Source organism: Apteryx rowi, unplaced genomic scaffold (genome assembly GCF_003343035.1).
Source record: "Apteryx rowi isolate R43461 unplaced genomic scaffold, aptRow1 scaffold_445, whole genome shotgun sequence".
Lineage (NCBI taxonomy): Eukaryota > Metazoa > Chordata > Aves > Apterygiformes > Apterygidae > Apteryx > Apteryx rowi.
In genome coordinates this window covers 541,202-685,380 of record NW_020450700.1, presented here as the reverse complement: position 1 = coordinate 685,380, position 144,179 = coordinate 541,202, and the positions used below count along the sequence as shown (strand labels likewise).

The 144,179-nt window shown below is 41.4% G+C and overlaps 5 protein-coding genes across 37 annotated transcripts in view; 3 read left to right on the top strand and 2 right to left on the bottom strand.

The window, feature by feature from the left end:
* The window catches only part of CUNH12orf4 (chromosome unknown C12orf4 homolog), a 37,665-nt gene extending 16,076 nt beyond the window's left edge, over window positions 1-21,589 (top strand). For 8 of the 24 annotated variants that reach the window (XM_026076994.1, XM_026076982.1, XM_026076975.1 and 5 more), the window contains 4 exons: window positions 512-590; window positions 4,717-4,774; window positions 5,969-6,036; window positions 7,091-7,547. In XM_026076994.1, the coding sequence (XP_025932779.1) occupies window positions 512-590; window positions 4,717-4,774; window positions 5,969-6,036; window positions 7,091-7,128 (243 nt within the window). In that variant the 3' untranslated portion in view covers window positions 7,129-7,547. Of the gene's footprint in view, window positions 1-511; window positions 591-4,716; window positions 4,775-5,968; window positions 6,037-7,042; window positions 7,548-7,832; window positions 8,600-8,624; window positions 10,741-19,414; window positions 19,499-20,589 lie in introns of those variants that run through there. The other 16 variants (XM_026076991.1, XM_026076992.1, XM_026076978.1 and 13 more) reach the window with 15 other exon arrangements.
* An 11,861-nt stretch (window positions 21,590-33,450) lies between these two features.
* Window positions 33,451-36,944, top strand: FGF6 (fibroblast growth factor 6). The gene is made up of 3 exons (XM_026077003.1): window positions 33,451-33,790; window positions 34,697-34,800; window positions 36,768-36,944. Exons 1-3 carry the CDS (start codon window positions 33,451-33,453, stop codon window positions 36,942-36,944), a joined length of 621 nt encoding a protein of 206 aa, XP_025932788.1.
* A 23,250-nt stretch (window positions 36,945-60,194) lies between these two features.
* Window positions 60,195-63,332, top strand: FGF23 (fibroblast growth factor 23). The gene is made up of 3 exons (XM_026076971.1): window positions 60,195-60,543; window positions 62,171-62,274; window positions 62,809-63,332. Exons 1-3 carry the CDS (start codon window positions 60,321-60,323, stop codon window positions 63,244-63,246), a joined length of 765 nt encoding a protein of 254 aa, XP_025932756.1. The 5' UTR covers window positions 60,195-60,320; the 3' UTR covers window positions 63,247-63,332.
* A 13,720-nt stretch (window positions 63,333-77,052) lies between these two features.
* TIGAR (TP53 induced glycolysis regulatory phosphatase) lies at window positions 77,053-92,326 on the bottom strand. Of its 3 annotated transcripts, none has more exons than XM_026076969.1 (6): window positions 92,074-92,326; window positions 88,603-88,640; window positions 86,325-86,446; window positions 82,642-82,719; window positions 80,094-80,204; window positions 77,053-79,660 (listed from the first exon to the last, which is right to left on the bottom strand). In XM_026076969.1, the coding sequence occupies exons 1-6, from the start codon at window positions 92,103-92,105 to the stop codon at window positions 79,205-79,207; spliced, it is 837 nt and encodes a 278-aa protein (XP_025932754.1). In that variant the 5' UTR covers window positions 92,106-92,326; the 3' UTR covers window positions 77,053-79,204. The 3 variants fall into 3 exon arrangements, with proteins under 3 accessions (XP_025932754.1, XP_025932753.1, XP_025932755.1); XM_026076968.1 differs by lacking the exon at window positions 92,074-92,326 and adding an exon at window positions 91,201-91,287; XM_026076970.1 differs by lacking the exons at window positions 82,642-82,719; window positions 92,074-92,326 and adding an exon at window positions 91,201-91,287.
* Window positions 92,327-92,436: 110 nt separating this feature from the next.
* Window positions 92,437-143,053, bottom strand: CCND2 (cyclin D2). 8 transcript variants are annotated; one of them, XM_026076965.1, is made up of 7 exons: window positions 142,835-143,053; window positions 141,627-141,847; window positions 139,894-140,109; window positions 137,057-137,216; window positions 126,131-126,279; window positions 115,315-115,401; window positions 104,810-104,884 (listed from the first exon to the last, which is right to left on the bottom strand). In XM_026076965.1, exons 2-6 carry the CDS (start codon window positions 141,819-141,821, stop codon window positions 115,339-115,341), a joined length of 783 nt encoding a protein of 260 aa, XP_025932750.1. In that variant the 5' UTR covers window positions 141,822-141,847; window positions 142,835-143,053; the 3' UTR covers window positions 104,810-104,884; window positions 115,315-115,338. The 8 variants fall into 8 exon arrangements, 7 of the variants coding, with proteins under 7 accessions (XP_025932752.1, XP_025932746.1, XP_025932749.1 ...); XM_026076967.1 differs by lacking the exons at window positions 104,810-104,884; window positions 115,315-115,401 and adding an exon at window positions 92,437-92,706; XM_026076961.1 differs by lacking the exon at window positions 115,315-115,401 and having other exon boundaries at window positions 103,544-104,884.
* Between the last annotated feature and the right edge of the window lie 1,126 nt (window positions 143,054-144,179).

The following is a 144,179-nucleotide window of genomic DNA, read 5'->3' as shown; positions in this document are numbered from 1 at the left end:
AGTTAAAAGATGAGCTTATTGGCAGCAGCCCTTGCTTAGAAACTATGGCTTTAGAGTCGCTGATACGATAGTGATGCCAGATCCTCAATTTTCACTGCTGCTAGCTAGAAAAAATAGATTAGAACTAAGTTTTCTGAGCAGCAGGACTAACAAAAGCTTGGCTTCTTACAGAGTTTGAGCCCTGTATCCACAAACACCGCTCTTTATCACCCCTGAGCCCACACTACCATAACCAAATTCCACCTTCGCCGTCACCTGCACTGTCTCCTTTTTCACTGCCTGTTCATTCATTTTAAATTTCTGTCTCTACTTTATGCCCCTCAAATATTGACTGGGCAAGAAGCAGCATATGCAGAGGCTCTCTGGAAGTACAAGTGTGCTTACTTATTGTGCTGAGCCCTTGTATTTTCTTCTTCAGTGGGACACTAATGTGCAGGACTCGTCTCTACCGAACTAACTTTTCACAGTCCGTAGCAATTTAATACCATTGATAATCTCTTTATTCTGTCAGATTTGGCTCAAAACCAAATTGGAAGAGAAGGAGCTGGGATGGGGCAGAGAACCAGCAGACATGTGCCTCACTTCCTTAGGTGACAAGTCTACAAACTTAATGAAATGAGAAAAATGTTATGTAATGCTGCCCTTAATGATACCCTTGCATGTGTTTAATTATAGTCTGTTTTTCAAATACCCCTTTGATTTTTTTCAATTGTAAATTTCAACACTGCCTTTTCTTTGTTGAAAATGCCTGACTTACGGAAACAAAAAGGCTCACCAGTGGACCACTTTTAGCAGGTGGAATAACTATGGTTTTTTATCTTCTTTTTTAAATAAAATTTCATCTGAACATAATGCAAAAATGGATCCCTTTTGCAAGATCAGGGTCCTTTATTAGGCAAGCAATGCAAAAGTTAGAAATTGCTAATAATGAAGATTCCAAAGAATATACTTCTATACTTAAATGGAAACTTTTAGCAACAGATGATACTATTTCAGACATGTAGTTTTAATCTCTAGTACCAACACCTTTCTTGGGCAAAAATGCAAGTAATCAACTTGCATGACAGCAGCCAGACTTATTCATGGGACCCAGTTATAGTGCTTCAGAAATTTATAGCCTCCCCCCACTCCCACCCTCTTAATCAAGTTGGCATGTGACTGTATTCATCCTTTTTGTCTTTAAACTTGTTAGTTTTAGCTTTCATTGAACACAAGTATTTTAAAATACAAATAAAGCCCAAGAAAAAGTCTTCACCATGCTTTAAGAGGGTGCTGTTGCTCAGACGTGTGAAACTGAAGAATTGTATACTTGTCTGGTGCTAGATTCTTAAAAGATCCTGGTAAAACAATTTACTTTTATATATAAATTTTTTTGTTTGGGTATTTGCAGAAGAAGCAGAAAGTGACCTTTGTGATAAGCATATGCTTAGTCAAAACTGTATTATGTGAATTACATTAGCAGCACTGCGTATTACAGTGTTTTGCAGCTGGCTGACCTCATTTGAAACACACATTATTTGTTATTATTATTGTGTGTATTATTATTTGTTGTTGAAGGAGAAGTGAATAATACCAAATTTCTGAAAGTTAATCTGAGCTTGGTGCCTTCAGCAGACCCAGTTTTGAGTCTGCATTTACCACCTACATAAAAACATTTTTGTAAAGTGGTTAACCAGGAGCGCAGCTGCAGAGATATTTGCATGCCTCATTGTGACAGGCGTTCATCATGAGCTTTCTTTGTTTTCCCAAAGGTTATCTTTTATAGATGGAAAAGTGGTGTTTATAAGTTCACAGTAGTAATGAGTTCATGAAATTCAGTGAAGCCATTACGTTTCAATAGTGTTGAGACTTCATATAAAGCTAATGATTCTTTTTTTCTGAGAAAAAAATGGGGCTTTTGCTTCCCTTAGTTTTTATGACTACAGAACAACAACAAAACCAAGACTTCTGTGTTCAAGCTGATCATTAAGTTTAAAGAAGGAAGGAAACTGGGTTTGAGATTTTAAAAAAGCAAAAAATGTACAAATTCAAATTCAGGCCAAATGAGTAACAACTTAAATTAAAGATTTTACTGTCTGATCTTTGTTCTGAATCATCTGTAAACTGAAGTGGGAAACAAAAGGGCTGTAATAGTATGGCATCACTAAAAATGCTGGCACCTTTCCATGGTAGTTTCTGCATAGGAGCCATTGCTGCCATCTGTATAGCAACATGGAGAAAAATGGAACTCCTCAAGGCTCCTAAGCAGCTGTCTCTGTGATCATAAGACAAAAATGTTTTGAAAAAAAAGTAGAAGTGAAAGGAGTATAAGCTGTGTAACAAGTATTTATGAATATGGTTAATGTTTGTATTTTTGAGAGGTTATTGATGGGTGTGTTATCCTTAAGTAATTCTCCCTGTACAATTTCCCACCTAGAAATAGATAGCTGCTAACACAGTATTTAAGATTTGCACGCCTTGCTAATTCTTAACTTACTAACTATTGAAACTTGTGGCATTTTGTCCCACAAGAAGTGCTCATGGGTTCAGTGTTTTTGTTACCCTAATTACGATGTGGTTCTGCAAAGACTTAAGGATGCACTTAGCTTTATAAAAGTGACAACCCTATGGAGTGAGTCTGTCACAAATTTAGAAAAATAAAAAAGGCATGCAGTACATCTTACTAGTTGGGGAACTTGGCCTCTTTTTTGATAAGCAGAAATGTTAACTTGACAGCAAATCATTGCATCCTGAAAAGGAGTTAAGTGAGATCTCCACTAATGAACAAAACCTAAAGATCCCAAGCCCATACTGTACTTGATAGAATGCCATTAACTAAAATGCATCATAAAAAGAGTATTTTCTTTCCTATCCCCAGTATTGTATTTAGAATTGATACTTACCTGATCCTTGATCTTTTCCACGACTGTTCTTTAGTTTACATGTAGAAAAAAATCTTGACAACATGCCAAAATCATGAGAATTTAGGTTTTAAAGATAAATTAGAAAGGAATCATTAATGCGTCATTTTCAGTTCTTGTGGCTTGTACTCAGTGGCCTACTGTGTTGAACCTGTTATTTCCCTGAGTGCCCACAATACTTAACATCTATGTTCCTCTGAAATGATCCAAGGAATAGTATCATATCCTGCTATTTCAATCAGTCCTTTTAAGGCTTATTTCCCTTTATTGATTACACAATGTGCTCCTAAGTTGACTTCAGGGCAACAGGACCTTTGTTTTTAGACACTGATTTTTAACCTAAGCCAAAGCAGTGATCCAAACTAACAGTAAACGCCTACCTTGAATGTGACAGAAAGCACGTGTAGGCAGATAAATTATAATGAAGACCTAGTATATCTTCCAGAAAGCTTAGAAATGAAAAAAAAAAAAAAAAAGTTGTTGTCCAGCATTGTTCTGTCTGATTCATGTGTTATATAACCTAAAAGCAGAACCGATTCATGCAATGATTTACATCATAAAAGAAGATTTTTTAGAAAAGATATTTCTAGTTTAGGAAAGATATTTTGGGGAGGGCAGGAGATACTTCCACCTAAGTAGAAACTATGGTTTTCAATAATTGTTTAATGCAGCCCTGCTGAGTATACTGATTTTATCAATCAGCATTCTTATCTAAGCTTCCCAAATACATATATATTTTTTTTAATCCTGAAATTAAGCTTTTTGAAGATGACAGCTTGCACACTGTTTGACAGATTCCACAACAAATGCTGGCTTTATTGAATGGAAAGTTATTTAAAGTGTAAATTTGAAAAGGTACATATAATGACAATTTTGTTTCCTCATGTATATTTCTGTATTCAGATTGGAAAGTGTTTATTTTATGATGTTTGAGAGTAGATCAGAACAAAGAGGTACTGTTTTCTTTCTGAGAAGTGTTTACAGTGGGAGTCTTTCTGTTTCTGCCTAAGAATATTCATCTTGGTATTTCTTAGTTTATAGACAAAGAATGCTTAATATACTGAAGCATTTAAACTGTTACTTTGATTATTTAGACCAGTGCCTATAGCTGTATCTTAGAATAACTTAAATCAATGTGGTTTCTCACAGTTCATATTGATATTTAACTGCAGATAATATTTCGCTGTCCAGTTATATCTGAAATTATCCCATGTATTTTGTTTGTTGCAACTCTTACACAAATGCATCTTTAGGAGAGAAGGGCTTCTACCAATTCCAGTATTAGAGAAGAAATTTTTGCTGTATGCCTACAGTTATACCAATAAACCTTAACCAGAATCATCAAGAATACTTAGTAATCATCAGTTACTGCCATTAAGATGTGTTCAGGAACTTTGTGGCAAACTGAAGCACGAGTCTGACAGTTATTAGTTGGATATTATATATTAAAATTTTCTGAAGCTCCTCAGAGGAGTTAAATAGACTCATTTCCAAAGATAATAATGGGATTGTCTGTCAATGATGTTTCTCTTTCAAAAATCTCAGCTTAAAAAATACATAGACTGTTCTGACACTGAGCTCTTGCAGCAGTAAGCAGGGACTGAGCTTTTGTGGTTACCTGTAAAGTATATGCCACCTGTCTAGCATAGTCTGGAAAACTGAATCCCTCTTCATCCCCTGTCAAGCTGCTTGAATAACTTGATGGGAACACATTGTCTTATAGCAACATTTTTTTTAATTAACCTGCTACTCTTTTTGGTTAGATCTAGGGATCTATGGCAATGGGGGTTTTATTCATTTATTTATTTATTTTTAGGAAATGACTATTCCATGGTGCTTGAAGAGGGCGGAGCTTGTGTTCAAGTGTGTCAAAGGTATGTTAGTGTGTCAGTGCTTGAGCTGTCTTTTGGCCTTATCTCAGACTGTACATTCCCCCCCCCCCCAAAGTATTTTTTATGTGAACTTACTGTTTGTTAAAACACACACTTATATCTTTGTAAGTATTAACTATTGTGTTATTATGGGACTGTTTTAAGCATCGGGAAATAATTTCAGACACTTAGAATAATGACTAAAAATGTTTTGAAAGTACCTTTGCAACTCATAAATATAGACAATGGAGGGGAAAAAAAAAAGCCCTTACTGCTGTTTTGAGCAATCTCCCAAGAAGGGCAGGATCTGGTGGTTCTGTACAGTATCCTTTTCAGTCTTTCATATTTGCATTGTCTCAAACAATGAGCAATCCCCACATTTTTTTCCAAGACTAGTGAATATGCTAATTCATCTCTTTGCTGGAGAGTCCTCGTGATTCAGCTTAATTTTTCTACCTCTACAAATTGTTTTATTACATATTGCATTCCTGTGTCCTGCACTTAAATACTCAAAACAGTATTTTATAGCATCTAAAATGTAAATAGTGTTATGCTCTTTCTACCAGCTATTCAGTAACTTCTTCCTGTCGCGATTCACAATAAAGTATCATCCATGTAGTCTCTTTCGTTAAACATGAAACATTTTTACAGATACCTTTTTGTCATTAGTGTGTTCCTATGGACCTTGTAGTTCATTGACTATAGTTAGGGAATGGTTAACATAAAAATGCCAAATCATCACATGAGCAATGAGTATTGTTGCTGCCAGATTTTCAGTATACATTTGGCAAAAGGATATTCAGACTTGCACTCACTCATGTGGATTCGATCAGATTAGAGCTAAAGGAGAGAGCTATTTCTCAATGAAAGCAAACTATTGAAAGAACTCATAAGAATCACATTCAGAGAAACCTCTGACTTCTGCTGGCCAGCGGACTGTTGTGCAGTAGGACTGGATATTCTGCTCCCACAAGGGTATACTGATTTTTTTTCTATAACTCCTCATTAGATTCTCCAATAAGATCATATTTCAGTCAGCAGATTGGCAAGTGTGATTTAAGTGTGATTAATTACATTGCTAGTTAAAAGGTGGTTAAAATCCCACTTGTATATGAAAACTCTATCACTGCTTGACAACAGTATAATTGGAAAAAAATTTATTTATGTAATGCATAATAAAAATGCTGGGGTTTTTAGGTTTCATGATGGAAATGGCCTCATGGGATGGAGGAATTTCTCGGACTGTACAATTCCTGGTACCGCAGGTAAGTTAAACCAAGTTCGTATCTAATCTAGGTGACTACCAAAACAAGAACTCGGATTTTGGCAGATCTAGGTTTGATTTCTTTGTTACACCATACTTTTTCTATATGAGCTTAAATTATCACTAAGGTTTTGGTCCCATACCTATAAAACAGGAATAAAAGAGTTTTAGATTTTTTGGATATCCTGAAGTGTCTTCTGAGGGTACCAAAAACTCAAATTGGGAAATTTACCTAATGGTGAATACATAACCTTTGAAAAAGATACTTTTTTGCTATTATTTTCTCCGAAGAGATAGGACTAAACTTGCATTACTTAATTTTAGGCTTTAACTGGTCATATTGTCTAGCATTATGGAAGGTTATAACACGCTGAGTTCAATCATGCTTCCACAAAATCATTAATGGCTTTAGAAGTTTCAAGTTAACTATAATTAAGATACTCAAATAATTGAATTCATGGTTATAGCTGATCTTCAGAAACAGAAAGTTTTCCTACAGTGACCAGTACTAAGTTTTGTTTATTTGTTCTGAAAGCAGTGCTGGAAGTTATGTAAAAATCAGAGTTATGTTAGGAAAGAAATAAGATGTATTTGTTGACAAAGTAGTAAACCACTGAGCAAGGAAAAAGCCAAGAATAAACTAAGTACTGAACTTGAATCTAATTCTGGAATTCAGAGAGCAGGAGTCATGTAGGTAACAACAAACAGCACTATCGTGCTTCTGCTAGACAAATAATCAATTACTGGAATGAGAAGTCTACTGGAAACAGATACTGCTGGTATATTTATGTGTATATCTGTGTATTTCTAGGTCAGTCTTTCTCTTTTGATTGAATTAAATATTATTATAACATGTATTTTGAAAACAATATTGTTGGCCTTCTGAAAAACAACAGTACTGCTAAAGGTCAAGAAACAAAGCTTAGAAAGATTTAGTTCTTCCAAACTACAGCAAAAAGCCAAAGATTACTGGTGTATTTTTACTCTTTTCCCCCCCCCCCCCCCAGACAATTTCTGAAGAAATGTTTTACCAGCTGAGTAATATGCTTCCCCAGATCTTCCGAGTGTCCTCTACATTGACTCTCACCTCTAAGCACTGAATTTTGTGCAGCAGTAAGGTGTATCCTGTTAAAAAAGGATGAGATTACTGAGATTCTGTAGTGGAATGTCTCTTTTCTGCAGATTGATGACCCTGAATTGGAATTTGTTGCAATTTCAAGAATAATATCATAATAAAAGATGTATGCTGTCTGTACTTGGATGTTAGCATTTTATTTTTGCCTTTTACATTCTGTTTCAGTGCAGTGTTAATGTTGAATTCCTCACCTTTTTTCTGAAAGACTTTGAATGTAATTAAATGTATTTAATCTACAGAAACATAAGTGATTGCCATAATTAAGTACTTGTAGTAGGAATAGGATCTTCTGTTAGTGGGGGTGCACCTTTGGGTTGCTGGGTTTTTAAAAGCATTTTCTGAATTTACCCAGTGGCATTAAAAAAAAAAAAAAAAAAGAAAAAAGAGAAGACTGTCGGGTGTCTCCTTAGAATGACTGTCAGGTGTCTCCTTAGAATGACTCCTTAGAATAACTTAGACATAATTTGTTGCAGTTGTCTTTCCAAGGTCACAGTGGCCAGCAAATAAAATGTATAATCCAGCCACTTTACCATTTAACTGTTACAAAATGAAAAATCCAATAACCTGCTGCATTTTGTATATCACTAAAAGTAAGCAATATGCTTGTGACAATGATTACAATTTTTAATTGCTCTTTCTTTCTCTCTTTTTGCTTTTCTTAGTATGTTATCTTTATGCTTTATTTTAAGATTTGACATTCACAAGTCTGTCCCATGAACAGCTCAATAGGGATGCTGTAAWGTTCTGAGCTCTGTACAGGTATATTTTGCTGCCTAATGTCCAAATGTTTTATGGCTGAGCAGTTCTGTCAGAAAACGCCAATATGTCTAGTCGAGATGCTTCTATAAAACATCTTGAGACAAACTTTAATCCAGTCAAAAAAAGAAAGAAAGCCAAAAAGTCCACAACCCTGGAGGGAGGAGGAGAAAGCAAATTTGCTTATCTCCTGACTTGTACAGTCAGTCTTTTTAAAGTCAGTTGTGGACCCAGGAGACTGGAAACAATCCTTCAACCTGGAGACCGACCACAGGAAGAATCCTGTCTGAAACTGGTGTTCTTAAGGTCCCCAGAACAGTCAGGCCTGCAGCCAAGCAGCTGACGTAGTGGAGGTCCCGAATGGATTTCTGCACTCCACAGTCCTGTTCTGTAGGAAGCCCTGGGATCCTGGCAGAGCAGGTTTCAAATCTGTAGTCTCTTTCTATGTATTGCCAAAATTTTGCACTTCAAACTGCAGATCTTGGAAGTTGACTTAAAATCAAATGATTTGCTGTCTTCCTTCAATGTGATTTTTTATTTAGTTTGATAAATGTGAAGAATGTAAATCTCTGTTCTGGGGAAACTGTAAAATTAATTCTTTAAAATTTTTATAGAGAATCAGAGTATTAATTGAGTTCATGATGTTTATAAAGGCCCTGTGTAATTAACAAAACTCTTTGTTTAATGTTTTTGTTGAGTCCTGCGTGCTGTACAGAAGCCATGTAAGTGACCCAGCGAACACCTATTGCTGAACTGTCAAATGCTATTTTTCTGTGCCAGCAACTTCTAAAGAAGAATCATGCAAGTAATGTGACCTAATTTGGTGTTCTAGAAAAGAAGAATGTAAATTCATCTAGAAGGAGCTGGATTAATCCTGTTAGAGCTCATTTTACAGATCTGGCCGTAAGCTGAAATCAAACTCTAGTCCCAGAAAAGCAAGTGCTCTAAGCACTATTCTGTTTATGCAAGATGCAGTAGCAGAAGTATTCCTTTTATAAGTTGTAGGACTTGTCTATGCTGTAAAACAGGTCTATGTGTTTATATACTTTGTACTACCCCCCCCACACACACACACACCTCACACTCCCCACCCCATCACTACATCTGCCAACAGGTAACCTGTGTCACACCAAAAATTCTTGAGTAGTCAGCTGGCTTATACTTGTAGGTTCTCTGCCAATAAAAATTATGCCCAAATTTTCCTGTTACTTTGACAAAACCCCAGGACATACTATTTAAGTTATTACTGCACATGTAAAACTGCAAGTAATTCTGAGAAAAGAATTTAGCTTTTGTTTTGTGTCCTACTGCCTTTGACTTTTGAAGATATGTGTTTTCAGTCCTCAGACAGTAGATTACATAGAAACATTTCAGCATAATTACCTATTGGTCTTTGATACAGGGATGAGGTTATGAAAAGTGAAATGCTAACAATATTTGGGAAAACTGTTAGTTCTGACTAAAATGCTACTGAAGCCTGGACATACTGTGTACTGGTCTGCCAGCCTGTATCTTTCTCAAAAAGGCACTTACCACTGCATCTATTATTCCGGCTTTTCCTATTCCCAAGAAAGTAGTGCTAACGGCAAATTTTTAACTGTTTTTTTGTTGCAGAAAGGCAAATAATATAGAGGTAGGATGATATAAACTGTCCTTTCTGTTTGATCTGCACCTGGCAGCTGTACAGAACAGGAGCATAAGGACTGCAATTTGTGGAATAAAGCCATGTGCGAAATCCTGTTTGGGTCATGAAAAGCTATTTGAGATTAAGAGGAAAATGACTCAGTAGAAAATCTCATGTCTATGTAGTGCAGTATTCCTTGGAAGGATGACAGTATCTAATACCTTAAAAATATTCTGTAAAATTGTCTATGTGGCTGGACTTGTACTGAATAATTGCTCTTGCCACTAAGAAAAGTGAGGAAGGAATGCCATTGTTTAGCTTTTTTGACCTGCTCGTGGTGGCTGATGTAACCTGCAGGTGTCCTTTACAGAACCTGAACTGAGGTTATTAAAAGAAAGTAATCAAAAATAATCTTGGTTTGTCAAGGACATACCTAACTGACCTTCAGATCATTGCCTTCAGTTACATGATCTGTGTTAGTTTGCTTAGATGATGACTGACAACAAACAGGAGGAGAAGAATGCAAATAGTTGAGAAACAGATCTGTGGACCTTGTTCTGACCAGACTACTTTTACCCTATCGAAATTCCAGAAATTTCGCTGTACACGTCACTGCTTGGGGAGAGAAGAACCCCATCTGAGATCTTTCCTTCTGAAATCATTCAGTCTGGATTACAGAACATAAGTTAATGAAGCACAGTTGGAAGATGTTATCTTACCACTTTCCCTGTTGTATGAGAGATGAGTGAAGCCAGCATAGAAGAGAATTAGGGAGAGAGAATTTAAACCAAAGGAGGAAATTATAAATAATATTGTCTTGAGTTCTAAACCAGTTCTGTTATTTGCGTGAACTTAAAGTTGTTCAGTTCATTTGATCTGTACCTTGTTTTTTCCCCTCATTAGAATGAAGTTTAATTCATACTTGTATAGTATTTTGACCATTGCCATAATTAATATTATTTCTTGTCTGTACTATAACCAAAAATGCAGTGCTATTCCCTAGTATTCAGACCAGGTCAGAAATGTAAAGAGATGTCTATCCTCTTCTTGTAACTTTGCATCATTTAGATATCAGGATGGGATGGAATGTAAAATTTGCACAAAAATAGATTTCTTACTTCATCTCTTATATTGGATGTGGTAGAATTCAGTAGCATGGGACCACAGAATTAGACGAACATATTATTATGCAAAAGTACAAGCAACCTATATTGGTTGCTTATATTATAACTTATAACTATATATAACTTATAACTTGCTTATAACCTATATTTACATTGGTCATGTAAATTCCAAGGGCTTGACTTTATGCTAAAATAGTGTTTAAACATTAAGCTCTAATTTTTCCACAGTATTCAGAAGCAAGTGGAACAAAGCAAACATATATCATGAGGAGCAGCACTCAGTGACAAGCCAAATCGGTCATCAGTAGCAACATAATGATGAGCTAAATACTCTGGTAGAAGTTGGTACACTTGAGAGAAAAAAGGGACTGCCTGCAGGAAAAGGATGATATTCTGTATGTGAAGAAGTCATCACAAAAGTATATGCTGCCTTGCTCGTGGCTGAAGCTACTTGTTAGAATTACTTTGAAAAGCTGGGCTAAACAGAAAACAAACAGGTCTAGCAATTACAGTTAGCATAGTCAAGCAGATGGCATGGGTTCATCTTTCATAAGCAGTGCTTCCCCTTGTGTTCTCCTGCTAGCAAATGAACCTTACTCCTTTGAACAGAACAAATGCAGCTTCAACAAGCAGAATGGGGGGAATACCCCTAGGTCAGTACAAGTCTATAGCTTGACAGAAAACGTGGGTTTGAATCCCCTCAGATAGAAAAGCAAATTGAACCTTGGTCTTCAATGTACTAAGCAATGCTCAGAGTGGTAGGCTTTTATGTTAAGTGGGACCCTTCATAAAGTGGCAGCTTTTTAGACTCTCAGAATGTCTACCAGGCTGAGCCTAGAGTATGTGCAGTGAAGAGCACCTAATTTAGGAGCTGAATGAGCTCGAACGTAGCCTTGCCTAGGTGCTTGTTATTTTCAAAATGGAGATGAATTTATGAATACTCAGAAGTATTTTTTTTACTCAGAAGCTTTTAAGTTCCTGGGAAAATTTACCTTCCAAGCTGCAGGACCAAGCATTTCCATAAATGGACAAAAACTAAGCATGCATGTTAGGCTTGCAGTTTCTGTTGTAGGCATGTATATTGCATCTTAATTCTAGTTTGAAATGCTGTTCTTTCTGTGCACATGGCCTAGGCTGCCCTAGCAATTTTAGGCTATAGAGGAACCCATAAGAAGCCTGTAAAGCTCTTTAAGATTAGTTCCTGGAGCTTAGTCCAGATTCTGGGAAAATAAAGGTGGTTCGTAGTTCTTTTTTTCCATTCCCATCTCAGTCAGAATAACCTGCAAAGGGAGAAAACCTGTGTTCACCCTTTATAATAAAGGCACTAAAAAATAAAACTAGTTGAAACTAGTCAATGTCAGAGGTGAAGTAAGTCTTGCAAGTTCTGCCTTGTTAAATAGGCTTCCCCCAAGAAGTGTATATGGACAAGGTGTTATCTCCAAAATCTCTTGCTTTGGAGAACCTACCAAGAGCATCATTATAGAGGACACTGTGTATGAAAGGAGTGGAAGAGCACAGCAGGAGTGACCCATCAGCTCAAGCAAGTGCATCAATGTACCTTGGGTAAGGAATAGGAAGTTTAGTCCAATTCCTGTGGCCCGTTGAATAAGCATGAGGAAGGTGGCTGGTGCCTGTGGAGGCGGACAGAATGTATGCTAATTTGGTATGCAGTCCCTGCCATTATGCACATGGGAATGCTGGGCAAGAGGATGATGTGCATAGGTGAGAGCAAGACACACAGCAATAGGCATCATACCTGAAGTGGCTTGGTTGAGTGGATGAGAAATGGAGGACATCCAGTATTCCTATCTAGTAAGGATATAAGAGGACAAAAAATAAGGAAAACAGGCTGGGTGGAAGAATGCAGTGTAAAGCAGCCCAGAGATAGTTTGCATCAGTGAATAGTCAGGGTTTTTTTTTGCTAAATTTAATATTGGCTTTCAACTAAGAAAAAAATCCACCACTTTGACAATCTCTAATATGGCTGTGACTGACAGAAGGAAGAGTGAAGGTACAAGGAGGTCATCTGGAACAGCAGGATGATTTAGATGGGGCCAAGGGGTATGACTGGGAAATAATAAATGGAATTTTGCACATCTTGAGATGTTCACTAAATGCTTAGTGGAATATAGTAGAACAGACTGAGAAGGCCGCAAAAAGTTTGCAGAGTTGGTAGATGATAGAGAGTGGGAAGTCAAGTGCATCTCATGGGGAGGATGAGATAACTTTAGAAAGGACATACATGTGTTCCTATGGGCACTTTCTCCACCACGAAACGAGCTCTTTTTTTGGAAAATGCACTGGAGACATAAGTACATGGTACATGCTTCTTGGTTCACCTAACAGTTTCTGTAATTTCAGAATAGACATGGAACAGTGCTTTCACCCAGTTTTACGCAAGGCTGAAGAGGAGGCTGAGAAATTATCTGCAGTGGGAATAATTATCAATACCTGTAGGGCAGATTAAGTCACAGAAGAAAAGGAAAAAGATTCTTTATAACAGGTATTTATAAATATGAAGTATCTGGTACCATTTCTAACATGGAGAAACAAAAGCTAACAGTGTTGAGTCATAAAAGAACTGAGAATGGACTAGCATGTAATATTGTACTATATCTGCATTTCTCAGAAGAGCTGTGGAAAATACTGGCATATTTCAGATAGCAGGTGCAGTTCACAATGTCTCCTAAATCTTCATTCCAGTCACTAGAAATAGAGCAAAAGACATTATTATAGAAAACAAACAATCTTTTGCAATCCAGAGCCTGAGAGATGTGATGTTAACTTTGACTATCTTCCTAGATACAGACTTTATTTAGCTGTCAGCTTTTGCTCTGAGTTTTGCTGATGTAAATTCAAAGTTACTAAAGTTCACAGACTTACTTCAAAATTACACAAATGTAACTGAGAGCAGAATTTGGCATTGTGTGCCCTTCCAAGAGTGCTAACTTTGAAGAGATACAGAGTAACACTGGCTAAATGACAACTGAAGGGGAATATGAAAACCATCTGTAAATATTTAATGGGTGCAAACATTAAAGACAAGGCTGGTTTGTGCAGACTGTTTCAAGAAGAGTTTTAACTGAACTAACAGGGATAAAACTTAGCAAAGGAAAATATGTAAAAATTAGAGGGGAAATATTTCTAATAACTTAGAAATCTATCTCACAATGTATAAAAATTTCTCTGAGAGTGATATCCATGGCATAATTTACAAAGCAACCTGAGGACACAGCCATCCCTTAACGTTATAAAGTACTCTTAAGCTGCCTTGGAGATGGCAAAATATAACTTCATGTCTGCCTTTCTGATTGCTCATTTGAGACTGAATGATTTCTCCCTCCTACTGTTCTACCTTTGGGTGATACATACATGAGCATCTGTATCCAGACAGACATAGTTTGTTCCCAATTGGCTTGATATATTTACTGCTTTTAAATCCACACCAAGGAACATACTGTGAAGAAAAACTACATTCCTGCAGGATATACTTTCTATGAGAGACAAAACCCTGTGGTAAGTAAACCTTTAGTTAATACAAATTAATTACAGTTTGGACAAGCGGTGTAGGAAACCATGGACTGCATGACATTGTCAGCTACTTCCCAGTGGCATCAGCTCATAACAGTGGTACATATCATCAGAGCATCTTTGAACCCTAGTAGCTTCAAGTGAGGTTCAAGTTCCTTGGCCACCATGCAGGAATGGACCCTGTACATACAAATTTAGGAGTGTCTTGAACTGAGATGATACCAGACTTGAAGCTGGTTTGGTTGTCTCCCAAATTTTAAGTGGTTTAAACTGAACCATAACAGCTCCTGCCCGGCATAAATTATAATCCTCAAAAATGCTCTGTGTTCACTCATTCAAATAATTTATAGTGACCATTTCAACTTTGTTCCAAAGAACACTTTCGAAGCTGGGCAGAAATAGCATCACTCCACAAACATCAGCCTGTTTCCTTCCGCCTCTCCTTGCGTGTGCAGCATTCACGTTATCAGTGTTATATATGCCTATTTCTGCAGCAGAAATCCTACCAGCACAAGCCAGCCAAGCATCTTTTTTTGAGAAATGCATCTTTCCTCATTCATCAATAAAAGTGGAAATTGCACTGGGCTGGTGACATGAGCTTTCCCTCTAGCTTGTCCAACTACACAAGAGGATGTGACTGCTTCTGTTGAATAGTTTTTTGGAAACCTCTGCCTGACCACCAGTTGTTATCTTGGATGTGCTTTTAGCCATTTTGGGCAAGTCTCCCTGCTCATGGAAGTGGTTCTTCCCTTCAAACAGTCCATAAATCATGGACAAGTCTTGCAAGCTGATGCTACTACATACAAAATGGTATACACCACTCTTGTATTGATAGCTAGTCCTGTTCAGCTGTGTTTATGGAGTCTTCTTGTCCTTAAGAGATATGAACTGCAGATAAAAATACATTCTTGACAATTGCTGCATCTTTCTGAAGTTCACATATATTAATTTAATTTGATTTCTAAGCCTTCAAAATAACTCAGGGAAGTGCTGCCTACCAGTGATGGAAATTTTGCTTTCCCTAGTGCAAATGCTTCTACTAGTGTCAGTGCCATTCTGCAGTGTTTTAGTAAATGGAATTTGCTGTGCAGATTGGTCCACTGATCCTTCTGTTCTGCCTTTAATGATGGTCACTGTCTGGAGTCCTCAAGAAAGGTAAAGTTTCCCAATAATACATTTCCTATTAGTCATACTTCTGAATCACTTGGTAGCTGGCAGTTATCATGAGTCCCACCAAAGGTGATTATGTGCACGCAAGCTGAGCAATGGGTGTAGAGCTCAGCACAAGTGGCATAAAAAGTCTGGGTCCCCAGCCCATGGCACACGGCACACGGGTGACCATGGCAGTACAGAAAACAAACTTCACATCTTGATTACCATAGCCATAGGGAGCTACAGTCTAGAGGGGACACAAAGGAATTAGCTGCCTTACTTTGAAGTACCCAACACCCAGGATAAATCGAACTCTCTATATTTCAAATTATCTAGTGCTTTTAAAACTCCCTGTCACAGGATCAAATGCTATTCTACTAGACTGATGTAAAAACTGTTTAAAGAAGCACCCAGGCTATTGAAATATGTATGGTTATCAGTCACATAGAAGACAGGCAACAAATTTTAAAGGTTTGTTGTTAGCATTGAAGCTACATACTGTATTCTAGGTAATGGTAGATTAAATTATGGAGAGATGAAATGTAGGCCTTAAGGAAAATTTTACTGGCTGGGGACGTTATCAGCCTGCAGAAATGTTACTAGTGCGTTCAAAATCACCTGGATGATGGACCAGATGTTCTGCTGTCATGCAGAGATGAGAACAAGCTTTCACTCTGTGAAACATATAGACCAATTCTCATTCCCATAGCTTTCTCCTCAGCCCCAGGTTCATGTCAACTCCAGCACAGGTATCCTGAGCAGGGAAGAAGCTTGCTTGTTGCTTTTGTATTTGTTGGTCAGTTACTTTCAATGTTTAATTCACTATATTCAGGACACCAAGTCTAGGTCCATTTCATACTTCAGGACACCAAAGTCCTAACTCAAAGGTCACTGGAGTTAGTGAAAATGGAAAACTAGTGGCTCCAGAGCACTTTGGATCAAATCCTGAGAGAAAAAAAATGATGTACTTCAGTATTAAAGAGATTTCAGTCAAACTTGATTATCCTTACAACTCTGGCCTTAATATCTCTTCATGAGCCTGTTTTAATTCTGTCATATATAAAATACAGTCCAGGGGAATTTAACAGAATAGAGATACATTGTGAAGATATGAAAAATCTCTGCTGAGCAATTGAATAGTGCAGATAAAAATAAAATACGGTGTTCAAGAGGATGACTCAAACCAATGTTAAGGAGCTTTCAAGTAACCTTTAATTAATGTGATGCAAGTAAGTGATGAAGTCAGAGATGAATCTTTCCAGACAGTTCCTAGAAAATCTCTGCCCGTATATTTAAACTTACTCTGTAAAGAGCATGACCAAAGCTGTTTCTACTGAAACTGCAGAATTTGAAAACCTGAAGCACAAAACCTTCACATCCAGGTCTTTGCTGGATGCCACTATACAAGCTGACTTTGCAGTCAGACTCCTCCACTCAGTTACATACCTAAGCCAAATTCAGGGCTGAATCATTTAGGATGAGGTAATATTAACTTCTGGCCCTGCTAAACGCTGTGGGAGTTTTGCTATTGTCTTCCATGGGGCCAGGATTTCACTTCCCCGTATGGTTCTAACAGTACACAATGTTCAAATAATGAGAAGAAAGTGTGCAAAATATATAAGACTTATCATATCTTTGCAACCCTTCTAAACAAAGGATGTCTAGCAGATAGATTTAACAGTTCAAAATCCAGACTGAGTATCAGAAGACCAAGACTCAATTCCTGAATGTCACCAATACCTCACTGCATCTTTGGCCGATATATTCCCTTTCAACTATTTCATTTGAAAACTGTGAGTTATGAAACTCATCCTTGCAAAATTGACATACACAGTTAAAGAGTGCTGGATAAGTGTCATAACAGACTTAAACCACCAGTGGTCAGATAGTTTTCCAGTGATGATTTGTACTGCTCTTCACCATTCAAACATTCACTTCCCAAAGCATCCTTGTTAGCAGTGTATCAACATTAAGTAGCAAAAGTCTCATGAAAAAGCAAACATAAATGAATAGCCCCTTACACCTTTCAATCACATTAGTAAAATTATTCAGGTGCTTATGTTTTAACAAGATCCAGTTCCTTGCAGAGAAAGGGGAAGCTCTGATATTTAACATGCAGTTAAATAAAAAAAAAAGATTTTGTGGAAGGTTTTGCAATAAATTGAATCAGATACCATTCAGTGCATTCAACAGAGCACCCCAGTCAGAGAATTATTCTTAGCTGTATAGTAATAATCATATGTTAAGTTAGATAAGTATCTCCATGGCTGGAAATATGGCGTCAAGGTCAGCCACAGCTTGATCTGATCTAGAGTTGGCAACAGTCCCACTTCTAGTGGGAGACTAGACTAGATCACTTCCAGAGGTCCCTTCCAACCAAAACTTCTATGATACTATGATCTCATGTCTATATTGCAATTAAAGGGACCAGGTGAATTAAAAAAAAAATCTTTGAGCTGTGATGAACTCATTAAGGTTATTAATATATAAAGCGATTAAAGAAGGTACTTCCCATCATGTTGATTCTTTATCTTTGTACACTACCATTGGACAACAGCAGTATGTTTTAATTTTGTTTGAGAGTGGGAAATAATTTGCTGAAAGCAGACAATATTTTCTAGTTTTTCTTCTCCTCATCTTTATTTTACAATAAATAACTGTTTATTGATGAGGAAAATCAGCTGCATTACTGGGGTGTGTGACCCACCAGGTGAGTCAGTTGGAGAGCCTTGAACCAGATCACCTTACAGACCGAGGGTGGCTACTGCCTACAGGGGAATGGGACTCATTAAGGGATGCTGGGGAAAAAGCATTTTGAGATTGCATGTGACTTATTACAGGATGTTTAGGGGAAGGACAAATGCAGGAAAAAGGAAGAATGAAAGTGGATTGGGGAGGAACAAGCATGGGAAAATAGAGGGAAAGGGGATAAAAGGGGTCAGCTGCTAAAAACAGGTTGCTGATCAGTACTCGTATCTGATCATGCTCTGTGCCTGGTCATTGTAGCCTGCCCTGTCTTCTTATTGAACTCCATTTCAAACTGTTTTCCTGGACTCTCTGTTCTGTGTGCATGTCTGTGCATGGAAGTCTAAGTGCCAGCCACTGGCAAAGGGACCACAAGACAAGGGAGCCCATGAGTCAGGGGTGCCAGCAAATGGGGAGGACAGGGATCTGGGGCAGTTACTGGATAGATCGGGTGTCCGAGAGCCCACCAGCTACCAGGTGGATACATATTGTATATATGTATAAGTATATATACATATATATATATACACACACATACATAAGTATTTATTTTCCACTAATGATCTTTCATCCCGACCAGCCAGAGGCCCAGCATACTCAGCTTCACTACTAGTTGGACCTGGGGACATGGAGCTGCAGCAGCCTTGTTTCTGTCAGGCTGGATTCAGCAACCTTTAACGCTCCTTCTGACTCCCAAAAGCTCTGATATCTTTTGTGCTGATGGATGACTTATAGCTGTCCTGTCTTACAGCTAAAATAAATCAGACTCACAGTATATATAAAATGCTAAGTCAAGTTGGAGAACTGATTTGCTGCTGAATGCAACACTGCAGGTTTGTGTAGGGCCCTAATTCAGAAAGCAAATGTTTGCCTAAGTGCAAACACATTGAGTGACCCTGACTTAAAGTTATGCTCATATTTAAGTACGTCTTTAATCAGAGCTTATGACAACAGGGAGTCACCTTCACCACTGAGTGAGTCTACAGTCCAGGGTGCTGCCCCACACCCCGCTTTTATCCACAAGAGCTTCATCATTCAGTGGTGCTTCCAACCTAGGTTAGCTGGGTTTTTGTAATGTATGGACCAAACTTAACACAAGGTTGTCAGACAGGCTGGTATTGTACCTGCTCTGCAGTGAGGACACATGCTCCATCTTGTGCTGTCTCCCTCCAGGCACAAGCTCTCTGGTTTCCAGGACATGTGGAAAGAGTGGTGCCTTCTTTCTCATTCATCTCTTTTCTACACCTCAAACACCTCATACACCTCTTTTTCTAGCCAAGCTTGGCTTCTTAACCTATTTTCTTCCCTTAAGGGTCAAGCCACCATCACAGAGGAGTTGAATTTTGAACATCTTCAGACAGAAGAGGGTTTGGAATCTGTCTTCCACTTCAAAAAGGTAGATATAGCTGTCTATACTGGCAAATACATGCCAATATAGGGCATCCCAGCATAAAAGAAAAGAGCAAGCTGATCTTCCTTCCTCTTTGGTGCCTAACTTCAAGAAGGGTTCTGGGGCTACAGATCCAGACCTGAGAATCCAGGAGAATGGTGGACTTTGAAGGCCCCCTATAGTATTCTCTTATGGCTGAACTAGATGATGTGTCCATGCTCACTGTGCTGGCTATCATGATTCAAGAGTGAGTGATGCTCCTCAGATGCTGTGCAGAAGCCTGTAAGGACCCTAGAGTTAGCATGAGGCAAGTTAAGTGCTACAGCGTTGGACACATACATGGCGCGAATGCCCCAGCAGTGGATGATCTAACAAGCATTAATGAGGGAGGCTGGGACCTCCTGAAGGATTAATCCCTCTTCGTTCTCTGCCTGCTGGAAGGGTAATGCCTCCAGATGCTCATCCTGTCTGCCTCCCTTGCTGCTAAAGGCTATCACTCACCACCATCACTGCTTGAAATGCTCCTGAAAATGCTCCCTAAGCCTCTTTAGGAAAAACAAAGTGGGAGGAACTCCCCACTCACCCCATATAAACAGCCACTTCATTTTAAGTGCAAGGCAGCAGCAACGAGCAGCAGTAGGTGATAACAGCTGACATAGTGGCAGTGGGAAGAGAACCAGATCAAGGCTGAGTTATTTATTTGAGCAGTGTAGTGGAGACAGCACCTAGAGCTTCAAAAAAAAAAAAAAAAAAAAAAAAAGGGGCCCAGCAAGAACATGGCAGTGCAGGCTGTATGCAGTGCATGTTGGATCCATATCACCTGCATATTTGCTCCATTTTTATGCGGAAAGACACATGCAGTTGTGACTTTCAGGAAGCTCAGGCCATGCACAAAAAGGAAAGCTTTCTCCTATCTGTCCAAATGGCACATGGTGCCTTCATTTCTGAGTGTCAAAGTCTAAAGTTTAAAGCATCTCAAAAATAGGGGCACTTAGAATCACAACTAATCTGGGAAAGTCTTGGCCTACATGCAGTGCAGTGCAACAATATAAGGGCACAATGTGGCTAATGTTACTCTATTTTCTGTTCCCCACCAGTAGCAGTGCTTGCTGTCGGGAGTAGCTCCATGAATGCAACTGCTCTCTATAATCATCATTCTGTCCAGTCATTGGTGCCTGTTGAATCATGAAAGAACACCTACCTGCTGCACAAATCATCTAATTTTTTACAGTGGAGTCATACACAATCAAATTTGACAACCACTTAGAAAAATAAAGCAGGGCAAGAATAAAGAGGACAAACACAAAGCAACCAAGATGAGGTAAGGATGGGGCAAGCTGGGGATGGCAACAGGATTCAGCAGATGGTGTAAGAGGCTTTAATGTCCTGTGTTTGCATCAACCAGATAGGAATGAAATACAGCAATTCAGGATCCATCAACATGTATTTCTGTGGCCAGTTCTTAAACTGTTTTCTTAGGTTGGATTTTATTGTGCCACAAGCACAATTATTTTTCACATCATTTTCATGATAGATTATTATGCATTAAATTACGGCATTCCCATACCTTCACACTTTCTTTAACAGTAGGAGAAATGGTGGGCTGGGGAAGACAGCTGGAGTTGCATGTGGTGTGTGTCAGTTTACTTAAGCAGGACCATTTTACTGCAGCAGGAAGATTGCAGCAAAAGGTCAGTGCTGAAACTCCACTAAAGAAAGCTGAGCACACATTCCAGCTGTGAACATATGCTCACTGCTTGCCCCATCAAAAAGGGAATTTCAGTGCTCTGCTACGTGCTTGCCTTGACCCTGCTCCATACCACCTGTCTCGTGTGCATCAGACAAACTGTTCTTTAATCTGACGTGGAATATGCATTCTGGTGAGAGGATGCTTGGAATAGCTGCAGAGCAGTCTTAAACTAGGCCCATGCTATGGAGAAGTGCATGACAGTAGGGAGAGGGATGTCAAGAAAAAAGTCATATGAAAGCATTAAATGTGTGTTTTTATTTCTTAGTCCTGTGTGCCCATCACAGCCCGACCCTGTCCAAATGAGACTCATCTTTGCAGGGGAAAAATAAACTCAACATGATTATTCAGCTCTTGCATTTTTGTTGTCTGTGGCTTCTTCAAATGATTAATCTTCTGGAGTCTGCCTGATCTGGTCAGTGTCAGAGGAAGAATTCTGTGCAAGCAAAATGCACAAAGAGGTTACGCCAACTTAATTAAGCCATTAAAAATTGCAGAAGTGAAGCTCTTATAGCTACAAGGGCTTTTGACTGATTTAGAACATGCCCTCATAACATCACTTGATAAAAATAAGACTCCAATTTTTTAATAGAACAAATTACTTAGGTTTTATATTTAACCACAGTCACTGTTAAAGCTATAACTGGTTTTCAGAATATTTTAGGAATCTGATCTTGATCTTCCATATGTTAAAAGCCATCACAACAAATACCTTACATTGCAGTTTCTGGGGAAGAAATAACAAGGTAGCTGCAGCCTTAAATACAAAGTGTTTATTTTCTGTTCAGATTTGCTACTCTTAAATCCCAGTATCAGAGATTATCATTTCAAGGCAAGCAAGGAGGCAGTCTTGAGCCAGAGAAATTTGCTAACCTGCATGATATTTAGAGAGAAGATATTTATGTTCAGAGGCAGCTTTTTGAAAGCTCCCAGATCCCATTTTGTAAAATGGCACTGGCACTGAGGAGCCCTAGATGCACTGCAGGCAGGGGGTATTTTTACCCAGGGAGATGGATTCCCTTCTGTAAATGGGCCTTGCAGACTTTAAAAATATTACCCAATGATCATTATAATCAACCAGGTTTTAACCTCTGGATTTTCTCATCTCAACTTGCCTTTGGGTTGTGCCTCAGGGTGAAGCTTCAGTCAGTTTAACTGTATTGCACAAGAATGGATTAGTAGCAATACATCTAGCATCATGCACAGATTTAAAAGAGTATGTTGAAAATCAGAGGTTAAAGAGCAAATCTTGCTGCCTGTCTTTTCTGGAAAAAATTCAGAGTTTGGCAAAAGCTCGACCCCCTTTTTATGTTGTTTTACTCTGGCTACTGTGTAGATGACCACATAGAACAGAATTGCAACAAATAATTTAGAGAGTGGAAACAACATGCTGTATAAATATAGTAGACATTTGAGGAAGAATCCATCACTAGCATCAGTTTAGCTTGTTCTCGCTAATTCAGCAAGTTTGCAGATGACAACAAATTGGGGGAAGAGTTGACACCCTGAGGGTAGGACTGCCATTCAGACGGACTCTGAGAAGCTGGAGGGATGGGTTAACAGGAACCTCATGCAGTCCAGCACTGACAAGTGAAAAGCCCTGCTCCTGGGAAGAAACAATTCCTGGCAGCAATACAGGCTGGGTACTGACTGGATGGGGGGAGGGAGGGTGGGGAGTGAGAGCAGCTTTGCAGAAAAAAAGGACCTGGGGTTCCTGGTGGAGACTGAGCTGAACACAAGCCTGTAGTTGTGACAAGGAAGACAGACCACACGCTGGGTCACATTAGCAAGAGTATAACCAGGAGACAGAGGGAAATGATTATTTCCCTGTGCTTGGCAGTGGTGAGGCCACATCTGGAGTGCTATATCCAATTTGGGGCATCCCAATTCAAGAGAGATGTCAACAAATTGGAGCAAGCCCAGTGGAGAGCTACTAGGATGCTTGATGGGCTGGAGCACAGGATGTACAAGGAGAGACTGAAGGTGCTCTCAGCAACATACCAAGGACCAAGACATGACTAAGGTGTCTGTAGCTTTTTTGAGCTTTACCCTTCCAGCAAGGCCAAAGCCTTTGCCTTTGTTGTAGAAAGATGTGATCTGAATACATTTCTGGATAACATCAGGGAAGTTTCTCTATGGAGAATTCACAAAACTTGAACATTGCAACTGTGTAATAAATGTATCCCTGCCTCAAGCATGAAAGAAACCAACAGAGTCCAATTCTAACAGTCCTCTACAGTAACCGCAGTAACACTGGTCTCACAGAATGGCCAGGGATCATATTACGATTTAATTCCACTTTTATCATTCCATATTTTACTTTTTTCCATGTTTCCTTTTATAAACTCTACCAACTCTGTTATATTACTCAGACATAGAATAACTCAGCTCCTTTTCCTCTTTTGTAAAATTGACACCAAGGAGAGGTTCACCAACTCTGCTTATTTTGCACCTTCTGCTCCTTTATGCTCTGATCTTAAAGCTACTTAAACATGTGCCTATCTTTACTACTGTGAGTCAGCCCAGTTCTGCAATTTACAGTAACATGTGGCTAATGTTGAGCATGTCAATTGTCCTACTTTCCACAGGTATCAAAGACCACAGAGGCCAAAGGTGTGATTTTCTGAAAGTTAGGTACTGCCTGATCCCACTCACCTGACATATGTTTTTGGTCCTTAGTATAAGCCACATTATTTAATAGTTACCTCTTTCCCATATATATTCTTAGAACTTGCTCTACACTTTAACCATTTTGTCTTTTCCTGGCATCCCTCTGTAATCTGATGTGTTCCCCACAGTTTCCAAGACAAACTTCCCAGATACATGGAAAATTCCTGTCAGTCCCTTTTGGTGTCTTTGAATAACGCACCATTACCTTTCTGTCTCAAAATTATGGAGGTTTTTCTCCTTTCTTTTTCTCCATTTCCTGGAGAGAATTCTTCCCATTTGTTAATCTTTCCTGTCAAAGTCTCCTTTCAGAACTAAATCTTAACAGTTTTATTGCCTTTAACAGTAGAAGTGGGGTCTCTGGAGATTACATCATGGTGCCTCCTAAATTTATAATATTTTTTCCCTTTTTCTTCCATTTCAATGATTTTACGACTTCCTACTTCTTTGTCTTCTTCTTCCCTGGGACCATCAAGGATCTTAAATCTCACAGATCAATTTTCTCAAAAATGCAGTAATTGGATGTCACTATATTATAAGGATTTATTCAGAATAAAAATTGATGTGAGAAATTATCCTGTTTCTACAGAGACTTTAACAGCAAGTCCCAGGTATCTGACTCTTCACTAGTGGTGCAAAATCTACAACAAATTTACGTTAGAGTGACTTATTTGTTAATCTGTTCTTGTATCCTAACCCAGCATATTCCACTCCTCTTCTAAGTGATGTTTAAAGTTAAATAACATCATTTTCATTTAGCTGTCCACTGGGTAAAGAGATCTGCTGGACTCTGGGCTCTCTTCCTGCCAGGGCAGAACATAGTTCAGGTGCAATAAACAAATATTCTGCTGGGTCCTGGCCAAACAGATGAGCAGTAAGACCTAGCTTACCTTCCCTACTCCTTGTTTTTTTTGTGCAGCCACTAACACTCTGCCTAGAATAAAGCTTTGCTTTCACTACAGGGTATTTTATCATTCACTGTAAAATTTAGTTGCAGATCATAGGAGTAAATGAATAGCTTGTAATTCTCTGGCAAACAACCTGGCTTGAGCCCTGAGAAGAGGCTAAAATCAAAATAATCTAATAGAAATAGTTGCTTTCTCATTCTACAGCATGTTCCCATGTGGTGCCAAAAAAAGCACTCTTCTCTCTGCATCAGCCATGGGCTGATTAGTCCTTTTTTTCTTCACCCACCATTGGCACTGCTTTACAATCATTGACATTGGTCTGAGTAGCTGAAGTCATTCAGGGCTTTTATCATCTGTCCTCTCTTGTGTCCCTGGTCTTGTGCAAGGTTTCATTAATTATGAGCTCCTCAACATGCTCTGGCATAGCCTGTGCCCTGTTTATTCCATTTCCTGCCCTGGTGTTGAGGAGACATACATTATCCAGTTCTATTTTCCTTATTCAGAAGGAGAGCTATAAGAACAAACACTAAATTACTGCAGTTATATCTGTAAACTCATCTGCTTTAGCCTGCAAATCTGACCAGCACACAGATCACTTCTGAAATGGTCCCATTTCTTCATTTAGCAGATACACTTTCTGTTTGTCTAGGTGAATTTCTGGTAGCTAACTGAGCTCTGGCCACCCATTTAGATAGCTGTCTGAGAATGCAGTCCGGAGCTTTACTGGACATCTAGCTAAAATGACATTTTGGATCCATAAAGCAGTTCAAGCTGACAGCTCTCTGATTTATACTTCTAGGGACTGAAGGCAGAGCATTTGCTTCTCCATTCCATGTTAAGCTTTTGGACATTTTTAAGGACCAAGTGCTATAAGGAAAAAAAAAATACCATTACCTCCATAATTTTGAGACAGAAATGTAATGGTGCAGCATGGGAACAGGTAGCTGGAGATGGTGTGGGATCTCTCTCTTTGAAGATATTCTTTTGGGGTCTTGAGTCCACGAGCAACTCACTAGTTACTCAGCGGGATTAGAAAATCAGAGAAGCTTCATGGGGAAGAAGACTTGGTGAGTTCATTCATCAATATAGGCTGACAGGCTACACATCTTCCTGGCTATATGAGTTATTACAAGGTTGCTCTCTCTGTGCTTGCAGGTACCATGATAGACACACTGCAGAACAATGTTGAAAGCAAATAAACACCCAAGGGAGAAACAAGGTGTTTCTGCCCAACAAGGTGTAGACAGGGAAAGCTGCAATGGGCATGAGAGAGACAGCCACAGGGAGATGGAGTGTAATTTTTCTTTAAACTTAATTTCAGAAACATAAAGCATTTGAACATTCTCTTTTTCTTGCTCTAGTTACACAGTGCATTCAGAGCATCACTGAGCATTTGAGAGGTGGCTGACTGAGACTTTTAGTAAATTGTTCTTGTGGCCCTGAGCTCCTCCTGCCGAGGTAGCCTTGGGCAGCTTAATCATATGCTGTTCTTTTAACATGGAAGCACACACAGCTGACATAAGAAGCCAGGGGCTTCAGAAACCTTGTATGGGGCACTTAGCTCAGTCTGGGTTCCTGTTGCCCTTTTAAAATTTCTCCCAAGTGCAATGTTAAATCTTTTCTAGCCCCAGTCTCCAATAAACTTGCCAATATGCAATTGCTGTGACCCAAGACAAAGGAAGATGGTCTTTGAACCCCAACCAGATCTCCAAGGTACTGCAGCCTGTGGGTGAAACAGCTTCCTGACACATACATGTGAAGAATTGCAGCACTGCGGAGTATGAGCTTGAGATTTGTTTTCAGAGTTTGGTTGAGAAACACCTCTGTGCCATTGGGAGAGAGGTACAAAAGATTTCCAAACATGTTCTCCCTATTGAAGAACTGCTGCTGAATCCCGCACAACATGCCTTGGTGGTAACCAGCACACACACCTTTATCTGCAGCCTATTCACTGCTCCATTGCCAGAGGTGCTGCTGGGAACCAGGGCAGGGATTCAGCTCCAGAGACACTTCCATTTAGGTTTCTCTATCTGTCTCAGCTCCTGTTACATGTAGACCTTGTCAATGAAGGTAGCAGTCCAGACAGTGCTTCAGTTCACCCCAAAGAAGACACCTACTGGCTGGTCGCCTGGGTCAGTCACTTGGCTCCTTGACTGTATTAATTAGATCCCTGCTGACTGCACTGTGAGTTTAGACCCTCAGTGCACAGAACTAGCCCAGATGTAGTCACCCTCACACCAGTGTCTGAATATAGAGCTGTTTCCCATCCCAAATGGCCTAAGGACTCTTTCCCCAGAACCAGGCTCTGCTCTCTCCTCTCCTCTCCTTGTGGAGGCCCTGCATATTGACCCCTGCAATGACTCACACTGCCCAGTAATTCATTCAGCCTTCCCCTGGGGATGAGCAACACAAGAGCAAGAATTACACACCAATCTGCCTTATGTAACTTTGAAGTCCTCATCTCTGGTGACTACAGACAACACATGAAGTAGACTTGCCTTCCCTCACCTCACAGGGAACAGCAGGCAGTCCAGTTGTGTGCTATAAATGTCTGCTAGACTTGGCTGCAAGTCTTCTCTTCCACTTAAAGATCAGACCTTACTCCCTGTGGAGTAGGTGGGGTCTGAGGAGTTTCACTCCCACCCACAAGTAGCTGTGGTCAGGAGTCTGGGAGACATCAACCCAACATCTTCCTACTTTCTCCTACCTGGTCAATGGAGTACGGAATGGATGTTGGGGAGGAGAGAGATCAAAGACAGGGTCTTCCCTATGGAAATTAAATAGCAACTCACAACTACTACCAAAGCTGGAGTCCAAGCTTCAGACCTTCAGTGTTACCCACCTTGCAAGAAAAAGCTTAACAAAACCAAGAAAAAGCTCAGATGACTGCATTATTATTTGTAAATCTTGAAAAGCACAAAAGCTCTGGGATTCAGACTTCTCCTTTCAAATATGAGGAGGGACCCAGACCAAGAGATTGAGAATTGAACAAGTATCAGTGAAGGGATAAAAGTGTTGGAGCCAAATTTGCTTGTGTCAACATGCAAGAGAAAGCCATCACCTGAGCTAACATTACACAGAACAAGGAAGACGCAGTTACCTAGCAAGTGCTCTGAGAGAAATGCCTCTCAACTTACAATCATAAAATCAGAGACTCTTATTTTACAGAAACATTCAGCAGCAACAAGATTTGTTTTTTATCTTTTCCTCTCTGGTACTACATATTCAACCTTCCATCCCATCTCGAGTCCTACAAGGTCTGCTAGTCTTCTGCTTAGGCAAGAGCTGGGTTTGTTAGCAGTGACAAAGAACACCTTATCATGGCCCTCACTAAGCTGTCATTCCCAAACTCAGTCTCCACGGTGTTGCTTCTTGCCTCACTGCTGAATTCGCTATTTTAAGCAAGTTGTTATCAGGCAAAATAAATGCATAGTTGAATAAACCAACCCATCTGATCAGCGTCTTTGTCAGATGTTTTTGCATTAATTTTTCTGCTTAGCACCTGCATACTGACTATGGCATAGGCCATTAGCATGATGACAGAATTTATCTATCTTTAACCTTCAGTCCTGGATTACAGCAAATCATCTGGCTGTCTTCCAGAGTCAGGGATCACCCAGAGATGTGGCCACATGGCCTCTTGAACAAAAACACACCACCACCAAAACCAAAAGTTTGTTATTTTTGTTTTCCTAAAAATGATGCTACCTGAATGGGGCACTTAGTGTCCCTGTTCCTGCAGTGTCCCGGTTCCTGCTGTAATGAGAAACCCATACACATAATAAACTAATATCTAATTAAACTTGTTCCATGACATTCCGTTCTTCTAATAAATAACACTGAACAGATCTCTGTGGAGGCTGGTGGCTGTCACTTCTTTTTTTTAAGCTCAGTATTTTGTCCTCGGACTTTGTCCTTGCAGAACGGGAACAGTTGAGGAGGTGATGAGAGAGGCAGTGTGGGCTGGTCTGCAGAGTGCTGGCTTGGGAGTCAGGAGGTTTGCCATGGATTCACTGCTCTGTCTCACGGAAATTGGTGCACTCATGAGCTGCTTTGGCTGTCCCCCTTCCTACTAAGCACCAACCAATTCTGCAGGCTAGGTTACCTACCTTCTTCTGCCAGTCCCTAGAGTGGGAGAGAAGGTGAAGCACAATTTCCTTTCCTGGAGGGCTTCCTGCCACTGGGTTTCTATACCAAACTTTAAACAGGCATAAACCTGTGGCAGATCTTTTGAATGAAACTATAAATATAAAGGATGCAGGTTCTGCTCTGTTACATAGTGGTACGTCAAGAACAGTTCTGCTTCAAGAAAGAATTTGTGTTTTTGTGGTAAGGAGTAAGATTTGCCATAATCCTGTCTGTATGCAAACATAGCAAAGTTACCCTGTGTCCCTGTGAACTAGCTTCTGTGATAACTCCTCAGGAGAAGAAAAAAATGGGTATGACTGGCATGTCTGTGCCTGACATACCATCTTTGGAATATGAATATAAACTGAATATGAATAAGAAATAACCCAAGATTTTTTTTCCAAGCAAGCCAGCATCCATGTATTCCTAACGCCTCCCTGGTTTCCTTTGAGAGTGGATCCTTGCTCTCTCTTCCCTCCAAAAACTACAGGGGAACTGTTCTGTCATTTGTGCCTGCCTGTAGGAAATTAGCATATTAAAACTCAAGGACAACCCTTGTTTTGGAATGCGAAAGTGATTATTTATTTTAAACAACTTTCTAAGTTGTTGGACTCACAAGCACCAAGATGACATGGAAGACAAGGGACACCTGCTGTCAAGACTTCACAACATACCTTGGGTTCCTCTTGACTGGTGTTGACAAACTAGTTTTGAACAGGCCTTTTATATGCTTAAGGAATCAAAAGTTATTATGAGATGAAACTTTTGCCTCAGAATCTCACTTGCTTCAGCCCCCTTGAGCCTTAAACAAGGTTGCTGTCCCTTGTCTGATTTATTCATTTTGAGTATCTCTGTGGCTACAAATCTGCCTCCCTTGTGGGATAACAGGAGGAGGAATAACCAGGGTAGTGCGCTATAAACTCATTGCCATCCTCCTGTTAGCAGGTCTTCCGTGGACTAGTCATCTGAGCTGTGGCCCAGCATGGGCTGCCTGATCTTGATGCCAGTGTTCACCAGTTTTGTTGCTGTCAGTCGTGTCCTTTGTCATCAATATGGGCCATTCCTGAAACCCTTCTTCTATTGTTTTTTCTGTTGCTTTCATACAGACATACTTCATCCATATTAATCTTAATAATTTTGTTACAAATCTCTAAGTGCTGGTCATCTTGCTGCAACAAATTCCATTGACTTAAAGACACTGACTGGACTCCATGGTCATATTTGGGCTGGCAAGTTATGCAAGTTATCCAGAGCCAAATACTTGGCCTGGCAAAACAATCAGATTTCTGACCTGGCAATTTCACTTCTCCTCTGTTTCACCACCAGCCTGGCTCTTCAGCACAAGCAAGGTCAACAATTTTAGTCTGACCTTCTGCTTTTGAATGAAGGGCTGCTCTTTCCAGGCTTTAAAATAGGGAGAGACATTTAATAGATTTGAAAATGGAACTTATGAGCCTAAGTCATGAAGCATTTTTGAAAGATGTGGTCTGCATCTATATCACATTACTTCTTGGCTGCCTGGCTTTTCCTAGACCATCTGAAAATGGATCTGTACTGCTGTGTTCCAAAGAGGGTTTATTTTAATATCGTACTAAAATACTGACAATCAAAACCTGTTGCTTTAATTAGGTGATAAGCACTGTCATCCTGGGTCTTGATTTCAAGTAAGCGGAGGTTGACTGCTGAGGTAAATTTTCACCAGATTGGAGCTTGCAGGATTTATTTAGCTCCAAATGCTATTGTTGTCTCCCTCAATGCCTTCCACATTTCGCTGGCCACATTATGCTAGGACAATGTCCTCTCTAGCAAATCAAAAGATTACAGTGTCTCTTCTGGAGACAGTTACTTCATGGGCTAAGAGGACAAATTTAATCAGAATGAAACATCTTTAAGAGGAGACAAGGCTTGCCTAGTTGAATCAGGAACTCTAGAACTTACTTTTTCATATGGACATGGCCAAGCTCTATAGTTCCAAATAAAAGCATGACACTTGATCTTCAGACCACTTTGCTAATACACAGAAAACTCAGCAACCTGCTGGCCACAGATCAAACTGCAGGATGGTTCAAGACTCATTTTGGCCAGAGTGCAGAATTGCTGGGCAGTACAAGACTACAGTATACACATCACCTCTCAGCTGCACAACACTCAGAATTAGGCAAGCGACCAAGATTCTCTATCTTTGGGTTGCTGGATGTCCCAGTATAATCACAGTTTTCAGCCATTCATTTTGGTTTCCAGAAAAAGCAAGAGAAGTTCTGATTTTTGTAAGCCAGTACTTTGGCCACCCTTTCCATACCATGCCAGTCCCAACCACTCAGCAAGCAACTGAAGGCAGGATGCTGTCCCCTGCTCTACGCCACTCCCACTTCAGTGCCTTACAAGAGTGTTTCAGGGTGCTCTCAGGATGTGGGGACCTTCAGCTGGCACAATCAGGCCTCCTTCCATCAGCCTCTGCTCTACTGCAGGGAGAAGCTCAGGCAGGACCGAGGGTGCTGGGATCCTCCAGGATACGAACACACAAAGTGCTCCTCTGCTTCTAGCTATCAGAGCGGCTCATTGGGAATCTGCAGTGGTAGACCTGCCAGAAGAAGTTAGAGAAAAAGTTTTAGTCTGTGTTTCGGCCTGCCAAACCAGACACAAAGACACACAGGTGGCTGAAAGACAGTGATGGAAAGCCAGCTCTGCACCTTCCTCCCTGACCCTGTGAAAATACCAAGTGCTGGTTTGTGATGCTTGCTGATCAGCAGCTGCATGCTGCTTTTCCTCTTAGGAAAAAGAGACTGATTATGAACAAATTGCAAAATTAAACTTTAAACATTCTCTAGGGGGGAAAAAAAAGCAGTTAGAAAGTAAATATTACAATGCATATTTTAGAGACCGTGATGGCTCTGAGAGGGTAAGTATTGTTTCTAAAAGTCACGTGGACTGGGAATGAGCAGTTCTTGAGACTCAATTGAGTAAATCAGTACTCCATCTCTAAAATAGTGGTCCTTGTTTCTCATTGATCCTGGCCTCTCACAAAGATGCTGCAGCTGAGCTAAGTGGGTGTAAAATATTAGTATTATTCCTTACTAAAAATTATATATTCACTTTGCATAGTTGAAAAATCATGAGATAAAGCAGAAGGCAGCAGAGAAAGGGATCTGAAGTTTTCTTTGTGAGCAAAAGATAACCTGAATGCTGCTTCAGCAAAGACAGTGAAGCTTTGAAATGCCCACCTGGCACAGGCTGAGGTCTGGTCCAGTGGTTCCCAGTCTTTTTATAGCTGAGCTGCTCTCAAGAGAGTAAGCAGTATTTTATACATCACTGAATCTAATTGCTCACCTGCCTCAAGGCTGCTATTACCTTCTCTCTGCTCACTGTGCTGCTGCTGGAGTGCCTGCAGCATCCAAGGCCTCATATTACACCTCTGTTCATGTGAAACTGTATGCCATGCCTGCTGTGTCCAGTTCAATTACGCTTCCAGGTACTCTCCTTATTAATGTGCAGACCTCTCAAATGGCATAGACTACCCAAGTTCAGCGGTTGTGAAAAGCTGCCAGACTTATTACTCGCAAAAATATCTGCATAAAACTCAGCCATTTTTCTCCTCTTAATGTATTAATAAGCCCTTTAAAACTAATTAAGACAAAAGTCTGATTTGCCAAGCTCCAAAGAAGCTAAAATAGCATCAGTGGGAAATGAGGTGGACACTGAGCAAATGGAAGGAGAGAAAAATGAAGATGCACATACATTATTACAGAACATGAGCACTGGGGCTTAAGCAAAAGAGACAGTGAAACAGTAGGGAGGAGTGGCCATTTTCCTTCCTCTTGTTCTTTAGTGCATTACCTAAGTCCTTGTCTTGCAAAAACAAATACAATTGTGCACCTGTAAAAGTGTTCAAAAGACCAGAGCCACTTAAAGCCGATTTTCCCCAAATATTGAACTATCTTGACATACACTCAGTGATCACACTGCCAGGGAAGTGACCGGCAAAGTTTTCATTGCTCAATGGTGAGGTCCATAACTGTTTTTACACCTTCTTCTCTAAATAAGGAAGTCATCTGTGAGACCTCTGACTAGCCAACCAATCTGGTCCCTTTGCATTTGACAGCCTCACTCCTGCCTCTGGTCTTGGATGACAGCATTCATCAAACTTCAGCCAGCCCAGGAGGACAGCAAGTTAGTGTTACAGTCATGGCAAGCTTACCTTTGGTGAGCTGTTGATGTCAGAGTGATGATGTGGGGTGGGACAGCCCCTGCACTATAAAGATGGGTCAGTCAAATATAGCTAAGGCTGCCCACCAGCAAGCAGGATCTACAAAACATGGTCCGCACCAGTTTGAGTCCTGCTGGCCTGTCTCTACTTCCAACCCAACTGCTCTCAGGCTTTAGTTTCATGTCAGCAATCTCTATTTGCTTTCCAAAAATAAGCCTCTGCCACCATGCTGAAGGGAGGAAAACAAGAAGGGTGGTATTTTTAGGGCCATTAATTCTGACCACATGCCCAGGAGGTGAACTGGATGGCCACTGCACAAAGACTTCTCATGACTATGTCTTGCGAAGCCAGCATTCACCGGACATTGCCTGCTTTCGTTCTCCTGGGTTTTCTAGCCGGGATTACTTCAACATATCCAGTTGTAAGCAGAACTAATGGCACATTGCTGGAAAGAGGATGGCAGGCTCTGTTGTCCAGGTCCATTGCTGGGAAGTCAGGGGAGAAGTCAGATGTGAACTGGGAGAGTGACTATTTGCTAGGAATCAAGAGGCAGCGAAGGCTTTACTGCAACGTGGGCATCGGGTTTCACCTTCAAATCCTCCCAGATGAAAGGATAAGCGGAGTTCACAGTGAAAACCGATACAGTGAGTTGCTTCCAGAGATGAAATAGAATAAATGTCAGTTAATTGCTGTGAACTCTAGTAATTACCCTTCATAGAATGCAAATGTTATTACTTGATTTTATTAATCTCTGACAGATCTGTTGCCTTTTAGAAGTCGCCAGGATCAATAAACTTTAGAACCCTCCAGGTTGAAACATGTCACAAATGCTTGGACAAATTTAGATACCAATTTATTTTTACTCTGCTTTACTGCACAGATGAGAAAAGATAAACCAGGTAGCAAACTTTCTCTCTACTGCATTTGCATTTACTGCACTCCTCACCTTATTGTTTGCCTTTTGAATTCTGGAGGGTCTCACTGAACTCTCAGTGCCAAAGCATGATTTCTGAATTCTAGCCTACTAGTACTTTGGGTACACTCCATAACCAAAAGGCTTTGCTATTTCTGGTTTGCTTGTTCTGAGGGTGCTGTTCTGTAAGATTAAAATCAAAGCATTAGCACTATGGTTTTGAATTTCCTGTAGAGGGCAGTTTATAAAATCTTTTGCAGCTAAGATATCAAAGGGGACTTCAAAATGCAAGGCACCCTTCTTTAGAGCTCAATCACAAACACACTGTAATTATAACATACCAGATAGAAATTATTGCTATACTAGAAAGCCCAGCAGTATTTGATAGATCTGAGAGCAAAAGGATCCATAGCATGTGAATACGATTGCAGAGAAGTTATTCTAAAGCCCTATGGCATGTAGGAAAAAAATAAGATCTTCTCTGTGTACTTTTATTATTCTGGACTAGAGAGAGAATTCTAATAAATAAAATATGATATATTCACTAGGGTTTTAAAATAAATCAATTATATGTAAAATGCCTTTGATTAGCTGTAAATTCTGTGATAACACTGCCACTGAACTTCTGCCCTTTTAGGTCTCTTTGAAATATCCACTGTAGAGAGAGGTATTGTTAGCCTGTTTGGTGTGAAAAGTGCTCTCTTCATCGCAATGAATAACAAAGGGAAGCTATATGGAACGGTGAGTACAAGTGCAAATAATTTTTCAAGGCTTTAGCAAAGTCTACAAAGGTCCTGAGTATTTTTTTTTACTTCTCCTGGAAATCTCTGATTTCAAGCAGAGAAAATAGTCCTTCAATTACACTGAGCCTGCCCAACCTGCTGTCATTGGTGCTATTCAATGCAGCAAGTGACACGGCTGTTAGAGGTCTGTTATTGTAAAGCTTTCCAAGAAGATGGTACTGGAGCATCCTTGGAATATGGATGTATTCTGCAAATAGTTCAGATTAATTAGACAGCTTTTCTCATCTTTGAAGGGCTCACTGCTGCAAACACACTCTTGTAAGGCTGCATTTTGTTGATGCCAACATTGTGTTATACATGAAGGGAGGGGATGTGCTCTGTAAAAAACCCTAAAAGGCAAATTGTGTGTATGTGTGCCCATGCACATGTGTGTGGGAGAGGTGCAGTTAGAGCTTATCTGTGCTAGCTTCCATTAATAAAATCACGATCACATGCCTCCCCCTACCGAAAACAAGCGCACCATGAGGAATAAATAAGAAGTGTGTGCTACAATGTCCATATATGTGCAGGGGGATGTTTTAAGGGGCAGATCCCAAAGAGTGAAAAACCAGTAATAGCTACTAACAACATCATCACCACCATCCTCATCTAGAAAGTGCTAGATAGGCTGCCTGAATGCAATTTAATCTCTGAGTCCTGAGCAATGCTTCTTCTCTTGATATTCAGTAGAAAACAACACTTGTTTGAAAGCGTGTTTGAAAGGGGCTGGCTCTGGCAGTAAGCAAAAACAGTCTATCTCAAAATAATGAATGGAACTGATTGCATTCATCTTTTTTTTGTCAAGAAACAACCACATCATTTCTTTTGAAACAGCTGTAATATCAGCAAAGCATTTCAGGTTTTTAATAAAATACCAAATGTTGTGAAGGATCTGTAACCATTACTGATCCCTACTCACACAGATGATGGAAGTAGGACATTTTAAGGCTCCAGTCTAGGAGTATTCTTTCATTTATACCTAATTTCAAGCACCTAAAAAGTGCTGCAAGCCCAAATGCTTTGCTTGACTTGGTCTTTCTAAAGAAATGTGGGGTCTGGCCCCTGAGCTCCTTTTGAAATTTTTTTCCCAGTTTCAGTTCAATCTTGCTTATTTTTAAATACATTTTAGAAAGCTGTAATAGATACTCATTTTCCCTTGCACAATGCAGTGGCCTAAGTTAAACTCTCATAAACGTTGAATGGGTGTATTACAAAGATGTCCAAATACAACAACTCTGGTGGCATTCATATGCCAGGCCTCTGACGTCAGGGAATAACTCTGATTTCCCTTTTAATGCAATTAGAGCAACTCCTTTCATCAGTGCTCTGCGTTTGCCTTTGCACCTTCTCTCCCAGTTAACTCCCTCTCCATGAGGTTAAGTGATGTGACATGCAGAAAAATATGGCTGTTTTCCTGGCTTAGAACCTGCTGCATATCTCTCTGACAGTCAAATAAAATATCTCACTAATGGTTAAATAAAAGAAAGATATAATACTAATATGAGTTTTGTAAGAGAACCAAAGGTTTTGACAACAAGCATATAATTCTTTTATAAATTACAGGACTGTCTTGCAGAAGGGAGGTGTGAAATAAACCTGTGTCATTGGAGCAAAAGGGCATGATGCTGACATAAATCATTGCTTTCAAAGAAAATGGAGAAATACCTGATTCATGATGAATTAACTTGCTCTGTCACAGGAAATGCACAGTCCGTTATCTGGACAGGTGGCATCTGAGTTCATCTGACACCAAATTAGCACTGAGGAAGGAGATTTATTGTTGGACACAGACACTACGGCACCACCTGTTACACCCTAAAACAAGCTCTTCTTCTGTAAAAATGTTAGTAAGAAAAGTCACTTGGGTCTTCCTGAAATATTTATTGTATATGATTTGTTCTTTTTTCCCCTCTCCTTATTCTGCAGGCTGTCTTTCAAGATGAATGCAAATTCAAGGAAACCTTGCTGCCCAATAACTACAATGCATATGAATCAAATGCTTACCGTGGCTCTTACATAGCACTCAGCAAACATGGGAGAGTGAAGAGAGGAAACAAGGTTTCTCCTGCAATGACAGTGACCCACTTTTTGCCCAGAATATGAACATGAGCAAAACAAAAGATAAACCCCAGGAAAAACTGTTCCATTTTGCACATGGGAATAATGTCCCAGGTAAAGTATTTATACTGTTCATTGAAAAAAAATATATATATGTATGTGTATATTTGGATAAGAATATCTGTACTAGATCACATAGCATATGCAATATTGTGGTGCTTCTCTTCTACTCAGTACAAATTTTATGTGGCTGTGTGCCTTCTTTGGTGCTGAACTGATAAAAATGCAAGCTGGAGTGCAAAGGGAGAAAAGTATTCGGAAGATGTCGAATGGCTGTGGATAATTATCTAATCAATCATTGATTATTTACTAATTAATATTAATTACCTCAGACAATAACCCTTCATAGAGGGCTGTTTACATATCATGGGCCAAATCTTCAGATGATTTTACCTCAGCAGAGCTTCCAGCAGTTCACCCCAGCTGAATATCTGCCTGCATCTGCCGTGCTACTTGCACAGACTTGTGCCCTGTCTCCTAAAGGCTTCGGTTTATTTTGATTGCTAGCATGTCACTTCCACCACCATTTCCACATGGGCAAAGTGTCCTTCTCCCAGAACCCCTCTAGCTCAGGTGGGATTCTGAAGGGTTTCCTCACTTGGTGTTGCTGGCATAAACATATAAATATATATATGTATGTATACACATATATGCACACACACTGTGTGTGAGTGTGTATCTATGTAGCTACATATTTTCAGTGCATCAGTCATCCCAGTCTCTAAATGCCCAGGTGCCTTTATATACAGACACACATAAAAGAACATAAATAGTTAAAGGCAATATATTTAATTTCAGCTGAACCTTATTAACCTCCGAGAAGTAGAATTGGTCGGCAGGATGCAATTTGTAAAATGCATGGAATTCATGAAAGCTTCAGCAAAGGGTTATTTTAGAAAGCCTCTCTGTTTTGAATACTTCTATTTACTGCTTTTAGTATATTTGTTTCTCCTCTATCATAACTCACTGAGGTATGAGGGGCAGAGAAAGAAGGAGACTATATAAGCACGCCTTCCGTGGGTTGGTGTAGGGGAGTTTATGCTACAGTCCCAATCTCTATCACTTGCAAAGCAACAGTTCCAAGGAAACATGGCATGCTCTGTGCAATATTCCCCAGATGTCTCCCAAAAGCCATACAAATGGCACAACTCCTTTGCCTTACTGTTTTGATAACCTTCCACCAGATCATCAGTGAAGCTACATTCTCTGTGGCTTTGGAAGAGTATTTTAGGAGGCTCTAAGTCAATAGTCACCATAAATGTCAGTTACCAGAAGCCTTGGCATTCCTACATTGGTGGTGTGCTCCTAAATTTGAAACTAGATTCAATGCAATGTCAGAGCATGAGCATTTTCAGCACAGATGGGCCATGCTGCTGCTGCAGAAGTGAACATCTGAGTGCAAGATAATCTCCCTTGTCCAGCTGAAGTGTGTTTGTGTCCAGCCTTGGCATGCCATTCTATTTGCAGAAGGTGTCTATTTGTAACGAACCCGAGCCTTCTGACATGCGTGACAGACGCTGTCAGAGCCAGATCCTCAGCTGGGGTAAACCAGCCTGGTAAGACCATATAGACCATATCACTTTATAGCTGCGGAAGATTTGTCCCAAGGAGTGTACCTACAGGGATGTATCTACAGCCACACTTTCTGAATAATCATCAAGACAATTGTTTTATAAACAAGATACAGTTTTCCAGCTACTTTTGTGTGATTTATACTTGAATTTATTTTGCTCAAATGTAAGTTGTGATCACTGTGAAAACAAAGAGAAGAAAGAACGGAGTACTGCTTACTGTACGTGAACTGGGCATTTTGGGTATGGCAAAGGAAAAGAGTAATTCTTAGTTTTCTGGTCCTGTAGCATGGAGGGAGAAGCCAAGTTGACACACTTCGTCTATATACAATATATGCAGCTGTTTGCTTCAGAAAGAATTGCATTTTAAGAGAAAAAGCAGGATGTTTTGAGCAGGGAGAGTGAGTCAGAGAGAAGTTCAGAGGTTATCAGACAATTACATTGACCTAAATTCCCTAGCAGTGTAGGCAGGCAGACCAAAGCTGTGCTGAAATGCATTAGCTGGTAATCTGTAGCCTTGTGTTATATTCCTAATTGTCTTTGAAATGAGATCTGAAGAAGGATGGAAGAGTATATGGGCATAGAAGAAATTACGGTTTGGATGCTGACACACAAGTTTGTTTCTGATTACAGCTTACACAAGTGTCATTAGGTTAGCATGAACTCTGTTCTCTCTTAAACAAGTGTGGTCTGAAATAATTTATTGTTGCCAGTACTGATAAACAATGTGACAGTCAACATAAAAGATGAGAATCAGACTCACTGACTTCATTTTGCACATGCTGGTTGACAGTGAAAAAAAAAAAGTAGATCAGGTCACAAGAAGTCTGATTTGATGTAGCCTGCTGGGCTGAACTTGTAAAGAACTGCAGACCCCTGTGGATGCAGTTTTGGTGGGCATTTGGAAAGCCCTGCCATTCACTCTAAGTTACTCTTCACACCAATGCTTTTTCTATATTACATGTCAAGATAATGCCAGCCAACACTGAAATCCTAAAAAGCTCCTGCAGTGCCAGGAGTCCTGATTAATATGAGAGTGAATGACGCCATTGTCAGAAGTGACAACAAATGATGTCATTGTCAGGAGTGATAACTTCAGCAGGAAATTCCTCCAGCACAACTACTGGAGTACTGCAGCATTGTGGGGTTTTATACTGGTTACACACTTTGATGGAGGTTCTTCTTAAGTAAATGCATGGCTACATTCATAAGAGGAATTAAGGCATTAAGGCAGAAGTTATGCAGTTTGCCGGAGAGTTGGCCCAATTTTGTTCTGCCTCATGCTTGATTAGCTAATCTCTACCTCCTCCTCGTACCTTTATCACTTGCACGGGAGAAGGAGGATTTGAGAAGACCACCCCTCACTTTACACAGCTCAGGATAAATTTGCTGAGCTGGCTCAGAAAGGAAAAATTACTTTCTCGTTTGTAAACTGCATGTACATCATATGGAAGCTACAAAAAGAAATATGGACATGGTCTTGTAAACTCTTAAGTAAAACTTTATTCAAAAGAATAACTCTGTGCCTATGTAAAGATACACTCATGAAAGTAAAGGAGTATCCCAAAATAGGTCTAAATAAGGAACCTATTGCATATTGTTTTTTTGGTGGGCCCTTTCAAAGCGTTATCTCATTTCACTGTGCATTAACACACAGTCCTGAAATGGTCTACAAGCTTTGAAAGCATTGTGATGAATGCCCCATACTGGCCTATGTTTCTCATATTTTGCACATGGGATTCTTCGATGGAGTTGATACCAGTTTGCAAGGATTCTTTCTCCATAGGCAAATCCCATAATTTAAGACCTAATCCACCTCCATTAGAAATCAGTCTTTACTGGAATGGAATCAGGCTCTTAAATAATCCTCAAACATGCAGAGATGCATACACTGGAAAAGAAGAGTAACTGTATACCTCATTAGCTATTTCAATTCCAAGGTTTTGTTTTGCACATAAAATGATGCCAAAGTTCTCATATTGTTTTCTTGACACTAAAATATACCTCGTATTCTGACTAAGTATGGACTCACAATTGAGACTGTAAATTTGCAAGAAACACAAAACTGTCCAACCAATTGTTTGTGAAATTGCTTTTATTTATATATATATATATATATATATATATATATGCTGCGAACAATAGTTTAATGTATTCATTAAATAAACTTTTATACATCTTTTGGCAGTGTTTTGACTCCAAATCCCTATTAACAGTTGTTTTTTCTTGCTTCAGAGCTGCTGTATTCAGAAAAAAATACAGTTTTTATTCACCTCTTGAATCATAGGACCTATTGGTACACTTAAACTGGTAGAAGTCCTTCAGACTTCTTCCCTGGGAAGTCAATAGAGAGTCATGCTTGTTGTGGAAAAACTGGAAGTTTCACAGAAAAGAAGGATAATAAAACTTTAATCTGATTAAGGATGAGCTGTCATAGTCACCAGGCCACATTTCAGTGTTTTTAACCTGGGGAGGTTCCAGTGCTGCTCTTCTGCTCTCCAATGTTTCATTTCCTATGCAGATCCACTCCTTAATTAAATAAGGAAAACTTTTTATAAACGGCTTTTTCTTCTTGCTTGGAATTGACTTGGGAGGGCAACTTTCTACAGCCATCTCTGAAGATTTTCACCTCATTATCCCTCAAAGTTGGATATTGGAAACTCCACTACATTTCAGTGAGTTGGCAGGTGTTGCTTTCCCTCCCTATGCTCCCAAGCTGTCATGTAATCAATCTTTCAGTTAGCTAAATGATCGCAGGCTTCTCCCAACTGGGGGACATGAACTCAGATATTAAAAACCAATAGCTGGGAATCTGCTGCCTCTTTCCAGCTCCAAGTGCACTGCTTAACCACTGGCCAGCATGACACTTCAGAGCAGACATGTCTTCAAGGCTCTGACTGCTGGCAGCTTTTCAGAAGGGTAAGAGCATCAGCACTGTGGCCAAACACCACTCTCTACATTTGCATTTTGGCTGCCCATGCTCCCCTGTAATAACTCCCTTTGTTTACCAAAAGTCATAAATCATTACATATAATACATGAAATATTACATACAAGACACACAGCCCACATACAGTGACTAGAAACAACTGGACAAACCTGCACATTTACTCAGGCTCTAGCTTCTCTGGTGTCCCGCTGTCCATATGAAGCAGCAGGTGCTGTTTTCATTAGCTTGATGACCCTGGGTTGTCAATAGCTCCTGACAAACCTGCCAGCCCTGAGCTGTCAGAAGGCTAAAGGGTGAGAAACACAGGTAAAAGCAGAGAGCATTACACCTTTCTGAAGCCAGAAAAAACTGCTCTGCAATGGTAGCGAGACTGTAAATAAATAATTAAATAGGAAAAAATATAAAAAGGAGCAAGAAACATTTCCTACTCAAACAAAGCTAAATAGGTGTTTCCCTGGAAACATGCTGTTTGTGGTACCAGAGAAATTTAGGTTGGAAGGGACTGCTGGAGGTTTTCAGTCCAACCTCTGCTTAAAGCAGGGCCAACCTCAAAGCTAGGTCAAGTTGCCTCAGGAAGAAGCCCTTCTAACCACCCCATCTAACAGTGTCTATTATAGCCTCATGATTCATTAAGATCTGGATAAAACTCTGGATGGCAACTCACAAGGAGTCAATCACAGAGAAATGTCTCAAAGGGGTCATCAGTACAACTGGTACTTTGTTGAAAGTCCCTCAAAGAACTGATGGCCTCTTCCCATCAGGCTGTACTACAAGCTGCATCTGGCCTGCCACTGAGGGAGCAGCTTTTCTGCTGGACCTCATCGCTACCAGCACAAGTGGCTGCAGGGATGTCCGAAGCATTCAATTTCCCGGAGATAAAAAAAAGTAAGAGCTTTCTGACACCTAGAGGATGCAACACTACCTCAGCTGTAGATACACAAGATTTGGCGGAGGAATCAAGAATATTAATTGCCTGGCTTCAGCGCAGCTCCAGACAACTGGCAAGGGAAAGGGCCGCAGTGTTATTCTGAAATCTAAATCCTATCTAATGTCTATGCTCCTAGTGGCAGGGAGAATGAGTCTGACCTCCTGGAGCTGATTATTGCACTCTTTTATTTGTTGTTAATATTATTGCCCTTTGGTGGCTATTTTGTTATTTAGCAGCTAGATCTCAGAGACTAAAAATGGGTTCAGTCTCATGGGCCTGGACATAAGGAGAAAAGGAAACTATTACTCCTTGGTTATGATTGGATTCAGGCTTCAAGTCCATCAGTATGTGAGCATCTGTCACATCACTGTACAGGAGAGCCAAAATTTTAACTGTGAAGCCACAGAACTTAGTATTTGGGAATCAAATATCTCTTTGATGAGTGACTTTTCATAACACTAGCAGATAAATTGATCATGAAACTACTTTGCTTTTACTAAACATTTTCCAACCCAGAGATTTACCAAGTTTTTTGCAAACATAAACCCTGATCCTACTCATCAAAGCCAGTGCCACAAGGAACCCTTTAAAAGACATAAAATTACACGGTTCAATGCATCACCCTGCTAAAATTGTTCCAGAAAATACTGATGGCAGGAAATGCTGTTTAGCAGTGTGGAGCACCTTGAGTAGGAAAGTCGAAATGAGCAGCCTTTTCCAAATTAAATCAAAGACAGCAATTTTAAAGTATGTTAAGAAATCATTTTCTTTCATGAGCTCAGTGAGCACCATATTATTACAAATAGTGCTGCGGGTTCATAAGTGATCACAAAGTGATACAACCTTGGGCTGTCTTCCACAAAAGACACTCTTTGTGACACTGGGAGCCCCGAGCAGATTGCTGCCAGGGGGCAGTATGCCACCTCCCAAAACTACACTACAGGGGAAAAAAAAAAAACATAGAAGGGTACCTTCACATACATGGAAACAAGCATATTGTTAAGAAATATACTTAAGAGAGATTTACTTTACCAGCAAAATTTCTAACATCATACAAGAGTTAGACAATTCTCTGCCAGCAACTGAGCCAGCCCAGTTTTTCTAGAAGAGCTTTGATTTTCAAACTTCAGCCATTTCTTCTCTTTCTTGAGGAAGTAAAACAATTAAATCATGCCAGGGATTCTTTTCAAACTTACCAGGAAAGTCAGCCTTCAGGCAGAGATCAAACTTGGAAAATCTTCAACCTTGCAAACAAATGTTAAGGGAAAATTCTGTAATCTGGGGACTGGAAAAGTATTCTGGGGAATACTATTTTGTACATTATAGTATCAATTTCACCTTTTAAAAATCAGTGATGCATAGTCACATCAGTACACAGGATCTGGAGACTTCAGTACAGTTTTTTGGTTGAGGTTTAAAAAACTCAGCTGGACAAGACTCTGAGCAATCTGTTCTAGTTTTGAAGCTGGCTTTGAGTTGAACTAGAGATCTTCAGAGATTCCCTTCCCACCGACTTCATTCCACAATAAATTATTCTATTTAGAATAAAACAGCAGAATAGTATCAGAATAGCCGTAGAATAGAAGCTACTGTACCAGAATTTCATGAAAAATATAGCCAAAGTTATAAAATTTCCCACCAGCTTAAAATGTAGCTACATGAGACATTTTAGTGTTACACATTTTTTTCTTTCTTGTTAGTATGAATTTAATGGGAACTGACAGAGTCACACACTGTGATTTTGAAGGGACAAGCTGTACTCTCTCTTACTGGACATTTAGGCTGCTGTGAGGAAGGGAGGAAGCAGGTTCATACTTGCCTTGTGTATTTAATCCAGCCCTCCCATCCAGTTTTTGCACTGGCTCTCAACACTGGTCCTAGGTGTGGGACAAGAGATTGGGATGCAGTTTTGTTCCACTGGGACCTGAGGGGCCGCTAATTGCCTCCTGGTCCTTTTCTCATTCAACAGAGGTCACTGAGTCTTTGTACTGCATTAATGAGATGGCAGCAAAGATGCTACTGAGCCACCAGCAGCTGCAAAAAGCTTAGGAGCCTGCTGAGAAATGCAAAGCAAAGGTGAGAGCTGGGCCCAGCTTCTCATAGCTCAGGAAAATGCTACACAAGCAGCAGAGTTCCTTGATCCTGTCGTATGTCGGCTAAACTCAGCCTTGCAGAAGGCTGGGCCAACAGCCCCAATCAAGCATGCCTTCTGGGCCTGAATACTATCTTAACTGAACTGGACTGTATAAGAACAGAACCCTGTGAGCAGCTCAGAGGTTCCTCATAGCAAAGGTGGGGTCCACAGTAACAAAGCAGGATACACTCAACCGGCATTTCTTTTGGGAAGGAGAGAAAAGGAGATGTCCCAGAAAAACACCTGGAGAGAGGGGAATGGAGAATGTTGAAGGAAGAAAAGGAAAGGGAGAACAGGGGGAAAAAAATAAGACAAAATCAGCAGCCGACAAAAATACAAATGAAGATACCAGACAGAAATTTTACCAGTGCCTGTGTCTACGAAAAACTGTTTGAGCGCAAAATGAATGCACTGTCATGAAGGGCCAGTTACAGCCCAGCAAGGGGGTTTTCTGAAAGTATTCTGTCCACTCATCACACAGTGCTCTGGCAAACTGTAGCATTTCGAAACCTGCTCAGCAAGCTGGAAAGACTCCAAGACGTGCAGACTGGGCCCTCTCTGAGGGGAGAACAGCAACCATGCTGCTGTGACCTTCCTCACTGGGTTTCTGGCTGCCCACTGGGTTTGCTCATTACCTAATGAGGTTGACAAGATCAGAAGGCCCTTCAGGCCTCTTATCCTGCTTGGCTACAGGAGGATTGAAAAAAAAAATGCTCAGTTTCATTCCCACAGTTGCTAAAGAAAGCAGAGGATATTCAGCATCTTTGACAAACATTTGGAGACCATGATCTAAAGGTATATCAGTGAGTTGAGAGTGCTGGTCAGTACTGGCCACGTAACATAAGTTGCACTCATTAAAGGAAATAAACAGCCCCAAATCTCTTTTGCGTTGTCTTTTTTTGTTTTTGCTTGTGTCATTCACTGAAGCAATGGAGGACAGAATTAGATCCCAGGCATTTAATTAGAGAACACTGTTCCTTGGGAAAAATGACCTAACAACAAGCTCTTGTGCCTCGGGCCCAGAGTCATAAATGACTCGGCAGAAGAAGCAGAGCATTAGGTTTCCTTGTCAGGGCACAAGAGTGAAGGGAGAAATAAGAATCTTTTCCAGTTTTTGGATAACTGAGGGGGAGACTGAGGCTAAGCCAAACAGTGGGGGAATCTCTAGGTTTAATATATATATAACGTAAACTGGATGTACAGCTAAGTGCAGTGATCTAGCCCAGCTGATGAAATATCCGTCACTGGAAAAAAATCCTAAAAACAAACAACCAAGTATGCAGCTACAAGCAGAGATTTTTTTTTTTTCTTTCCAGCCAAGCTCTGTATCCAGCTCAACCCAAAAGCATGTTTATTTTGGAAGTCGTAGTCTGCTGAAAAGTTTTTGGCCAAAATCCAAGGGGCAAATAAGTCCAGATGAGCTGAACAAGCTGTGTCCTTGGATGATGAGATGTGAACGTATTATTCAACCTTTTATTGCATGTATTCATATTATTATTGGCTATTTTTTGTTACAACATGTGGACAAAAATGCCTTGATAAGGACTAAATTTCTGTCCCTTAATTGATTATTTGCCATCTATGATTTTATCGCATGCTTTCCATTTCATGGACCAGAGCTCATGGCACAACAGCTCCCCCAAGGACAATGCAACCATACCAACTTAGATCATTTGGGAAATCATCAGGGAGCTGTTGGCAGTTATGTTTGTTTCAGGGCTGTCTGGAGGAGAGCACCTAATTTTTTCTTAAATATTCCTTAGGAAAATCGATCCATTCTCACAGAATCCCAGAATGATTGTGGTTGGAAGAGACCTCAGGAGATCATCTAGTCCAACCACCCTGCTCAAGCAGGGTCACCTAGAGCACGTTGCACAGGATCACGTCCAGGCGGGTTTCAAATATCTCCAGAGAAGGAGACTCCACAACCTCTCTGGGCAACCTGTTCCAGTGCTCTGTCACCCTCACAGTGAAGAAGTTTTTTCTCATATTCAGATGGAACTGCCTGTGTTTCAGTTTGTGCCCATTGCCTCGYRTCCTGTCACTGGGCACCACGGAAAAGAGTCTGGCTCCATCCTCTTGACACCCTCCCTTCAGATATTTGTAYACATTAATAAGATCCCCTCTCAGTCTTCTCTTCTCCAGCCTAAACAGGCGCAGCTCTCTCAGCCTCTCCTCAGAGGAGAGATGCTCCAGTCCCTTCATCATCTTAGTTGCCCTGTGCTGGACTTGCTCCAGTAGCTCCATGTCTCTCTTGTACTGGGGAGCCCAGAACTGGACACACTACTCCAGATGTGGCCTCACCAGGGCTGAGGAGAGGGGGAGGCTCACCTCCCTCCACCTGCTGACAACACTCTTCCTGATGCACCCCAGGAGACCATTGGCCTTCTTGGCCACAAGGACACATTGCTGACTCATGGTTAACTTGTTGCTCCCCAGGTCCTCCTCTGCAGAGCTGCTTTCCAGCAGCTCAGCCCCTAGCCTGTCCTGCTGCAGGGGGTTATTCCTCCCTCGGTGCAGGACCCTGCAATTGCCTTTGTTGAACTTCAGGAGGTTCCTCTCTGCCCAGCTCTCCAGCCTGTCGAGGTCTCTCTGAATGGCAGCACAGCCCTCTGCTGCATCAGCCACTCCTCCCCGGTTTGTATCATCAGCAAACTTGCTGAGGGTGCACTCTGTCCCTTCATCCAGGTCACTGATGAAGAAGTTGAGCAAGACTGGACCCAGGACTGACCCCTGGCGCGGCGACGCTAGCTACAGGCCTCCACCTAGACTCTCCACATCAGTGGAGCACAACCCTCTGAGCTCTGCCAGCCAGCCAGTTCTCAAGCCACCTCACCGGCCACTCATCTAACCCACGCTTCCTGAGCTTAYCTATGAGGATGTYACAGGAGACAGTGTGGAAAGCCTTCCTGAAGTCAAGGTCGACAACATCCACTGCTCTCGCCTCATCTACCCAGGCAGGCATTCCAGCATAGAAAGCTGTCAGATTGGTTAAGCATCATTTCCCCTCGGGGAAGGCACGCTGACCACTCCTGCTCGCCTTCTGGTCCGCCACAGCCTTAGAGATGGCCCCCAGGACGAGCTGCTCCATCACCTTTCGAGGGATGGAGGTGAGCCTGACTGGCCTGTAGTTCCCTGGGTGCTCCTTCTTGCCCTTTTTGAAGAGTGGGGTGATACTGGCTTTCTTCTGGTCCTCAGGCACCTCTCCTGTTCTCCAGGACCTTGCAAAGATGACGGAGAGTGGCCTAGCAATAACATCCGCCAGCTCCCTCAGCACTCGTGGGTGCATCCCAGCGGGGCCCATGGATTTGTGGGTGTCAGGTTTCACTAAATGATCTCTAACTCCATCCTCCTCAACCAAGGGGAAGGTTTCCTTTCTCCAGACTTTCTCTCTTGCCTCCAGCATCTGCGAGTCCTGAGGGCTGGCCTGAGCAGGAAAGACTGACGCAAAGGCGGCATTCAGTAACTCTGCCTTCTCTCACCAGGGCAGCCACCCCATTCAGCAGCGGGCCCRCATTTTCCCTAGTCTTCCTTTTGCTCCTGATGTATGCGAAGAAGCCCTTCTTSTTGTCCTTGACATCCCTTGCCAGATTTAATTCCAAATGGGCCCTGGCCTTCCTCGTCGCATCCCTGCAGACGCTGACAACGTGCCTATAGTCCTCCCAAGTGGCCTGTCCCCCTTTCCACATTCTCTCTACTTCCTTCTTCTGGCTGAGTTTTGCCAGGAGCTCYTTGCTCAGCCATGCAGGCCTCCTGCCTCCTTACTCATAGCGATGCTCCGATCTTGAGCTTGCAGGAAGTGATGCTTGACTAGTAACCCGCTCTCTTGGGCACCCCCCGCTCCTTCTAGGGCCCTAACCCATGGGATTCCTCCAAGTAGGTCCCTGAAGAGGCCAAAGTTTGCTCTGCTGAAGTCCAGGGYTGCGATCCTGCTTATTGCCCTGCCTCCTCCTCGCAGCATCCTGAACTCCACCATCTCGTGGTCACTGCCCCCAAGGCTGCCCCCGACCTTCACATCTTCGGCCAGTCCTTCTCTGTTTGTTAATACGAGGTGCAGCAGCACACCTTTCCTTGTTGGCTCCTCCACCACCTGTGCCAAAAAGTTATCAATCACCAATGCTCTGCAGGAACTTCCTGGAGTGTTTGTGCCTAGCTGTGTTGTGTCTCCAGCAGCTATCAGGCTAGTTGAAGTCCCCCATGAGAACCAGCGCCCGTGATCGTGAGGCTACTTCCAGCCGTCTGTAGAAGGCCTCCGCCACTTCCTCTTCCTGATCAGGTGGCCTGTAGTAAACACCCACCACAGTGTCCCCCATGCTAGCCTGCCCTTTAATCCTTCCCCATAAGCTCTCGACTCGCTCTTCAGCCACCCCTAGGCAGAGCTCGATACGTTCCAGTTGCTCTCTCACCTAAAGAGCAGCTCCACCACCTCGCTTTCCTGGCCTGTCCTTCCTAAAAAGCAGGTAGCCATCCATGACAGCACTCCAGTCATGTGAACTATCCCACCACGTCTCTGTAATTGCAATGAGATCATGGCCCTGCGACCACACACAGATCTCTAGTTCTTCCTGTTTATTCCCCATACTGTGTGCATTGGTGTACAGTCATTCCAGGTGTTCAGAACCTGTTTTCTCATGTGGTTACTCTGTCTGGGGCCTGACCAGGGCTCACTGGGCCACCACCAATCATCCAGTTGATTCAAGGGGCAATAGATCTGCTGCTAAATCATATGAAAGCTAATTATGATGACTAGCATAGGTGTCATTCAGTGAGATCATCATGTTTTTCAGTAACACTTTAACTGTTACCCAGTGAGGGACAGGCTAGCTTACGTTTACCATAGGGTCAAAACACAAGCAGCTACTGCAAAGCAGCAGACACACTGTAAATCCTTCGCCTACAGTGACTCCTGGTAGTTCTTTCATGCAGACAGGCCTTCAGATCTCGGGCTGAGCCAACAGGAACAGCAAGTAGCACAAGCAACTTATTTTACTCTAACCTCGTAATGAAAACATGTTAAACACTTCTACACTTTAACATAACCATGGGCACGTAGTTAACCCTCTACAAAAACACTACATCCTAGTGCTGGACTAACAGCAATGTTGGGAAATAAGAAACATTACATAAAGCATAAGTTTTCCCAAAATAAAACAAGCTGGCAGCCTCTTTCTAGTCATTGTACAATGCAGTACAATAGGAGATGACTGCATAAACTGATTTTCTTATTGAAGTTGTGTACGTGGATTCTCAGTATTCTTGAAGACCTAGAAATAATACACCAGGAGAAAGAATATGCTTCTGTAGATGAGACACTATCTAGACAGGCAGGTTGGCAGTACTGGATATGCCAGTGACAGTCAAACTGTAGCACAGGACAAATTTCAGAATCCAGGTAGGTAAGCTGCAGCCCTTCAATGACATACCAGGAAACAGCACTTTGCAATGATAATGACTAGAGCAGCAGAAAAGGTGGGAAAGGGCAGGGGGTGGGGATGGGGCAGGTGTGAGTGTTACACTCTGCAAATGTGTACACTGTGCAAATGTTACACTCTGGATGTGTTGCCTTTCTGTGTTGCAGATTTTAGAAGAGAAACTTGCAGATTTCAAAAGAGGACAAGGATAACATCAAATAGGACTTGTTTTCCACACCCCTAAAACAGACAAAATGCAGGTTTACAAGCCACTTCAGACACTGTAAAATTTCTTTTGTAAAATATTATGCATGACCTCATTTTAATGTTGACCTGGTCATTAGCTGTCATGAAGGTGTTTCTGCCCAGGAATGGAGACTGAGAGATGAATGCACTATGGAGTGAGGGGTCATGACTGTATGTCCAAGAGACATAGTCATGTTTGGGGTGGATGAGTGGGCTAGGCAGTCTCTGTCACGTGAAAACATCCACTAGGGCAATGGAATGGATAAAAATAAAAAGATGTGGAAAAAAAATTGCATTTCTAAGTTTAAGAAAATCATCAGCCAGCAAATCTTTGTTTCTGGAAAACTGAGCAGTTTGATGAGAGTCTAACATTTCAATAAAGATGATAAAAGCAGCCTGCTTGTCTTCTTTGAAACAGAATTCATTTCCCAACCAGCCCTGGCATGAAACCAGCTTGTGCCAGCTGTGACACTGGCCAAAGATCAGCAGGGGCCAGGTGCAGGATCAGTGCCCCGGCAGCGGATGAACCTGTGCATCCAGGGCACCATGTGGCACAGGCAGCAAGTCCCTTTTTGCCAGCAGCAAATGCCAAGAAGGCAACATAAATGACTGTTGTTGCTGCAGAGAGTTGTGAATCTACCTGGAAATCCATTTTGTGATGGAAAACCTGAATCGGGGGCAGAATTCAAAACAAACCTTTGCCAGGTTTCCACCCAAACTAGTCAGTCCTTGTCTATGTGATCCCAGTGTCCCCATCACAGAAATACCTCAGCAGACAGTGTACATCTTCTGAACACAGGTGAGCAAACACAGCTACAGGTGGAAAGATGAAGTCATTATTATACACCTTGCCCTGCCTTGTTCAAAGTTTGATCTCCATATCAATTTAAAGGAGTCCAAAATCATATATGAGTTTTGCTGATGTCAAGAAACACTACAAGGGACTGGTAGTTTCCCACCATAGCCATGTTCAATAAGTATAGAAAGGTGGGAAAAAAATAAATATGTCTTTAAAATTCACAGTCGCCTTGTCTGGCATCACTAAAATGGCTTAGTCATAATAATGTGCTTATTGCATGGTGGCCAGTGTGTACAGGCACATTTTTTGTGTGCTATAATTCTGCATTTCTACAGCATGTGGTAATTAAAAGCGATTTTAAGGTAAGTTTAATCTGAATTTTGAATTTTCTGAGTTTAAAATACTTGGGTTTGGGATAACTACAATACATAAGTAATATATTTTACCCTAAATTACTGGTACTTACCCTCAATCTTAATAGATTTTTAATGTACAATCTTTGTACAGGAATTGGATATTACAGAGCGCTATTAGAGCAGACAATCTGAAACAAAGTACTATCCATGGAGATAAGTGGGAACTAATTCATTCACTTTTTTCTTTTTTTTTTATCTGACCAAAGTAAAAAGTTTATTGCATGGTCTGTTCCTGGTTTATTTCGTTTTGATTCTTCCTTTTTTTCAGCGCCATTCATTAATATAATGTCACTCTGTTTGGTTTGTAAACGCTACTTAGAAATGCTTTATAGTTACTTTTCAAATCTTTTTATCAAGATCTATTGCAATTTCAGTGTATCTTTTACATTTTGGGAGGCTTTTGTTTGTTTGTTTGCACCTGTAACCAATCTGATGCTAGAGAGGTCCATTTTTAAAATGTTATCTCTTTAGAAAAAAAATCAGAACTTGTGTAATCATTAAAATGCAGATACAAAGCTTTGGAGATAAACTGGTGAGACTGGAGTGCCTAGACACTATTTCCAATTATCTCTAGATCCAATATTATGGCTGGAAAGTTGAAGACTTAAGAGCTGTGAATAGCATACTGAATTTTTCTTTGCAAAAACAGATTTGGAAACATAAAACAAGAAAAACATTGTTTAAAAAAAATGCCTTTTCAAACTTGTGCTTCTGCCTCTAAGGCTGCCATCTCCACCACTCCTGCATGCTCTGTGTAAGAGCATGCATTTTGCAAGAGTAAACTTGTACTGCAGCTGAGAAATCAACCCTTTACAGACCACATAAATTTGGCCATGCTAGCAAACTACATTTTAGAACATTAGGCTCCAACCTAAGTGCCATCAATCCCTACAGGCTTTTACAAGAGACAAGGAGTTCATACCTCAAAAGAATTATCCAGGGGTTGTCATGAGAAATCTTCAAGTAGCTTTTATCCTGATTAGCTTCACACCCAAACGAGGAGACCCCTTTTTTCCATTCTAGCTGAAGGATGCCTCATTTATGCCAATCTTTTCTAGGGAGTAGGTAGGAGGCAATGGGACTGAGTTTGTTACAGCTATAGGCATTAGAAAACTTGGAAGGGAACCACAGGAAAAAAATTAAAGATCTTCTGAAGGGGAAGAACCTTGAGCAACCAGAGGGACATATGCAGGACACCAGACAGAGTATGATGTACTGACGTATGATGGACATGAAAATGAACATGCCTGGAGATTTCTAAAACTTGACTGAACAAGGCCCTCAGCAACCTGATCTAGCTTTGAGGTTAGCTTTGCTTTGAGTATGGCTGACAAGAGGTCCAGAGCAACCTAAATAAAAACAGGGAAAGATTATTTGTAACCATCCTAAGACTTCACAAAGTCTAGCCCCTCTTTCCCATTCCATTTCTCATTAAGAGACCTTCCCCTGTGGAAGACTTCATGGATCTGCTGATGATCCACCTAGTTCTCCTGCCTCCTGCCATTGCTTCCTCCAGACACCTGCACAAATCCAAAGCAACTCCCTTCTATCCTATAGCTCAGGAACTTGCCTCAACCAATCATTTGTCTTCACCCTACTATGTTATCCTCAAAGAATCAGTCTGTGACCATTCCTTCCAGTGCTGTGCTTCTAAAGTGTATAAAACTGGAGGGACCAGTTCTGTCTCCATATTCATCACTATATCTCAGATGCTGTGCTGGGATCCTCTCTGCTAAATTTTAACTCTTTCTTTTCCACTTTCTTTTCCATAGTGTCCTTCATCAACTGAACTTGACTTCCACTGATTAAATGGTAAAACATGCCTCTCCATTTCAGTGTTAAGACTCTAGAATTTGAAAATACTGGCTCTGCTACAGCACTTCCCACCATCCTATCCTTTAAATCATTCTCTCCCCCCTACACACTTTTTTTCTATGGCCTTAGTCAAATGTTAAACAACATAACAGCATCAAGAAATACAAGTCTCCTTTAACCCTGGATAACCAAATGCTTCTGTTTCAAGTCTGGAAAAAAAACGGCACAGGAAAAGATGGGTTCCCCAAGGGCACATTTCTATTTATATTGATTTTGTTTCCAGGCTGAACAAGAACTGAAAAGGACTGAAAGGCAGCAGATGGTTTGTGGGCAAAACACTCTGAAATGCCTCACAAACAGCTGAGCGCCAGCCTTTAAACTATAATGTAGCCAAAAGGAGCCCTTCTGAAGCTGCTGTATGCCTTTTTGCTCCCCTGCTCGACACATGAAAGGGAGACTATTATAATTATCTTACTGGTTAAAAACACAGACACAGACACAGACACAGACACACACACACACGCACAAATCGTAGCATCTTATAGACTCTTTCAGTGTTAGCAGCTACACAAAGTCAAGCTGGGTCTCCCCCAGCACATGTTTATTATTTCTTCAAATGCTTCTCACATCTCAGCATGCCCTACAATTTCCTTGCCAGCCGTGGTGGGTTAAGTCCTATATCCTAGAGTGACCTCTGCTGGTTTTCCTGTAGTGAGAATCTGTAGTCCATAATTCACTTTAAACCTACAGGTGCAAAAGTAACTTAGCCCATTTAATTTCTCAGGTAAGCTACTTTTCCACTCTTTGGTGGCTCAGCTCAAAAGATGATTGGGACTTTTGGATGTTCAGGCTTCTTCAGCTGAGCATTACTGCCTCGAGTGATAAGTTATGCAAGAACATTAAGTGGCATTAGAGTGTATAGGAAACAATGTAGGGAACAATAGAGGGAAGAAGAGGTCATACAGTGAAATAAGGGATGGGCAAATGTTACAGGTCCTTACTGCTGGGCATGTGGATTTTATGTTATATAGAGTGAACTGAACTGAAGCAAAGTGTTCGGACTAGGATCCTAGCGATAGCAGGAACAACCAAAGACATTCAATGAAAGCATGCAGAGACCTCCATGTGAGGGATCAGACTGACTTGTGGTGTCTAGTTTGGAGGTAAAAAAGCCTGAGAGCTGATACAAGTACGTGTGTAAGAACAGAATTAGCTTGAAACTCTCCTTCGCTCTTATGGTACATTATATGAAATTACAAGTTGCACACTGAAAAAATAAAATATATATGTTTTAAATATATGTATTTTTAAAGCCACAGATTGTCTGGAGAACTTACTACCAGAAGATACTGAGAAAGGGAGCTTGGTTCAGGCACTTTTGACCTTCAAGCAGACTACTTCAAAGTTTGCTTGTGTACAAGATGCAGCAGCTCCCACAGCCACAAATGGAGAGGTCCATTTTGTGCCCTCTTCCTTCACTTTCTTGGTGTACCCCCTCACACCTCCACTCCTGCCTTGACCACATGCCTCCCACGTGCTCTTATGCCGGGACCCAGTCCCAGATCCCCACTAGTTCTTCTCATTTCTGTCATCCCATGCCCACATACATCCTCTCCTCTACCCATCACCAAGCCTATGAGCTGATCCACAGGGCTGACTGTGTCCAGGTGCTGACCTGAGCTACAGGACAAGCAGCTTCTCCCTGGCTGAGGGAGGAATGGGAATCACAGCTGGGGACCCTCCAAGAAGCATTTCCTTGGCAATGGGAGGTATCAGCAGCTCCCATAACAGGTTGTGATCATTCTCTATTCCACAACACCTGTGAAAATTCAGACCCCTTAAAATGATGGAAACATTCTCTGTTCAAAAAACACAGCCTCTCCAGGACTGGTTCTGTTTCAGCTGGGAGCTCTGCCAGTGATTTCAGCTGGAGGAAGAACGAGCCCCTTCATTTCAGCTGGTTGGAGCAAAACAGCATGAGCAGCATTGCCAAGGCCCTTCTTAGATGCTTAGAGGGAAGCCTGATCCATTATCTGCTTCCTCCTCACTGGAATGCAGTACTGGGGTTTTCTGTTTGCGCCCGCCTTTGTTGTGTTAAATTTTGAAAGTCCATAGTCTCTAAAGCTATTGGCAAAAAGCTGCCCTCTTTGGGAATGGCAAACCAGAGTGGAAAGCTTCTTCCAGTCTTCCATCTGCCTGGAAAGAAAAGTCCCAAGAAGAAAAGACAAGCACTTCTCAGGAAGACTGTATGTTCTGCATTATACAGGGATAGGTGTCCAAGAGCTACTCCAGCAATATTCACTGTCTGCCTGCCCAGATGACTTAGCACTTTTAAAACTGGAAATGGCTTTCCAAAACATCTACTTCATGGAGAAAAGGTGAAGGGAAAAAATAGAAGACCCAAGACCATAGATTTGGCAAGCACACTGCAGAAACCGCTAGCACATGCTGAGGTCCCAGATGCAGTGGGCTGTGCTTACTTCATTTGTTTCACGTAGGTGAGCCTGGACAGGATGTTTGCTTTAGTCGTGGGCGGTGTGACAAGGATGGGATGTCCAAATAAGGTCACTGAGGATGTGTTTAACAACACCGGGTAAAGTCTGTGGCAAAGGTTCATGCACACACATGCACACAGGGCATCCACGGTACATACCGCTGTCCTGGTGTGTCATTATTCCAAGAATAACTACTAGAGAGGCACTCCACCCTTGTACTTCCAACATCGAAGATGTGATTGTCCCAGAGCCAGTTACTACAGTATTTTTAAGGAAGGGGGAAGAAGGGAAAAGTACCTCTGACCACTTAGAAGAGATGCAATGCAGAGGAAAGTGTGAAAAATGAGGCTGTTTCAGATTTGTCAAGCCAAATTCCCTTGTGATCTTTGAAACAGCAGAAAGCAGGAGGCTTTCTGAGGGTCATCCCAGCTACCTGGGAACGGAAGGGGCAATTCTTCCCCATCCTCACATGGCTCCCAGCCATGGGGACAGGCTGGCGAATGACGAACATCTCCCTGCCCTCAGCCAGAACAGAGTTCTGCAAAATGACCAGCCACACACCTGTTTAAATATAGGTCAGCATGCTTTGTTAGGCAACAGCCCTACATGTGCATCTACATGTTGAAAGGTAGTCAAACACTGTGAGGAGACGTCCATGTTTACTCGTCAGAGGATCCTGGAAAGTAACCTCATTACACTAAGTATGAAACTCATTTTTTAACCTGCAAATTTTTGATGGTGCATAAAGCACTTTTAAAGAGTCTGCAAAAGGTAACTAAGAGTGAATTTCTTGTAGTAACTTACATGTGTTCAAAAAGCTTGCACTTGCCCTGTAAGTCTCCTGCAGACTGAAGTGATAAGCAATGAAAGAAGGGAGTTACCTTGTTAGCAGCTGCACAAGGGAGGGCAGGCAGCTGCCAAGCTCAGGGTTTGACAGATTTGAAACTGTAAGTTATGACAAAAAATGACCTGATGCTGAAATGCAAAGTGCTCAGAATGCGGAAATGTCAGAGCTCAGGCTCCTCCAGTTACCCTAATTCATTTCCCTTGGTGTACAGTTTTGGGTATAATTTTTAGTTAAATGATCGTATTTAATTAAATTACAAAACTTCCCACCACACATTTGCCTTACTGGACACAGAAAGTGATTATGTTCACTTACAGATACCCGGTATTTTGTGTCCATGAGTCGCCATGTGCCTTGGACTAGCACTTGCAGCCCACGTGGTAGGCCTCAGTGGTGAGGCATGAGCCCATCACCGCTGACGTCCCTCGCCCAGATCCACCAGCTCCATCAGATCTCTGCTGCCTCCAAAGCAAAGAGGACGGAGGCAGCAGGAGCAGGTGAGGGGTGAGGGCCAGGCAGGGGGAGAAGGGAAACTGGGCCTGGGAAGGTGCAGAGCATCAACCATTTTCTCAAGCACATTTCAGCCTGAAAAGTGGTCTGTTTTATCCATACCTTCCTCTTCAGCAATGTGGTTAAGGGGGACTTTCCTCACTGTTCATTAGTGGTGCCAGCAAACCACCCTCAATGCTGCCTTCGGGCTGTCAGCAATTCCCATTGCCTTTGCAGGATGCTAAGAAAATTCCTGTGTTGCCCGGCCCCGTCCGTGCCATGTCCCCATGGTGGGAAATGGGAAATGTGGCCATGTGGCCACCCTCGTGGCAGAAAGGTTTGTATTCAGTCCCCCTTGCTAAGGGACAGGGCAGTCCTGTCCTTTCCCACCAGCATGCCTCAAGTTCCACTTGTGTCCCAGCTGCTGTCCTCACGGCACCCACTTTGCCTCCTGTCTGCTTAAGAGGCTCTTCAAAGCAGAGACCAACCTGCTTCCCTGAATTATTTATTTGAATTAAGGCGGCATTTAAAGAAGAACAGCAATTCTGAGGTTGCTGAAACATTTTTGGTCTTTAAATTCAGGGTATTTTTTCTCTTCCCTCTAAAACAAGCACAGTCTACAAGATGCTGCACCTAACTCTTTAGGTACTGAAGAAAGCTGTCTTGATTGGTCTGAGAATGGTATAGACAAAAAAGAAATATCAACATATATGGTAAAAGTTACAAAAATATTGTTGCTACTGCTGCAACAGCATAAGGATATAAGAGGAATAAGGTTGTAATCACTTTTATTAGACTAACTGAGAGAGCTGAACAAGTAAGCAAGCTTTCATATACTTGGCTACTTCAGCAACAACTGAATGGGTAGAAGTTAAGTGGCATACTGACAGAAGGAATAAATGGATCAACCTGGAATAAAAACAAAGTGGACTGTTAAAAAAGCACTACCAATGTACATATAGATTTAAAGCAAAAATGTGTATTAAAAGGCAAAATCTGCATTACCATCATGACAAGCAGAAACTTAAATAAATTTGCTTTAGCATGTCAGCTTAAACAAACAAAACTCAGCAAAGCCTGGAGTGTTACTGACCTCACGAGAAACTTTTGAAAATGCCAAACAATTTAAGCACCTGAAAGTAGTCTTTGCTTGTCTGCCACATAAAAAAAGAAGGAAACAGCTCGTCACAACTGGCATGTGATGAAGTGATTGAATACATTTTTCAAAAACATGAGAACTGTTTCTCTGTAGCTAAGACACCAGAGAAAAATCAGATCAGTGCATAAAGGTAAGCACAGACAAGAATCACGATGAATAAGAAATATCACACCAGAAAAACTCCATTTACAAAAAGATCACAAAAACTTCCAAGAGGACATGCTATCCTATATATCCTTCTGAGGTATCCATATCCATATTTCCACAGTAGTCTGCATGAAAGGGAGCAAAAGACAAAAAAAAATTTAGAAATCCTTGGATTCTAATAACAGACTAAAAAAAATGAATGGATAATTTCACCACTATAGTAGATACATCACTTAAAAAGGAAAAGAAAAAATCGCTCCTTTCCTTCCAAACTAGCTTTTAAATTAAAACAGTAAAGCATTTCAGATGTTATACCCAGTAAAACATTTGTAGCCTCGGTTGCCTCTCAGTGAAGTCGACTTTGTTAATCTACTCAGTTTAAGATATGACCCTAATGCACTTTGAATAAAATTGCTGTCATTTACACAGGTGTATATACACTGACGTAAGTCTCTAGATTTACACAGGTGTGTCAGAAGAAATTGGAAGAGTTTTGCTGATTTTAAACAACAAAAAAATCAGATCAACTTCTGCAGTTGGTTACAGTTGTATAAATGGTATATATGCATGGTGCTGGTGGTATTGCTCCACAGCTTGCTAAGGAAACTGAGAATCTGATGCCTTATGTCCAACTAGAGACTATAACTTACTCGTATCTCCGCTTGAAAGTACTGGACCTCAGACTGCTACAAATAAAAACCTCAGGTTTATTTTTTTTTTAAATTGATTGACTTAATTTTCAGTATTCTCTTGTTTTATATTCATTGTTTGAAAGAAACTTTAGTATAGACTAGTTTCATAACCCCTTATTATCATCATCATCATTTTACCTACATAGCCACTTTCCCATTAATACAGTGTTTTCATAATGAAAATGGAACAATTTTTTTTAAATTGGAAAATTTGCTTGTAAAACCACAGAAATTTGTCAGGACAACTGAAATGTGGGTATTGTATCTTAAGCCATTTTTGAACATTGCTTTACAGTTATTACTTTTCAGTTTGGTCTTTTCCCTTCGTAGTTCTTCCAAGTGTGCTTGCTATAGTTAAAGTAACAAAAATGTGCCAATATGAGTCATTTCAGTTTTGATTCGGGTTCTAGATCTACTAGCCATACTAACATATATGACTCCATAATGATTGCCAGCTAGATGTACAACGCAGGAACAAACATGCAGCTTCTAAGCCTCTTACAGGTAATTTTCAGCTGTTTGGCCAACTTCAGATTATTTAGGTGACTCAAAATGAAACAGAAGAAATAAATGGCAGAGCTTATTTCAAGAGGGCTGTGCTCATATCAAGCTTCTCTTGCTTAAATGGGATAACACAAGTTTCAGTCCAGCAGGCTCACTGCTGAATTTACATCACTATGAATGGGGAATCAGGCCCAGACTAACCCAATATCAGTTTCTGACACATCTTCAAAATGTTTAGCAGTATTTGGTGTTTCTGTCAAATCAGAATGTGGTTTGGAAAACTGAGGGGAAGGTGGGAATCTGAACAAACATATCTGAGAAAAAAGAAAGTTCAAAGTCTAAAGGGTCATTCCCTTCCCTTCCCAAAAAGCTTTCTGTGCAAGCACAGTGGATTTAACAGTAGGGGCGTGGGAAGCTCTCAGATGTCACAGGGTTGTAGATAACATTTGAACATATGATTAGCTTTGTGAGCTGTCTTTAGAAACCTTACATTTGTTCCCCCCCCGCACCTTAGCCAGAGAACCTACGTGCTTTCCTTCCCTTGAGGTTTCGGGCCACTTAAAATGTTGCTTTGACAAAACTCAAGGATGTGGAGAAGTTTTTCCTGTGTGATGTCACTTGGCTGCCCTTTATAAGCCTCTACAAAGAAGGGAGCCCATCTGAGGATTCATGCTCCAAACACATGCAAACGAGGGAAAAAGAGAAGCAAAGAGAAGTATCAAGTTTCAGATACTGATCAGCCACTAAAGACAGAGAGCCATGCCACAAGCTGGTCCCTACAGCTGCCTGGGGTACATGCTGCTGGTGCTCTGCAGCCTGAAGTCTACCACCGCCTTTCTCAACTCCTCTCCGCTGCTGAATCCCAGCTGGGGGAGCACAGATCACCTGATGCACCTGTACACAGCTACGGAGAGGAACAGCTTCCACCTCCAAATCAACGCTGACGGCTACGTTGATGGTGCCCCGCACCAAACCATTTACAGTAAGTAGTTCATTGTGGATCCCTTGTCTTCATGTGAACAAGGGAGATAGCACAGTGCTTTTTTTTTGCCTTTTCACTAGCTATAGCAAATTCCATCCCCCTGGTAGGCAGGCAGACAGCTGTGAGAGGGAAAACACACATAATTATAATCTTCCTTTTGTTTAACAAATAAATAAAATTTCTTCAAAGAAATCTAGCAGATGGGGATTCTCATTCTTCACCTTTATAGTAAGTTCTATGATTCCTGTGATACTCTGGAAGCAAAAACTACCAGAATTATCCTTCACTTCATGATTTTACTCACAGCTTCTTGTGCAAGTCCTGATGAGAGGTTGGTGATGACATGCCCCAAGTAACTCCTTCCCATTCCAGTGATAGCATCTGCAAAGCAAGTACACTGACAGCAGTGGTGGAAAACTGGTTGTGTCCATAAAACCTTTATTTTGGGGTAGAGAGCTGATAACTACCTTTAAGTAACTGCATAAGTACAGTTGGTCGTTTCCTTCCAAACACATCAGTACTTCTCTGCACTGAAAATTGGTTTGTGAGACAAGCTTCAGATTTGTGCCTTTAATGTGCCTCATGACAGAAACACAACTGTGCATAGAACATGGGCCACTGAATATGCAAAGTCTGATTAAACAGGGGGAAATTGCAAAAGGTCAGACTCAGAAATGAAGTGCTAAACCTTTGGCGTGCAGTGTGGCTCTCAAATTGTCTCATCATCACCATCTGTTTTCATGCAAAATTAAGGTATCCTTCTTTCTTTGTTGTATACCTAGCCCAAACACCATAGTTAGCATAAAAATGGTCTTTTTTAAAATTTAGGGTTCTTTTATAACATTCCAGAAGTACTCCTCTTTTTTCAATGCTCACATCACAAGTAACTATAAATCAGAAAGTCATTTTAATTTTTATTACTGCATAGCATCTTCTTCATCTACTCAACTAAAAATGTAAGCACATCCAGTGATATCTGTGTGTGAGTGTACGAGGAATGAAAGACTTCAAAAAGTTAGAATTTTATTGAGAAAAAAATAATCAAGTTCTGCTACATTTTTTAGGAATTACTGATAAGACACTTGTAGAAAGGCTTCATCCTCTTGTTATTATTCTTCATGCATATTGGTAAGTTTTATAAAATTCAGTTGTGTTGGTCAAGAACCAGTATGATGGTGTAGAGAACCACAGCCAACAAAATACCATGCTTTGCAAATCTGTAATGAAGCAAATACACAGATAGTTGGAATGGTGGAGCAGAAAGTGTGAGATAAGACAAGGAAAGGAGCTGTGAAAGGGAAATGACCGAACCTCTGTCAGGTCACCATAGTCCCACTGAGACACCAGACACATGAGAAGTGCGAAGTTCTGCACCAGGGCTAGAATAAGCCCCGGAGGTGGTACAGGCTGGAGCAGCCTCACTGCATAGACAGAGCCCTGCTGGACAGGACCTGAGGGTTACAGGGGGCACCAGGACAAATATGAGCCAACAGCACATTTGTCCACATTCGAGTGGAACGTTGGCCCAAAGACCCCCGGGATGGCCCTTCCAGCCAGCACTTTTGTGGATCTTTGAGGCAACAGTCCAGTACAGAACTGGATTTGACATCTTTGTTTTTCTAAACAGGTGCCCTAATGATCAAGTCTGAGGGTGCTGGCTATGTAATAATCACTGGAGTGAAGAGTGGACGCTACCTGTGTATGGACATGAAAGGAAACATTTTTGGATCAGTGAGTGACCTTTGCTAAGACTCAAGACTGAGGCAGATGCACCCTGTTGTTATTACCATAGCGCCAATTTCCTCAGCTAGGGCAAATCTGTGTAGCTACATGTAGTGAAGGAGGATGCAGATTTAAGCCAGCTGAGGACCTGTCACTTAGGTTAAATTTTCCTCTTCTGGGCAATTGTACTGAATCGTAGAACTGACATAAGTCATGTGAGTCCTGCTGGCCTAAGTGAGACCAGAATGAAATCTAATGATGCACCAACCTGAATTCTTGCTGTAGTCTATAGCTGTGGCTTGAAAATAGCTCAGACAATGCAGTTCTCTGAGAAAACAATGATATCCTAAAAATACCTTTGCTGTAAATATGGGGCACACAGATTAGATCTACAGTTGACCAAGTCTTGTCTTAGTTGTTACTGCAGAGCTAGGGGATCAGAAGGACACCTGCTGCAAGATCTCATCCCTCTTTCTGTTTTTAATTGGCACTTTTTAAGTACCAAATCTCTCCGCTCACAGCTGTCATATTTTTTTCCTTAAGCATTACTTCAGCCAAGAAGACTGCGTGTTCAAACACAGGACCCTGGAAAATGGATACGATGTGTACCAGTCTACTAAACACAATTTTCTGGTTAGCTTAGGCAGAGTTAAACAAGCTTTCTTCCCTGGTATGAATCCACCACCATACTCCCAGTTCTTGTCCAGGAGAAATGAAATTTCTTTATTCCGATTCAACACACCTGAGCCCCACAGGAACACTAGAAGTGCAGACATCGATCCAATGGATCCTCACCAGATCCTGGTCCCCCAGAGAAAGGTCTCTGCATTAGGATCCCAGTTGCAGCTGCAAGCAGACTTTTCCCATGTGCCCAGAGAACCTATGAGAATCAATCAGAATGATATGGTCAACCCAGATGACCCGCATGCTATGATGGATGCCAGGAGGCATGTGAGCCCTCGCTTCTATATTACAAGATAATGGGGCCACACCACCTGCAAATTGAAGCAATGGGTGAATATGATACATGAAAAGAACTGGCTAGCACACTTGATTGAATTTCCAACTTTCAGAATGGCTATTAGAAACCTAAAAGACAATGGAAAAAAAACTGAATTTCGAATTACACCCTTAGAGATGACAGTTCACTAAAAAACAAATAGTATGTTTTCCAGATGGGGCTCTATTCTACTGGAAAGAAGAAACATCTGCAAAAAAAATAATACAAACCAAACTTTTAGGGGTTTGAATGACCTTCAGTTTGCGTCAGTGGACAGAACTCACTCGAACAAAACCTAAGAAGCGGTTGTTACATTACTGGTGTAGCTGGAAAGAGACGTGGGCTCTGAAGCCCTCATTCTGGTAGAAGCAGGGAATCCTCTAATTAGCACAATAGCAGACGGTGCAAGCGCAGCATAAAAGATGTCTGCTGATATATTGCTAAAAAAAATTTATTGTATATGGTTTTAGCTGGTAGGATTGGAGCTGTAGTCTCTTTTCACACGCATAGAAGCCAAAAAGTGATTGCTCTGTTGTTAAAGGAGCTTCACACATGGAAAACTGGAGCAACTGGCAAGAGAACAGGGATCAAATGGTCTTGCATAGAAAGAGTCAGTTCTGACTCCTATTAAATCCAAGCTGAAGTTTGGGAAAAAAAAGTAGAGTCCCAATGTTCTTTCAACTCCTTCTCTATCACACTTCTATATTCACTTAATTCTAGGGTCAAAATTTAGAAATATAATGTAAAAACATTATTTTAATGTATTTCCAACACAGAGAGAAGTATCAGGAGTACTACTAATTAATAATATATCAAGCAGGTTAATTTGTTTATTTTGCATGCTGCTGAACTCTGCTAAGAAAAATAATTCCCAGTCAGTCATGACCCATAGGCTTCACACTATTCATAGCTAGTGCATATTTTCCTATGATGAGTGAAAATGAAGTGTGTATTTAGAAAAGGAGGATCCAAGTTTAGTATCACTGTTTCTATTTAGTTCTGAGCAGGTATCAGATGCTTTATACTTGTAAGAGTGAAATGACTTTAGTTTTATCATAAGATGTCTAAATATTGACAAAACTTTTTCCCTAGACATCCAGATTGGTGTATGTTATGGGTAAGTTTACTTATCGGAATCTAACCTCCATAGATGCATCTGAAGTTTACAGATCTTTAGCTAAAATGAGAATATCTGCAGAGCAGAGCTTTTTCATTGTAATTTAGGTGTAAAATCGGTAGCTGGTGGAGTTCAGTATAGCTTCATTGGTTTTAATGGAGTTATATTTGTTTCCATTAGGTCTCTGAAAATTGTGTACATATTTAGCTATTTTCCTCATTTTCTTTCTTTTTTTTTTTTTTAATTTGATCTCGCCTTCCTGGAATTTTAGATCTGTGCAGTTTTAAAGGTTATTCTTGATGTACTCCAGCAGAAATCAACAGCAAGGTACTGATTAGCTGCAGAAAAATCCAGTGTGGTGGATATATAATAAGGGCTTTTACTTTAACGTGCATGCATTTTCTCTCAAGATGCAGATTACCTATTTTATTTATTTAATATATTTAACAACCTGACAATAGTCTGAAAATGCTGTATTCGGCCTAAGAGTGTCCATATCAATAATATGAAAGATAGTAGGGTAGATTCTGGTCCTGTTCTTATTACTGTCTAGTGAAGTAAATCACTGAAGCCACTAGAATTACAGCAGTGTAACAAGATCAAAATAAGGCCTGTTGCGTTCCTTGCTTTCATGGAAATTGTTCAGAATTTAGCTTAAGGCCTTTCTGCTGACAGAATTTAAAATAATTTTTTTTCTCTATATACATGTAATATCTCTTTATCTATAACATTCAAATAGTTTTGTTAGAATAGTCATAGGGCCTGATTCTGCTGTGAGAATATTCTTCTCCACATGGAGTGATTCTCCGTTCATAGGAATACCTAAGAGTACAGGACAAGCCAAATGATTAGGATTAGGCCAAGATTTCTGTCTAATAATTTATTATTCTTCATCCTTTGAACTCATAATAAACATAATTAGCTTCAAAAGGAAAGAAGTGACTCTAACAAACAGATTTAGGACAACTGGGGGGGAATAGTTGCATGTTTTCTTGCTTACTCAAAATTTTGCAAGACTTTTTTACCACGTTGTCTATACAGTGGACAGGCACGATTTTATTTGTGTATTCAGTTTTAACAATTTTACTCGATTCCTATACCATTCTTCTTGGCTTTTTTACCTTGAGAACTCTGGACTGCAATTATAAGAGCAAAATTTTCATTTAGTATAAGTTGTTCTAAGCTCCACAGAGGTCTCTGGGACTTGGAGTCAACAAAACTACAATTTAAATCAGGAAAATTTCTGTCCCTATCCATATAATGCTTTGGTAAGAAACGGCTCTGGGATTATATCTCTATACCATATCTATACTTATACATTAGAACAGAGTAAGAAGGGTTGCTCACTCTGGTATGTTATTCTCCACCAGTAACCAGGAGATTTAGTCCTTATGCTAAGAGTGAATGCACAATGTGATCTGCATCAGAAATGTATTTGTAAACATAGAGAGCTGGAGTGAAATGTCAAAAGAATTAAATCTTCAAAGGAGATGCTGGCCATCATCAGCTATTAAGAAAGCATTACTTTTTTATATTGCAATATTTATTTATTTATTTGAGTGGGTTGCAAGTCCCACAGAATATTTATAAATATTTATAACAACGTATTACAGAAACTGTTTCCATTTATAAAAGCACCAATAAACTTAACCTTTTCTCAAAATAATGGGTTTTGCATTGTCTGTTCAAGCTCCCATTCCAGAAGAACAGAAGTGAACAGTTGGTACCAGCTGTCTCTGAAACAATTTTTGTGCTCTACTTTTCCTTGCCATATTTAGCCTGATAGACGGTGGGTTCCTGGCTGTCTCATGCACCATGTCTGTGAAGGAACTGTGAAAGACGATGAAGAGTAAAGCCTTAGTAGGTCTAAACTGACTGTGAAGGGATCACCACCTGTACTGGGAAACTACTTCTGCAATCCAAAAGGAATTGAACATGACTGATCTAGTAGCTCCAACCCTGCTAGGGAATACTTGTGATCCTGGCTCCAGGATCTCATGATAAAAAGCCCTAGGTAAATTACTGTTACTGCTATCAGCTATACAAAATATTCTAACTCAGTCCCTAGAACCCACACTGGGACTGTTTTGCTGCAGACAGATCACAGATTGAATAAAACACAGATATCATCCTCATACTACTTTTCTGCAATGGTCCCCAGCCCCACCAAGATCTAACAGAGAGCTCCAAATTGGCAGAGTGCCCATGGATCTAGCACATGCTCTCCTTGCAGTGCTTCCCCTCACCACAGACACTATGCAGAGCTCTCTACTGTCCACTCAATGTTAGTGATAGTCATCAGTAGCATCATTTGTGTCTTCCATGGTACCAAAACCAAGGGAAGCATCATGTTACTACCAAGTGGCACAATATTGCTGCTTGTGGACAAGAGGACAGTGGGTTTCAGTGGGAGGGAGATCAGGTAGATGGTGGTCTCTCCTCTCTCTCTCTGCACCAGGATCTCTTTCTCCTCCCATTACTATACATTTAAGTCCATGGACTTCAAAGGAGGAAGAAACACAGAAGGAATAGGCAATAGGGATTGAAGCATACGAGAAACATCACAGATGCCGAAGTATCGTAGAAAAATCAGCTGGTATCATTTAGTCTCCCACATGTTTGAAGTCTCAGTCCTGCCTTGGGACTGTTCAAGCACATTCACAGTCAGCTGTGCACAGGGAAGTAAAAAGAGAGAATGCTGCAAAATGACCATGGCCCCAGGAGCCATCTCAGCCAAGCTCTCTCTCTGTCCAAGAGCAGGACAAATACAAAGACATGTTCAGTTGTAGCCTCTCCTTGACCAGGGAGCTTGCTGTGGTGTAAACTGAAACCGCAACCAGACCTTAACCCAACGCAAGGAATGAATGGTGAGAGGAACTGTCCAAAGACTCTTGCTTTATGGATCCTAAGGAGTTATTAAAAATTATTTCTGACATTGTTTTCTCCATGCAGTAATCCAAACAAAATGCTGAACAGTACAGAGGAAGGTACCTTAGTACAGCAATGAAGATGATTGTGTGGCTGATAATGGCAAAGGACGACCAGTAAAATCCAGACTGCCTGTTCTGGGTGCTCTTCTAACAGCAGACATCTAAAAAAAGCCCTTGACTTTCATCTTTAGACCAGCTAAATTCTGGGAGATGTAACTGAAAAATGACTGTTTTTCAAGAAGTATCTATAAACTGTGACATTAAAGAACACCATCTGAACAGCAGTTTGAAACAAGACTCTTAAAGAGCAGTCAAGGGTTTAACTGGGCCTCTTTTATTTATTTATTGAAAAATGAAAGCATCATCATCTAACTCTAAGTCCACACTGCTACAAGGGAGTAGCAGATTGTAGACAGCACATAACTATTCCATATATTTAACACACCAGGAACATTTTTTGGCAGAGACCAACACATCCACCAACACAGTGAGTGGAGTGAAACAACTGCAAAGAGCACACTTTTTTTGAGAACAGGGGAACAGGTAGTAGATGTCACACACTTATGTTTCTTCCCTATCTTTTGCTCCCCCAGGCTATTTCCAGATCGCAGCAGAGTTCAACCTTTGCGTGACAGAGAAAGACAACATGGCACAATTATCATCTAATTCCCTCTCCTACAGTATTTCTCGCACTGTTCATTATTGCTTATTCACAGCCCCAGAAAGGACAACCGCTCCCATGTAGGTTCAGCTATGGATTTATCTTCTCCTATACTACCATGAATTTAGTGGCGTAGCTATTTACTTACATAGGGATGAAAGGAAATTTAACCCAGAGAGGTTTAAATCTGATTAATGTTTCTTTTGACTCTACCGTCTGTCACACAGATGTATGCAGAGAACATGTCTCATGCCAGGTCATAGAAGCCAACATGTCACATGCTAGCCACATGCACAGATTATTATGTTGGCCTAAGTATAAGGCAGCCTCAAACCCAACATGACTTCCAGCTTTCAAAGAATAAAAACACTGGCAAAACATAGGAAAAATGTAAGTCCCATTTACCACCTTATTTACCACCCCATCTCCCTCAGGATCAAAGCCTAGCTCTCCGCAGGGTCCCCAAAGCTTTCTCCCTTTCTCTAGCCCCAAGGACAGCCTTTCAAAAAGCCCCATGCTTCCACACCCAGCTCTGCACAATGCCAAAGTCCATCTCCCAGCACTATTCACAGTCCCTAACTATCCTCCATCAGCCCCAAACCCAGACTCACCTGCCCAGACCCACAACAGCCCTCATCTTCCTGATCTCCCATGCCACCTTGCAGATGGTGTGTAGAGGAGACTGTGGCCCTCAGTTGTCTAAGGACAGGAACAGTAGGAGGAAGGAGGGAGCCCTGTTGTTTGCACTCCCTGCTGCTCCCTATGGGGCTCTCCTTCAGGAAAGCCCAAATCTCTTCCTACTGCCCTTGAGGGCGATAAAGAGGCCCACTGGTATGCACAGACTGCATCCTGGCAGCACGTGCTGGGGAGCATTAAAGTGCTCTCCGCAGGAGCATGCAAGCATATATGACACATTTACTTTTTCAGATCTTAAGGAAGAGAAAAAAACTTCCCTTATGTTTAGGTCATATAGGATGTTTATATTGTTTCTCAAGGACCAGCTCCTTCAGGTCATGTCCTCTGCATGTGGTTTGCATATGTTTTTATTCCCCACATACAAATCAGTTAAAATTGTTTTGTTACAAGCTTGAAATAAATGATGGTATTTTTACAGGTTTACAGCACTCTGCATGCTTTTGGGACACACTGGCAGGGACAACACCCCATTTACTGCTGCTGTACACCTCATGTTACTTATAAAGACAGATAAATGCTTTCACCTGTGTAGGAGAACAAGGCACCTGAGCTGGTATCAGCCACAGGGTGAGGATATCTGGAAGCCAGGTTTCCCATTGCTTCCTCACAGGGCTGATGTGATGATAAAAGACAAGAAAAAGAAGAGGAAAAAGAAAGGGGAGCACCTGAGAAATGGCAAGTGACCTTCTGATTACATGTTATTGCAAGGAGTTTGGTGGTGTGCTGCAGCATTTGTCAAGTTGCATTTGTCTTTGGAGCACAGAGAAGTCTGCAAAGAAGATAGGAAGGAAGTAAAAGAGTATGACAGGAAAGCAGAGCTGTGAGAAATGGCAGAGAAGGCTGAGGAAGGAAGTATGTAACATCAGGCAGGACTTGGAGGCTGTAGAGACTCAAGCAGGATGTGGTAGTTTAGGGACTGTAGTATAAGGAGCTGGTGGATAGGAATATCTGTCCCAATCCAGGTCAGCACAGCTGAGTACAATGCAGGAGTCATGACTCATACTGAGGTCTATGCTGTTTTGTGTTTTGACTCCTTTTAGGACAAATGACCAATATTGAAATAAAAAACCACTGGGTATAGTCTCTGATGTGTTTTGGTATTTTGAGTGGTTGCACACAGTTCAGGATGAATCTGGACCCATTTAAAGCAAAATCCAAATGCACAAAAATCCTTGTTATGAGCTCAACACATTGGGTTATGAAACAAATGCCTACAGTACAGCCTCAGCTTCCCATTGATGGATTTACCAGAATAAAGCAGGTGGAATCTTGCTTTTGATTTTGCATTAAAGAAATAACTGCTTTTGAAACAAAAAAATAAACTGGCATGCATTTTTTGACCTGGATGAGTTTTTGAATTTACAGTAGCTCAATGCCTTGATACAATCTTCTCACTTGCCTGAGAAGGTCCTCACCAATGCTTTCTTCTTCCACAACGTGCAAGAACAAGAAGCAGAGGGGACCGAGCTGACCACTTAAATAACCACTAGCTATTCTTTTTGTTACTAGATTTCATCTAATTGCAAGCTGTCTAATTTTACAAACTGCTCTTCAGTAATAATCCTGTAATGCTTTCCTCTGCACTAACTTTCAAAACAAGTACAGCTATAAGCTTGCAAGACCTTCAGCCAGTATCATTTTGTCTTTCATTCTTGATAGCAGTACTAAACAGTAATGGTGAATAAAGCCCAGAGCAAAAGTCTGTGTGAAGGGTCTATCCACCCCTGAGTTTTCCTGTGACATGGGCTGGGCTGCTGGTGGATTTGCCAGCAGGTTCAAAGACTATTAGAGCCTTAGGCATAATGAGGAAGTGCTAAGTACTGTCTAGTGTGAGCCACAGCTGCTGAGCATAACAGACTCATGCAACCACCAGATCTGCTCTACTGCTTTCTGTGTTGGCTGTTGCTAGGTGTTTTTCATCACCCACAATCCTGTCTTCCACTACCCTTGTCTTCATAGAGGCTCTTAGCTTGGTTTAACAGGGACTCATCCTCTTTTTGTATTTCGTATCTGATTCTGTCTCTTTTAGAAGACTCTCAGAGAGAGTCCTTGGTTAGGAGAGGAAGAAGAGGCTTACGTGGAGGATTTATGCTGAAGTTGCAAGACAAAAAACATTTCTGCATCATTTGCACCCAAATGCTCACGATTCTTACACAGATGAGTTTTATTTTTATTAATGAAGTATATTTGGGAAAAAAAACATTAATAAACACTGGAGTGCTAGTCTTTGGGCCTGGACACTACCATGACATGCAACTACCAAGAGAAATAAGAGAACCCTGAAGGTTTTTACCTGGTAGTGGCAGTGTTCTAGTGGAGGAAGGCAGGAAATGAAGGTTCACACCTGGTCCAGACTCCTGCCCTTACAGTAACCAGTACTGGGCAACTGAAAGGAGGGTCCCAATAATAATGCAGTAGAACCTGCTTCTTTCTGCACCTTGTGACATGTATTAGATTCTAAAGCATGATGATTCATGTCTCTTCCAGAACTCTTTTCACTTCCTTTTAATCCTTATTCTTGTAATTCACTATGTCTTCATTAACCAGCCACATGTCCCATTCTGCTTTGCATTGTTAAATGCTTGACCTAGATATCTTATGGAAATCTGAGTAGTTTGCTTAGTAACTTAATTGAGGACTATGTGCTTTTGCTGAAGTAATAGAAAGCTGCACACTGTATACAGCAGGGTGAATAAGACAACAAACCCATACTAGAACTCTGGGCAAATCTTGATCCCCAACTATTCTGCATCATATTTGAATACACTTTGGTGCATTAGCAAGGATACTGTTTGCTGAGGCAAAGGTACAATACTAGATACAGCCTAAATGTTTTTAGAAGAAAAGAGAACTCATTTTAGGACACAAGTTGTTAGTATGTAAGATTGTTAGTTGAATTTGGGTCTCAATTTCTACAAACTTCTTGGCGTTTTACTCAGCTTGAAATCCTTCTGTACGTCTCCCCTATTTCAGCCCTATTCTGAGCATTTAAATGAGACACAGAATTGTACCACTCCTCTGCCCAGGAGTGAACTTCATTCTTATCACTGAGCTTTCAGGATGAGCAACATCCTTGGGAAGGCACAGTTTAGAAACAGCAGCTTTCCTAAGCATAATTGCCTACCCAATCCCCCTGAAACTAACTAGGCATTAAACACCAACTACTCCTGGATCTATTGGGAAGATTAATTAAAAAAAAATTAAGAATGCTGTTGGTGTTTATCTAAATAAGTCAATATATTTTTTAGTAATTTAACTCAGGTCATTGGCTTCCCTTTTCACAGGAGCATTCCATCTCCCAGCTCTTCCTCAAAGGTGGCAAGAATTACACACAGGGTTGCAGGCGAGATCTCATCAGTGCTTGTACTATGGCATTAAGTCCTCCTCAGATTGACCAGAGACACCTTTCAGGACCAGACTCCTCTTTTTCCACTGCAACAAAACCAACTATCCCTAGTCATCCAGAAGTTAATACTACCCTAGGTTACTCTCCTCCTTCCAACATATTATCTTCCAGCTTGTAGTGGACATTCTCATTATTGATATCAAGGTGTATGAGCTGGCACTCCATAGTAGTTGGTCTCATTCCATTTCTCTAATCCCAGTCCTCAAACCCTCCATTTCTTCCTCTGCATGATATTCTGACCCATTTAGGTATTGATAATGCCTCCTCACTTACATTTCTACATTTCACATTCAAAGGTTTTAACACAAAAATTGGCCAATGAGGAACTCAAATATCAACTCCACTCCAGCTCAGTACTTGACACTGCTACTTATCTGCCCATAAATTGCTTACTTATCTACTTCACCTTTTTTTCTAGTAATGCTCATCTTTTTTGATTGAGCTGATAGTTTTCCTTGTGGCACTGTATCAAGTGTTCAGTTAAAATTCACCTAGATAATATTCTATCACTGTTTCCTTGTCTGGACATCAGTCATTTCAAAGAAATACCAGTTTAGTCTACTGTTATCTGCTTATAATAAAACCTCATTTAATTATATTCCAGGCTGTTTACCCCTCTAATTACATTCTCCAAAAATTCGTTCTAAAACACTGAACACTAATGTCAAACTAAGAGTTCTACAAAATTATTTCATCCTCTATTCTCAAAAAAAAAAAATTATTTCCTATTCTCCAGTCATGCAGTTTCACACCTAACTTGATAGATCTATTTTAAATGCTTGCTTACGGATGTGTAATTTTAGATGTGCTTTCCAAATTCTGGGATAAAGATTAGTCATTTCCCTGACAGCAGCGTATTAAATTCTTTGATCCTTGGCTTTAAATGTGGTATGTTCCCTATCTTCATCCCCATTAACCATCCTTCCTCCCCCCTCCCCCCCCCACCAAACCTTTGGGCTCAATATTGCTGCAAATGAAGTAACTATTTCTGGAATATACTTCAAAATTTCTAATCTCTATTCCATCCACACTCTGCAGCAGTTCTGATATTTCTTTCCTTGTTCTCTATTTAGCTATACACATAGCTCAAGATCTTTTTGCTACTTGTTTTAATTTGTTTTGCAAATTCTCATTTTATATCTAAGATGCAACTTTATGATAAGACTTCCTTCCTATTCCTTATAGGCTTTCTTTCCCACTGTTACTAGCTCTTTGAGATGATTATTCATCCAGGTGGGTCTAGAGATCTTCCCCGTAATTTTTGCCTGAGTGGGATATAAGAGCTAGATAATTTTTACATCTTTGATTTTAAAAAACATAGATCTCCCCCATTCCATATTGAAGTCCATTTAAGGCTCTTCAGTACAGCTGACTTCATTAACTAATTTTGTGATGCTTACCTTGCTTACCTTTCTGAAATAAAACCTTTTTACCCTGCCTTTTAAGTGATTTAAGTTTACAACAGCTGGCTCTTCCAAAATATATTCGCTATTTATCACAATCAAGTCTAGCATGTCATGTCATCTCTCTTCAGTTTAATTATGGTTTGATAAACCAGCTGGCCATTACAAGGAAAGGATATCATGCTCAAGCCTGCCCCAAAACTGGTTCTGCCAGGAACTCAAGGCTGCATTCCTTTATTGATCAGTTACTGCCTACTTAAGATTTGTGTTTTTATCCTTGGGGCCTCTGGTATCATCCTGCACCTATATTCTCAAGGTCTCTGTTATTATCCTCTGCTTGTGCTCTCAGGAGCCCCACTACAAGCTTCTAATGTGCAGACAGGACACTAAGCTCACACAGGGCTTCCCACATACCAGGAAATCCTAGAGATGCCTGCAAGTGACACTAGATCTTCCTCAGTACAAGACCTACCTGGAAAGTGTTGGATTTACCATGCATGTACAGATCATCCATACAGCAGGTTTGCCATATCCAGGGATGCCATGGAAATAGCTCACATACTGTACAGTTAGTTTGCACTTACGCAGCTGCCATTTGCCTGGGATTACTATATAGCCAAAAACCTCAGGCTTATGGCCAAAGCCCTTGCAACAGGGATACATCTGGGGAAAATCTGACAAATTTCAATTCCATGCATGTGGGCTGTGGATCTGAGACAGTCTCATGAAATACCAAAAACTTGGATTCAGAATGCATCCAACTTAAATTCTGTACAAAACAGAACAAAAAGCAGTCCACTATTGCAAGGACAGAGCTATGTCCTGAAAACAAAACCAGCAGAGAACTGTGCAATGAAAGCAAATATCTTGAAACAGGGACTGACATTTTTAGACAAAGAAAATTGGTATTACCAATGCACTCTGTCGAGCTGCATATCTGACAGCTGCTAGATACTTGCAGTCCTGCTAGAAGATGGTGTTGGTGAAGCCAGAACTGAGGGAGAAGGGTGCTACCATCTGCGGAACTTTCCAATACTCTTTGTCTCTCTTTACCAAACCAAGTCTGGCCTAGTAAAGTACTGCTTACATATGATCAAGGACCTTGACAAAGAAAGTCATAACTCCTCACCTTTTGAAGCATCACTTTTTTGGGAGCAGAGCTCCAAATGAACACTTCAGCAAAAGAAAACATCAGCTTAAAAAGAAGTGGACTGAGTTTTCTCTTGGTTTTTGTGATCTCCATCGTCACCTTGCCTTCTCCTATTGCCCAACTGAGAAAGCCTGCCAGGATAGTTTTTGTTTTAATCTTCACCAGTTTAAAACATAACTTTAAAGTAAACATCGGTTCTCTCAGATCTGTCTAGAAGCCATTATATGGGCAAGCTGAGATGTTTCTAACATTTATTTCAGCATTTTATTTATTTTTACAGAGGGATTCAAAAGTAGTGTACCTTATCACTTGAAATTCTTATCATCCTGGTAGTGTGTTTAATAACTCAATTTACTTTCACAACCTCTTGGCTGTATCTTGGCAGCTGCTGCTCCTGGAAATCCACCCTGTAAGTTAGGCCTTGTCTCCTGCCGCTAATTAGAAACTGGCATTTCACAAGGACAAAAACATTCATTTCCCACTAATGAGTAACCTCTCAAATCTATATCTTTTGCTACTATTCCTAACAGAACCATCTACAACTTCAGCTCTCCTTTCCCATTATCCCAATAAACTGTAAAGAATTACTGTACAAATGTACAAAAAGAGTCAGGTTATTAAAAGTGCAAAAAGAAAGGTTGAATCTCAACATCAGTTCAAAGTCTTAAAAAGACCAGTACCATATACGGACTTAAAGGGAGAAAAAGACTACAATTAACTTCAGAAGCTTCCAAAATCACTTGTTCTTAATGCATACAGAAGAAAAAGCGTAGCTATATTAGGGCTATCTGTAGGCTCATCTAGGCCAGTATTCTGTCTCCAACAATGCCAGGAACACATATGGAGGAAAAGAATACAACAGGGCAACTGCAGAACACTCTTGATTGCTTATACTCCTTCAGCCCCTGGCAATCTATTGTTTAGGAACTTAACATGTTCTCTCTCTCACCATACATAAGTCTCATGGATCTGTCCTCTACAAATATCTAGAATTACTTTTTCAAAACACTTATTTTAGATATCAAAAGTAATAAAATTCACAATGTAACAATGCAAGGTCTTTCCTTCTAGCCTTAGACACTACCTGTAAATAGTTACTGAGCTGATATGTTTGTACCAATGAAGTATGTGTTCTAAAGTCCGTGTTCTAAAGTCCCAATTAGGAGTTTCTGGCTTACAAAATTTTCCATTGAAAAATGTTGCTTTGTCAACACAGGTGCTATTTAGGAAACTGGAATGGTTTTGTCTCTTGATATTATTCAAGGCAGACACTTAAGTACTTTCTTCCTGCCCTACTTGAGAGCTAACAGAAGATGAAAGAATTTGTTAACAATAACGTAAAGAAAACAACTGTAGGCACACAGGTTCCTTAGGATGGGTCTAAATTCTAAACACCTATAAATACATTAAAGAAGGTAAAGTGTATTGGTAGAGTCAAAGGTCCTCAAGGGAAGAGGATTACCCAAGAAAAAGCAAAGCATTTAACCAAGCATACTATTAAGTAGATGTTCCTGTAAGATATCTCATCAGCAAGAACAAAATGTAATTAAGCTGTTTGAGGGTAGGGAAGAAAAAGAGAAACCTTTTTAATCTAGGGGGAACCACAAAAGTCAGTGTGTTTGGAAACATACAACAAAAGTTAGTGACTTATGAAAGACAGTGTATTAGGTCTCTCCACTCATTTTCTAGTTGAAGAAGGCTGCACATTTTTAACATGGCTGCTTCTGCACTGAGAGGTATTACTCAGTTCTGATCCAGTGTCAACTAATGGCTGACAAAATTCAAGACATGGCAATTATGGAAAAGTTCAAGTTACTTAAAGCACCAATAGGAAAGTCTCTTGCTATATAAGTAACCTTTTTGCAATAAAGATGCACTATCAGGCACAAGCATTTTAAGAACAAAACTCCCCTCCTACTTTCTTCCATAAACTCTGTCAGTAGTCAATTAAACTTTTCTACCTTCTTTGGTTGTGATCATCAATCTAGTATTCAGGAGCCCTCTAGGAAGATGCATTTCACAAGAAGCTTCAATAGTCTGTGTAAAGCTCAAATTCCCATTTTTCCTTCTTGTGTACTCATCATAAGTTTCCTTCAAAATGTCAAGAACTATTTCTGCTATTTATGGATAACCTATGGACACTTTTAAACAGAAATCTTGAGTGATTTGTCCAGCTACCACTGTCGTATCTGTACTTTTGATTTGAAAGAGGCCCTTTTTATTTTCACAAATACAAAGTTACTGTTTGAGTGGGAATCATACATAACATCAATAATAATGTCAATGAAGTCAACTATTTGACTTCAGAAATTTTTACTTCCTAATAACATTGAAATTGAATACTTTCTTTAACAACACCTTTGTTTTGAATGAAGGCTGAAACAAAGACGACTAGAAACAAAGCCATTTTGAATAAAGCTTGGTTTTATGTTTTACAAAAAAAAACCCTTGAATTTCCCAGCATGTTCTAATATGAAGGTGCCATGTTTGCTGAAAAAGCTACCGTCATAAAACTTCATCAAGCGATACTTACACATTTATGAACTGCCTCATGTTGGGAAAGAGGAGGTATGCAAAGCTTCTAAAGAGACACAAGTGGCCTTGCCTCTATACTTTTAGAGAAGTGGAAGGAATGCAGTTGATCAACAAGTAGCAAGTTTAGCTATCAGTGCAGCAATTCAATATACATTGATTTAAATTTGCCTACCCGACTTTAAAGTACTCCAGTCCTTCACATTACGTAACGCCTTATAAGTTCAAAGCCCAGTCCCTGCTGATACCAGTTATTCAGCATCCATTTTTAGAGAATGAGCAAGTTGCTTTCCTCTCTGCGACTATTTTTGAAGAACAGTAGCAGATCATTTCACAGTCATTTGCTAGATAAACAAGCCCTGTAGTAAGTAAAAAAACATTAGGGTCCTTTCCAGGTTCTGGAGAGCACTACCTTAGAAGACTATCTTTGGTCATCACAGGACTGAACACTCCCACTTTATCCTCTCCAGTTTAGTAGTATCAGGATTGGTTAATCTACCATCTTAACAATACAAAGAACAGAAACAGACTCCCATTAAGTGTTCAAGTCAAGAGAAGTTCCCTATTGAATCACAGTTGCAGGAATGGAAGAAGCAAGGTACAGAATCTTAAACATTTCTCTTGTTAGTTTTCAACAGGGCTGCAATTAAGTACAGGTACCTGTTCAAGGAAACAATAGCAACCTCTTCTTCCTCCTCAAAATTCAAGTCACTGCTCCAAGGCAAGGAAGCTAAGTTGTCTGAAGTGCACAGGACAGTGCAGTTAGAAAAAATCCAATCAAATAGTTAATTAGTTAATTTGGTACAGTTGCAAGCAATTTAAGTATGTCCTTAATATTTTAACATTTGTGGTTCTTCCAAGTAGAGTCAGGAAAGCACTGATCCATACTTAGCCTTTTGTGAGTAAAAGGTACTCTTTCATTTTAACCAAATGGCCTGTATTTTTTCAGAAAAAACAGAAACTGTATGAGCTGGGCAAGGCTTTGTAGAGTGATATTAACAGATTTTTTTTGCCTCAAAGGAAGTAGAGATGAAATGGAGCTCTATATAGGAGCCTTTAATAATTTTATTTACAGGCTTAAAATATGTAAATGAAGAAAGTGTATTTGGAGATTATAAATAACACAAATCAGATAAGCATACACAGTAACACTACAAACACCCCAGCGGGGAAGGAAAACAGTACTAACAATAACTATAAGCAATCATCAAGCAATCAAACTTGCCTATATCCTCAGATTATACTCTCCCATAAATGTATGATTGCAATTAACAGGATTTTAGGTGGGTACAATTTACCATACTGATAAGATTACTTTTCAAAATGGAGACTTGTTTCAGCTATGTGCGCATTAGGTTCCTCATCCCGCTTAAAAATAAATACTTTGTTTGTACAGTGCTTTTTAGCAGAGGTCTCAACACTTACAGAATTTCTTACAAAACACTCCCGTGAGGTAAGTTTATACGATCATCCCCATTTTACAGAAGGAAAAGTGATTTGCCCAGGGTCTCACAGCTTTAGTAGCAGAGTTAGGAATATATCCCCTCTCCCTGCACGAAACTTCTCTCACTAGACAATGTTCTTTTTCAAGTTATACTATTGCATTCAAAAAAGTTGTTTTAAAACATGTGTTTATTATTACATTATAGCACTTTGTAATGAAACAAGAATATGGTACACCTCATCTTTCAAGTACCAGTCTCCCCCACTCCTGTGCCCCAATTCTTATAACTGGAGATAACCAAAAGAATTATGGGCTAATGGTAAGAACTTTTTAAAACTATGCACTGCAGGAACATGTATGCAAGTGACTGAGCAGAAGTATTATGTTTCTGTTCATAAAGAACATTTGTGTTATTTCTCCAGTGTCAACTTATAGCAGGTACCAGGACCATGCAAATTGCATGTTATTTTAAGGTGGTAAATAGTAGCAGTTCTTCAATTTTGCAGTGTAGTACCAATAACTTCAGTCAATCCCATTAATTACTAAGTTTTCCCAAGCTTGTATGATTATGATCTAAAATCACTTCCCCTCTAAAGACTCTTAAAACATTTTTGGAGCTACACATTCAGCACTCACACCCACTAAATGAGAGTCTTGATTAAGACAAACACAGTTGATTTCAGGCCTTAATATATTTTCATTATCAAGTTTTATAATGAAGTGACTAACTCCTGTATTGGGACTCACAGAGGACAACTGAGACTTTGTTAAAGTTGTTGGCAAAGTACACTTGAGGTCTGAAACAAAATAGCCAATCCAGTTTCTCATGTACGCCCCATGACTCACCACTAATATATTGGCATCTAATAGTTTAGAAGCTCCACCGTTAGAGTTAAGTTCTGGTTCACTGCAATGGTTTGTCCAAGGGAAAACCAACTTTACTTCAGATGTTCCCAAGCTGTTGCTTGCTGCACTATGCATCTCTTGTTCTTTCTGTCCCGCTTCAACAGCTAGCTGACACAGAAATTCAAAGAAATCCCTTGCACGTTCTCTCACCTAAAGGGAAAGGTCAGAAGATCATATTGTGAAGACTAAGATTTCAGCTTTCAAAAAACAAACATAACTACTTCAGTTAGAAGATAAATATTTTATCTGAAACAAATCTCAAATCAGTGGTAAACTACTTGATGGTGTGAACATTATAAGAGAACTTTTCTGCCCTTCAAATTCAAGGGTAAGAGTAATTGCCATTATCCTTCAGCCAATGAGAGCTTCATGAGGAATCAATCTCAGAAACAATATTTTAGCTCTAAAGAGGTTCCCTACTTGGCAGCCACTGCAATCAAGTCAAGTGATTCTTTTATCCTGGAAAAATAACTACCTTTGGTCGGACTAAACTTTCAATAAAGATGTTCCTAAATAAGCAATAGCTATATCTGCACTGATGAAATGGCCTGGAAACTGGGACACAAATAAATAAATACCATACTTCATTCAGTGTTTCTCCTCCAGAAGGCGTGAATGAAGGACACTGTTCTCCAGCAGCCTTTGCCATTGCCTTCAGGTCAGTCAAAGGCCTTCCTTCTGCAACACCATACTTCTATAAGAGGCAAGTTACAGAGACAGGGTTTAGCCAGATATATCAAGCCTCCAGTTCCACTTTCAATGCAAACATCTTTTAAAAGATTTGTTTTCTTGGATGCTTATTCATAATGTGCAGGCTTAACTAGTTTTCACATTTTATCCCATTGTTCCAAGGGGAGGCAGCAGGAATGTGTCTTTATATCTGCAATTTAAGTTTAAAAAATATATATGTTAGGTAGAGAAATATATTAAGAGCAGCATCTCATTTAAAGGGCTAACATTCAAAAAATTACCTCAGGCCTGATCTTTGACTAGATATTTTTTCCTATATACCTGACACTCAGTATAGAAAATTCAAGTGTTTTTGTAACTAAGGCTACATTGCAAACATCTCTGTATGTAAACCTTCACAGGATGATAAGCTCCATTTACTTTTCAGCTGTAGAAAGACAACAGGGAATTTTTTTTTCAAAAGTAACATTTTCTCTATGGACCTTCTGAAAAGTCTCTACAACAGAGAATGAGTCCATTTAAAAATTAGAGTGGTTTAAAAGGAAGGAAAAACCAGCAAGTAGTCCATCTATTAAAAATAAACAATAGCCTCCCCTCTTTTGGGGGGGGGGGGGGCAGGAGGAAACCTTACATTATTGCTGTGGACTGTGGTGGTGGTGGTGTGTGTGTGGGAGAAGCTTTAAAGAACATATGCTAATGGTGTCTGGGAACAGGCGATTAACTATTTTCAATGATATGCTTGTTCCTGAGACAGAACCCCCTCATGCAAGGCTCATACCTGAAACAGTAGTAACAAACAATATATACAAACTATGCATTCTAGAAAAACTAGAAGTCACATTAAAAAAGATAATTTTTATGGTCTCTAATGTATTTTAGAAGATAGATACACTTGGATATGTATTACCATTTTTGACCTTGAAGATCTTTCCAAGGCATCTCTTTTAACAGTGGCATAACAGATTAATACTCTTACCACTGCAGTACTGCTAATAGATGAAAGGTGTATTCAAGTGGAAAGCTTCTTGGAAAGTCTGAAGACAGTGACAATGCTGCAGTATTTTTAAGAAAGTAAGGAGTAATACTGTACTATCAAACCCTCAGTTATGCACAACCCAGCAATCCAGGTGTTTATGACTAGGATACTCACATGATCATTACTGAGACTTTCCTGATTTCTATGCTGTGGATATGCAATTAGCTGCCATACTGATTAATTTATTACAGCCCTCAGAATTTAAACAGACTGAAATACATTTGTTTCAGCATCTTGATCACTTCCTCTAAAGCAAAAATTTGGCAATTTAAGAACACAAAAAGTGAAGAAATAAGTGCTCTGAAACTGCTGAAAAGGAAATCCTATACTCAAAGATTTTTCCAGACTCTCCTCATGAAGGCAAGGCATGAGAGAATAGAGCTCTCTTAAAAGGACCACCAACATATGCTCTTTTAAAGTACTTAGCTTCTTTTCATGCAATTCAAGCTTAATTCCAGTTATAAAGAGCAGTGCCTCACAATCTGGTGTGCAGAGAGTGTATATGCATTTCTACACATCCATACAAACACCATGAAGGAGAAAAAATGCAGAAGAGTCTTAAAGTTGAGGTTAGTCTATAAAACTCTAATATGGCCCATAATATTTCCAAAGACATCAGGTTGTGAAGCAATTAAAGATGATTGGGAGGCATGTGTCTGATTTCAGAGGGTGAACTGGAATTTCCAACAGAACTTCAAGAGGGTCAAAATGTGAAATGCTACAATCATTTTCTGTTCTTTAAACTTTCATTTGCCTGCTAGCAATCTGCCATCCCACTTTTGGCTTTGCAGTATTTTCTTATTTAAAATTCAGCTATCAATGTAATATCTGAAGGGTGAATGATATTAGCAGAAACAGCCAGCATTGAGTTTATTCTGATCAAAACAGTTAAAAACAGACAGGAGGTACAATTATGTTTTTTATTATGCAAAGAGGTTATTCAGGAAGACAGATTGTTCCATCATGACTAGAAAGTTTTCCATTAGTCTTTGTACTAATGGAAAGGTATAAACAGCTAAAAAGCCAAGATCAAGTTGTGCCATCAAGGCAAGCAAAGACAGACAAAGGGAGCATCTTTACCATTTTATACATGTGTTTAGAAAACATAACTAATCTTTTGATTAAATTTAAGATAATTACTTCTACACATAAACCTTGTCTTACATAAATCCTTAGAGCATCACAGTTATACCACTATCACTAAACATTGCCTTTGCTTCAACATTCTGCACCCAGGCAAACAACTTTAGTACCTCATGTAAAGAGTTCAGTTCTTAGTAATTAAAAACACATCAAACGGTGCTCCCCACTGTTAAACCAACTTTTTAATAAACCAGGGATCCATCAGCAGTAAGTTACATTTTCAAAATGTTCATTATTAAAAACAAATTCTTATGGCACTTACTCTCTCTCGAAGTCTTGCATCATACTTTATTTCCAAATCTTTGCCAAACTTATTTTTTCCTATAATTGTGGCAGCAGTCTAAAAAGTGAATATACAGTCACATCAATGAACTGTTTTCTCATGGGACAGCTATACCACCTTAAAACCACAACCAACGTGACTTACACTAGTAGTACCCAACAAACCAATACACAAGATAAAAATCCTTCCATCTACTAGTGTCTGTCAAAATTGCACATATGGCCGTGTCAGGCCATAAAAGGTAGAAAAGCTGCAATCTCCCATAAGTTCTTTCATAATTCAAAGTCCACAACTACTGGAGACACTTAGCACCCATGAAAGGTAGGCAGCAAAATACAGATCAGCTACAGGACTTACTAGGATAAAATGCAACATCTTTTCTTGAGTATACTGTCACTCAGAAAAGAATGTGTCAGCATGATCTCTTATGTGTAGTGTGTGGGTTAAAGACTCACAAGCAGTACATTCCTAAAAACTGATCAGTTACTCTGGCTGCCAAAACATAGCATCTAACAAATCAAATTACCTTCTGGCAAGTGGCTACTTATTATACCTCTGAAATCAAATACTCTTGAAGCAGTTCGAGGCAGGAGGATGTTTGTCAGCAACATATAAAGTGTCAGCCTTGCTGTTGGGAGGGAGACATGTATTGGATGAAATACTTGGGAAAAAAAAAAATCCAGGTCACTTTGTTTACCCGGCTTTTGATGAACACAGCATGGCCAAAAAGAGACAGAGGAAAACTCAAAGGGCTTAGTTTGCTTTTAACAATAGTCTAGATGTCTCGAGTTTTTTTCCTATACAGCTTTTTTTCTTCCAAGGAAGCATATGACTGGGGGGGCAGGGAGTGAGGGGAAGGAAGGAAGTTAGTAAAGGCAACTGACCAAGAGGAAATTCTGATACCATTCTGGAAAAAGTATTAGTTAACACAGACTAGTGAGTTGGATACTAGACAGCTGTCTGGCTGTCACAGCCAACAATGGGAACTGAAGGAGGACTAACCTGCTCCATATTTTGTGGAACATATGAGCAGAAGGCCATACTGCACTCGCATGCAGTTTTGACTGATAATACCAGCTAGAAGTCTAAATGTCCATGTCCACTCAAATCTACATTCAAAAAACTCATTTTGAAAATTCTCCTTGGATTCTGGCAAAGAATAATAAGCTTTGATGTACTAAACTGGATTTTATGATGTATTTAACGTATTGCCTACAAAAGATTATGTTGCAACTTTAAGTATCTGTCATAGAATAATGTCAAAATTCAGACAAGCTTGAGTCAATTTCCTTGTATATATGAATAGTATAGTTAATTGTACGAATACATCCTGCAATTTCTCCAGGACTAAGATCTTATTCAGTACAGACAATAGACTACATTCACTTACTGAGCATTACAGTTCAGAGTATGAACTGTAGACACTGAACAGGAAGGCTCATGCCCCATTTATAGCGCTGTAACCAAAACCTGCTCTGAGGAAGAGATGAACTTCCTCTAGCCTTTCCTACACTATTTGTTAGTAGAATATCAGCATGCTTCAGAAACATTACTGAATTTGCACAGTATTACAATGACAGAAGGGATATTATCCCCATTTTGCACATGGAAAAGGCCCAGAGCTTCTCTTACTCTTTTCAGGGTCCAACTTGTTCCAGTCCTGAACCTATCTTCTCTACTGCAGAGTTTGTGTCTTAACAGCACAGTCATCACACAGTAAGTCTCATTTTCCCCTGCAGATTTTGGTGTTAAGAGTTACGTTCTGTTCACATCAAATCCCAGCTTGCTTGACAAGTTGCCTTCTATTTTTCATTCCAGGTCTGTCTGCACTCTTCTATACTGCTGATTTTTGAAGCTAGTCTTCAACCCCTCCCCTTCTAGGCTTATTCTCTCAAACAGGCTCCCCTGTCTAGCCTGTCTCTTCATTTGCTCTACATGCTCACTTTGTATTTCCTTCATCTCTTGGAATTTTTGCCCAGCTAGTCCAATTCTCTTCACATAATCTTCATTTTCTCCTGACCCGCTCAGACTTGAATGCTTAGCTGCCAGCCATGGGCAGTAGCCAGAGGACCATGCACCTCTCCTGGTTTCAGAGACCAGTGCACACCTTGACTACAGCAGATAGAAGAGACAATGCAAGAAAAACTGAACTTCACCACTAACAATTTCTTTAACAACTTTTGTTTTCTCTTTTGCAAGGCAACTTGTACACTCCTTTCATACTAGAGCTATGAAGTGACAGTATGGTAAAGGACACTCTTCATAAATTTGCAGCTGCCAAAAAAGGGAGTATCTAAGCAAGTGCAAACTGCAGCTTTACACATCTTTGGAAAGACTCAGCAAAGTTTGGATAGCTCTTCAAAAGAATGGTAAAACATTTCCACATGCTTCTCAGGGAAAAGGCTGTCTCTAATATATAGAACAAAAATATATATATCAACCTTACTCTGAAATGGCTGAGCATTTCAAAAAGTTACCCCTTAGGCAGGCACATAGCACAGAAAGTCTTAAGAACATTAAAAAACAGTATTAAACTTGTAAAACATAATTACTGCCATTCACACACTTAACTGCCTAACAAGTCACTTCCTTTATTATTGCATTGCAAGACTCAGAACCATAAGACACTGTCTAAAGAAGATAGGCTTGCTTATAGACTGTGTATCCTGTGCTTCCTCTCCTTCTCTAGTTCGCTTTTCGGCCTAAATTGTGCTGCTACAGCAGTTTATGGGACTGTGCTGCAAAACGGATCAGCAAGATAATGTGTTAAAAAGAAAGATTTTAACTTAGATTTTGTTGATCTGGTTTGCAACAAGGCTTCACAGACTTTTGTAGCAGCACAACTGAGGGAAAAGCAAGAAGCAAGCAGGGCTACTGAGAATTTCCTCATAGTTTCAATCATGTGAAACCTACATGTCTCCTGAAACCACAGCATCAGTAACAGAAGACAAATATTTAAGGAGAGGGCTTCCACAGGAGATGTGACCTTCCTATAACAGCCGATCTATGTCTCTCCATTTAATAGTTTTGTTTCCCTAAATTTTTTGATCATTTTGTAATCTTGCACACAAAATCACACATAACCCCACTCAGTAATCAGCACCATTTCCTCTTTAATTAAATTATTGAAATATTGCATCAAGGTGAAGGGTATGCTATTACATTCAGTCCTGCCAAAATCTGCCTTTTCCACATATTCACTGATCCTTGCACTGACTTTACAGCAAAACTTGATCTTGCTTATACTGGCCTGCATTCTTCAAAAGAACACAGCATGCAGCCACAGTGAACAGCTATACCACAGCCAATTTGTTTTGATTCTTTAAAGAAAAACTGACTTAGGCCTATGTTACATGTGAGTCCTCATTACTACTTTTAGCAAGAACCTATGCATATATAAAATAATGGCAGACTAAAAGACTAACACTGCATGACATCCAAAAAAGCAAGTCAGCCTTCATCACTTCCTAACTCAGCTGTTTGCTTTAAAGTTTCCTTGCTCAGAGGTCTTCTTGAATTCTACCCAAGTCCAACTTTAGTTTTAAATCCATCAAAATTGCTTTTGGCTTTCCTTCACTGTAATATTTTTGCACCATCAATAGCAAATAAATGCAAAATACTGAAGCTAATATTTACATCCAATCACCTCAAGAAGCACTTGCCTGCTTTGCTCGAAGGAGGTCACTTGAAAAGACATGGGTAAACTTCACATTACTGAGAAATACACCAGCAGCATCTGCTTGTCTGAAACCAATATCAGAGAGGGGCTCATCCACTCCTTGACCTGCAAAATAAAAACCCATCAACATTAAGACATGCAAATTTTAGATAATTTACCAGCTGAGCAAGCATGATAGCAATAGAAAATCTGCTCAGCAATAATAAAGTCCTTTTCTTTCAGTAGACCCAAGTATTAGTAAAAATGACTGCTCCTCTGGTTTTCCCTGAACTCAATCACACAAATTGAGTGAAAACAGGGCACACAGGCTAGGAAATCAGAAAGATTATTATTGATTTTATTTATATTAACGTATGTATTTCCAAAAGTTAATCATAATACAGAGGCCTTCATTTTCTACATGTGAGTAGTCATTTTAAATCACTTGTCCTTTTTAGAATAGTCTCTGGCAGGCTTCCTGCTAAAGGAGTCTCACAGTTGAAAAAAAAATCAAACTCAAAGAAATTTGTTGATTATAATAAGAAAAAACAAACAGACAATACAATTGAGATGTCGTTTATACTAAAATGCACACAGGAAGAAACATGCACATCAGGAGAGGCAAGCCCTAACAAACATGAAATGCCTGTTCCTCCCCACTGCCTAACATTGACAATGCCTTAAAGGAATGAGTCAACAAGAAGGGATTCTGTATAATGGGGGGGGGAAAAAAAAAAAAACAGCAAATACTCTTTGTTTCACAACAATTTTATAGTTGATGTAAACACAGTCTGTTACAGTCTCTTCCTCTCTGCTACTCCTCTACTTCTTACATTGACACTAATGCTCACACAAGTGAGTATAGCAAATACTTGCTCATAGCAAGTAAGTATAGCAAATCTAGCTGAAAAGTAACCCTTCAAAACACTGTTTTCAGACAGAGCAGACTGGAACTAACTCATCATAGAGCTCTTGGGCAATGCTGAGAAAAGCAGCATTATAGCAATCCAGCTTTAATGGCATAAAGGTTTGGTCCTGTCACAGCTTCAGAGAATCTGTAAGAGAACCAAGAATTGTGGTGGAGTGACAAATGTGTAACAAATGGCTTTGTCCACACTTTTATCAAATATTTTATTTCTGTAGGAAGCCAAAGCAGAGTATGCACTTCCCATCATATCCAGACAACAACAAAAACAATTTTCACCAAGAAAATAAACAATTGATTATTTATAAGCTTACAGTAGCATGAGATAGGACATCAGAAGTCCAGGAGTTGGGGGGTAAGAGGGGGACAGAAGCCTACTACATATCATCTGACACACAGGAGTAGCAATTACAAAGACACTATTAGTACTTTTAAGAACATGAAGCTTTATTCTCTTTATTATGAACACAAAGGCCATGCAGCAAGAACTGTAAGTTGTAATGTCAAAACAAAGGTAGGAAAATCTAGAAGCACAATTCTTCCTCACAGCCTGTAGCATTGCATACAATTTATTTTATTCTGAGCACAATCTCATTAGGTTCCTTGCAGCTGTGAGACTCAGTATTCCTGAAGACACCCAAACAGCTCAGATTTTTTAGTTCTGGGTGTACAAAGTCAGCAATCACTATGGAAAAGCCTGGCTTAAGTTTTGTTTACAGACAGTCTTTACAGAAAGAACTGGGATTGATTAATTCAAGCACTTAATCTTCACTTTTCACACTTCCTTGCTCTACTTTATACTTTTCTGCAAGGGAGAGATTACCTTCTCACAGCAACAACCTCCTTTACAACATGACTGTCATTCATCCCTCTGCAGCTCCCTACCAACTCTGGTCATCGAATACACATGCACCTGGTTTGTTCTTTGCCAGAGCTGCACCACTCCCACTTCTCATCTGAAACCCAGAACCCCTTTTCCCAGGCTTGATACAAACTGCTAAGACTTAACATAGTGCTGTGTGTTATTCTGGCATCCTTAATAACAGGTGCTGCTATAGTTTTATTTGATTACAGATAGCTTTTTTTCCTGTTTGGAAAAAGGAAGTGTTCTAACACTCCTGAAAGTACCAGAAGCACACCACTATTTCTAGACACTTTGAGGAGACTGGCTTATTAGAATCATAGTTCACTACAGTTATCAAGCTAATGTACTGACCTGCAAATAAGGTCTCTTAAGGTATACATTATTATTCAGTAATAATATTAAATATGTTAACACTTGATTATGGGAGTTCTCATTTTTCAGGGAAACATAGTTTTACCCTTCTAACAAGCTAGTAGCATGACTGATACTAACCTTGCAGTATCTTGTCTTTGTTGTATCTTGTTTCCGCACTGAAAGAGATTACAGACAAAAACAAAAAAAAAACAAAACCAAGAAACTTCACTCATCGTAATTTTAGTCCAAGTTCAAAAAGATTATTATAGTAGATACAAACAAAAGATGGCAGAGTCAGAATATGAAAAATGAGAGTACAGTATAGCCTCTTTTCAAAAAGACATATTTGAAGATCTCACAAGAAAATAAAAGTATTTTCAAGCTGTCAATCCCAATCATGTCTTCAATATTTACTAACACAAACGAATCTGAAACAGAAGGAAGTAATTGCTTAAATTAATAGTAAATGAAGCAAAAATTATCTATTAGAACAACTAATCCATGTTGGAGGGAGGGAAGAAAAAGGAAGAATCTAGAGTCCTCTATGCTTTAAAAGGGAGCCAATATGAGAGATTAAAGATACAGCAGCAGAGCTGATTGCAAACCCTGAACTAGCACAGCTTAAGACAACAGAACTATAAACTACTAGAATAAACACCACTTTCTTTGGGAAATAAAATACTCTGTCTTGAAAACCATAATCGAGAGTACTTCAAGAGAAGAGCAACTAAAACAATTTGCAGATGTATCTAATGAGGGAAAATTTAACAACTAAATTTGACAAGAATAAAGTTCGAATACTGACTTCACTGAGACTGCTCATGTGAGTCAAGTGTCACCTCCCTGAGTTTCTGCAGTAGAAAGGCCAAACTTGTTGCTTGCTTTTTAAGTGGAGAGCTATCAACACTGCTGGACAGAAGTCCGCAAGATGAGCCCCAATTAGAAAACTGAAGACAGAAAGAGAAAACACTATTTTGGAATGCTTCAAACTCCTTCCTGAATAGCATACAGCAATTTACTTTTCAGCCTCTGCCCACGTCTTGAACAGCTACTTCCATCTTCCTGAGGAAAATACAGCAGTCTGGATGGAGTCTATCCTACAGGTAATCAATCGGGGTGGAGGGAGGAATGTGCAGTTTTCCAAGTAGCACTAGTATTGACTAACATACACAAGCACAGTCTAAGTTACCACATTTGATGGAACTCCTATCCATTTTCTATCGAATGAATTTTGGAGCTTTCTGAAGTGTCTGTGGAAGTCCCATTTGAAGATTTCAAATCTAACAAATTATTTCAGCCTCTTATGTTTCCTAGCTGATCTAAAAGTAAGGCTGCAACTAGAACAGCAAGTCACCAAATTCAGGTCTTTAAGGGAATTCAGAAGCAATTCCTAACACAAGGAAAATCAGAAAATAGAAATCACTGTTTCAGTGATACTAATCAAGCATCAATATTCCTGCTATCAATTGCAGGAAGCCGGAGCTGGCGTTTGTTTACCCATATACGTATGTTTCCAGCAGAGAAAGCTGACTGAAGATCTTTGTCAATATCCACTGTATCTTTAAAGAAAAAAAACTAACCACATACATTTTAAAGAAGTCATAGATGTCAGTGCTTGCTTTTAACATTTCACAGTAGAAATTACCATTCCTAAATGAACTCTTCACCCCACCGGAGTGCTTTTAGCAGGGGAAAGGTCTTATGACCAATTACTTAAGAGTCCACAAATAGCTCCTCCTAATTTTATGTATAACACTGTACTTCAATCAATATTGAACTATACTGATATAGTTAGACTTGATAGTGAACTAAGATACACTAGAACAACTCATCTACCTACTAAGATCTAGTAACACCAGAGGCAACTAAAAAGGCCCGCCAGGTCAAATATTTTCCTGACCAAATTGAAGTCAGGCAAAAATATCATTAAGGCACACAGTGTTGGTTTTATACTTTCTTCAAGAGTCAAACATTTATTTTAGCTATTACGATAGCTGTGAAACTAGCATGGCATCTTCACTTATTCCATTTGACTTTTAGAAAAACTGTGTGCCTTTAGATCATTAAAGAGGCGAGCACTTTACAGAGCGAGTTAAATGGCTGAGCAAGAAGATCTCCAACACAGACAAAGGCCTTTGAATTACTGAACGTGTTTTTGATTCAGCTGGATTATCTTCTAAATGAGAAAATTCCAGAGGAGATAACACAGCCCGTGGAAAGCACTGCAAAGGTTGTATCCTGTGCAGGGACGAGATCACTGTGAGCGCTTCCTCAGGCATTCAGATTTTTTTCCACTTTGAGAGTTAAGACAGAAGCATCTAACGGAAACCCTCCCCAACTGGCTCAGGCTACTGTAAGTGACACAGGACCGCTGCCGGAGATGGACCCCCCTGAGCTCCAGCCTCATGCAGAGCAGCCGTCGCCCCTAGGCTCCCGCACGCCTGGGCACGGCTCGGGCGCCACGTTCCCAGCCGCAGCTTTTCGCGGTCGCTATAGCCAGGGCAACGTCCGAGCGAGCCAAGGGCAGATGGCACCCCGGAGAGCCCGCGCGCCCGGCTCCATCACCGCCCCAGCTGCTTCACCAGGTCGCGGGGGGCCGCAGGCCCCGCTGACGCCACCGACCCGGGCCAGCCTCCAAATCGCGGGGGAGGGGCAAGCGGGGGAATGGCAAAGGTTCCCCACGGTGCTACAGGACGCCCCCACGGGAAGAGGCTTCGGGGCACCCGCAGTACTCACTGCCGCACGACAGTCAGCCCGAAGCACGCCATGGCACGGAGAAGCACCCACGTCCCGCACCCACACGCGCGCCAGCGCGCCCGCCGGCTTCTCGTGCCTGCACTGCGGCGCCCCACCCCCCGTCTCCGTTCGCCTATTGGCCCCTCCGTGCCAGGTGACGTCACCGCCTCTGCCCGGCCCGCGGGCCTTCGGCGGCTGCGCGCGTGCCCGGTCACTGGCCGTGCTCCTCCTCCCCTACCCAGGCAGTTCGGTCCTGCGCTACTTCCCCGACGCCGCGCAGTCGCCCCAGCAGCCCCCTCCGGGAGAGGGGGGAGGAGAAATAGGTAGGACCACCCTACTCACTAGCCCTCCGATTTATGCTGGTTTAAGGCGACTGCGTGAGTGCAGCTTGACGCCTAGCTGAATGCAAAAGAGCCCTGTTAGAGGGCATCCTCTTCAGAACAGACTTACAATCCCTCTTCCCCCATCCTGTGGCCAACTGTGCACAAGGCTTACACGCGGCATGAAAAAGGATCAGGCACAGCAACAGGTCACTAGGTATACTGGGTAAAGGCACTCCAGTGAAACAAATCCTTGAGTCATCTGTTCAGTATTCCGTGTTTTATAAGTGATACACATAACTTACCATGTTTACAAAACTTTCATTGGTACACATGGAAAAAAATGGTTAGTAATATTTGTGGAAAACTCATTTCCAGTGTAAAAGTGTTTGATTTGTTTCACAGAGAAAGCTCCAGTTTGTTTAATGCCAAGTGCTTGCTTCAGCTGCAAAAACACTTTGTGTAAGAACTTCTTTTGCATCAAAACCGCACTGCAACCATTCCAAAAGATCATCACAACGACAAGCAGATGCTTAGACACACAATTACTTGCCTGCTTTCCTGAACGATGGTTTTTTTCCACATTAAATATGTTTGAGGCTGCAGCACATGGATTCATTATCTTCATATTTGGCAGAAAGTGTGGGACAGATGCAGCTTGATAACATGTTTGGCGGAAGTGTGTGTGCTGGGGGAAATCTAGCTTTATGTGGCTGCAAATACATCATCTAATGCAGGTATGTGCATTGCACCAATCAACCCTAACCCCCCCCCCCACGTGTTTAGAATATTCATTTTTAAAAATTGAAGATTTTGCTCAGCAGTTACCACCATTCTTGGAAAATAATAGAGAAGAGGAATGGGGCTGGGAGAAAAAGAAAAACTGAACTGAACATGCCCACCTACCAATCACCCCCCCACCCCTGCAGACAAATACACACATCACTGTGATGTTTGGAAACTCAGGAATAAAGCTGACATCTGAGCTCAATAAGCTAAATCAGCTCTACTCTTTTTCCTAGCAGTATTCTTTCTGGGGCCAGCTGACAGCATTTGTGGGAGGATACAGGATATATCTGCATTTTGTGGTTCATGTTCTTGTTGCCTATGTATTCTTCCCTGTGTGGGTAAATCGAGGGATTCTTTCTTCAGTTCTTAGGGTTTGATGTTCAAGCTGTCACTTTCCCTAGTGAGAATAGACAAAGCAAAAGAAAAGAAGTCTTACACAAATAGAAATCATTTTGCTGTTCCTTCCCCACCTCCTGTTTTTAAACAGTTCATGAGAAAATGCACATATCAGCAAACTGCAAGTGTGCAATGTGGGATATGTTTTCTTAACAGAAATAGAACATTCACCTCAGGAAAGGCCTTACTCAGAAATATTAAGGCTCTGAAATGGATGACATTATAGAAAAATAGTCATAACAAATTGGACAAATCATGGCTCTATTATTAAATAGGATAACAGGTAATATGTATTTTACGGAGGCAAAAAGCAGGGAAAGAAATGGGAAAGTCACTTAAGGGTGAACAAAATCATCCAGTGAGTTATGAATAATAATAGTGCTAAGGAACTGAGAAAATGCAGTTTGAAATTAATACTTTAATCGTTTTGCTAATAGCGATTTCTAATAGACAATGAGAGTAATGATCCCACTGCTGTTTAACACTGCTGGCAAAATGGACAAAGTAACAGAAGAAACAGTTTCAAATCATCCTTTTCCCTCAGAAAGCTGGTCTAGATAAGACTATAGATTTCAGACAATCTGATTAATTAATCAAAATATTATTTGGTCAGATAGCATATTTCCTTTCGAATTTCACAACAGGATGGAATAAATACCATCCAAAAATCAGTCATTTGAGAAATTCTTCTGGGTTGCCCAGAGACCTGGCCTAACTTTTGAACTTGGTTTATGTTTTAACAGATGAAAATTCTGACTCAAAACTAAAACATAATTAGCAGTTTAAAACACATGATAAATTTTAAAAACACCAGTGGGTCTGTTTCATTCCCTTTTTATCATCCTTAGACAGTGTGGTACAACTTTGTATTTCTACAGTGCTTTTCCTCCACAGATTTCAGAACTGACATTTTCAAATGGAGAAATTAATGACATTTCTAGCTTCTAAATGATCCAGTGCCAAATGACTCAGCTCTAACCTGGTTCTATTGTATCACCATTAAAAACTGTTTTGTTATGGTGATAAGCCCCCAGCTGTGTTTCAAGCATGTTTTAAATGTACAAGAAACAAATGTGAGTTAAGACTATTAGCACCTATAATCTTTTAAGTGCATCTTTTGATACAGGTCACTCTGCCAAAGTGACAGCCCCTCAGGCAAAGAAGTTTTAAGAGACTTTGTCTGATGTCACACAATTCAGTTTTGTGAGTGAAAGAGCTTGAAAGGCCTTAACTTCTGATTTATAACCTTTTTTGACTACCAGATTACGTTTTCTCTTTCCATTATTTATTTCTCTATCTTTGCTCCTGTCTTCTCCTTCATCCTGGTAGTATGGGTATATTGTTGAGCCTATTTTTGAATTAAACCACTAAAACAAATGCTTATAGAGTATAACGTGCTGACACAAGACAAGAAGCTCATTCAAGGAGGAATAAGTATTTTGAAGAAGTCCTCTTAGAAAAAAAGTCTTTTGTGGAGCTGGAAATTGAAAATTTTCAAATGGGAAAATTTTACTCAAAAGATGTTTTGAAACTTGAATAATGTTGACCAACCAGTAAAGTCATCATCATATGTGGATTGCGTATCATTAACATCAGACAATATCAGCAGTCCAGGGAGAGTTCATTTAGTCCACATGAAACAACAGTTAACAATTAGAAATGTAAAACTGAAATCGTAAGATGGGCTGTATCCTCTACAGACCACTTGTCATATCAGGATTTCATCGCTTCCAGCTCTTAGAAACACACCAGCCCAGCAGAAACTTAGGCTGATTTTTTTCTGAATGCTTTCTTCCCTTCCTCCCCCTCTCCCCTCCCCACCCCCCACCTCTCCCTACCTAATATGCTTCTTGAGAATGTGTTGCCACTAAAGAAATTCATAACTTGATCAAATCCTGATGCGGAGATTATGCCATGGATAGTTGTCCTCAAATTTGACAGTCTGGAGATATGGTTGTATAATACCTTTATAGCAACTTACATTCATTGCTTTCATGGAGAAATAATACTAGGAAAGTGTTTAATTATTTTTAAGTCATCTTTCAGTGTGACACACCAGCTGCAAACAGGAAGCAGAGCCAGCCGCATGTGATTGTCCACTGAACAGAAAACCTCCAGTGCTTCTGCAGCAGCACTTGAGACCTTTTTGTGCAAAACCCAAAGTGTAAAACTTCAAGTCATGGGTGCATGTGTTCTGGTTGATGAAGGTGTTCAGGTGAGTTGCAAGATAAGTGAAAAAATTCAGTTAAGCATTTTTTTTTTCTGAAGGACATCAAAGCCCACGCGGCTCCTCAAGGAGCTCCCAGAATAGCTGTAGTTGTAAAGTTACATTACTGTCATCTAGTGGTCCTCATGAAATACGCAGCCTCAGATTCCACAGTCTCATTCAGTAATTTCCCATTCAAGTTTTGTATTTCACTTAATTACATATGCAATCTCTTGCTTTGGTGCTGCTAGCCATCAAAGAGAATCACATCCAGATTTTATGCATTTCTGCTGCAAATTTATATGATGTTAGGCCAAGTCTTAATCCCTTAATTTGGGAAACTAAATAATATTGTTTGGGCACTGCAGAAAGAGCAATTCTTCACTATTTGTAAGAAGCAAATCCAAACAGATTGAAGTAAATAAGTTCCTGGGAAGGCAAAGAGGTTGAAAAAGAGTAACCTGGGGATGTTGAATGAATTAAGTGAAACTCCTTCCCTTCAAGGATGTTTGGTGACAATCCTGAACTCACTTGTAAACCTCCAGCAGGTTATGTCCCACTCACAGGTTTGTTCAAGTTTTGAAAAGGTTAACCATCAGATAGGCCAACCTATTGCTCTCAAGGGATGCTGGTAAGTTTCTCATTACATGAACTAACATTTTTGCTCTTAGAAGCATTACTGAGTAATCTGAGTAACCGCAGCTCCCAGTGTGGCCAGTCTGCTGACCTTTATGTCTTTCCTTCACCACTCTGCCCTAATTCTTCTTGTAGTTTCTGCATGCTACATTTTGTAGTAGCTCAAACATCATCCCAGCTTCTTCAGAGAAAAATCATTAGCAATAGGCAGCCATCACCAAATTGCTTCCACAAAAGAAGAAAGTTTTAGGGAAACAAAAATCTTTCCCTTTTCTTTCACTTCTTTCCTCACTTCACTTTGCATGGACTCTTTTATCCCATTAGAGCAGGTTGCAGCAGAACTCAGAACAGCCCCTCATACCAGTCACATCACATATAGAGCTCTTGCCCAAGCATAAATATCTCAAATTTATTCACTTGAATGTGTAAACTTAACAGGTCTTGATTTAACCTACTTGCCACAGAGACCTAGCCTTCCCTGTTCAACTCCTTTTCTCACAGGAAGAAAACACAGTGCACCTGAGGCCCATGCTACCATTTGGACTGAATTTATCCCTGTTAGCTAACAAATGTCAGTAATAAGATTCCCACAATTTTCAAATTTCAAGGTACCCAGATTTCCTTCACCTGGCAGTACCAGCAGTAGCATCAGCTGTCATGCATTCTTATTCTTTCTAGTGTAAAAATATTGTGGTATCTGTGCTCCTGCAGCTGCACACAGCTGAAATGCAAGTCACTTTTGAGACCCCTTTTAATATACCATTATGATATTAAGAAAAATGAGAGTTTTTTTTAATATTGCAGGGAGGTACAAAGCCAGCTTTCTCCAAAGGTCTGAAGGGATCCCTGGAGTCTTCTAAAATAAACTTTCCCTTAATTGGGAGAAATGATTCAGTGTGCTGTGAGGTGCAAAGAACTAGAGCATAGCCTGTTTCCTTTAGTGCCAGCTGGCTGGCTTTGATTTGCAAAGCAATGCAGAGATTGCTGTAATATTATTCTCTAAAATCTGAATGCAATACTTTATGTTAGGCTTGCAAGCAACTGTAGAATGGTGCAAAAGTATATCAACAATACAGTTAACAGCATGAGCAAGACCATATTCTTTCTTGGTCTCAGCTTCTTCTCTGTGAAATATATGATTAAAATGCATCTTTTTTGTCTTATTATCTAGATTGCCATTAAGCAATCCAGGTGCCCTTCATGTCTCCCACTCTTTACCCATGGGACATTGTAGTTACAGTATGTTTGAAAATGCTTGTAATTTATGCAGTGTAGAGATGTTCTGTGTATCTTTCTAGACAGAATATGAATGACTGATGGCCTATGACTACAGATAGCTGGGTTCAGTGACCTAGACTGTCATGTGTGTTGATTATAAGAGGATAAAACACCATTGTAATGTTCAAGGGTTAACATCATATTGAGAAAGAAGGACTCCACACCTCTAATCCTTCACAAAACTTAGCAGCTAGATCCTAACTTTTCCTACCGAAGAAAGGAAATGACTTGGCTTTCCAAAGTAGTTTGTTCACTTTCGTCCTTACAAGAAATTCTAACTGCTTTTACATCAGCTTTGCATTTATTGATGTAAATGGTAATTTACAGTACAAGGCAAGAATGAGTTGGGGTTGGTGGGAAAATCTTGACCTATTAAAAATCAACAGTGGAACTCCCGCTGTCTTCAGTAGTCAGAGAATCTTATTCTGCTTGTACAGATTGCCTTAGATTTGTAGGGCTTTTTTGTTTCTTTAGAGCAGCAGAGAAAGAAGACGTAGTTCACCAAAAAGTTAAAAAATATACCCATCGCAGCAGAAGTATCTGAAAAGACTCCTGAAACAAGTATTAAGGATGCCCTCTTTGAAACACCAAGGAAAACTCCTTGCTTTGAAAGATAGACTACATTTCTAGTCTCTACAGAAAGCCTCTGGGAAATATAAACTAAACATAGTCTAATACACTGAGGTTGTAAACACTTAGATACAGAGTTTTTTCTGGTACCTGCCTCCACAATTCTCTTGGACATAAAAACAATCAGTCCAGCACACAGCAGTTTTAAAGCATGATTTTGCTGTGTTGTCCCTCCTTAAAATCCTCAGACTTATGTAAAGTATAGGATCATGATGGGCAGAAATTGTTTGCAGATGGTAAGAAAATGACAACACAAAATGGTTTCACAGGCCAAATAAAAATGGAACTTAACCCTATTGTATGTAGCTTCTCAGCATTCAGTCAGCTTTCTTTAAAGGAAGAGAACAGGCTTCTGTCCAATGAATTGCAAATTTAGTTTCTGGGCACTAAATCCATTAACTAATTTTGAAAACATACATTTATTTAAATTACAACACAAAATCTCTTTTCTGCTAAATCTAGATTTAGCTTTGACACACAAAACTGCAGAACATATCCCTGAAGTTTCAGGAGGGCTATTAGTGACTACAGTGAGAAAAAAAATCTGTCAGGGCCTGAAGAATACCTCTTTGAGCTTTAAACCACAAACAGAAGGTATAAGAACAACCCTCACATGTTCCAGCTCTGAGGCTCTAAGTTAAGCACAGCAAGTGCTGGAGGTTACTGGAAATGTTGTTGAAGTGACTGCCAGAGGAACACAAAGATTCATTAAGTTTTAAAATCTGTATCTTTGGTGTGGATAACCTGTTAAATGAGAGGCTCACAGGTCTCTTTGCAAGGAAGTTTTAAGAGACTTAGCCTGAAGCCACAGCTCCCAACTTGGTGTGATAATGACTGGAAAGATCTGTATCTCCTGACTCATAACCTCATGATTTAGATCATGTTTCTTATCCTATTATTTCTTCTTCTATTTGTTCTTATCTGTTTCTTCATTTTTGCTCGTTTCTTTGTTTCAGCAACATATGTTTTTGAGTAATTTTCGTTCTTCCTGTTTAAATGTTGCCTTTTTTTCCCCCTTTAATTTCTCTTCTGTCTGCCTGTCAGACTATTAATTTTATGCTGGTGTTACTTTTTCTCTAGTATGTCCACCCAAACACCTGTTCTTCATCCTTTGTTGCATCTTTGTTCTCTCCGAGGGCTCCCAAAAGCCTGAAATTAAGTAGAAAGAAGAACACAGAAGAACACTACTATTTTAGAACAGCAGAGAACTTGGTCTGCTGTTTGATCTGTGAACCAGCAGTGTAAAGGCCACACCAAAGATCAGGCAGTCTTTGCAGTGTCTCTTTATACAGTGCTATGGAGAAGAGACTCTTAGGTCAGGCCAAGCAAGTCAAAGGTGAGGTTGGTCAACTTACAGTAAGTATCCACAAGCATGAAACATGATGAAAGTGGAAGCCGGAGAGGGTCATATGCTAAGGTAGGAGATTCAGTGCAGGGAAGCTTATTTCTTCCCAGTGGCTTCACCACAACCCCCCTCCTTTTACTTACATTTAGTCCAAAGTTTATAAAAAAACAAACAGAATTTTGCAATATGCTAGTTTTCATAATTTTTTTTAATATAATGAATAACTGAGTGGAGATTTAAATAAAACTTAAATGGAATTGTGAAAATGTCCACTCTGTATACTTAAGAGGACTTTTCCATCATTTCTATATAATTTCCACAAAATATTTTAATCCAGCAACTTTCCTTTTTTAGGACTTTGTTCTTTTAGAATATCATTTATCATTTAAATATCTTTTTAAATATCATTTAAATTTCATTAAAAAATGCCAGAATTTGCCTATTCAATAGGCAACGATGAGTTATCATTTAAAAGAAAACTTGTTCTACAACTGCAACATTCAACAGTTCACATTTTATATGCCTAACATGATCTATCTACATAAGAGGCTTTAGAATAACATCTCCTTTTGCATGATCTTCACACTGAAGGAATGAAAACAAGACAGGCAAATTTAGGTCAAGGTGAGTTTATTGTCCATACAGCATACCTAATCCTGCCAAAACACTTTTCTTAAAACCATCTTTAAACTAGTCAAAACAACAGATTATTAATAAAAATGACAACACTGAACAGAGAAGACCTTTTATAAGGTAATCGAGACTACACTGTTTCAGAGTCTTATCCATCAAAAATAATCTCACATACTTTCTAAATACTTCTGTTTACACTGATCATGTCTACTACCTCACTTTCTAGCATCCCCTGACCACATAAACATCCACACCTCTTAAAGAGCACATTGTGAGAGAATATCATTGACTTGATATGGCATCACACTCGTTAAAGCAAAAAAAAAAAAAAGTTTGAGAACAGAAACTGTGCAACCGAGAGTGATTTCTGAGGTACATGAGAACATGGTAATAAACATAGTGGAAAAAATCCAGTGACCAGGTGGTTTGCTGAATACTTAAAAGCTGTCCGACTAGTCAGGCATAAACCATCAGCATTTAAATGGGTTTGAAAGTATTTTTCTCTTTCAAAAGCATGTTGGGAATATAAATAAATTGGTTATGAGGTGCTCCTACTTTACAGTAATGGGATGGAAGGAGAGGAAGATCATCAAAGTACCATCAACAGGAAGCCAAGAGAGAAATGCTTTCAGCAATTGTGCCAGTCACTTGGCACATGCAAAGGTATAGTCAGAAGCATACTTTTTTCATTCATCAGTAGGAAGGTTTATAATTTCTATAATTTGGGGAAAAAAATTCACACCCCATTTGCAATAATGATTTTTTTTTAAATGCCAGATAAAATGGGTGCTATATTAACATACCATATTTTTATTTTGAATGCTACTGTGAAACTGTTTAAGTTCTAGGTTTTACATACTTTAAATACAGTACACTTCTGGTTTTACTAGATCATTAGCATTTTTTAAATGTCATTGCAACTGAGAGCACTGTTAACACTCACTGTGACCTGTGTAGAACTGTTGAGATGGTGTACACATCTGCCTGCCACGTACTGGGTTTGCAAATGGCACTGAGACTCCCAACACAATTTTCACACCCAGTCCTCAGTCCTGTAATCACAACTAGAAGGGCAGACCTCCATGCTTACACCTGCTTCCAGTGAAATCTATGGAACTTGAATGGATGGAGGTTCGTCCGTATGGATGAAGCTTGCAGAACAGAAGCCTTCCTGAGGAAATCTCTGCAGAGAACTAAAATACTGCAGGAAGTGGTACAATGGTTTGTCAGATGGTATTCTTCCCTCTGAGTCCAAATAAATCCAGGGGTGGCAAAATGGTAAGTGTGTCAGTTCTCTGACTATGCTGTCTTTCGAATGAGATGAGAACTGAAAGTCCTGATCACTGTGATTATTAAAGTTCCCACAACACTTTTCATTATCATCAAAAACAGGCTGTCTTGGTCACAGTCCAGCAGAGCTGACTGTAGGGAGTGTTTATCTTGTCTAACTTCAGCTCCCAAACTTAGATGGTTCAGAATTGCACCTTAATGACAGGCCTTATGCAGACACCAATATAAATACTACTTCCACCTATACCCAAACATGCTGACTTATACGTTCCTTGTAATTCCAATGCTACAGTTGCTTAGTGTTGTTCGGACACTGTCTGCAGTGCTCCAAGCTTGAATAAAGTGATGCAGACCCTTTAAATGTGATGTATACTGTACTGACTTATACTTTCTGTGTAGAGCAACACTAAAACCAATGATGTTTTAAGGGAGCAAGCACAGAATTTAGTCCACAATCTGTGATCTTCTCAGGTATGCTTCCCTATAAAACAACATATATTAATCTCTTGCTTACAAAGACTGTCAAGGAATTACCTGATCTGTCAGAAAATATTACCTCATACATATATTGTATGTGGTTCAAGTCTTGCTCAATAAGACGCTTTTACAGGGTAACTATTTTCCATCCAAGAGAGACACAATTTCTAAATTTTCCATGTTCTTAGTGTGAATGGTTGAGGTGAAGAATCATCACTGTGTGAACAAAACTGTTACCATTTTTTAAAAACACTGCAATCTGCTCAATTTTATCACTGTTCTGCAGATCTGCAACATCTCAAGCTTTAATGCCTTGGCAGAAGTACCCACAATCACTGAAGCAGTTTCTGGAAAGAGCACTTCAGTTTTCAAATTTCTTTAGGAGTATTTAATATTAACCTAATAAGATGGTTTTGTTTCACATAGAGCATTAAAGCATGTAAAAGCTGTGGTTCAAACAGCTCAGCAAAATTATTTAGGTCTCTATTTGTGGGACAGGAAGAGGTTTGGCACCTAGCCACTGAGACAGGACTGCTAGACCTGATCTTCTAGTCTATACTAGGTGTTGTAGGACTATACCAATTATTTCTAAAGGCCTGATTTTGCAAACACTGTTTATGCTCATTACTGCAAGTAATCCTGAGACCTTCTCTGGCTGCTCTGAGGGCTACGTAACAATCGCAGAACAGGTAATGCTATGGGGAGGCACAAGTGCTGCCACATCCCTCACAGCACAGGTGGGGAAGAAGGGCCAGTCTTGTCTCCACCACCATGAATTGCTCAGTGACATCTGTGCTGATGAACTGAGGAGCCTATGGTATGGCACATACATGACTGCTGCTGTTACCTTCTCTTTTGGAGCAAATGGGAATACCAGAAGAGTATCCAACCCCTCTCTGGAAGGGGATCCTGTCTCCTGGTCAGCTCCAGGGGCAGCCAGGCAATGCCAGCAGGCCACAGCCCTCTGGGATTACTTACTGTAACAAGCATTACAAGCATGACCCTAGGCAGTAAAGCAGCCATTCCCATTGCCTAGCATGCTGAGTAGTCATTTGGCAGCTGGTGAAAGTGGATGTGAAATGCTACCAGAGGCACCATTTTGCATCCAGGGTAGGTACACATAACCATGTGCAGGGGAAGCAGTGAAGAATCATGTTGCAAGTGCTTCCAGGATCAAGGCCTAAGTATACAGAATTTTCTCTTGGACAGGTCCTTGGATTAATGTATTTTTTCCACTATGAAAAGGTACCTAAGACCAAAAGGGAGCCAATGCCTTGCTTTCTACAATTTTTCCCCAATGCAACTGGAGTGACCATGCTCTGTTCACCAAAACACTGGCTCCAAGTTGCCTTTTGCATTGACCGTTCCGTTGAGGCTCCCAGCAGAAAAAACTGTCACGTTGTGAGGTATTGTGAAAATGGGAACCATTTTGTTTTGTCCAGTAAACCTGAGGTAAATATACCATCTTTGCAGGATGTGATCAGGAAGGAAAAAATAAAAAAGAAAGAAAAATGGAAAAAATAAAATAAAAAAAATCATGAACACGCTATTAGAAAAAAACTGTACAGGGCATTTCCAGTAAATCAAAGAACTCATCATATCTCCACTTAACCATCTACTTCAGGATTTGAAATTTAAGCAGTAAAATAATATATTATAAAAATGTTCATAAAATAGCAGCACACTCAGTGAAACAATACAGCTAAGTACTGTTAATGTGAATAAGAATGAAACAAATCATAGCTTCTTAGCAGCGCAAAAAAACAAACAAAACCAACCCCCCCCCAAAACAATAAAACCTTAGACTCTTAATCCATTTTCTACCCTCATCTAGCCAAATATGGCTGAGTCCGTTCATAAAATATTCTTCAAAGTAGCATGTTCTTTCTGGATTTTTGTCTTAAAAAATGCAAACATTATATTTGCAAACTGTTAATACAATTGTGCAAAAAAAAAAAAAATTGCTCCAACTCCTTTGCCATCTAAATGCCTCTTCTTTACAGACGGAGCAGAAAAATAAATTCAAGTACACTGAATACACCTTTGTAATAAAATTCCAAGTCACACATCTTGACGTTTACCATTTGTGTCTTTTGCACCAGCAATTTTCTTTCGTTGTCCATAGATAAGCATGCAGGTGGTATTAAGATCCTTCTGTGACACTGAACAATACAAATCGTCACGCTTTTATCCGGAATGTCATGACAGGAATGTCATCTGAAGCAAGTGTTGGTATTTCCAGCAATACCACAACTAATGAAGTACACCAGATACTGGAAAATATTGACTATAAAAAGCTATATGCTTTGCTTTTGTGACTTTCTTTTCTTTTCTTTTTATTTTTTTGCTTGGCAAAATTGTCATAAACCATCTCATTTAATCCCTTAGGAACAATTTTCAAAGTGCTTTTCGAATGAAATGGTTTATAATAATGCTCACTGTGGACCAATAAAGTCAATGAAATGCTGAAAAAGTGTGTGTGTGTGTGTGTGTGTGTGTGGCGGAGGGAAGCTGGATAGCGAGAGGAGGGATCAAACCAAATCTCATCTTCTTTAACACAGCGAGAATATGTTAAAAAGAAAGGTGGGCAGAGCATCATTTAATTGTCTTTACGACAAGCTGAGGAGCTGCCAAAAGTTAACACTGACGTGAAGCATTGGCGCTGTAAATAAATATATGCTTTTCACAGATGATCCACTGCATCTTGCAATCCAAAGGCCGGAGGTGGTCTGACTGGCTGACTGGTCGGAATTAATCGGTGCATTTCCCCCATCTAATGTGAACATTTGGTACTCTGGCTTGGCCCACAGTTGGGTAAGTGGGATTGCCCTTATGCCAAAGATGCTGCTGTGTTTAGAATGAACCATTTCTGAAGGAAAAGTAGAAAAAGTCAGAGGGGAGAGAGGAATAAAAAAAAAAAAAAACACCTGCTCTTCTGGCTGGCAAAATAAAGCATCTTCTTTCTTAGGTAGCAGCTACCACAGACAGCAAGAGTAAACAAAACTAACATACAGAGATCCAACAAACACTTCTGACTAATAACAGAGGTGACAGATCAGCAAATCTCTTCTGCATTCAAAATGGTTCAATTGCTTCAGGGATCTTTTCCCACTTTGCCCTAACCCCTTACTCTATTGCTTTGCAATCTAGTCAAGCTGTAAAATCGCACACACAATTCCTTTCTTAATTCTAAAAAAGGGGTGTATGCACTAATACACAGACAAGTATACTCTACTTTGTTCCCACAAATGCAGGCTTACATTTATCTAGCTACTTTGTATGCTTTTATAAGCATTTAATATCACTGATGCATAATCAAATAGCAATTACCAAATATATTGTGGGATTCCCTTCTGTAGAACATCACAGGCACCAAATACATTTTTTTCATTATTCAGTTTTTGTTTTTTCTTTACCTAAAAGAGCTTTAAATACGTTCTATGTGGGAGCAGATTAAAAAAAAATCACTCTAAATAACAAAAATATAAGGGCTGGGGGAGCAAGCGTGACTTTTCTGCGCTGATGTCCTCACAGGTTGATATCTCTCACATCTGTGGGAGTGCTGGCCTGGTCCAGTTCATCCACCATCTTAGAAGGATTGCTTTGCTGTTGCTGCTGTCGGACTTGCCTAAGGTTGCTTACTAGCACGGACTCAATCTGTTCTTGACAAGCTTTAAGGCAGTCCTAGAGAACAGAAAGCAAATTAATGTTAGTGGATATTTTCTTTTTCTTCCTGAGCTAGTAAAAGTTGGAAGAAGAGTGGAAATCAGATATTCCTGAGGAGTGTCTGCTGTGACAGAAAATGACCTAGAATTCTTAAAAGTAATCACTGTTTATAAATTCCCTTGGGTTGAAAAATGCAAATTCCATGTTTATCATAACCTCCAAATTTTAATATTTTACCTCTCCTTGCTCATTTGTGTTGCCTTTCTGGGCAGAAACTCAGAGTATTCCTCAGCACCCTTGTGTACAATGCAGGACAGGGTATAGGAATTTTTGCGTTCTCTTATGCAGCATTAAGTGTTTTGGATTTGTCTTCGCTATTAAAAAAAGCTGTATTTTTCTCCTGAAGTAATAAGCATGTGCTATACCAAGGTAACACATACAGGGATACTTCAGTTTTACTGTTATGCAAACTCACCACATTCAGGTGAAGGAGGAGGTTTGAGCTCCCCAAAAAGGTGCTTTATGACTGCATTATCAGTCCTGTATTTGGCACCCCAAGACAAGGGCAAAAGAAGGGTCTGTTTATCTGTGAAAGCCCATGCAAAAAGAAAAGGTCCAGAATAAAAAAAATACTTAGTGTTGAAAAGTACTGCTTCCAAACACATCTTAGAACATGGCTGTAGCATGGGTCATTACTTCAACACATCTTGGCACTTTCCTTTAAAGAGTCTTTTCTGAAGAAGTAAAAAAGAGCCATCTCTGTGGTGAGTCTCCAAATGAAAATCCTGTACCCAGACTCTGAAAAAGGCAATCAAACATTAATACAGTGCAAATCACACTGCTCTGTAACTGAGCTCTGGAAAAGGAACCAGGTCCTTGTCCATGAAGAAGGAACTTGCCACACAGTCCCAGACATACAGACACAAACCCATTCCCTCAACGCTTTCCAAAGAAGAAAAAAGACTTCAGCAGCAGAAAGGGGAAAGGTATAGGGTAAACTCCCACACCTTAATTCTGAGCTGTTAAAACAGCCCTAGGTAAACAATTAGAAATAATCTGTACAAGATACTAAAGCAAAGACAGCTACCAGAAAAAGATAAAATAAAAGTCAAAAATGCACAACCAGACCTCAGAGACTACTACATTGCAGATTATTCCTTAAAGGATTTGGAGAAAGACAAGCGCAAAGTATAGCAACGCAAATTTGGAAGCCCTATGCATCAGGAGTCCTGTAACAATTATGAAGTATAAGCACACAAGCAAATGGGACAGATTTGCCACACTTAAGCCAGATGCGGTGACAAACAACAAGACCTTAAAATATTACAGGATGTTCCATATTCTTGGTAATACACTGGAAGACCAAATAATGTGGTTAATAAAAAGAGAGAGGTGAGAAAAGACTGAAAAACGTCTAGTTATAGCAGAAATTTAAAAATAAAATGCAGGTCATGACATTATAAACACAATACTAATTCCCTCCAGTGTGCTGGGATTGTGAGAGGGAATCAAAACGATACTGTGTATGCAGGCAGGTGGTACTGTTATAAATGTTTTTGTCCAAAAGCAGCCCTGAGGAGTCCTTCTAAAATACTGAAACAGTTACGAATACTGTGAACTCACTGAAGCTTTGGTCTGTGTAAGAGCTCATTAACAACTGGGTGCCCTCCCAAAGACTTCAGACAGCAGAGAAATGCAGTCTTTGGTAGTACGTTTTACAACAGAGTGTTTTAACCATAGATCTTGCAGCACCTGGCAGGGCAATTCAAGCTGGCATCACTGTTCCCACATCCAGGCAGGGAAGCTGCAGAATAGTTGTGTGCTGAGCTCTAGCGTGTCACACTGGCAGTGGAGCCAGCCCCAGGACAATACATGGCCTGGGAGTACAACTTGGGGAAGCCGGGCTCTGACTGGCAACACCCACCTTCTCTGTGCAATGTCAAGTTACTTTGGAAAGCGTGAAATATGCATGTACATGGGTTTAATCTGTCAATCCTGGCCAGGCTAGAAAAACATGTCAAATGTGGACTATCTGTTCCCCTGACGACATCTGCATCCTTGATGCATGCAATTTGTTCTGGTGTGTCATGAACACCCATTTTTCTTGGCTACTGGTCAGCAACCACTAGCTGTAGAGCCATATCCTCTCTTTGCAGAGAAACTGTTTGGCTTAACATAATAAACATCACACCCTTTCTCTCCAGATATATCTGCTAAAGAGAGGACATAGGGAATGGTTTTTCACGCTGACCCAGGGAAAATGGGTTGGATGAGATGCTGGCTGCAGTAGAGATAAAAAATATTCATAGTAATATGGATGACACCAGCCAAAGCCAACACTGTTCAGCTAGAAAGAGATGGCATCTAAGTCACCTGAGTATCTGGGCTACCTGTGTGCAATCAAATGCAGAAATTTGATCCCTCTGGAAGAATAATCATGGTTAGCAGCACTATGGTGAAGCAGAGTACAAGGCATGGTGATACTGAAAATGGGTGCTGCAACGTCACGTTCATACAACATAGATGGCAGGCACAGTGAGCCTTCCCTGGGTTTGTCTTTCATCCTGAGAGCAGGGGATTGCGGGATTGCCCATGAAAAAGTGGCTGTGTTCAAGTGCACCAGCTTGTGGCCATACCATACCTACCCCAGTACAGCTCCACTATATGCAAAGCTTCTGTCTGCTAGCAACTTTCCTAAGTTTTAGTCACTGGTGCTAAACTTTTCCATGCTTTACCCTCTGTCTCAGACTGATTTTCTGATTTTTTTATTAAGGAGGATACAACCAACAACAAAAAAAATGCTGCTGTTTCCAAAAAAGAGGTTAAGGAAAACAGGCAATTTTACCAACATAAGCCAGATCTTAACCAAAGTTTTGGGTTTTTTTTGATAAGATGAAGCATAATTAGAATTTGGCATGGGACACGTAGAGGTCAGATACTCTTTGATATCCTCAAGAAAACACATCCCATGTTTAGCCAAGAGACATGGCTTGGAAAACTTCATTTTGCACATGTTCGGTTAACTTCCACAGCACTGAACCCACGAGGCAGATCTGCAGAAGCAAACTTATGTTTGCTGTTCTGTTTGCTGTTGCCTCCTCAGTCTTCTAATAAGAAGACTGAAGCCAAAATGAAGGGGAATGTTGTTCTCATTGACCAGAGGGAAGACCACTTCTCCTAGCTCCTGCTTAGTTCGCTTTTAGCACTGGACAATAGAAGGAGAAGACTTTAAGACCAGTCTTGAATTTCTGACTACTAATACTCACAGATGTCAGTAAGTTTGGTAAACTTCATTCATAGTCTTTACGATCAAGAAGGTCTATGCTTCAAGAAGTTCTCTCCTATTTTAGAGAGGAGAGCAGAGTTTGTAGCTAACCACAGGGATACAATTCTGTTCCCTGATTGACCCAAGTGGGGTCCCTGCCATGGTGCACAGGAACTCCCTGCCAGCCCATGCATGCACGTATCCAACTCCAGATTACAGGAAGAACAGTATGCATATGTCACACCATTGACATGGAGTCAGGATATGAATAAAGCATCATCTTGAAGCTAGAGAGCTGGGACACAGACAGGTTAAGATGGCTTTGGGAGTACTGAGCACCAAATTCAGGTGAGTGGTTGTGGGCTCCTTGTTTCACAGAGCACAGTGAACAGCTGTAGGGCTCAGAACCATGGAGCACCTAAAATGCCAATTAAATTCCCAGGGATGCAGGAATTATCGGCATATTAAACAAAGGACAGTTCAAGAGAAACAGCATCACTCAGGCTGGAAGGCCACATTTGAATATGCTCATCTAAATAGCTCGCCCTTTATGGCACGGGCAGTCACATGAAGTGTCAGTCTCTTAAGCACTGCTCGAATCCCTTGCAACAGCGGACACTGGCTCTTCACAGCACACGGGCGGAGCCATGGGGTGGATGTGACCCAGGCTGCATTCTGGTAAGGATTCCTGCCGCGCACTGTCTCCATCCCATGCCAGAGGGGCTGGCTTTCCCAGGATTCAGCATTGCAAAACGCCTCATGTGGCAACTCTGTCAGCAGGAGGTTAATCAAAAAAATGCACAGTTACCAAACACATGGTTTATGGATTTGCTTAATTACAAATGGAGTTCGATCAAGGAGGGTATGCCTAAAATTAGACCTCCCAAGACTTCCTGGCAGCCAGAACATGGGGCAGTCCATCTCTCTGCTTGGGCCAAACAGCTGTGCTTCATTCCTCCCAGAAGGCACAGGGCTGAAGTCCACTGGACTCTCGCTCTTGGAGAGAAGTGAAGTTTTAACATGTAGTGTGCTCAGATTGCGCAGGAAGCCTCAGAAGTGAGTGAACAAGACAAATGTCTCTAAAGATGCACTAAAATGTGAGCATGGTGGATTTTCTGGTGCTGAGACATGGAACAGACAAGCAAGACTCTAGCATGCTTCACCTCCTAGGGTTCTTCCTTCTCCTTCCTTTTAACGAAAGGTAAGGAGAAGGGCTTCTCTGTGTGCTTCCACTTTCCTGCTGCTGCTGACATTCCATCTAGTTATTTTAAGGTAAGAATATGTACTTTCATTTAATCAGGTAAAAGCTTTTTATAGCCAGGGGCTTGCTCTTGTAATATTGGGGGCTTAGTGATTTCCTAATACTAGAACTGATTGCTTAGCAATGGGAGCTGGGCAATTTCCTTAGTCAAGCAGATGACTGCTAGAAGCTATCAGAAACTCAGATAAAGAAAACTCCCCATTATTAGCTTGGGCAGGTTCTAGGTCCATTACCAGTGTTCCCCTGTTTGTGAGACGGCAATAGTAATGAGTTGTTTCGCGGGCATGGAGCTGATGCAGTTATGCTGGCAGGCAGTTCTGTACCTAACTGAAACTGCCTCTTGCTTGTAGAAACTGCTTCTTGCTTGGGTAATTGGGCGCTAAGATTTCCTGAATAGATTCTGGGAAAATGTAAGAGAGCTAATCAATGTTTTGAGAGCAGCTCCGTTCAAAGAAGCAACCCTCCTGCACTGTTTCTTTCTGTAACGTGCTTGCTGAAGCCGATCAGATCAGATCTGGTTTTGGGCAGCTCCACCCAATAGTGATGCTTGCTCAAAGAGTGGCCTCTGGACCTCACACTCCCTTTGCTGCCTGCAGACAACACATGCAGGCTTCAGTGTGCTCTGGAGAGCAGGATCTGGCTGTGCTGGAGGACACATGCTGCCCATATGGTTGTTCGTTCTGCCCTTGAAGGTAATTTGGGAGCCAGCCTTCTCCAAAAATGGAGGTTCAGCCCACCTGGCACAGATGGAGCTCCTGGATGAGGGGAATTTCATGCAGCGTGCACAGTCCTGTAACACCATCTCCCTACAGCCTCTCATTTCCTAGCTGTAACAGTTCTCCTTGGAGCAGATCCTGAAGCTGTTTCCATTTAAATCTGTGGCCAAATTGAGCAGGATCAGACCCAGAAATGGAGGAAAGAGCAGGGACACTAATTCGTAGAATATCGTGATAGACTAATGCACTTTTTGTATAAGGGCATTCAGCATTCTTTTAAAGCACAATACTGCAAAATCTCAAAATAATATGTCCTCCTGAAAATAAGCCAGATTTTTTACAAGCAGCTACAGACTTGAGAGCTTAATGAGGCAAATTCCTTACACCAGGCATGGGGAAGGAAGGGGTGGTGACACACGCAACGTAAGGCCCGAGCATTTGGAGCCAGCTTTGTCTGTTTCTAAATACCCTTATGCACTATCATTTGTACTGTAATTATAAAAACTTTGCAAAAGTCACTATAATGCTTCAATTAATTTATGAAGAGCCTAAAATCTCTAAGTACTCTTATACAGAAATGGGTCATTTTCAGTGACTTCATTTTGTAGACAAAACCAACAAAGCAGTCCAGGCTGGAATTAGCACCGTTTTCATGGATTTTGTTTTATACAGGGATCCACAAGCCGCTAGCTGGGGTACTGATTTTGTCATGGGTTAGTGTTGGTCTACACTCACATTTTGAACGTAATGTACAGGCATACCTCGTTTTATCGTGCTTCGCTTTATTACGCTTTGCAGATACTGCATTTTTTACAAATTGAAGGTTTGTGGCAACCCTCCGCCAAACAAGTCTATCATTGGCGCCATTTTTCCAGAAGCATGTACTCACTTCGTGTCTCTGTGTCACATTTTGGTAATTCTTGCAATATTTCAAACTTTTTCATTACTATTATATCTGTTATGGTGATCTGTGATCAGTGATCTTTGATGTTACTATTGTAATTGTTTTGGGACACCACAAACCGCGCCAATATAAGACAGCAAACTTAATCGATAAATGGTGTGTGTATTCTGACTGCTCCACCGACCGGCTGTTCCCCCATTTCTCTTCCTCTCCTCAGGCCTCCCTATTCCCTGAGACATAACAATATTGAAATTAGGCCAATTAATAACCCTACAATGACCTCCAAGTGTTCAAGTGAAAGAAAGAGTCGCACGTCTCTCACTTTAAATCAAAAGCTAGAAATGATGAAGCTTAGTGAGGAAGACATGTCAAAAGCCGAGACAGGCTGAAAGCTAGGCCTCTTGCGCCAAACAGTTAGCCAAGTTGTGAATGCAAAGGAAAAGTTCTTGAAGGAAATTCAAAGTGCTACTCCAGTGAACACACCAATGATAAGAAAGCGAAACAGCCTTATTGCTGATATGGAGAAAGTTTTAGTGGTCTGGATAGAAGATCAAACCAGCCACAACATTCCCTTAAGCCAAAGCCTAATCCAGAGCAAGGCCTGAACTCTCTTCAATTCTATGAAGGCTGAGAGAGGTGAGGAAGCTGCAGAAGAAAAGTTTGAAGTTAGCAGAGGTTGGTTCATGAGGTTTAAGGAAAGAAGCCGTCTCCATAACATAAAAGTGCAAGGTGAAGCAGCAAGTGCTGATGTAGAAGCTGCAGCAAGTTATCCAGAAGATCTAGCTAAGATAATTGATGAAGGTGGCTACACTAAACAACAGATTTTCAGTGTAGACGAAACAGCCTTCTAYTGGAAGAAGATGCCATCTAGGTCTTTCACAGCTAGAGAGGAGAAGTCAATGCCTGGCTTCAAGGGACAGGCTGACTCTCTTGTTAGGGGCTAATGCAGCTGGTGACTTTAAGTTGAAGCCAATGCTCATTTACCATTCCGAAAATCCTAGGGCTCTTAAGAACTACGCTAAATCTACTCTGCCTGTGCTCTGTAAATGCAACAACAAAGCCTGGATGACAGCACATCTGTTTACAACATGGTTTACTGAATATTTTAAGCCCACTGTTGAGACCTACTGCTCAGAAGAAAAGATGCCTTTCAAAATATTACTGCTCATTGACAARGCACCTGGTCACCCAAGAGCTCTGATGGAGATGTACAACAAGATTAATGTTGCTTTCATGCCTGCTAGCGCAACATCCATTCTGCAGCCCATGGATCAAGGAGTCATTTCAACTTTCAGGTCTTATTATTTAAGAAATACATCTCGTAAGGCTATAGCTGCCATAGATAGTGAGTAAATGGTGAGGATTCACCATTCTAGATGCCATTAAGAACATTTGTGATTCATGGGAGGAGGTCAAAATATCAACATTAACAGGAGTTTGGGAGAAGTTGATTCCAACTCTCATGGATGACTTTGAGGGGTTCARGACTTCAGTGGAGGAAGTAACTGCAGATGTGGTGGAAATAGCAAGAGAACTAGAATTGGAAGTGGAGCCTGAAGATGTGACTGAATTGCTGCAATCTCATGATAAAACTTTAATGCATGAGGAGTTGCTTCTTATGGATGAGCAAAGAAAGTGGTTTCTTGAGATGGAATCTACTCCTGGTGAGGATGCTGTGAACACTGTTGAAATGACAACAAAGGATTTAGAATACTACATAAACTTAAAGCAGCGGCAGGGTTTGAGAGGACTGACTCCAATTTTGAAAGAAGATCTATTGTGGGTAAAATGCTATCAAACAGCATCACATGCTACAGAGAAATCCTTTGTGAAAGGMAGAGTCAATYGATGCGGCAAACTTCACTGCTGTCTTATTGTAAGAAATTGCCACAGCCACCCTAACCTTCAGCAACCACCACTCTGATCAGTCAGCAGCCATCCACATCRAAGCAAGACCCTCCATCAGCAAAAAGATTATGACTCGCTGAAGGCTCAGATGATGGTTAGCACTTTTTAGCAATAAAGTATTTTTAATTAAGGTAAGTACTTTTTCTTTTTTTAAACATAATGCTATTGCACACTTAAGAGACTACAGTATAGTGTAAATGTAACTTTTACATGCACTGGGAAACCAAAGAATTCATGTGACTTGCTTTATTGCGATATTTGCTTTATTGCAGTGGTCTGGAACCGAACCCGCAATATCTCCAAGGTACGCCTGTACCACTGAAGTTCTTAAAACAAACAAAAATACAGTAAAATGACCAGCATATTGCATTCAATGTGTAATAGCTTTCAAAAAAGTTGTTGCTATTAGCAAACTAGAGCTTGGTTTTCATTAACATGAATAATACATTCTATTTAATTAGTCTTGTCTACAAAGCATCTATACATGAAATTGAAATTGCCTGGCCAGCAGAAACTTACACTGGTGAAACTTTATTTTGTAGGTTGTCCTGTTCTACAATCAAAATCTAGTAAGATAAAAAAACACAGGCCAGACTCATGAGTGCACCTCAGTCATGCAGCAAAATGAGCTGGAACGTACCAGCAGATCTAGCCCAAACTCTTCCGTACTGATGACTGAGATACTACAGGATTGCCCACCTGAGGCTGGCACTGTGCAATCATTAATCCTGGATCTGGGTCCTGCTCGTTCAGCCAACCATACTGATTTTATGAAGAACACACAAAGGCCCACAACAGTACTTCTGTCAAAGTATTCCAACTGCATGATGGGTTGGAAAATGAGGCTCTCACCACACTAGCTGTGGGACAACCGGCGACACCTTAGTTTTATGCCAGATGAGATACTAAATAAATCTGTCAATTTCTAAAAATAAACTGGATTTGGCAGAGGAGGTTTACACCTGGCCAATATGGCATGTGGGCAAAGGGCTTTTAATCTTGCATTAAAAATCCTAAAACTCAATTTGTGGTGCACTTGAAACATAGTCCCAGTCTGCAACTAGCTTGAAGAAGTATGAAGTAAGCCAAGTGGATGGTAATCTTACAGGTGAAAGGAAAGAATGAATATGTTATATTGTCAGCCCAACCATCAGAGTACGACACACCAAGTGGCTTATTTTGTAGACAGGGCTACCACTTCTGTTTGCCTCAGTGGAACTTCCTGTCAATCCAAAGTAAATCATATAATTCAAAATAAAAACCAGCCTGCTGGAGCCAATAACCTGGCCTTCCTATAATGCAGTGTTTTTCTCCCCTCAAGGTTTCATGTGGATTTGCTGCAGGTATACATACTTTCCTGTCCAGCTTTCATTTTGCAAGCTCTATATACTACTGACAAGAGTGAATTAAAGCTTTAAAATTCAGATCAAAGAAAAATAGCAATTCCACTACTTTCAACAAATTTTCCTTAGAAGAACACTATAATGTACTTAAGTAATGGCCCAAGATTTTAAAACACAGGGATTGGGCCAATCATTCAGAATGGCGTAGCATCGGTATTGTTTTTATAAAAAAGCTTTTTAAGTGTGTGTCACATGGATCAACTTCCTCATTCTTCTTTATGGTCTAGTAGTTTTAATGATTAAAATAGTTCAGGTACTTTCCATTCCATAGTTTTATTTTTAGTTCAACATGTGCAGAACTAAGAAAACAATTAACTTTTTTTTTTCTGAAACTTCTTCATTCCTGGGTAATTTTACTAGCACATTCAAAAAGCATTTGAAGGCAAAGAAATGCTTTTCTGTGTCTGATGAGGAGTAACGTCATGGCTGTGATGGAAATGTAGATAGTGAAAATGACTGGAAGGAGAAATAAGCAGCACTATGGCAGGATCGAGTTATTCAAGTCAACAATAATTGAGGAATCAATTTTCATGCATGACAATCTTGAAAGAAAACACAAGCATGAAGAAAGATCATGCATAGTATTACACACAATTCATTTTCTTGAACTTTTCAACACCTCTATAATACATATACACCATGTCCCCCACCAGACTTTCAGTTTTACGTTTATGTTTAAAATGCTATTATGAAAATGTTTGCCATTGGTGATCTATTATGTGAGGCATCCCACTCAGCTCAGTAATGAGGCTCTCACTTTGCACTGGTGATCAGTGGGATTTCCACCCAACTCCTCTAAGCTGTGGAACCATCTCACAGTGCCTCATGCAACCTGACCACACAGGGCACTCCGTTCTCCCTAATTTACTGAATCAAACAGATAGAGCACATCCTCTCCATCTTGCAAGATCATGACTGGCATGGTAAATTAGAAAAAAATAAGCGGGGGGCAGGGATGAAAATCCATTTTATAACTGTTCTAATAACTTACTTGGGTTTCTGCCATAGATTTTATTTAGCCATATGCATGTCTTCCTTGGCATCTGCTCCAAAGTCCACTGAACCTGACAGATTGTACCTTTTGGATGACAATGATCTTTGCATTAGATACTTCCACAAGAGAGTAGCTGTACCACCACATTCTCCACAAAGAAAGATATAACTCTTCTCAAATGTCAATAGTGGAGTGTAATAATAAGGTAAATCATTTCAATCATAAATCTTTTCTCTCTTTCCCCATTCTGAATTATTCCAGAGCTTCTGGGACCATTTGCCCACTATGGCTGTATATTTATTGCACCTATTCCAATGGTGACAGCCACACTAGAACAGACTCAAACCACTGGATCCATTTCACAGCCAAGCAGTGGTGTGAATTGCTAACGCACCCCTGGATCCACACTGGTCATGTAACCCTTGCTTCTGCCTGGCTTCGAGCTGCCTGTGCCAGTAACCATCCCAGGCGCTCTCAGTCGCAACGCTCACTGACTTCGTCAGGCAGCAGGGCATGCCGTGCAGGAGCAAGCGCTGCATGCCAAATTCCTCTCTGCTCTTTTACCATTGGGTAAAAAAAAAAAAAAAAAGAATTGCCCTAGGACACAGCACTTTCTGTATCATGATTTTTAGATGCCCTTTGGCATCTCAGTTTTGGTCTTGCCTTGGAGTAGAAATAAGCAAGCTTACCCCAGCAAGCCTCTTTATGTTTGTTTGTTTGCTTTATTAAAGATGACCTTTAGGGAAACATTTGGGTGCATGGAAACTGATCTGAACCTTGCAGCCATCTAGCTTTTGCCCTTCTGAAACTGCACTCATTTGAGAGTACCAGCGTGTAGGGAACATTTCCTATGGGCAGCATTTAAGAAAGAAACCAAAGGCTGCAAAACTACTCTTTAAAGAGATTCCATTTTAATTCTGTTAAATATAAATATAGCATAACCCTGGGCAAGATGTTAGCTTTATCATGGAGTTTTGTATCAGCAACCACAGAATAACGCCAGCATCAGCAGAAGACTGATCCATTGAACAGCTTCGATCAGACCAATGAGAAGTCATTTCAGAGAAGTGACATTATAATTTTGAATTCTACCATGAAAGAACGTATCTCTAGTTCTCTGAGGGCAGGTAGGTAACTCCAGAGAGGAAAGGACTCCAACCAGTGCGGATCAGCATGCCTGCCATCGCTAACGCAGCCCAAGCTGCACTGGGGTCAGGCCAACAGCAAGGGAGAGCCATGAAATCCGATATGATGACAAGCCTGAAGACAACCACACTAAATAAACCAGTGGGTCATTTATTTCTCAAGGACTTTCAAAAACCAAACCACGACACTGCTCTCTTTTACAACCACCAGCAGAACAACACTAGGGCTTTTGTTTTATATAATGTATGTACACAAATGATCCAAAACACTGAGCTATAACTCCACTGGTACTTTTTTATACTCCTACATTTCCTGACAAAATTTAGAAGCCTAGACTCAAACTCTGGGCACTTTGCTGTGTGCTGTAATTCTGAAAGCCAAGAACACAGCAAAATTCTTTTGGCATTTTTTTGTTAAAAGGCGTTTTCCCTATACTTTCGCTACTCCACAAATAACTGTTAATGCCACTGATGACTGCTCTAAAGAGCTCTTCCTCTTTCTTCAAACTAAATAGAAACTAACTGCAAGAGGGAAATCAGAAAAGGACTTCTTTTAGGAGCAAGACCTGATATGATAAATAGAAAGGATGCCAGAGATACCTGAAGTGACAGTACTCTTCATCTGTCATGTACACACTGCTTGGATCTAAGAAAGCAGTAATTAGTCATGCATTGAAGATTTGGGATTTTCATCAAATCCAGTGTGGGACATGTGACCTGCACTTCTAAATACAAAAGGCAGTTGGATTCCTCTGCTGGTTCAAACCCCTCCAAAGCACATTCTCCACTGCTGACATAAACGGGGACTCTTTCCCTAACTGGGGCCTTCATTTGCAGAACACTGCCCTTAAGTGCCTCCACATTCTCCAAAACAAGAGCCTGAAAAGCAGCTATGGGAATATCATGCCCATTTACTACATTTATCATATCTCAGTGATCTCACATCTAATGGATGTAGTTTAAAAACAGAAATATTTTCCCTCCTAAATGTGTTTATTTTTGCTACTGTAACAAACAGCATCAATTACAGATAAGCTTCTATGTCTCTGTTTTTCCATCTGCAAATACAGAAAATACTAATTTGCTGTTCCAAAGGGCATTTCATGTAGACTAATGGGGACATCTCACTTAAAAAAAATCACATCTATGCCAGAATTTCTTAACTTACTATTATTACATTATTGTAGTAATGTAAGATATAAGATGACTAACATTAAGGAATCTGATGGCACATTTTTCCCTGCAATTTTTCAGTCTTTTCAGCACTTTCAACAGTATGCTTTTTAGATTCAGTTCCACTATGTGCTTAAACAGTCAGTTTGTTGGTTTCCTGTTGCTTGTGCGGGTATTTCTCATAGCAACAGGAGAGAACAATGTTTTCAGAACTGGAAAAAGTGAGAGTAAAGCCAAAACACTGGTGGGGAAATCCAGGGGCAGATGTCCTGCTTGCAATTATACTCCCTGCTTAATGTGACTTGCGATTTCAAGTTGATTGTGTCTCTCTAACAGGTATGGGAATACTTTGCAATTGTCAGATAAAAAAAAGAGTTTACTGTTCTTACCCTGATGTAATACGTCATGATTGGTTATTAAAAATGGGATTTTAGAAAAGCTGCAATGATCTGTCTGCATTACACAGAGCTCTGTGAGAACAGACCGTGCATACAGGGGAATCTCTGCTGGCCATTAGCAGTGTCTCCTGTCAGCTTGCGCAGGTCCCACATCTGCAGCAGTGTAGTTCGGGGCAAGGCTCCAGCCAGATGATGGTAGTCCATCAGCAGCCCCAGCGACTTGACAGTGCTGTTTGTGATGTGGAGCTCATTACTCGGGGGCCTCACTTCACTTCCTCTGCGTGCTGGCTGGCTCCGGCGGTGTGGCACCCTCCGCTGCATTTATGAATGGACTTGACGGAACTCGGCGATTAGCCTCCAATGTAACTGCATCACCCCATTGTTACTACACACGCACAGCACTCACTGGGGAACAAAACGCTGAATGAACTCGAGCAGCTGCCAACTCAGGCAAAGACAACTTAGGAAACTATCTCATTCTTCCTTTCTTTGAAGGCTATTTTGTCTGTTGTTTCCTTGCATACAAAATGTGGCCTGCAACAAATAAGGCAGGATAAGATACAGCAAGTCCTGTTACTTGGTTCCAAAACCACAGGCCCTAAACACTACAAAGGAGAGAATAAATGGTGTATGTGCTTTACAGACAATGTTCAAATGCTATCCATTTGAGATAGATTTCCATGATTTTACACTGCAGTTCAACAAAAAAATGAATTCTTGAATGTGGTGGTTCTGATCTTCATTTCTGTGCAGAAATTTGCAAGTATCTTTATGCAGGGACTTTTCAGACCCTGGAAAAAAATTCCCAGCACTAACATGTAGCACATTTAAATGAAGATATTTCAAATGTTATTTATTATGGATCCAGTCTTCGAAACAGCCTGACTCCATATTTTCAAGGACTCACAGCCAGCTGTTTTGATATGACTTTAATAATAGCTTGGTTCCTTTTTTCTTTCTACCTCAGGCTCATAAATATGCTTTGAATTTTCAAAACCACACAGAACACACCAGTTCCCATCTGGGAACAAACTTTTAAAATGGACTTGTACCCATGTACCAAACTACATGCAGGCTCTGCCTGAAAATCCTTTCCTTAATGATGACGCTGGAGAACCACTCATTTGGTCCTGACTCCAGCCTTGACAGCTGAGCTCTAGGAAGCTGCTCATTATGTGGGCATATAACCCTCTCTATCACACAGCGTGAATGTGGCCAGCCCTTCTGGCTGCTATCATCCTACAAAGTTTGTAACAAAAATAACTACAACCAACTTAATTTGGAATCTAACCTTGTCAGCTTTTATCAAGGATGATGAAGACTGAATGTATTTTTAATATGAAATAGTAATTTTTGACTCATTGAAAGATTTAGGTTGGAAGGGACCTCCGGAGGTCATTTAGTTCAACCCTCTGCTCAAAGCAGGCTATCTTTAAAACATAATTATGTGTCTAATTCTCATTGACTTTAACCTACAAAATTCTGGTCCAAGGTGCTTTGGAACAGGTAAGTCCTCACCTACATACCACTGCAGTAGTCTCTTGAGCTCTTCAGATCCCTTAATATACCTCTCCTCCCCGTGGAGAGCTGGGGCACAAGAGAACTTAAGGGCAGGCTCAGGAGCAGACTCAGGGAGATGCAAACAGTGACCATGTCAGAGCATGCATGACCCACATGTGATGTATGATGATGCTTCCAGGAACGACCAGAGAGGCAGTTGCCAGACGCATGAACAGCAAGTGGACACCCTGAGATAATGGTTGCTCTTCTAATGGCTGGAGCTGAAGAGAGAGATTTGCCCAATGCAGACCTACAGCAAAGCAGAACACTGGTCACAAGTCCTCCGAGGGCCAGGCATGTGCCTTAGCCATTGGGCTACTCCTCATATCATGCAGCTGTAGGCAGCAGAGGCAGGGATGCTCATGGCCTCCTCCAAAGCAGCTGGTTGCACTGGAGACAGGATACTGCACTCACTGGAATGCTGCTCTGGGATGCTATGAAAATTCCTGACTTCCTGGGTTTTTATTTTTCCATTGAAACAATCCACCAAGAGATGCACGGGGAACTCAGTTCACTTCCTACGAGTAGCTTTTTTTAAAACTTTTTGCCCACCAGTCTCTCCTTTCCTCTTCAAGAAATAACAAAGGAAATGTTCCCACCCTCCTGTAGCAAAACAGAGCAGAACATACAACCACTGTCCTACAGCACTGCATGAGGCTGGGCTGGACCAACTCTTATTGACTCTTTGGAGCACTAATGATCAGAAAAGGCAATTCAGATATACCAGATACAGCTACTTTCACTACCTATAGTGCTGTTGGGCTTCTCAGTTTCTCCAAGGGTTGCTCCCTGGTGTTTATTTTGGTAGCTGGAAGCAGTAATGAAACTGAGCTTTGTGTGGCCCAGTTGTCACCCTCTCTTCAGACTGCAATTCAACCTCTACCAAATGGTCCAGGGCAGCTACTTATCAGAAATAACTGTTATCGCTAAAATGCTATTGGCATGGTACCTTGTAATATCTCCTCTGAAATCTAGAACACTGCTTTGGATTCATACAAGGATAACTGACATCAGTGTTTAGCCCTTGTGTTTGTGAAAGAAACACTCGCGTATTGATTGTTTGTTTACCCAACAGCAGGGTTCTAAATTAAATGCTGTTTATTAACAACATATTTTTGATCTAGTTCTTAATGAAACATCCATTAAAAACATAACAGCACTTCATGCCAAATGCCACTCTCAGTTACACCAGTATAAATCTAAAATAACTCCATTGATTTCAGCCTCTCGGTTTATGCTGCCCAGGTATAGCTATTTCCTAGCAAATAACACCCTCAAATTATCATTACCAAAGAGAAGAAATTTAGAAAACCTCACTGCAGTTGAGTTGCATCAGGATTTCATTATCATTCTCTATTTTCATATACTTTTACCTTTGAAGCTGAAACTTGGCAGTTTCACCTCAAAGTGAAATTTTTTGGAAAGCCAATGAAAAAATCACATCAGCTCTTTCTGTGTTAGGCAATCACTTAAAAAAAAAAAAAAAATCTACTCCCTGATGGGGTTTTAAGATACCTCCTTGCTCCTGAGTAACTCAAAGTAGTTTCAAAGACTGGGAGCATCCAGGCTGGCTAATCCAGGAAATGTCCCTGCATTCCTCAGGCTTCCTGAGCTGAGAAGTAGCAAAGCTGATTTTATTCACAAACCGAGCTGGGAGGCTGGCTGCAACATAAGGGGACTCACGCGAACCCCCTGCTACTGCAGCAGGGTAGCAAATCCTGCCAGGCTCTGCCTCCGGGAGCAGCTGGCGGGAAGGGCTCTCCCCTCGCTCCCTGCACGCTTCTGAAGCTGATGAGGAGGCAGGCACGAGAAGGCAAAAACCCTTTCCTTGCAGAAATGTAACTCTCTTCTCCACCATGTGATGCTACTGAAGCCCAAGAGCTCTAGATCCTTCTTCTTCCCTAACCTCCTCTTTGAAAACAAAATCCTTCACACAGTGAAGAGGAATTAATTGTTTCACTGCAGGAACAGCTTTCAGGCATCAGAAATTGGGAAGTGAGAGAGCTGAAGTTGTTCATTCAACTTTAATTAAGTCCCAGCATAAAATATATTACAATAGTCTTTACTCTTCATTAACACAGCCTTAAGCTAACTCTTACACAATCTAGCCAGTACATTTCTTCCAACAATAAAATTTACAGATGAGGCTGATACTACTACCTATTATTAAGACTGCTGGATCCTTCTGTAAGACCCTGGTTTCAGTAACTTATATCTCTCAAGTTTTAACATGTGGGATGAACTCTTTCAGTCCTGGGCACTGATTCCACACAAAAGACAGAGGGAAAATATCTGCAAAAACATTTCTGCCATTTCCAACCTGGCTCATGAAAAATACTCTATTTCGACCAAGTGAAAAATTCTAGTGACCTCTGGTTGAGCAGGGACTTCAAATTTTGCAGGAGACAAACTTTCCACTAAGGCCATCTCTGCCACATCAATGAAAATTTTCCAAATTTGGCCACATGGAAATGTACTGAAAAATTTTTACACATCTAAGTTCTCCATAGACTTTCAGCAACAAAATTTTAGCAACTAAGTTAATCAGAAGCTCCATTTGTATTGAATTTGGGGTTGAGGGAGACTCTGGCAGCTGTCTGCACTACTATGGGCTGAGACGAGGAGCAAAGAGAAGAGAGACTGTCTCTACCCAGTGCAGACAGACTCTTGGAGAGGATGTGACTACTAAATGTTAGAGTTCTTTGTTATTTGGGAACAGTGATTTCTTTTCCAAAGGCATATAGTCTCACCCAAATTTGGGAAGACTTTCACCTGGGTGGCAAAAAGCACATTTCTGACATAAAAAACTATCTGCTGAATTTCAAAGAAACGGCATGAAGAGTTTTTCAATAAAAAGAACAACATCCTTTTTGTTCTAATCACTTAGGAACTACTGAGCTGTTCTGGCAGATATTTTTTTTCAGACTGAAACAATCAGGATAGAAAAATTCAGCACAAGAGATAGTCTGTCAAAACTGTAACATGCTACAAGACCTTAAACGAGGAAGTATTAGGATTCCTAAGAAAGCTTTGAGTACCTCCTATAATGAAGACCATGAGCTTAAAATGTAAAATCATGAATGCTGAAGGAAGAGAACCTGGGAAAACTTCCCAGACAGCAAAAAAGCCATATATTCCCCCTCAAACATGGTCTTGTGTAATAAGCTTGCAACATGCTCTGAAGGCAAATTAACATAGGCTCTACAAGGTCAAGAAGAAAGAAAATTCCACCAGAAAGACACCCTGCTCTGTCTTCTCTTGTGTCCCCAGAAGCCTTCACCGACCTCTCCAGTATGCAAACTGGGCATGGGAAATCAGCTTCCAAACCAGCCAGGATCCGGACTCAAGCAGGGATTTGCAGGTGGAACAACAAGGCACCAAACAAAAACCAGCCAGAAACACTTGAAGAGGTGCAGGAGGAAAAAACTGCGGGTTTCACCTCCCTGCTGGGAGAAGTCGTTTTGCAAGCGAGCAGCTGCATTTTAGGCTAGCTGGAGTCTCTGAATGTTACCCAAAAGGAGCCCCGTGCAGAATTTAATTGCAATCATCCAGTCTAAAGGTGACTGAGGAACAGATTACTGTGGCAAGGGCTGTATCAGACAGCAACTCTCAAAACCTCTTTGCTGGCAAAAATGGTGGGTGAGGGAAGAAAACGCTCTTCCCTGTTCCTTGGGAATCCAGGAACAGCTAAGTATCTTGCAAGACCCTAATGATGCAACCTTTGCAGCCCTTGAATATCATCAGCCGCTTGCTGTCACTGCAATCCAAACCTTCTGCCCAGGCTGAGAAAGAGCAAGGAAGGAGAAGATCCTGGTGGCTGCACCAGGGAACTCCTAGAGGAGATGAAGAACTACCCTGCGCCACTCCCTGGCATCTCCAGAAAGGCAGAGCCCAGTTACCCATCCTGGGTCAAAACTCACCAAATACATCAAATCTGTCAGCAAGGGCTACTGTGGCATCTCCCTTCTGACAAGTACTGAATACTGTGGAAATAGGATGAGAAGTTTATCCGGAGTTCACCATTGTGGAGGACATGGTTTAATGATGGAAAAAATGAAGCTTTAAAACTCTCCAACTCAGGCACTGCAGGGACAAAGCAATGAACTCTCCTGAGATACCTGTTCCGGGTTCGGGTTTTGGTGGTACCTGAGCACCACTTGCTTCTGCCTTCAGAAAAGGTACGTCCAAAGGACTGCCCAGGGATTTTTGAAAGCAGTGACATGCTCCCTTTGGCTTCACAGCAACAGAAGCAGGCGCTAACTTGATAAAGTTCCCCCTAAACTTTTCAATTACTTTCTTTTCCTTCACTCTGCATACCTCCAAACTCCAAAGCTACAAAAAAGTCATCTACAACTACAACTTCCTAACTCCAAAACTACAAAAAGTGATTCTTCCCCCCTTCTTTAAGCTGGATCCCTTCGAGGAGGGGTTTGAGACACAGGGGCATGAACAGTTTTGTGGGTGCATGTCAGCAAAAACAAGCATGAGAATAAGCAGCAGCCAAGTAGGAACAACTTAACCTGGAGTTGCTGTATAATGAACGAAACCATGGCTGTGGGACGTCCACCTTTTAGACACTCCTTGGAATTAAGATTGCTGATAGTTATACAAGAAGCTCTTAATGGCTGGCACCAACTGTTTTCCTTATTCTGTGGATATTCACAGACTTGGCTGAAGGACATGTATGCTAACATGATTTTAGGCTCTCCCCAAATCCTTGACTTCCTCCGTCCAGTCTTCTGAGGACCCTTTCACATCTGCCCACTTGATGTCAAGTACACTTCCTGACGTTTTATAACTGGCTGGATGCGGTATCCAAAAATATCAGGTTATGTCCAAACAGACAAACATCCAGAGACAAAGCTTCCTCCAGCCAATAACTCCCAAGCGTTCTTGTTATCCATATCAATGAAGTAAACTTAACAGATCCCATTAACTCAATCTAAATGGAACAACCGTCCAAATGAGCATTGTGCACTACTTGCATCAGGACATGAATGAATTTATATTTGGGATTTTTCTTCTTGCGTGATCCTGCCACTTATTGCTATGTATCACATCTGAGCTTCAGACACACACAAAAAAAATCAGAGTAAAAATTTTCATTTACACTGAAAGGAGTGTATGTGAAATTTCTGCAGCTACTTGATTTACGTTATAAGTGTTCAGAATTGAAAATGTTCCATTTTCTGTGCAAAACTCATCTCCAAACAACAGAAATGGGAAGCCCCAAAACTGCACTTTAAAATGAGGCTCAGTCTGAATGAAAGCAAAAAAAAAAGTGAAATTCTTCCCTTTTTGTTAAACTGGATTATTTCTTTTTAACCAAAATCTAACATTTGTTAGAAAAAAAGCTGAGCTTCTCTTGACAATGTTATCACAGATCTAATAATTGCACAGAGTATTTACTCTACAAAGTAAAAGCAATAAAAGGATTTATAGTTAACACAGGTTAAGGATGATACACTGGAAACTGCTACTTTTACAGTAAAAAAGCATTATCTTATTTGTGGTCTGCATTTCAGAAATTCTAATTTTCTTTCCTTTTGAGTGAATTTCAGCATGGCAAAACACGTCAGCTTCGTGAGAGATGAAAATCCTGTTCATCCATAGATCAAGCAATTTTGATATGCAGTAGCATAAGCTCTCTCCACAGTGCCCCACTGACACAGCAGCCCAGATGTTGAGGACCACCTCCAGGGGGAACAAGGCACATCACTCTGAATGCTCCTTTCAGTCCTCCTGACTTTCCGCTCCGACTGTCAACTGGAGTCGCCAGGGGCTGGTTTTTCTCATGTGCCTGCTAGATGCTGACCTCAGATCACCAAACTCACTTCTCAGCCACCTTTAACTGTCATCATTCACCTTGGCTATTTACAACAAGGCTTTCTGACAGCCCAAGAAGTTCTCCGCATGAAGTGAACTTAGTGGAGTTACAGTTTTTCTTCCTGTGTATCATGCCCTGCACAAAAACCAGACAGCCTGCCTCATGGTCTGCCAGTGGCTAAGGATTAGCTCATTACTGACTTCCTTTAAATTCAAGATTTTTAGAAGATACCTTCATGAGGGTCAAAACAGCAGTTTCTCTGAAGGTTGCACACACAGGACTGCTGTTCTGGTTTACATACTAGTTGATCTCATGCCACACGGGAGTGCTGACTGCATGTTCACGTCACCACGCAGCAGGGTGCCAAAGGCAACTCCCCACTCTGCAACTGGCTTGACCACCAGCAGGTAGAGCAGGACCCACCACGCAGCCAGACAGAGGCAGAGCAGGCAGGAGATCTCCCTCCATCTGCCCTCCATGCAGCCGCCAAGCAAAACGTGAATCAAAACTGATTCACAAGAGGCCATGAAGTTCTGAACATGCAAAGCTCTGCCACGACGGTGCTGGGCCCAACCCTGCAAGGGTGCCCCGCTCAAGAAGCTCCCCACTCCTTTGCTCAACTGGGCTTTCGGGATCAGACCAAGTTTGATGACCCAGTTCTCCACAGCGCTCTCAGAAGTAAAACAAAAACAGCAGTGCAGGACACTCACCACATCTGTGTTTGTGATCTTGGCCAGAAGCTCTGTTAGGCTGTCGCCGGAGAGTGAACTTTCCCCATCATCAAGTTGAAGGCCACAGATGGCTGCTCCCACACTTCCAGTAGCTATCATTGATGGTGGGTACATGGCAAAGTTAAAATCTGCAAGAACAGATCTGAGAATTAGTCCAAGCACAAGCCAGAAAAGCTGTGAAACATCAGAGGTGATCAACATAAAAACCACACCCAAGAATAAAAAAATGGGAAAGTAGAAGAAAGGAAAAAGTGCCACTCATTTTGCTCTGACTGAGCTCATTAGTCACACTACTCATCACCAGTAGCCAAAGGAGATGTAATAGACCTGCAAATTAAAATGGAAATGAAGTTCGTTCTTTTATTCTCACTGATGCATAAAGAAAACCTAGACAATTTTTAATAGTTTTTCTTAGTTTAGAGAAAAGGAGAGAGAAGAATAGGGACGCTTTCTGTAGGTTATGTCAGAAATTTGGGTCTTGCTCATGTTAGAGCTCTATGTACAATCAGAAACTAACTGGAGTAAGGTATCACAAAGGATTAAACTGAGATTTTTAATCAAGTCAAGTTTTACAGACTTAATTAACTCAAGCACTTAAAAAACTGTCCAAGAAAGAAATCTTAATTAAGAATTCATCTTTACCATTCTATGTTCAGCATCTTTGCAATTAGGAAATCAGAACACTTACAGCCCATAGCTAAATAAACGCAGAAAAAACAGAGAAGACCACACTTGTCATTACTATCATTTTTTAATAAACAAGTTGAAATACATTTCCAAACTTCTTCTCAGGCATCTGTGGAGACTGAGAGAGAAAAAAGGATAAGACTGAATGTTGTTGTGACCTTTATAAGGCCCTTTTATGGGTTTTTGATACTGTTGTAGGCACTGGTTTAATCTGTCTTTTTTCCCAGGAGATTTTCTTGGTTATAAATATCTTCCTAAAATGAAACTTATTTGCAAATCCTTTAGTTCAACAATAACTCATTAACAAACTCTTCTTTTCCAGTTTTCACTTGTAGAGATTGGAGGAGAGGGAAGAGGAAGCCCAAGTAATACTTAATATGAAAAAAATGCTATGAATATATTCAGCCTATTTACAGAAATGAATTGTTATGGAAAACTGCCCTTCTGCTACAGATCTCAAGCATTCTCCCTTCAGCTAGCACATGTCCTGCACTCCTGTTGGTTTCTGTGTACCCAGAGAAGTTTTACATACATGGAGAGTTTTGCTTAGTCTCCCACATGCTGGGCTGGCAGATACCAGAATAGCTGTGGAGATGGCACGTTCCTCTCCATGTTGAAGTATGTCCCTGGGACTGATCAGGAAGAGAGAAGTCAGGTAAGACTGGGACCCTGGTCCACCTGTTCATCCAGACTGACTAGGGGCGAGACAAGGGCTAGTAGTCCGGAAACAAAGGGATATAATTGTTTTTGACAAGGCATTCTGCTTGAAAACAGAAGCTCAAAATGGCCCTTGTTTTATGCCGTTTTGCCCCTGTTCATACTCATTGCTGTTGACTAGGGGCCTCAGGAGTTCACTCTGGGTGGCTGTTGCAGTGGCCTGCTCCTGTGGACTGGTCTGGTATCATCTAGTGCTTCATGGAAGAAGTGTGACAGCTGGACCACTTATTTATGAAGTCCAATATGAAAAAATGGAATGGTTCCAGAACTCAGATAAATTAAAAAAAAAAAAATGTAAATGTATATATCCATTTGGGACTGTCTAGAGTCTTCTCCCAGACTGTGAAATGAGTAAAAAATGTTTATAAAATTAAAAAATGTTCAAAAACCATTTATATAAGAGACTTAGTGTCTCAAAAATCTGCTCTCATCTACACAGAATAAATCATGAGTAATTCCATTCATTTCTTTAGATTATGAAAGAGAAGAATTGAAGAGAAATAAAGCTCAACAGAGGTGTTTCTCCTCTCATACAAACTGCACTTATTCAGGCCTAGCTCCTCAGCTGGAACCAGTTCCCGCAGGCCCCCTCACCATGGTGGGTGTCACCTGGGCGCATGTGGGCACCCAGCAGAGCTCCCTGGGGACCAGCTGCCATCCTGCCACAATGCTGCGGGCTGATGCCACCAGGACAGGACCAGGTGAGGCAGCTGAGACACAATACCTGCGGAACTACGTATGGGTATGTAATGCCAAGGACAAGGCACACACTCAGACCTCCACCTGGCAAGCACAAACCCTGTGTGACAGCACTGGCGTGAACCAGGTTACACTTGACCAACGTGGCCCAAATTTGGGGTGTGACTCCAGCCTTCAATTTTTGAGGATAGCAAACTGCATCCTAATTATGCAGGTAAACTATGGGCAGCCATGGATTTGCCATAATTTATCCCTCCTTGCCTCAAGTTTTGGGGAAGATGTAGCAGAAAAATATGTCAAACCTTCTCAAGCTCTGCCAGAGTTTGGAGAGCCCATATGGAAGCTAAGATGCAGTGGGCAAGAGTGAAGCTGTAACCTCTTTCACCCATCCTCTTGTGCCAGCAAGAAGGAGAAATGGAGCCACTCCGGGGACGAGGTGGACCCTGGCCCTCATGAGTGCCACCAAACACACCGCAGATCCACACGCAGAGCTGCTCAGAGAGGCTAATGAGAGAGGCCCTAAGCAAAACGGAGAGCTCGTACACCTCGCGCTCAATGCTTGGCACCACCTGGGTACAATGGGCTGAGTGAGGGGGAGCTTTCCAGCCTCCCCTCTCAACCTCCTTGCCCCCAAGGGGCTGACATGTTATTTGAATGCCGGTTGTCTCGTGGTTTATTTTATATCTCTGTGTTACGTACTCCCAGAAACCGTCTTCCTAAGAAGCTGAATAAAGAGCCATAGTGCCCCTGCCAACTAGCACTGCTGTAGGTCTGCTTCCACGTGGGGTCACATGAGAACATTTCTATGCCCAATAACCTTGTTAGTTCCCTTAATGTCATTCATAATGCAAATGAGACAGCTAGCAAATGGCCAGAGGCCCAGAGTGACTAAAGCTCAGCATCCAGAAAGTCTTACATTGCTGCTAGCTCTAAACTAACTTCCCTCCATAACAAGCACCATAAACTTGGCTATCAAAGCTACACGTGCCCAGTCTTTGTTGTACAACAGGCAGCGATTTGTATCACTGGCTTCTATTTTTAGCATATTAATTAACTACTGCAACTGGTGAGGCAAGTGTCTCCAACTGGAGAGTGTGGCACCATTGTCTGAAGTCATCACCTCATCGCGCGCTATTGAAAATCATGGCAGTGACCCTCCTGCTGATATGAATTTAACCTGACATGTCCACAAAAGGGTGGGGGATGGTGCACCAATTTTGTGCACATGGTTCTCCACATCACCCTGGACCCTATTAGTGGGGAAAGAGCTCATTCAAAGAAAAGAAGCCACATTGTGCTGGGCCACCTAGAGGGTTGAATAGAAAAGGCTAAGGAAAAGAGCAGGCAGCGGAATAAAGAATGTAATTAACATATTTCCATATTCAAGAAAAGCAATAACTACGTGAAATGTTTGTCAAGGTGCAATGACAGCATAAATATTAAGCACCAGATCTGAGGGGACACAGAGCCCCCCTCCGGGTCTCTTACATTCCATCGAGAAATTCAAAACAAGCTTTTATACAACATTATTTTCTCTTACAAACCTCTATCTCTGTTCCCCTCATGACACCAAGTCAAATCCCACCATTCTTGCTCAGTTTTCACCCATGCAAAACTGTCCCTGGAGTTAAGTCAAAAGCATGTCCTGGATGCTAAGTAAAAATTAAAATAAAAGGAGGAGAGAGAGGACAAACATCTGACTTTGAAACACATGCTTTTACTTTAAATTCTTTTTGGAGATGACAAACACTGACTTACAGAGGGCATCTTATAAAAAGCACTTGTTACTAGACATCTAAAGCAAGGCTACGGGCTAAGTCCTTCTTTCAGATGTATAAGTGACTCTGGTTAACTGGGATCCAATGCCTGCACTGGAGAAAAGGCTCCAACTCCAAACTTTTGCTGTGATTTATGCAATTCAAAGGCAAAGTACAAATGGGTCTCAGGGAAAGAAAAGGGAGCAGCCTGACAACGTGTGTTCTGAGAGCACCTGAACATACGAACACACCAACGACAGGAACGGATTGTCAGAAAACAGGACTTGTTTTACCTCCTATTCCTAGACATTGCTACTGAGTAAATCCAGGGCGGCTGGGACAATCCATGTCCTTTTTGCAGCAAATGCGCGCTGCATCAGAGCTCAAACTGGCAGCCAGGGCATGCATGTGCATATGCCAAGGATGCTGCTCTGAACGTGCAGCCAGCGCAGCTGTGCGTCAGGTCCCAGGATCCTGTGTGCTGCTGCAGAGCTGTTGGGCTGGCTGGGTTTCGCAGGCGGATCCAGTGGACCACGCTACCTCAGAGCCAGGAAAAGGAAAGCTTGACAGGCTCTCTGAGGCAGGAGGGAACCAGAGGCAGCAACCCGGGAAGGTCCTGTAAGGGGAAGCCCTAACTCGCAGCCAATAAAGGAAAACTGCCGGAAGGAAAAGGGAGCACTGACAAATACCCAGGCTGAACGTGCTCAGTGTGCGAAAGCCAGGTGGCTTCTTACAATGACCCTTGTTACTATTCTGGATTTGGGTTTTTTTAACAGCTAGTTTTAATCTCTAGAATTTGACATAGGTTTGTTTTCAGAGTTGCAGTTGCAGTTGCAGAACTGGGAGCTGCTGCCTTGAGGAAGGCAAAATTTCTCATGAAAAGAAAAAAGAAATGTAACCTCTATCAGGAGAACAAAATCGTGACAGTAATCAATTCTGTTTATAAAATAATATTTAAATGCCCACAAAAAGATAATGGCTCAAATTCAGCTAGCCTTAAATTTCAACCAGACAGTGATTTTACTATGACAACAAGCAAGTTTAACAAGTAAGTTTGAAAGAAAGGTTTAAAGAAAAAAACCTAAGTAGTGAATTTATTTCTCACCTGTTTTGATCCAAAGGCAATTTCAGTGTTAGTGTGCTGCTTTTTTTCAAATGCAGGTGGCTTTAACTGTGTTGGCCACTTTGTCTCTTGCTCTCATATTTCTACAAGACACAGCAATTTTTCCCTATGGTAACTATTCTGCTTTTAAAGGCAAAACCAACTGACTCCTTAGCATTTCAAAAAAAGGGTATACCAGTGCCAAGTATGACCAAACAAAAGTTATCAAGCAAAACAGGATGCAGACATAAGTGCTTCTGTTTCAGCATGCAGGAGGTAGACACCTAATTCTGTTCTTAGGCTAGAATAAGGCAAAAAGAATTTGGCCTTTATACAAATGTTTCTAAAGCATCCTAAATGCTAGTGTTACGGCACAACCTTTCAACGGAGGTAAAGACAGGAAAACATGCTGAACAGTCTACATAAGAAAGCAGATGAGCACTCAATATAACATGCTTATTAGATGATCATAAATGCTATTTCTGAACAACTATTATTTGTACTGATTATTAATTTTATTTGTTCTACACCTTTAGTAAGGAGGCCTAAGGAAGGATCAGGATTTAGTTAGTGCTTGAAACACCAAAGGGTCAGATGTGAAGCTGGTGGGAAGAAGGGCAGCTTGTCCGACAGCACAGGAATTACTTATCAGCAAAGGCTCTCCTCCTCCACTTCCTTCCACCTCATCTTCTTGGGTTTGGTGAGTCCTACAACTTGAGGAGCAAGTCTGCTCATATGAAATGCTTCACAGGCCCTGCCCATCTGCTGATTGTGTGCTGATGGCTCCCGTGACACCTTCACATCAATCGCTGTTAGTCCTAGGTAGAAACCACAGGAAAGCAAGGGGAGATTCCAGGTGGGACAATGTGGTATCTACTGTGTCTTATGCAATTACTCAATGAAGTTATCACATTGTAGGAGCCTGATCCTAAGGAAGTTGAGGGCGAAATATTAACTGCAGGAGGACAGGATCTTTATTTGTTTTGCTGGAGAGCTGAATATACTGATATAAGCAGCCTCCCCCAAGAAAAAGAACGAGCCTTCTTTTGTCTGCCAATAAAATGGTGTGGGTTACTCCTTCTTCTGACAAATGTCATGCAAGAAATATTCATGCAACCACTGCCACTTCCCAGCATGTATTTTCTTTCTGAGAGATTAATCCACAAAGCAAAGCATCTGTGGACTTCCCTCTTTCCCTCTGCAAAGAGCCAGTCCCAGCTAAAACATGGAACACGCTTTTATCCTTTGCAGGGACAGAGCCCAATGGCTCTGACACAGGCCAAAAGGGGAACGATTCATACAGAAGTGCCCGGCAGGAGTCCTGCAGGCCGAGCGTGCCTCTTGGCGTAATGAAGCATTCTGCGTGGTTACCCTCCAGATCACTAGGGTTACAGGCCTCACCTCACAGCCTTTGCTCACACAACGCCCCCATTGACTTCCAGAGGACTTCTGCCTGTGTAAGGATTTCAGGATTTGGCCCAGGAATAATATAAAAAAAAGCCTTCTCAGCTTTCAAATGTAGATGATGAATGTCCCAGTAACAGTGGGCAGAGGTTTGGCACACAGTACAAAACTGAGTTAAAGCTGAAATTTTCCTCCTCTTTCTTAGGCTCTTTGCAGACACAGATTTTGAAAGCCTCTGGTCTGTGAGATGCTCCATTGTGTCTGCCATGGAAACATCTCATCTGCCATGGGACTCAGCTGAAGCATAAAAGAGACCACGCAAAGGGCTGAGGTTTGGGATTTACACAGTTATCTTCTATCTCTGCAAGCAGGCAAAGCATTGTGCTTCCAGGTTTTGCATGTCACTTAAATCTAACACTGAAAACCTCCTCACTGTGACTAGTTTCTCCATTAGAGCTTGTGTCTAGAGATGCAGAGTTTCTCTTACCAAAAACTTGATATGCACAGCCTCTTCTGCCTAAAAAACTGTTCGCTTGTAGGTCCTGAGATGAAAAAGGGCATCCTGTGCCAAAACGGTGGCACATACGGTCTCCAACAAGAGCACATGGCACAAGGGAGAAGCCAGATATTTGTGACTCAGAACAACCTGGAAGAAGAAGTGAGTGACAAGCCAAAGTCTGGGAAATAACGAACTGTTCTTGTCTCATCTGCAGTGTGGCAAGTTCTGCACACCGCTTTGTAACTGGGTTTCTTGTTACCCAGTTACAAATCGCTCCAAGAGCGATCCTGTGGCTTGGAGCATGGGAAGTGCAAGCAAAACAGGCAATCCCCATGAAAATGGTCCCAAACTGTGGAGCGCTGTGGGAAGGGACAGAGGTGGGTCCGAGGCAGGAGGAATGAAGGATGAAAAGCAATGGAACAGTTGGAGATAAGGTCAGAAAGGCCAAGTGACATGATCCCAGAGAGCACAAGCAGGACCATCCGAATCAGCCTCACTGATAAACAGGGGCTCCTCCCAAGCTGAAAAAGAGGTAAGCATTGGTATTATCGTGAGCCATATGGTTAGGACAGGGAGTTTAGCCATAGCCTTTAATGCCTTTAAAATTCAGAAGACTCCTGAAGAAGATTTCATCCAAAGGTAGCAATCAATCAGTGGGACGAGAAAACAAATGACATGGCAAAAGACTAGGACATATCAGTGACTGTCCGTCTATATGCTCTTATCACACAGTCTCCTGTTCACACAGCCACTGCTTTTGGAAGCATTAAGGCAGAGAGAGGCTGAGGATGGAGCTCTGTTTCCAGACCCTTCTGGCTGAGACTGAGGCTTCAGAAAGTGTGACAAGTGCAGAGCAGGGGAAGCACAGAAGCACTCCATAGAGTGAGCTTCTGTCTTGTTTGGTAGCAGCGTGTTCAGATGGGACCAGTGGCAAAGAGGGTATGTTCTCATATTCATGTGAATCATTAATAATTACACAAAGTGGGAAGAGGATCTGGATTTATATCTACGCAGCTTGCTCTAGAAACCGGGCTCAAAATGAAGACAGAAAAAGAGGGGAGAGCCAAAATGGTAAAACATGACTGAGAAGAATATACAAAAGAAATGAGTATCATTTCCTTTTGCTCAACATTCAAATGGAAAGGAGAATTGATATGAGTATTAAAATGACCCTGAGCATCACACAGAACCCAACAACCCATCGGTACCCCTTCCCAGAACCATTAATGCTTCCCTCTCCATCTGCTGACACAAAGTATTGTAAGACCAAGATCACAACCAGTTCTGTGAAAGCAGAGAACACGTGGGAATTTCTTGTACAAAGCTTTTACTGGGAAATTAAAACCAAGTGGTTAGAGCAGCTAGACTTAAGCTAGAGAAAGAATGCTCAAGATGCACCAGCTTTTACATAAGACACTAAAGAAGAAAAAGTACTTGGGAGCAGAGAAAACTGCACTGAGATGAATCGGAAGTCAAAAGAGAGACACTGCCGTGCTCAAGACTAAGGTCATGAGCCAGCCAGGAAAGGTCAAGTCTGGTAATAGGAGAGAGTCAAAACCAGGCTAAAAACATGCATGGAGAGAGTAAGGCAAGAGGCAGCAATATGTCAAGGGAGGTCATCTTGCCAAGAAAAGGCAAATGGGGAAATGAAACAGCAGGCTCAACGCAAGCTGGGTGAGGGCAGAAACTTTGAGGCAGAAAGGGAAAGAAGAAATGCAGTGGCTGATGAGAGCTCTGCACCAAATCAGAAAAGGAAACAACAACTGGAGCTGGAAGGAAGTCTGATGAGAAGGGGCTTTTCCTCACAGAGGAGGGTAAGAATGACTTTGAGAAGACTGGCAGTGAAAGAGAAATACCGTAGTAATAACATGACATGTTTATAATGCAAATAACATTGTATATGGAGGTAGTAGCTTCTTAGTAAACTGGGAATGAGGTAGAAAACTGCAAATGCGGGCTTGGGTAAGATCTCTGCTTTCAAAGCTGCAGTGGTTGCTAGCACTACTCAAAAGGAAATGTCATCACAGCAGTTTGTGGAAAATGGCAGGGGAAGAAAAGAAAATCCACAACTGGCACCATGATGTCCTGTCTTTCAGGAAGGTCCGTATGCAGTCAATTAAGTCTTTCCATATCACCTGCAAGACAGGAAACTCTGACTTGTTGCCTCATCAAACTGCATGTAAAGAACTCCGATTCATGCATTTGAAACATATAACATGAAAAGGGGATTGTACAGGGGAAACACATGAGAGAATCGCATGGTTTGGTTGAGGGTTGAAAAGGGGATGCTGTTTTGGGTATCAGTAAATGGACTAGTAAAGCACAGAGCTTTAACCATCAAGGAATTCATGGAGAAAGAGTCGAGAGAAGCCGTGAACTTAGACATTTTTATGGTCCACAGTCCTACAGTAGTTTGGTTATATGGAAAACTTCAAGGGCGAGAGATTGGAGTCTAGAGTCTGAAAAGTTAAATCCATAATGAAATCTATGTCACTCCGGAAAATGTCCTCTGGGATACAACAAAATAAACAAAACACTTTTTGCGAGATGAAAGCAACAAAAGAGAGGGAGGACTGGGCTGGTTTCGAAGAACACATTCAGATACGTTGAAAGACTTACGGCTGATGGTGTGAAGATCCAGAGGAATGGGCATGAGAAAGACCACTTTTTCCATAAGAAAAAGTGTAGTGTGAATCCTGGGTAGAGGGAGAAGGCAAAGCCATTATATAGCTGATATAGCAGATCAATCCTAAAGGAAAATGCTAATTAGGCCAGAAACATCTGAAGAATTACCAAGAATGATCCTGCAGACTTTGAGCAATATTTCTATCGAGTTCTATGGCATTTTATCTGAAAAGAATCACACAACAGTGGAAAACAAAGGGAAGGCATTAGCATCTTGGTAACCAAAAAGCTTATCATTATCCTACATAGTCCATACAAGCATTCGCTAAAACTGATCAACAGAGACAGCGAAAACCAGCCTGCTTTGTAAAAACAGTTACTACATCCCAAATAATATGGAGTAGCTATAGCAGTAAATATTATATTACATATTACATACATTACATATATTATATAAATTACCCTGGTAATACCCAAAACTTGCACCCCATTTTCCTTTGTCCATGCAAACACAGAGGTAGAACGTAATCCCTGTTACAAAAGACTAAGTGTATCAAACGGCGGTGAACTCAAACATTAAGCCATATACTACTTCACAATAACCCTGTAAAACACTGCATGCTGTTTATTTGCTCCAGGTCTAGCTCCAAAGAAGTAGTCTAGCATTTAGTCCTTTGAATGAAAATTAGGATACACGTATTTTCAAAAAATCATTGCAAAAAAACCCCAACAGCATTGTACAGATAGGTATAAATTAAAAGTCTCATTTAGAAGCAATTATTCTCATCTAAATCTTCAGAGACTGTACTCAGCCAAACACAGGACAAATGGGGTCCACAATGGTTCTTTATCAAACAGGCTAGTTTCATTGCTTATTTGGAGTGAAGTTAGAGAAGAATCAAAATGTTTAAAAAAAAATTAATTACTTTTAAAACTGTCATTCCTTCTACTTCGGTAATATGGTGGTATCACACACATGTTCAAATGTAATCTTGTATTTTACTCTGACAGTGTCTGTTTAACAAAAAATTTGGGCTAACATACTGTAACATTATTTTGGACAGGTATCTGTCCTTACAAATGATCTGCAACCCTTTAAAGAAATAAATGAATGGGCAAAATAGAAAATCATATGGTCTAATCCTGTCTTACTGACTTTACTGCAAAACCAGAACCTATGTTAATGGGAATAGAACTGCAAGTGCATTATGGCTCCGGATTACAAGAATTGTGTTAACACACGGTTTCAGGGCCTGATCCAGAACACCCTATGCAAAGAGTCCCACTGGCATGAACAGGCTCTTCCCACAGCAGATAAGGATGGAAGACATGAAGAGCCTTTGTATGACCAGTGACTAATTTGCATTTTTAATCACAATGTAAGCAGCAGGCATCCCCAAAGCACCTTGGCATACCTGTGGCACAAAGGGCGATAAATGTTTGTGCATGCTTCCGAATCAAAAGCAACTTGTCTTTAGGTAGAGGCAACTTCCTCAGAATGTGTTCAATGAAATCGTGTGGGGTGATGGCAGCAAGATTCCACTTCAATCTTCCCAACACCACGAGCTCCCATTCCTGGGCAGGGGGATAAGAAGAGGAGAAAAACCATAAGCAAGCCTGAAAAAAATCTTTATTCATTTCCCTGATTGTAATTATATCACTGCTAAAATGGTTTTGCTCAAACATTTTTTTCAGTATGCCCCTACTGCTTTGAAGTTGTTGACTTTATTCTTTTTATTTTTTTATTTTTTTTAACACTGGAAATGTCAAGCTCTACTGAAAATAATGAGACCTGGCAGCTCCTGCCAAGATTTTACTTTTTTTGTATCCAGTGCTGAATGCCCACCCAGAAAGTTTAGCCTGCAATTAGATATTGCCAAGGTCACTGTGGTCCTTTCCTAGTAACTTCTTTTAAATGGTTATAGTCCTTACTTTATAGCCATTTAAAGCCCTAGGGATAACTATGCACAAAAATATCCTAGATATACATTCTTTTTTCAAAACTGGGAAAGTTAGCTTGATGACATTCTCTTGAAAGCTGTTTTCAAAAGTGTCTGCAGATAAATCTGATGGCGCTTAATCTACTCCAGGACAGGCTTTGCAGAAAGGAAATGCACATAACAGTGCCAAGAAGTAGCCTGTGTAAATTATCTGTCAATAAATCATGTAGAATCCAACCCCACATTCTTTGCACATTCAAAGCTCCCAGTGAAATCAAAGGAAAACCTGGGTGCATATTTAATGACTGGCCATTCCTTGGAACGTGATTACATGTAAAAATGGCACCTAATCAACAGATCTGACCAAGGATTCAGACAGGCCTAGATCTGCATGCTTCAGAATTTAGAACAAGTTTTGAATACCTTACAGCACCCTGGAGAATGAGTAAAGCTCTAAGCTCTGGCCTTGGACTCATTTCTGTCTCATGCATCAACTATTAACTATCAACTAAATTCCATGTCCTGATTCTTGAGTCCTGATGATGCATTAGCCTGATGAAGCCCAGCGTGACGGGGAGCGCCAGCTAAATTTGTAGAGCTGGCAAGTCGAAAAAAATGTCCTTTAATTTTGCAGCTGAGAAGATGTCAACCAGCGTTGCTGAGAAACCATAAACATGAACCCCACAATGCCATTTCTGCAGTCGTTTCTCTGAATAGATGCCTGCTTTAACAGCGGGCATCCTTTCCTACAGACATTCCTGCTGGATTATGACAGAGCCCTCCATAGCTTGAAAAATCTCACATTCACATATGTAACAGGCCTCAGAAAACAGATGCTTCTTTTTGAAAAAATACCTGTAAAATGTTTTAACATAATGACAGTTACATTATCTATGGACTAATCTAAAAATGCTTAATCCAGAAGGCTGGATACAGGGATGCACTTAAACACATTTAATTCCATGTGACACAGAAACACAGGCACATCTTTCGGAGTCTTCTTGCACTGGGGCCACAGTGTTTAACAGATGGTCCCATCAGTGGGACACCTAATGTCTGTGACAGCCATGACAGAGCTTGCAGTGCAAAGCTCTATTCTGCCGCGGCCTGAGCTCCCAGCCCCTCCCTGTGGGGAACTCCCACTGGCTTTGCTGAGTGATTCACAGGAGAAATTCTCATGGGATTCGTCTTGCTACGCATATTCACTAGGATCTGTGAGAACAGACTGAATGTACAACTCATCAAAAGGCTTAATATTTGCCTGCTGCACTGCACACTGAAGTGCTTTGCAAATGTTAATTATTACATCAAGTGATTTCAGTTGTTTTTGTTTCTGCTTTCGCTATGTCAGATCTGATCTTGAACTCCTCAATAAGGCATGGTGTTTCATTTGCAGCGATGTTCGACCACGCTTTCCATCGTGCCACCTGCCTGGCTGATAACCTACTGGGAACCAGACTCACAAAAGCCGCCAGAACAAGGCCACAACTTCCCAGTGGTTAAAGCAGTGCTCGGACCAGCCACTTATTGGCTGCATGGTGCATGGGCCCGGACCCTGCTCGGACTGCATGCTCTTGGGAAGAGTTTTGGGGGCCTCCCCCGGCGGCAGGCTGCTCAGGGCCCGGCTTCTCCCCGGCTGCTGGCAGGAGTACGGCTGCCAGGCGGGAGCGGTGCTGGCAGCGCTTCAACGGGTGAAGTCATGCGCGGGCGCGCGTGGTTGCCGCCAGGTGGCGCCGCCGCGCCGCGCCGCGCCGCGCCGTCCCGCACCACTCCGCGCAGCCCCTCCGGGGCGCTGCCAGCCCCGCGGCCGCATCGCTCCCGCTGAAACCCATGCACTTATATGTGTATGTGTGTGGGTGTGTGTGGGCGTGTGTGGGTGTGCGCCTTTCCACCTCCTGCAGAAAAATGCGCATACGTCAAGGAAAAAAAAAAAAAAAAGCCAGCCCGCCAGATCCCCTCCAGGAGCACTTCCGTAACTGCTGTGCCAAGGAACTGCATGGGAAAAGGGGCTGCATACTGTGCGGGAGGCAGTTTTGGGAAAGCCAGAACCAACAGGAAGAGTACTCCTCCCACCGCCACCAAAGGAATTGGGTGCCTGCAGTTTTGGATCGACCCCTTTCAGTCACCTGGGTGTCTTTAGCGCTTTTGACGATTCACAAAGCGTAAAAAAACATGGAAAGTGTAATTTTAAAGGGGGGGGGCAAAAGTGATGGTTTGCTGTGGAAGGAGGGGAGAGAGAAGGAAAAGGCTGTCAGTGTGAGAGCTGATGGAGAGAGGATGAGGTGTGCCAAAGGTGGAAGGGGGCTGCTTACCAGCAGCTCTTGGGGTTTGATGGAATTGTCCGTATATATGCACAGTTTCTCTGCTGTGAGGGGGATTGTCTCTTTCAGCTTGGAGGCCAGGAACATGCACACTGCCCCCAGCAGTTGCAGATGGCACTTTCGAGTGGGCACCACAGCTAAGAATCTGTCCAAGTAATTCATGGCCAGAGGAAAAACTTCTTCTTCACACTTCTGCTCTTCACAGACCTGCAAGTGAGGAGCATGGGGAGGGGAGCATGGTGGTGGGGGGAGGGAAGAGAGTAAGAGATGAGAGAAAAAATAAATAAATGATCCCATAAAAATAATGGGATCTGTGCTACAGCTCCTGCTATTTTTGTTTCCCGGGGAGCTAAATTTGGGGGGAGGGGGAGATCTCTGGAGAGGCTGGGAAGGCTGTCAATTGGCTTTCACATTCCTTTAGTTCATTCAGTAAGAAATGAATTCAAGACACTGTGTGGGAGAGCCGAAAAGCCCCATCCAGCAGTAAGCGAGCAGCCGCCGACTCTTTTTTTTTTTTTTTTGCGACCCAATTTTTCTTTTTTTTCCTTTTTTTTTTTGATTTCGTCATATTTTCAAAAAATCGATAAAAATATCAAAATTGCCCCGGGGGTCCCGGTTTTGGTCCTGGCGGCATCCCAGGGCGGTCCCCCATCGTTTCCGACAATTGCAAAAATTCCCCCGGGGGGTGTCCCCCAGCCCTACGCCCGCGATCCGCCGAGGGGGGAGGAGGCAGACGGGAGACTCAGCGAGGGCGAGGTGGGGTGGGGAGAGCTCGAGGAGCCTGGATCCCTTTAGCGAGAAAAAAATTATTTCAAAAATTTACCAAAAATCGAGACCGGCGAGAAAAAGCACAAATCGCACATGAAAACTAAGCGGAAGGTCTGATCTTCTCAGCCCTGGGGGGTGGTCTGGAAAAAGTCCCCCTCAAAGGAGATCCCAGGGGGCAAATGATGATGGTGGGGCCAGGGCAAAGCAGGCAAGTCTGCAGGGAAATGGACCCGCAGTCGCCCTGTGTAAGTTTTGGGGTGACGGAAGGGTGTTGCCACCCCCTCGGGCTGCCCGGCAGCCGCTGGCCAGGCTGGGGGGGGGCAGGGCTATGGGGCATTTCCGAGCCCCTTCTAAGGAAGGGGTGGGGGGAAGACGGGCTCAGCGTCTCCGAGCAGAGTTGCATGCAGCGCAACATGGCGAAAAAAGGCACGTCCTAACCACTGCATACGTGGGCACTGAAATACTTGTGGGGCAAAATGCAGGGGGCACCGATCACCCCCTTTCCCTCGCCCTGCCCCGGGGGCAGCTCCCTTCCCACGAAAAGTCTCAATCTCGGGCGCTGCAGCCGCCGGGAACCGCAGGCGGCATTTCTTTACTTTTTAATTGCAAACGCCTCTTCCAGCTCCCCCACACACACCCCCCACCGCCGCTTCCTCCCTGCCTGCACCCCGTTTTGCAGGACCGACACCCCCCGCAAGGGCCATTCCCACCACGAGCTGCGAGATGCGCCCCTTCCCCCACGGCACCCAGGCGGGCGCCGGCAAACCCAGCAGGGGCAGGAAAAGGAGGAAAAAAAGAAAAAAAACAAAACCCACCCACCCCATCGCGATCGGAGGGGCGAGAAGCAAGGGGCGGGAGGAAGCGACTGCGGCGCCCGGGGAGGGCAGCCCGTGGGGCGCCGGGGAGCCGCGGCGCGGGGGGAAACGAGGGGGAAAGGGGCGCCCCCAAAGACAAACCTCCAGCATCCAAGTGGCCACCATCCTCCTCATGAAGGGCTGGATGTCCTTCTGCACGCACTTGAAGTAGGAGCATTGGGGCAGATACCTCTCCTCTATGGTTAGTAAGTTGTGCAAAACGCGGTCGTCGTAGAGCAAGTTGGGGTCGGGCAACGCTCTCCTCATGGGATCCACTTCGCAGCACAGCAGCTCCATGTTTCCAAAGAGATCTCCCTCTTTCTCTGATGGAAAATTTTTTTTTTTTGGGGGGGGGAAAGGGGTGGGGAAAGAAGAGGGGTAAAGGAGGAGGGGTGGGTGGGAGGAGGACGGCAGGGCTTTCCAGCTCGCTCCTGCCTCCCCTGAAACTCGTCTCTCCCTCTCTTCTTGATTTCTAGCCTAAAGTTGAAGCAAAGTGACGCAACTCGCCAGGGCAAGCAGTTCTCTCTCTTGTTATTATGGAGAACAGCAGCTGGTCAGACGTAACATCAAACGCGTTTTTTTTTTTCCTCTCTATAAGCTAACAAGGAACCAGGAGGCCCTTGTATAGGGACACACACACACAAATGACAGCTTTGCTTTTTCTTTTTTACAGCGACCAAACTTTCCTTCTGCAGCGGCCAGCCTGAATCTATAGCCTTTTTTCCCCTGTTCTTATTGCAAGAAAGTAAGGGCTCCCCCCATACTCATCGAGATTATGTGGGCTAGGGATGCAATGTCCTGCCTCGGCGAGGTGCCAGAGGCATGTCCTCTCCTCCCCCCGACACTCCCTTAATCTGCAGCCGGGGGAAAAGAGCCCACTACGGACTAAAAGCAAACCCGAAGATCCCGCAGCTTCTTGGGGGTTGCGTTTTGCAGTGTTTTCAGGGCGAAATCTAGCAATAATCGCAACGCTGCTTCCCCCGGTATATACGCGTATTGCTAGCAGACGAGCTGTTTTAGCACTGCATGGTCACACTGATACAACTTTCTAGGAAACGCAGCGGGGGAGGGAGGGGGGGAGAGACTGAACGGGGGAGGGAGGGAAGCCCGTCCCGCACTCGGTGACTGCTACCCTGGGTGCACTGCCCCGCTGCGCGGCCACTTTTGGGAGGCGGCAGGCCGCGGGCACGGCGTGGAGCCGGCGGTGCGCGCCCGCGGCGCCCCGACGGCCGGGCATACTCCCCGCTGCCTTTTGCGCAGGGCTTGCTCGCTCGGCTGCGCCCTGCGGAGCACCTCCGCTCCGTGCCTACCTCTCGGCCCGCGCAAAGCCGCCTAGAAAGTGTGTCAACTTTGCGCGGTCTCTGCCGCAGGCCGCTAAGAGGCAGAAAGGCTCCAGCGGCGGAAGGAGCTGCCCGCTGTCGGGCACGGGAGTCGCCGGAGCACAGGGACAAGGCAGCCCCGCGATGCCTGCGAGGGGCGCATCCCCTGGGGCAGCCTCCCCCTCGCCCCGGTGCCGCGGAGTGGGCTGCCGGGGCCGCAATACCGCCTTAAACGCGCGGGCGCGGGGTTTGGGGCGCCACCGCCCCTTCCGTGATTTGCATAGCCAATAGCTCTGGGGCTCTCGCCGCTGCGCGCTGATGGTTACCGGGCAGATTATATTTTAAGGACGCCTGGTGCACGGCATCGGAAGCAGCTGGCGACGGAGGGGGCTAGGCGCAGCCTCTCACCTGGCCGTGTCGGCCCCGGGCAAGGTGGGCCTGCGGGCCACCGCCGCCAGTAAGCGGGCAGCCGCGCCCCTTCCCTCCCCAGACCTGCAGCCAACGGAAGAGAGCGATGGGACCGGCTTTGCCATGCTTTGTATCTCCGCGGAGTACAGCCGCGAGGGCTTCGTGCAAAAAGGGGCTGGGACGGCCCCACATCTAGCCAGGTCGTTTTAGCCCGTCGGAGCCAAAGGCTACTTCGCCATTGAAAAGCCACCAGGACTTGCCGCGGGCCGGGACAGCCGAGCCCTCAAGGCGCTGCTAACAGCATTCCCCCACCCCATACATTGGGTTCCCCCCACCCCCCCGGTCCCCTCCAGGAAGCGAGCGGCTGTTGGCCGCCGGGGCGCCGGGCGCCGCCGGGGACCTGCCGCGCACCATGTGTGGCCCCTCGCAGCCCCGGGGCAGGAGCTTATCGGGGACGAGCCCGCGGCAGGCGCCACTAGGAGATTTGCCGGGTATGGGTCGCTCTTCACGGCGGCGAGGGAAGGGAGAGAGGAGGGGCACCCCTCGCTGCCCGTCGAGGCGGGCAGAGGCTCTTTAGCTTCCACCATTCATTTCCCCTTCCTGGCTACTGCTGTGAACAGGGAGCGTGTTGTGTCGGTGCACGTTTTCCTTCTCCAAACTTAAATTCATAAGCGCTCCCGTCTGAGTTTGTAGCCCGACAATGCTGCGATTGTGATTTACGGGGTTCTCGCGGGGGGCGACCACCGGGTATCCTAATTGCCCAGCACTGACTTTCCAAGTGGGGTGATGTCTGCGGCAGGGCACGGCCGAGGGCGGCGGGGAGCCGCCGTGTGGAGGGCAGCCGTGCAGGGGGGACCGCGATGGGGCGGACGCCAGGGGCAGCAGGACACCGCTGCGGTGCGGGGGGGAGAGATCCCATTAAAAAGAA

Excerpts from the sequence above, each read along its gene's own strand:
- FGF6 (XM_026077003.1), top strand. The coding sequence starts at position 33,451 with ATGGCCACTGCACAAAGACTTCTCATGACTATGTCTTGCGAAGCCAGC. Across the intron at positions 33,791-34,696 it reads TCACAGTGAAAACCGATACA|GTCTCTTTGAAATATCCACT; the intron begins GTGAGTTGCTTC and ends CTGCCCTTTTAG. Across the intron at positions 34,801-36,767 it reads AAGGGAAGCTATATGGAACG|GCTGTCTTTCAAGATGAATG; the intron begins GTGAGTACAAGT and ends CTTATTCTGCAG.
- FGF23 (XM_026076971.1), top strand. The coding sequence starts at position 60,321 with ATGCCACAAGCTGGTCCCTACAGCTGCCTGGGGTACATGCTGCTGGTG. Across the intron at positions 60,544-62,170 it reads CCCGCACCAAACCATTTACA|GTGCCCTAATGATCAAGTCT; the intron begins GTAAGTAGTTCA and ends TTTTCTAAACAG. Across the intron at positions 62,275-62,808 it reads AAGGAAACATTTTTGGATCA|CATTACTTCAGCCAAGAAGA; the intron begins GTGAGTGACCTT and ends TTTTTCCTTAAG.
- TIGAR (XM_026076969.1), bottom strand. The coding sequence starts at position 92,105 with ATGTGGAAAAAAACCATCGTTCAGGAAAGCAG. Across the intron at positions 88,641-92,073 it reads ACCATCGTTCAGGAAAGCAG|TGCGGAAACAAGATACAACA; the intron begins GCAAGTAATTGT and ends AATCTCTTTCAG. Across the intron at positions 79,661-80,093 it reads GAGGAGAAACACTGAATGAA|GTGAGAGAACGTGCAAGGGA; the intron begins GTATGGTATTTA and ends CTTTCCCTTTAG.
- CCND2 (XM_026076961.1), bottom strand. The coding sequence starts at position 141,821 with ATGGAGCTGCTGTGCTGCGAAGTGGATCCCATGAGGAGAGCGTTGCCC. Across the intron at positions 137,217-139,893 it reads TCAAACCCCAAGAGCTGCTG|GAATGGGAGCTCGTGGTGTT; the intron begins GTAAGCAGCCCC and ends CCCCCTGCCCAG. Across the intron at positions 126,280-137,056 it reads TATCGCCCTTTGTGCCACAG|ATTTTAACTTTGCCATGTAC; the intron begins GTATGCCAAGGT and ends CTGTTCTTGCAG.